Source organism: Vidua chalybeata, chromosome Z, assembly GCF_026979565.1.
Source record: "Vidua chalybeata isolate OUT-0048 chromosome Z, bVidCha1 merged haplotype, whole genome shotgun sequence".
Lineage (NCBI taxonomy): Eukaryota > Metazoa > Chordata > Aves > Passeriformes > Viduidae > Vidua > Vidua chalybeata.
The window spans coordinates 52,679,412-52,823,590 of NC_071570.1; the positions used below are offsets into that span (position 1 = coordinate 52,679,412).

Sequence of the window (144,179 nt, forward strand, 5' to 3'; positions counted from 1 at the left end):
GACCTGTTAGATATTACTGGATGTGACAGATCAGAGAAGCATTTAAGGACTGTTATTAAGGAGGGCTTCCAGAGGCAGAAGTTACAGACATATTTGTAAGGACAAGTGGGGCTCTTTTAGGAAAGCAAGTGTCTTTTCATCATGGGAAGGTCAGGTAGCAGCAAGAAGAGGCTGTTTCCCAAAGCAGGTTTGAGGAGAGCAGCCACGAGGCAGGCCAGGCAGTGACCTTGGCAATACAGTGCTGTCCCCTGGCACCAGAGGCAGGTGAATCCAAACAATAATTCAGGCACAGTAGAGGCAAGTGCACCTATGATGTAGCTAAGCACAGACTGAAGGCACAGATGTGAGATTAAATGGAGGCTCCAGTCAGAAGGTGTAGATATAGGCTCCGAGAGAGGCTTGTAAGGGCAACTGGAGGCTATTTGTCATCAAGGCACCTGACAGGATCACTCTGGGTGTGGGCTCTCCTGTTGACTCTGTTTATTTCAAAGAAAGAAGATGGGATATCAAGATGAAGAGAAACCAGAAGAAAGGTTTTCATCTTCACTAGTGGTAAAGGGCTGTTTGGAAGGAAACTAATGGTCAGAGTTTCCTTTGAGCAGACTATCTGTTGGAAAAGCAGACATTGCTTTTGGATGAAGAACTATTCCTACCTTTTTTCCCCTGATGGGACACAGACTAGTGATATAATCTTCTGTTGAAAGAGATCCCTCCCCTAAGCCTTCTGGATAACATCAAAACATTGTGTCTCATGTTTTTCTCACTCAATTTTTTCCCCAGATGGAAGTGGCTTGTCTGTATTAGTTGCTTTGTATTTTAACAGTACTTACAGTTATGAGGTAGCTAATGTAGCTAATGAGAATATCTTCAGGATGTAATATTTTTGGTAATGAAGCTGTGAATGTTGGAAATCATTTTGCCTAGGGTTTCTTAGCGGACTTGATTGTTGATGGAAGATAAACACCTATCTTGCCTATTTTAACCATCTGCTTTTCAGGACACAGCCTAATTTATTGTACTTGCATCTCAGCATTCTGTGACATGGATTTCTGGTACAACTTATCTTCTGTAAAGCTCTATAAGTTTTCTCAATTTTTATTCAACTGAGGCTACTGCTGTGCCTAATAATGGAGAAATGATCACATCTTTTCTGTAAAGAAGCTTTTGTACTTCATTGTGTGAGCAGCACCACATGGGTATAACAGGTTTGTTGCCTCCTTCATGTACCTTTCTGCTACATCTTGACATAACACCTGTGTAATAAATTTGTTAGCACCTCCAGGTGCCTTTCTTCTACAGCTTGACATAACAATACCCTCCACTGGTAAGCTTTGTTTGTTTGTAGCATATTTGGAAGTGTCAGGGAAACAGCAGAGCTTCCAAGATGGCCAATTAGCTAATAACTGTTATAGTGGAATATTGTTATCACACAGCACATTTTTTTCTCCCTGAAGAATTTTCTTGACATTCTTACAGTGTTTATGGAAGCAAGTTTCATTAATGGACCAAATTTCCTATCAGTGCATGGCCCTAACAATTGGAACAGATCTTTATTTTATGTATGTAGCATACTTATATTATTTTTTTTCTTTTCAAGTATTCAAATAATCTGGTTTTGGTAGATAACTGACAATTTAAATTTTCTTAGAATTCATATTGTCCCTTACAGGCTTTGAATACTTTGAAAGAGTATCATGTTCACACTTGTTATTTCTATACATCTGTCATTAGTTAGTTGTCCATTAGGATGGTCTAGTGTGGTTTTAGAGTTCATTCACACATTACACTTAGCAAATTATTGTTTCTAGCTCTATAGGCTTTGTTTCACAGATACAGAAGCACTAGCTCAAATGAACTTTGTAAATAGCTAAGTTTACCAGCATACACATGACTGGGTGAGGAGTTTAAACCAGGGAAACAGCTGCTGTATGGTTAATTTCTTGAGCCTGGAATAAGGATAATTTGTGTTACTTGTGTTACTTGAATGTTACTTGTGTTACAGTGTTACTTGTATGTATTTTTTGACTACAATTAACAATTCTGTTCCACAACTCTTTGGAATTACTTGGTACCAAAGAATTCACAGAATTGCAGAGTTTGAACTCAAGTTTGCTCATGTGTTTTGGTCATTTGTGGTCACAAACAGGTCATGGCATATGGGTGATTTCTGAAGATTAATCTCTCTATTTGCAGTCCTGTGGATCTAAATAATAAGTAAGCCATATAAGCATAAGGCATTTATGCCAAAATTTCTTAGGCTGTAGCATAGTGTCTGTTTGTGCCTTTATTGGGTCATGGTCTAAATGTTAGAAAAGTGCTGAAGGACTGAGACCAAGTCTGGTCATTTTGGTCTTGGTCTTATGCCTCCTCCATTGGAAGAGCTTTTAATTGCTGCTGGTAACAGTGTGTACTGTTGACTTAAACCTTTCTTTCTTTCATCAAATTGTTCATAGACTCTCCTGAATGATCTTTTGATAAGCTCTGTCCTTTCTGGTCAGGGAGCCATCCATATTCCTGCCAGATTTACAAGGCTACATCTGCCTGTGTGAAGATGTATTTCCACTCATAGTTCTCTTCTGCTTTATTAACTAACTGTCAGGTGAGTAAGAAAATTACAAAATGAATATGAGAAGTGGAGTTGTTTGTTTTTTTTTTTTTCCTTTTAGGCTGAACTAGAAAATAATATGAAAAAGGTGCCCTTAGTTTTATTTAAGAAGATTGCTTCTGCCAGCTCAGATTAATCCCATCTTACAAACACTTGACCTAGTAACACTAAAGAAAAGGTGATAATCTAGCAAAAGATAAGTGTGGGGAATAGGACCTGACCAATAGAGATTTGGCACAGCTTTTAGGAGAATTTCTTTTCCCCTCTTTTTTTTTTCTTTCTTCTTCTTTCTTTCTTCTCATTTTTCTCATCTAGTTCTAAGGAATGACTAATCAACTTTGTGTATGACTGTACTTGAACACAGGTGGGAGAAGATGCTCATTTGGGGAAGTTTGATATCTCTGATAATGCTATCAAAAGGTGATGAACATCTGTCAAAATCATAATTTATAAGATTAACAGCTCTATTAATGACTGCATTGTTGGTCTGTTCTTTCATGTACCCAGCCTCTTGCTTCTCTTTGGATTGCCCATTCTTTAGGGCAGGGCGACTCACGCACTCTGTGTTTGCCCAGCAACTGGCCCACAAGACTCAGTCTTTAGTATATTCCAGATAAGCAACAAGAGATAATGAATAGAATAGAATAGAATAGAATAGAATAGAATAGAATAGAATAGAATCGAATCGAATCTTTGGAAGGAACCTACAAAGATCATCCTGTCCAACTACCTGGCCCCTTCAAGGCTAACCAAAAGTTAAAGCATTTTGTTAAGGGCATTTTCCAAATGGCTCTTGCTTGGGGAATCAACCACCTCTTGGGAAGCCTGTGCCAGTGTTTGACTAGATAAGATACACTAATGAAACAATCCACCATCCTCCTAGACTTTTACTTTGCTCCTTCTGGAGAATCATACACGCAGAATCACACACAGAATCACTAGGTTGGAAGAGACCTTCAAGATCATTGAGTCCAACCCAGCTCTAACACCTCAACTAGACCATGGCACAAAGTGCCACATCTAGTCTTTTTTTAAACACAGCCAGGGATGGTGACTCCACCACCTCCCCGGGCAGACCATTCCAGTACTTTATCACTCTTTCCATAAAGAACTTTTTTTCCAAATATCCAGTCTATATTTCCCTTGGTGCAGTTTGAGACTGTGTCCTCTAGTTCTGTCAGTTGCTGCCTGAAGAAAGAGACCGACCCTCACCTGAATACAACCACCTTTCAGAAGTTGTAGAGAGTGATAAGGTCACCTCTGAGTCTACTTTTCTCCAGGCTAAACAATGCCAGCTCCCTCAGTCGTCCTCACAGGGCTTGCATTCCAAGCCCCTCACCAGCCTTGTTGCTCTCTGCTGGACACACTCAAGTGTCTCATCATCCTTCCCAAACTGAGGGGCCAGACCTGGACACAGCATTCAAGGTGCAGCCTCACCAGTGCCAAGTACAGGGGAAGGATGCTCCTGCTCCCCTGCTCCTGCTGGCTACACTATTCCTGACACAAGCCAGGATGCCATTGGTCTTCTTGGCCACCAGGGCACACTGCTGGCTCATGTTCAATCTGCTGTCAGCCAGTACCCCCAGGTCCCTTTCTGCCTGGGCACTGTCCAGCCACACCGTCCCCAGCCTGTAGCATTGCAGGCGGTTTTTGTGGCCAGAATGCAGGACTTGGCACTTGGACTTATTAAACACCATCTTATTGGACTCTGCCCATCCATCCAACCATTCCAGGTCTCTCTACAGAGCCCTCCTACCTTCCAACAGATCAACACACGATCCCAGCTTAGTGTCATCTGCAAATTGACTAATGAAAGACTCAATACCCTCATCCATGTTGTCAATAAAAATATTGAACAGAACTGGCCCCAGCACAGACCCCTGAGCACTGGTGAGCAGCCACAGCTGGATGCAGCACTGTTCACCACCACTCTCTGGGCCCGGCCATCCAGCCAGTTCCTAACCCAGCAAAGAGTGCTCCTGTCCAAGCCGTGGGCTGCCAGCTTTTCCAGGAGTGTGCTGTGGGAGACAGTGTCAAAGGCCTTGCTGAAGTCCAAACAGACAACATCCACAGCCTTTCCTGCATCCAGCAGGCAGGTCACCTGGTCATAAAAGGAGATCAGGTCGGTCACACACGACCTAGCCCTCCTAAACCCAGACTGCTGGGTCTGATACACTGGCCATCCTGTAAGTGCTGCACGATGACACTCAATATAAACTGTTCCATAACCTGACTGGGTACTGAGGTCAGGCTAACTGGCCTACAGTTACCAGAATCCTCCTTCCCACCCTTTTTGTGAATGGGGGTCATACTGGCCAGCTTCCAGTCATCTGGAACCTCACCACTGAGCCAGGACTGTTGGTAAATGATGGGGAGTAGCTTCACAAGCTCATCTGCCAGCTCCCTCATCACCCTGGGATGGATCCCATCTGGGCCCATAGATTTATGAACATCCAGCGGCTCAGCAGTTCTCCGACTGCCTCCTCCTGGATGATAGGGCAATCATTCCTCTCCCTGACACCATCCCAGGAGGACAGTTGCCCTGAGAGGAAGCTGTCTTCCCAACTAAAGACTGAGGCAAAGAAGGTGTTAAGCACTTCCGCCTTCTCATCTGCAGTTACTAAGTTCCCTCCCATCCAGCAGAAAACAAAGGTTGGTCTTACCCTTCCTTTTGCCATTAATATATTTGTAAAAACTTTTTTTATTATCCTTTACAAAAGTTGACAAATTTAGTGAAAACTGAGCTTTGGCCTCTAATTTTTTTCCTACATGCCCTAGCAACCCCCTAACTCAGGTTTATCACCTGTGGGCTTGCTTCCAGGCAGCCCAGCTGCATCCCCTTCTCCCTTCAAACCTAGTTTAAAGCCCTCACAATAAGTTCCCCCAGTTCATAATCTAAAATCCTTCTGCTCTTAACAGAGAGATGGAGCCCATCCAGTTCCAGCAGGCCAGGTGCTAAAAAAGTTGCCCCATGATCAAAGAATCCAAAATTCTGCTGATGACACCAACCTTTAAGGAACTTGTTAACAGTGTGGGCTCTCCTTTTCCTTTCACTGTTTTTCTCTTGCACAAAAGGGACTGAGCAGAGCACTACCTGTACCCCTGTCCTATTAACTGTTTGTCCCAGTGCCCTGAAGTCCCTTTTAATTGCCCTGACACTCCTCTTTTCAATCCCATCACTGCCAGCTTGGAGTATCAGCAGTGGGTAATTATCAGAGGGCTGAATCAGCCAAGGGAATCTCTTGGTAATATCCCATACTTGGGCGCCAGGGAGGCAGCACACCTCTCCATGGGGTGGGTCCAGTCAACATATGAGGCCCTCTGTTCTCCTCTGAAGGGAGTCACCCACTACAACCACCTTTCTTTTTTTTTTTTTTTTTATGTCAGAGGTGGTGATCCGTCTGACAGATGAAGCATAATTGGGAGGCTCTCTAGGAAGATCAGTTTTCTTCTACGTCCTCTGGCTGACCCTCTAGATCCAGGGCCTCATACCTATTCTGAAGTGGCACCTGGGTAGGTGATGGGGGTCAGGAGGAATTTTTATTACTTCCCTGAGTAGGGACCCATTTCTACTCCCCTTCACCAGTGTCATCCTATTTCTCCTCAGAAATGTCTGACAACTGAGAAATTTTGTCAAGCAGTTGCAGTACACAGTCTCTTTATGTTTCTTTTAGCTTTTTTTTTTTTTTTTTTTTTTTTTTTTTATGTTCCTCCTTTTGGACTCCTTTTGGAGTAGGAATACCTGTTAATATTTATTTCCTATTATTTTCAAGTACAAATATCCTTTGACCATAGTATGAAGACTTCAGATTTAGAGGATGTGCCTTATTTCAGTTATAATATATTGGGATATTGAGAGCTCTTTACAGTCTGAAGGAATAAAAAATGTAGTATTTGTAAATAGAACTTAAATTTATACAATGCACTGGATGGCAGTCATTTTAATCTGACTTATGGTAAGGGCAAGTCTGCAAGTCTTTTGTACTGAGATTCAAGGACTTAATTCAGGCTCCATGAGATACTGGATCAAAGTTGCAAAGAGTTAATTTCTGTGCTGGGGACACTGGGCAAAATCTTAAGTGTGTTTCTATTTCTACTTCTATTTTCCAGCTGTGCTTTCAGAACTTGTAGAATAGAAGATGTGATCAGTTGTATCAATAAGAATGATTTATGAGAAATCTTGAAGGGGTATTGTGTCAGAGAGGAGTTAATTAAACATAAGTTTTTCTTGTATTATTATTGTAAAAGTGACTAAGAAGTACTTGGCAGCAGTGGGCAGGGAAGGTAGCTAAAACCAAGGCAGCATAGTTGTAAGCTCAGAGAGACAAAGAGAATTGGTTTATCTTACTTTCTCATCTTCATGGGGGAGCACCTGAAAATGTCTCTTGAAAAACTCCAGCCAGAGGTCATTATATTAAGGAAACTACTTAAATCTTTCTTAACAATAATACTATTTTGAAGAATATTAAATACTAAATACACGAGGTTTTGAGAGAATCCTTATGGTTGTATCTTACTCAGTTCATATTTGTGTGTATTTTAAAATTTAAATCCAGTAAGTCCACATATTCAGACCCTTGTGCATGCAAGAATTGTCATAGATGTGTTCAGGGTAAATCTTGCATGCCTGGAACAGATTCACTGTTCATCTGAAGTCAGTTATTTCTTGTTACCTTGCCATTTGTTTAAATCTCCAGTAGATTTACATGCACACATGCTCACAACAAACAAGCAAACAAACAAACCCCTGTTAAAAAGTTAATGTTTTTGAACAATGCGCACTTAGGGTCAAGTCCAGTTTTCCTAATGTTCAGTCAGTATTACAGAACCCAGTGGGACCTCCAGCACATTTTACATGAACAGGACTGAACATGTAGCTGACCTGTTTCTTTACCTATGAAATTGTGTCCTTCCAAGATGATTAGATGCCACAGTGGTCTGTGCTTCACCTCACTCTAGCAGACTTCAGAACAAAGTCAGACCTTATCTGTAGTAAGCACCCTTGTTAATTCCTGCTAGCACAACCTTGAGTAAGAACAAAACCCAGAGCGGCCAAATTGTTACTTTTTTTGTCTAACTCTTGCCAAGTTCCCAGAAAGGAGCTGGACCAGTCTCAGTGGTTCCTTGGGACAGAGCACTATAGATGGGCGTATGTGTCTTTGCCAGAGACATGTACAAACAAATTGTTCAGGGTGTTTCCAACACTAGTACTGTTTTGGAGTTCTTTGAAAGAGTTTGTAAGGATGCTGTGAATAAAACTATTTCAAGTCTGTTATCTGTATGAACAGTGATAGGACATTCAAATTTCCTGCTGCTTTGGCAGAGTTGCTCTGCGTTCATCTCCAGTATGACACTGAGAGCACAATCAGACATTCATTCTTGCCCTACAAAAGTGACACTTGTTGAAGGATGGAAGAGAGGCAACTTTTGTTTCACAGCTGCCCTCCAGCCATTCCTTTTCCTTTCCATTCAATATAAACCTGCATGTTTGCATCTCATAAGCAAAGAGATTGTAACAGAAGAGAGAAACTGAGGTTTCATCTAGGTGGCAGATCCTTCTGTAGGTTCAAAGCCTATGCTGAGTTCCAAGGCACAAGCTTTAAATGTGGTAGCATTTGGGGTCAGAAGTTGTTGAAGGCATCATGGCAACTGGGGAGAAACCTTATTCAACCTCAAAATGTTTAAATGCACACCAAGCAAGGGAAATAATAATTTTGTGAAGATCTGAAGTGTATTTCACCTACTTGAGTAACAGATATTCTGTCTTGAAAGATCTGCAAAATGCTGAACCATGGACAGTTATGCTGCATTACACTGCCTTCTTCACAGATGTCAGAATTACAAGATAAATGTTATAGAAAGTAACTTGTAAAATTGAAGGGTCATATTCTGGTTACAGCACCACAGAGTGTGCACGCTTTAGGCTCTGAAGTGTTTCTCAGGTATTTGGAGACACATTCAACCCCTAGCATGATCTTTAACAGTGCCGTGCATGTGGGAACTAATAACATGCCAATGTAAACCTTGCTGCAGCTAATTTCTGTAAACACTTGTACAAGACAGCAGCAACATTCCTGATGATTATTACTGATAATTATGCACGTTTGAATGAACATAGTATTTGACGTTACAAGCCTTCTTTTAAAGCAAGGGAAACGTGGTTTTAATGGTACCTTGATTTTTGTTTAAAATTTCTTTTTCCAAAGAGACACTATTTCTCAGCCTTTGTTGAATACTCACTTTTCCCCAAGATGTAGGCCCTTTTCCTATGGACAAATTAAAGCTGGTATGATCAATGATCATTGGTACTTTAGAGTATTCCTATCCTGTGCTAGCAATATGGCTCATTTTCGCAGCTATCTTGAAAGTAGTGGGGGAAAAGGTCTATCTTGTGGAGTTCACTATCGCAGCCTGGGGTCCCAGGGGTCTGTCCAGCCCCCTGGGCAGCTGCTACCATAGGTGTCCTGGATAGAGCTGTGCTGATCAGCTCAGCATGTCTGGGCCCTCAGGCTAGCTCCCAGCCACAGGCAACTTAGTGAGCAACTCTGGAGTGATTTCAGCTCTGGTGAATTCAGCTCTTAGTGATTTCGCTCTGTGCTCGCAAGTGCCTCGGCAGATGCAGGCATAGAGAGAGGATAAGTCTGTATGGAGTTCCACAGCGGTGTCTTTATTGGCAGCTCCTGCAAAGGTTTCCAGTGACAGCTCTTCTGCCGAATGGGGCAGAGATGGGAGTTTATGTAGGATTTTGGGGTGCTGGAAATTGTCCAATGGCCAGGGTTGAGGAGAAAACGACCTATAGACTTACAGAGAGATAACAAGGGCAGAAGAGAGGCTACACTGGTCCAGTCATCGTGACTTTGCATTTCTTATCTTAGGTGAGTGATCACCATGGAGGCCTTGCAGGACCTCTGCCTGCTACAGTTCACAATACAGAAAGATAAAATATGGCAGAGGAACATGCATAGAAATAATTGCCCAAGGTGACACAGCTGAGCTGGAGCTGAAAACCAGCAGTGTCCTTTGCACTGTCTTGCATGCCAGCTTTGCTTAGTCTCACTGAAATAGAGTACCCCATTTTTACCTGTTTTAAAATGTCTTTTCTGATACATCCTTCATAAAGAAGTACATTGTTATATTACAGCCCTAATTTCTCCCTGCTGCTGATAGCATGACAAATGCTGAAATCCAGTCCCTTTTCCTATGGTGTTTTTCACCCCATAGAAATGCTTTTTTTGTTGCATTCCTTGCCCATCCTGTAGTCAAGATCCATAGTTATGAGAACACCAGCTAAATAGAGCTTCCTGAAGAAAATTACAAGGCCAGGAACACTACATGGCTCACAAGATGTTTAAAGAATGTGTAATTTCTTCTGCATAAATGGCTACTCATAATCTGATGCTTTGGACTGCATTAAAATAAGGTGCATTTAGTAAGAGCTTGCATGGTTTAAAGCTGTACAAACAATTTTGGTAGAAATAAGAGTGTCTCATTTTCAAAGGCACTGGGAAATGGAAACAGTGAGTTTTGTGATTGGCACAAGTGGTCTGCCCCCATCTGCAGTTAGCCTCAGCATATCAAATGAAGGAAGACTGTAGCAGGAATCTTTTTAATTAATCTTCATGTTTACATTGGCCCTTCAGTTCTTTGTATGCTCAAGTATGTGAATGTACAAAGGGAAGGCTGCACCTTAGTTAATATGTTATGTAGTGAGATTTTGTCAGCCTGGCCTTTATGCTAGCTGTACTCACTGGTAATTTATTACAGACTTATTAAAAACTTCACTTTGAAGAAGGTAATGACTCTATTTCAGCTTTTTGTTTTGGTTTTCTGTGGGCTTGGCTTTCTTAAAAACAATTTTAAGATCTGCATCAGTGAGATATCAAACAGAAATAAGAAATTACACGTGGATACTTGGCTTAGTCACAAATTTTTCTAGCCATCTGCATTTAGTTGTGCAGATGTTGCAATCAGTATTCCCCATATATCAACTAATTTTGGGATATGTTACTATGAAGTTATAGCATAGCTATTCCTTCTATGTTTTCCTCTTGGTTTTCTGTATTTGGCATACATAAGCTAAAGCATGCAGAATCCACAAAGTCAACAAAGAGCATTGTCTTCACCACTGCTGCAAAGTGGAAACACAGTCAAAATAGAAATAACCCAACCATGAGATTGCCTGTTATTTTGTTGTGCTCAACACTGAAAAGCTTTTGCTGCCATGAATGATGCAGATTAAGGAATCTGGAAGATTACTTACGCCTATAGCTGAACACAGCTTAGTTAAGTGTAGCTGTACTGGCAAAAAAAAAGAAATAATCCTTTTGACACTATACAAAATTAGGTAACAGAGACTAACAAAAGGTTTATCATGGAAATGTCTTGCTTGCAAGAAGGAGAAGAAGCTTGCTTTTAGTTGCACCACTACTGGTCTGAATTGCTTTTACAAAGAGAGCCACTGCATACTGCTTTATAAAAAACTTTTCAGCTGCAATCCCGTTTCAGCTGCTTTGTCCTCATACTGATATCACAGTAAAACTCCACATAGCTGTTGGCATAATACTGGTAATAAAAATCTGTTGATTCCTGTTCAATATCACAAAATATATGCTGGACAAGAACAAGTTGTGGAAGAGATCTGTAAGCACACCCTATCAATCACCTGAGGAGAAGGGAAATGCACTGTTATAAAAAGGAAGGACCCAGATTATTTGCTTTCTTAGACAATTTTTATCATAGTGTGAATGGAGAGAAGGGACGTCTGGTTCTTAGAAGAAAGCAATTCAGCTTCCAGTGAGTTTTAAGGAAGAACACAGCACTAAAAGAAGTTTAGAGTCATTCTAATGGTTTTCACTTCCCTTTCTGGAGTGAAAGTAATTAAGTCAGTATGGCTTTACTGAAAAGCAGATCACAACTGATAAATATGGTGCCCTTCTACAATGGAGTTATGGATGAAGGAAGCATGATTTACATCATCTGCCTTGGACTTGTGCAAAGCATTTTATGCTCTTCCACATGACATCCTTGTCTCTAAGCTGGAGTTGATGCATGTAACACTTGGTGGATAAGAAATTGGCTGGATGGTTGCATTCAAAGAGTTGGGATCACTGGCTTAATGTCTGTGTGGAGACCAGTGATGAGTAGTGTTCCTCAGGGATGGCCACTGATGCCTTTGTTTGTGACACAGCCAGTGCATCCTCAGCAAGTTTGCTGGTGACACTGGGCTGTGAGGTACAGTTAACATACTGCAGAGAAAGGGATGCCATCCAGAAGGACCTTGGACAGGCTTGAGAGAGGGTCCTATGCAAATGTCATAAACTTCAACAAAGCCAAGCACAAGGTGCTCCTCCTGGGTTGGGGCAATACTAAGCACAAACATAGACTGGACCAAGAATGGATTGAAAACAGCCCTAAGGAGGACTTAGGGTAGATGAGAGGCTGGATGCGATCCAGCAATGCTGGGTGCTGGCAGCACTGTAAGCCAATGTGTGCTGGCAGTCTGTAAAGCCAGCCGTATCCTGGGCTGCATCTAAAGCAGCGTGGCCAACAGGGAGAGGGAGGGGATTCTGTCTCTCTGCTCTGCTGTGGTGGGACCCCCATAGCGTGCCACATTCATCTCTGGGTCCTCAGCATAAGGGCATTTACCTGTTAGAATGAGTCCAGAGTTGAACCATGACAATAAGCAGGGGCTGGAGCACCTCTCTTACAAGGACAGATTGAAAGGGTTGACGTTTTTCAACCTGGAGATGAGAAAGCTCCAGGGAGAAATTATAGCATCTTCCAGTATGTAAAGGACCTACAAAAAGGCAGAAGAGAGATTTTTACAAGGGCATGTAGTGACAGGACAAGAACGAATGGCTTCAAGTGTAAAGAGGGTAATCTTAGGTTAGATAATAGGAAGAAATTCTTTACTGTGAGAATGAGAGGCACTGGAACAAAGAAGCCATGGATGCCACATCCCTGGAAGTGTTCTAATCTAGGCTGGATGGGGCTGTGAGCAATCTGATCTAGTGGAAATTGTTCCTGCCCACAGCAGAGGTGTTGGAACTAGATAGTGTTTAAGGTTCCTTCATCCCAACACATTCTATCATTCTACGTGTCTAGAAATGCTAAGAAAACTCACCATTAGCTTGTTTGTGCATATGGAACTGAGGTGTTCTGAAGGATTTATGTGTGAACCTGAGCGCTTCAGCTTTCTGGGGTTCTTGTAAACAGCTTCTTTACACCAGAAGTGGGAAACAGACAAGCTTGGACATGGTCAAACACAGTGGACAGACAGCTGAACTTCAGCATCAAAATCTCAATAAAAGATTATGCAAAACCTAAACTGTAGCTTAGGGAGGATGTATAGAAACCTGAAGTGGAAGAGGTCCCAGATGAGAGAGCCTGGAAGGTGATGCTGAGGATTCAGGAGTGCAGTGACTTACCAGCAAAGTGGTGAATGGCTAACTAGGGGTGATGCCAGGTACTATCACAGGCCATTATTTTCAAGTCCCAACTCACAGCTAGATCCCTGTGGTCAGACCTTTGGGCCTGCACAGTGTCTCATGGAAATAACTGCACAGACCAAGGCAGCTTTTCCTTATAATAAAACTCACTGAAGCCAGCAGATACAGATTCTTTTTGGTTTAATGAGAAGTAATATTTTACGATCTTGTAGTGTCAGTTAGATAACAAAGAAAACTGTTTCACCAGCTTCTCCTGGCTTGAGGTTGTGTTGTATTTTGTCCCCTTATTTTAGATTAGTTTTAACACGTATTATATCTAGTTGTAGACTGACTTTTTTCAACCAATCACATCCAAAAACCACAGTTTTGTGTCATCATTTTGTGTAAGGTTTTAGTTTTATTTTAATAAGCTTAATTACTAATATTTCTTTGAACTTGTTTGCTTCAGTCTTGATCCCATGTATTTGAATATGCTTATCTTATATTTCTCATGCTTCAATAAATATTTGTTCATCAAGAATATTCATAAACCTAACTCACTGCTCTAAGCATTAGCATCACATCTTTCTTCATTCGCTGTGTTTCACTGTGACTTATTATTAACTGACTTCCTTTGTCAAAAATAATCATGTTGTTTATTTTTGACAGTCCTGCTGGTATTTGATATTATTTCACTGTGGTAGGGCTGTCCTTATGTTTATTCTAAAAAACAAGGTTTCTTAATTTGTTTTAAATTCCTCTCCTCCTGAATTTCTAATTGATATTTTTTCAAGTGGCTTGGCTTATGTCCCTGTTTTGGAAAGTTTTATTTCTTTATTTTATTTTGTGTTTGCTTGTTTTGTTTGTGGGTCTGTTGCTTTGGGTTTTTAATTTTTTTCTGGTTTATTACTGTTTGTTAAATAATGTTCAGATAAGTGCTTTAGACATCTTAGAACATATTCTAACAATTTTTCTTTAACCTGTTCATTAGAATACCATATAGATCAGAAGTTAGTAATTCTGATTGCTGGCATATTTCCTGTCTTTTCCCTTTGATCTATAAAATAACTGCTCTATAAGATGGCCTCTCAGGCAATTCTTTGTAAAGAAAGTGTGCCTTTCCCTAGAGAGGTTTCTACATGGATCAGAAGGCTGAAGCTGTTAGCCTCATCCAGTGGAAGTGTTCACAGCCTGAATTTTCCCTGGAATTGTGGCTGGAAGAGTTTACAGCTGTGTGGATGCATAGTAGCAGGAAACATTTGGCTGATCAAGTAGTGCTTTGGTTATTATTTGGGAGAACTTTGTCTGGTATTAACAAGAACATATCTTAGTTTAGAAACACCCACTCCTGGTGAACCATTGTTAACCTTCTGCAATGGTGCTGCATGGTGCATCAAATAGCTGTGGTTATTTCACACACATCATTATGTGTCTGTGTGTGTGTGGTGGGGGAAGTTTTTCTTTGCAGTAATTTGTTCTCGCTTTCTTCTAGGAAAAAAAATGAAACTGGTACGGGCACAGTTTCCTTCTCTGCCAGATGCCTTACCTCACTGAGGTAATTAGCTTTATTTACTCAGCTTTGCATGCTCAGAATAAAATTAGGCTATCTGTTTAAGTGACAAATGTCAGGATAAATCCTATACTGTCCTGTACTTTGCTGAATGCAATTACTAATTGAGTCACTGGTTGATTTACACAACAGTAGGATTACATAGGATGCCTTTTCATCATGGAGTATTGCTCCTAATTCTCATAGTATGAGCAAGAACAAGACATATGTTGACACATAAAAATAAGAAAGATCTAATATTCAGAATCTGCAGGAGTGCTACAAAGGAGTGATTCCACTTGGGAAAAAAGTGTGTTACAGATAGACTAGTTTACTGATCCTGCAGCCTTTCCTTGTGCAGATATTTTTATTCTCATTCTCATTATTTTTAAGACTAAGTTTAAGACAAACACAAATATACATATATAATGCACAGCACCAAGCAAAAGTTTATCTTTCTCTTCACTGAGTTTGACGGCTTATTCAAGTTTCCAGGGCACTTGCACTCAAGTTTGAGTTTCAATTTCAATGAGGAATTATCAACAACATTCAGGACTGGATCTTAAAAAGGCTGAATGATTTAGTAGCTAGCAAAGAGTTTTCCTTTCACAAGGTTCCATTTGAAGCAGTATAAGCAACAGAAAGCTCCAATAATCTGATAATTACTAATCACTAATAATTAGAAGTTAAAAGAAAAAAAAAGAAGTTGAAAACTGGTTTACCTGATCCCTGCTGTTTTATATAGAGTAATAAAGCTTTGAAAAAATGTATCAGCTGAACCAAGACATGCAGAATGAAAGTCTTAGCAGCAGCATCTTGAGAGGAAAGGTAGAAAGAAGCTGCACTCTGCTATTTGCACAGCATCTGGTCTTATTAGTACAAATCTGCAGAAGTACAAGGATACACAAGAAAAGCCAAAATGACAAAGACTGGGTTACTGTAGGAGCTAAGCCTCTAGCCACAAGTATTCTCAATCACAGATGACTGACTTCGAATTGTTCTGAGTTACCACGTACATTTGTATTTAGTGAATGGCTCAGTATCAAATGGTAAAGGGTTGATCTTCCCTCTGCTGCTTAAGGATTTAAGAGCTACATGGGAAAATTCCAGCCCGCTTGATGCTCGTAGCAACTTGTTCAGTCACAGACTGAAGCATAATCCTTACATGTCTGTTTTGGGATATTAATTCAAGTGACTGGCACACAGACAGAGACAGGCAGTAGTAGTAAGATTGTGAAGTTGCTCAACAGTGCTATATTTATCTCAGTGTATTGCTTCAATATATGAGACCATGTTTTATGGTTCATAGAGATGCCCTACACAGAGATGTACGCATGGATGATAATTTCCTAGGTCATCATAGAGGCTGTGTGAGACAGGGCTGTGTCTGTCATTTAGGAAACGTGCAGAAGTAAGCGGTAAGTAAGTTCAGTGGACAGGTTGCCTGAACAAAAGATGCACTATTCCTTTCATTTATATTCCTAGCAGGGTAAGGACCAAAAATTCCATTGATATTCAGAAAGTGAAATGGAACACGGACTGTGATCAGCTTTGAAGTAAGGAAGCTGTGGTTAAGCTAAAACATTGCCTGTGGTCATTTGCATCCCTATTGGTAAGAAGGCACATCAGCTAATGTGCAACTACTGCAGTACAAGGCCCAGTATATTGAAGGTAAACTGTGTGGGTTCAGCAGTTGCTCTGCAAGCAGGACAGTAAAAGTCCCTGGCTCTTTACAGAAGATGTGAGGAAGGTAACTCCTTATAAGAACCCTCTCAACAATACAAGCTTAGGAAACAGAAATTGCAGGTGTTAATCAATATTTGAACAAGTTTGAAAGCTGACATAATTTATTTCTTATCAGAGAGAAATTATTGCAAGGAAGATTTTAAAATAAATAATCAGTGAATGCAGGTAACCGAGAACAGCTATTGGAAACATCCACCCTAAGGTGGCAGCTGCCTTTATGCCTCAACAATGTGTGTAGTTAGTCTTTACATAAACTATCATTACCTAATGTTGGTGTTTCAGTAGAAACCAACCTATTTGTATACCTCTACAAGCAGTGCCTATTCTTTGCTTTCTCTTGCCCTTTTTTACTTGCTCAGTCAGGTGATCATGGCAGAGATCCTAGATCCTGCTGCCACCTGAACATGTGGAGGTGCCCATGCCTCCAGCCACAGACCCATGCCACTGTGGCAACAAAGGGAGAGAATTCTTCCTACACTAAAAGCAAGGTTGATGAGAGTACATCTGTCTGAGTTCAGGAGGCCAGTGGTTTATATTAGAATTATATTTGACTGATTATGAGAGACTCCTCAAACCCCAGTGAACACCTGCAGTAACAAATCTGCTATAGACAAGACACCCAGTCAGTCATGGATGATGACCCCAGTGGTAGGCATACTTGGAGTGACTGGAAAAGCAGCTCTCCTGTCCAGAAGCCTCTCAAAGGGTTATTTCAGAGGCTCCCTTCTTTTATGAAACACCACAATGAGATTGTCTGTGTGGGTTTTTTTAAAAAATGTGACAGTCATACTTTGATTCAATGCAAGATCTGTGTGGCAATAAATCTCTCCAACTACCATTTATGCTATTTTTCATCAGAAGGGCAGTGGTGTGGCAGACAGGAGCAATTTCCTTGTTAGTTTCCTCTTTTAGAAAAATCTTTCCTTTGGAACATGCCTCATGGTAGTGATTGCCAAAAGAATCACAGTCTGCAGTGTCTTTGCTGCACTCTTTTTCAAAGTCCTTTCTTCAAGGCACACCACTCAGCCTGTATTAACCCTTTCTTCTACTGAAAATCCTTTAACATCTGAATTACCTTTTCTCACCCTCAGCCTTTAGCAAAGTGCAAATAGACTAACTAATCCACATTCATTTCTATTAACATACTTACCAAGAGTGAATAAACCCTATGGAAGTCCAAAAATAACATGAAATTATACAAACATACTACATTTTCTTTTTCTCCACTGGGGCCAAACACACCTGCAGAGAAAAGGACTGAGACTCAGCTACAAGTCTCTGTTCTGTTGCTCAGCTCTCAGGCGAAGCATTAACTTTTTATTTATAACTCTTCAAATGTTACCCATAGTTATATTTCAGGAGGACCATAGTCAATGAAACCAGAATGTATTCTCAGTCAGGTTATGAGTTCTCAGTCAGGTCTCAAAAACATTTGATAAATACAGCAATATTTCTTCTATGTGACATTTTACAGATTATTTCCATTGTTCCTTCTTTTCCAGGTCATGGTTAAAACTGTGTACTAACTGTAAAATACAAATCATTTTTCTAAAGGAGATGAGCTAAAGTTTTAAGGTGGCAATTAGGTAGGTATCTCTGGTTCTGATGCTGGAAATGCTGCACAGAAAATATTTTGTTTTCAATATCTCTGCTTAAGAGTTTGTATATACCAGCACTGCAGAAATAAACCACCTGTTAGCAAAAGAAACAGCACATAATATATAAAGTTTCTCTTTGGTTCTAGCTTTTAATTTGACTTTGTCTTCTTTTAAGTAAATTATTCATAATATCTTCATTTTCAAACCTTTATTCTTCATAACTCATATTATAATTGTGGTTCTCACCCATACTTCAGATATATTAACCCCATGGAATGACTAATTAATTCAGTATTCTGGTACCTATCTTCTCCACTGCTGTGAAAGGTACAGTATTGCATTTTTATTGGCAATTTCTAATAAATTAGAAGTTTTGATTTGCAAGTTATCAAAGAGAAAACCATACAGAGAACCTTTAATGAACCAAATACTCACTTGCTATCTGTGTTTGGGATGCATAGTAACTGTCATTATAACTTGCTTTTCTAAATTTTAACACAAAAGTTAGATAGTCTTAATCCTTTGTCCAAGGAATGAGGGAGGAAGGCATTGTACCCTCCTCCTTGCCTGAAGACCAAGGATGCAGCAACTCTGATAGCATTACATTGACAGTTTATTTCAAGATATAAACAAAGGAGGTGTTCTGTTGCCTTTTTAAAAGTAGACTCTAATTATAAATGTTAGTGGGATGTTTTGGAGATAGCCTTCCCTCACCACTTCACTCCCTCACTTGGATTTTTTCTCTGACATAGCTGGGAGTTATGCTTTTGTATGAAGAGGCTGAGGAGCAGATGAGATAAAGCAGGAAACTGGAATTCTCTCTAAGTATTAAGGCAATTTGATACAGCAGTACACTTGTAAGAGTCACCCTTTCATAACAAGTAGGAATGACACAAAAGATCTGCAGTGTGAAGCTGAGATTAGGCTATATATTCTGTACCAGTACCAGAGGCTCCTGAGGACAAGCAGTGGGACAAGTTGTACTCCACCTCTTTCCATAAGTAAACAACCTTGCAGGTGATGCAGGTTGCAGCAACCAGAATGGAGTCAATTGTGGCCAAGTGCCGGCTTTGTTAATGCAGTTTTTATTTCACAGAAATTTCTTGCTATACATTGAAAACAAAAGCATTCTGCTATGCAGCACATTTTTTCGGTCCATTTCCCTAGTGGAATTACAACATTGTTACAAATCAGCCTGAGAGAGTTGCATAGGAAATGACAAATGGTAATGCTTTTTCAAAATGCAACCAAAGAATATCCTATATTTTAATTTAGAAACAAACAAAAACAAATTTGTATAAATTTGTCAAATTTCTAAGTTTTATAGCAGCTTATCCTACTACAATTTCTATTAACCAAAAAATTCTGCCATATTGGTGAAATGTTTCTTTTCTTATAATCTTGAAAATAGAAACTCTCAGCTTTATGAGTGTCTGTGAGATGTTTGAAACACTGGAAGAAAAGACACACTTAAATGCTAGAAGGATTAGATACATGGATATAGTCTTCAGTGACTAGTACAACTTCGACTTTCCTTATTTACTTTGTCAAAACTATTTACTCCTTATTTACTCTGTCAAAACAGCAAATCATCATCTTCATCACAGAATGATGGAATGGTCTATGCTGGAAAAGACTTTAAAGCTAGTGCAGCCCCCTGCCTTGGCAGGGGTTGTGGCCCAGTCTCACTCCAGCAGCTCCTTCTTTTGTTGAAAACCCCAGAGCTAGATTTAGCACTACAGGTGGGGTCTCACAGAGTAGAGCAGAGGGGCAGAATCCCCCCCTCATCCTGCTGCCCACACTGCTTTGGATGCAGCCCAGGACATTTGCTCTCTAGGCTGAAATGCAAACTGTTGGGTCAAACTTCTCAGCCACCAACACCCCCAAACCATTCTCCTCAGGGCTGCTCTCAATTCATTCTCTGCCCAGTCTGTGTTTGTCTTTGGGACTGCCCTGATCCAGGTGCAGCACCTTGCACTTGGTCTTGTTCAGCTTCATGAGGTTTGCATAAGCCCACCTCTCATACCTGTCAAGGTCCTTCTGGAAGGCATCCCCCTCCTCCAGCATGCTGGCTGCACCACACAGCTCGGAGTCATTGGCAAACTTGCTGAGAGTGCATTTGATCCCACTCTGTGGCACTAAAAAGGAGGTTCAAAGACCACTGGTCCCAATACCAATTCCTGAGAAATGCCATGCAATCTTTAAATAAGAAGTAGTTTTGTATGATTCTTTCCCTACAGGTTACATGGATTTAGTCTATTAAAAACAAGAGGGAAAGCCAAACACTTATCAGTATATCTTGCTTAAAAGTTTCTCTTGGCTTCAGCCAATACATACTGAATGAGTGTAACAATATTTTACCAAAAAGATTATGTCTTACATATTCACAACTGCTTTATCGAAGTCATACTCTTTAGCTCTTGAATGTATGACTTGTCTCCTGGCTTCAAATTAATAATAATTAAGTTTCCCACTAGTTTTTGGTGTTTTTTTTTTGTTTGTTTGTTTTTGTTTTTTTTAATAATGGAAGGCTTTCCTTTATGTACTGATTAATAAGAAAAAATGAAGAGACTTTGATGTTCTCTCCTTGGAATTGCTGCAATATTTTCAGCTTAAACCTCCTGACCTGATTCATAAGTGTTCAGGTCAAGAACGATTAAACTTTTCTCATAACTTAAAAACAGTTCTCTATTGCTTGGTCCTTCAGAGATTCTTTTCTTATCTTCAAGGTCAGGTAAAAACATCAAGGGTTTAGAAATATGCTCTATCTGTGAGACAGGTCAAGATGACCTTGTGTTCTCCCCCCTAAAAAAAACCATTCATGTATTTCTTCTTCATTTAGGCTCAGGCTGAGCAGAAAACAGTACAAAATACCTCCAGCAGCTTTAAAACTTATGAATGTTACTTAATTTTCAAGCTGTTTCAAATATCTTTCACTTCTTTCTTGGATGAGTTTTAATAATTAATATTTTTGCAGGATGCTATTGCTCCAGACTGATGTTCTCTGCCTTACAGTTTTTTTTTGTTTAGGATTTCATGCCTATTGGCAAAACCTCCTTTCTGCTTTACTTAAGAAATCAAGAAGTATCTCTGCTGCAGATTAATTCTCTGCCGCTGCAGAATTATGCTAGCTTATTATGCTAGCTGTTAATGGAACATTTCCTTGTTGCAGCAGTACACACACAGATGATCTTTGGGGTATCTTTTATGTGTCTTGGATTGGCATCCCTAAACTGTGCACTTTGTTTCTCTTCACTACCTTCTTCCCTGTTTTGGGTTTTTTTTTTTTGTTGTTGTTGTTGTTGTGGTTTTTTTTTTTGGTTTTTTTTGTTTTTTTTTTTTTGCTGTTGTTGTTTTGGTTTTTGGTGTGGTGGTGTTTTTTTGGTGTTTTATTTTTTTGTTTTTGTTTTGGTTTGGTTTTTTTTTTTTTTTTGTGGTTTTTTTTGGTTGGTTGGTTTGTTGATTGGTTGGTTGGTTGGTTTTGCTTTTTTGATACTTTATCCAAGTGGTAAAAATTGATCTTTTACCATCTGGTTGTAGGTAAAAATCCCCTAGGTCTGACATGGCATTTTTAAATGACTGCTTTTCAAGCATGAAGATATTATGTCCGTGCTGTCTACAGTACATACAGGCAATACGGTGATTATTTTCACTGATTGTTAGGTGAAGTCAGCGGAAACCCCTGCACAGCAGGGTTTACCGGCGAGCGTCTCGCTTCCCGAAATACTCCGGCGACCGCCTCGTCCTTACTATTCACAGGCACCCCCGTGTGGTCAAATTCCGCGTCGTTCTCTCTTGCTCCAGGTTTCCTAAAGTACATCAGCGAGAACAGAATCGTCTGGCTAGTCCTCGTGCCCTCCTTGGGGATCTCCGCAGAGTCACGGGATATGCTGAGTTGCAAAGGATCCACAAGAATCATCGAGTTCAGCTCTTAAATGAATGGGCCGAGCGAGCACACAATTTTAGCGTTATTAGCACCATGCTCTAACCGACCGAGCCAATGCTTCCAGCCCTCCCCCAGCTTCCACACATCTTCCAGAGCAGCAGCTCCCTCCTCAAAGCCAACTGCAAAGATCTTGGGGGGGAAAAAAAAAATTTAAACAGCAACCATCACTCACCACATGTGCTTCATTTTTTCAGGCTGGCAGTGAGACTCACAGGTTTTATAATAGTATATTAAGCACAGTATGACCTTATTAAATAGAAGATTATGAAAAAGTGGGTCTTGCCTGTAAGCACTAAAGTCATGCTTTAAACAGAAAATCTAGACAACTAGACCTTAAATAGACATTTATTTAAAAATTCCCTAAAGAAGACAGAAAATCCTCATCAAAGGTGAATTACTAATGCACAGTCTCATTTGGCAAGGTAACCTATTTAATGTAAAGGTAGTCTCATGCATTTTATTTGAGAACACAATGGTCTCATCATACTGCACCACACCATGCTGTGCCATGCCATGCCACACCACACCATATATTCTGCATGCATGCCATTAAGAGGAAAACTGCTTGAATGACAGTAAAAGCGCTAATAAGGTTGACCACAGTTTCCATTTTACAGCTCTTTAGCCTTCTATCAGTTTCTGAAGCTTTCATACATTGCTATTGAACTTCATGTCTCTCAATCATCAATTCCTTTCAACCAACCCAGATTTTAGACTACAGAATGTATAGAAAGATGTTTCAATTGCAGCAAGATCATAGATATACTTTTTTAAGGATTCAAAAATTGTTCAGAAATGATAATGAAATACCTTGCAGTGGAAAATGTGGCTCCTAACTAGGTAATGAATTCTGATAGAATTCTGTGTTTTAGCCGTCCTTATCCTAACTCAGGATATTTGCTATTCCACATTTTTGTTTGCACAGTATTAATCAGAGGACACGTGCAATTAAGGCAGCTGTTTCTGAGAAAAAAATAACTAAGTTTGACACTAATCATCCCAGTGTAACATAATATCTGAGTTAGCTACATGGTTAAGTGAGGCACCATGGGCACTGCTGTAGGTTAGAGGTCTTTGGGAGAAACATACCCAACTGAACATCAGAGGAAATTCTCAAGGGCAGCAGGTGGCAAGGAGATGTTTCTAGAAGGACAGAGAACATCCTACAGATGGAAATGTTTTACCCAAATAGTTTGATTTGTCCATTTGAGTAAATTCTTACATGACTAGCTGTAAAGATTTCACCGACCAGATAAATCAGAACCACAAATTGAAGAAGTAAGTTAAAATAATGTAGCAGTGTTAGTGTTGAAGGCATATACATTCATAGTATAGTTTCTGTTCTGCACAAAGATCCATGTATGCCCAGCTTTATATATCCAACTTCCATTATTTATTTCCTATTGTTATGGAACAAAATGTAACTGTCTTTATTGTTTTGGTTTTGCTATTTTGTTTAGATTTTGCTGTGTTTTATGGGTTTGTGGTTTTGGTTGGGTTTTTTTGTTTGTGGTTTGAGTTTTTGTTGTGTTATTTTGGTTTTGTTCTTGGTTTCGGTTTTTTTTTGTTTGTTTTTTTTTTTTTTTTTTTTGTTTTGTTTGTTTGGTTTTTTTTTTTGTTTTTTTGTGTTGTTTTTTTTTTTTTTTTTTAATTTTAACAAAGTTGCAGAATTCATATGGGTTACCTTGAAGAAAAAAGTCCTAATCTCCCTGGTTGCATTTCCCATTCTGGTTCATAGCAGAACCACACAGTTCTATACCAGTACAGCTGAGCTACAGTATCCTTGTGGATTGGAATACACAGGAAGAGACTAGGAATGTTTCAGGTAGCAATAGAGGGTTGTTGGTTTTTTTTGTTGTTGTTTTTTTTTTTTTTTTTCTGTTTGTAGTTTGCCTGTCACCTTAAACATGGAGGAGTAGGGATTTAAATAGAAAAATCATGGAGTACAGGTACAGACCTGGCATATGAGAACATCAACTCTATCTCTAAATGCCCGTCTTTTGTTTCATTTGTTCTGTATAGATCAGAAGATCCCAGGCCATGATCTCCTGGACGATCTTCACAACTCCACAGGTGACTTCCTCCCAAGCCCAAAAATACAATTTCCATCGTGGAAAGGTCCTTATAATGCTCTGAGTAACGCTGCAGAGGCACCTGATAGTTGTGCTTTGTGCCGCCTTCTCTAAGCCTCCTCATATTTTTGCATCTGCTCAAAGTGATGTGCCACTCAGGACTGCAAAACATGCATTCACCTGTGTGTGAAGTAGGTTACTCCCCTTTGCGAGAGCCATGTTGTGGATGTACATGCAGAGCACTGGTGGTCACAGACAGAGAGGAGTAGCTGATAATGGTACAAACCTGGACTAATTTGTCAAGTCTTCAATGTGATTAACCAAATCATGGATAACCAGATCAAACTTAATCTCATATCAGATAGCTTAAAAAAGACTTGAGCTGGCAGATTTTTACTTCTTCCTCTGTTCTGAATACTGATATAAGTTAAGGATAATCAAATACCCTGGACTGTTCCAGAAAAGCTTGGAGTATGATTACAGGCAAAAGAGGGGAAAAAGACAGTCTTAGAAGCATATGCAGTACTAATGCTGGTGCAAAATGTGAAACCAATATAAGACCACAAGCAAGGGAACAGAGATTAATTATTTGAGTAATGAGTAAAGCTAGATTTCAAATGTTCATTTTTATTAAATAAATGGAATTCTGACTAAATAGGACTGTAGTTTTGGGAGTTCCTGTAAGTTGGAACAGATGCATATGTTTGATATGGTAACTAGTGTCCTGCCTGTGCTTATATCACTGCTAAAAAGAAATCCTAAAAAGAAACACTAACATGAATCCTGGTAAATTAAATGTGCTAGTAGGTAAGTTACTGTAACTTATTCATGAAACTGCCTTGTTTTTTCCCATTTTGGTAACAGATATAAAACCTTACAATATGCAGTACAAGTCATTAATATTTTCATCCTTGTGAGCTGAAAATTTCATCTTGCTGTGTTAAACAGTCTGTGAGGGAATGGTAACAACTAATGCTGTCTATAGAAATACCTGCTACCCAGAAGATGCTCTGAAGGCAGATGCTTGGCTTTTTAAAACATCAGTAGAAGAAATGTATTGCCATTTGCAAATTCCAGTTCTAAAAAACCCTGCAATCTTCTGTAATTCAGTTCAAAGTCCTGATACTGAACAAACAAGTGTTGTGCCAGGCACTTGATATCTTAATTTCCTGCCACTGAATGATCTCTGCAACAATCATTGTAGAGGAGCTAACACGAGTCACTAAAAGCACATGTACTACCCCTGGAGTGGCTCTTGTAGTGCTAATGGAATTGAATAGACTTCCACTGTCTCCAGAGTACATGGAAGCCTATACCATACATTCACTGTGGCTGGTGTAATGTCTCTAAAATTAGTAGAAATGTTTCCAATTAAATGAGCTTATGTAAGTTTATACCATAAACAAAAAGGTCTCTCAGACAGAAAAGTAATTAAGAAACTTAAGTTTTTCTTCCTTCCTGAAAATAGCACACTCCAGAGACAGTTCGTTCAATGGCAAGATGAGAGGAAGATTCAGCCAAAACTTAGTATTCCCCAAAGACATATTCCTAACAGTGTGAGACAGGTAGTGAAGTTTTTCCCATGAGAGTTAATGGAACTGAGTCAAAGAAAGCATGTAAACACATACATTGCACCCTACTCAAAGGACAGGGCCAAAGGCACCTGCAAATGTGCTGGAACATTTCCCATGGAGGATACACATGATGGTGTTTTCAGAGCCGATTGCAAGCCCGAAAGAGCATCTCACTGCCGCCAGGACACTCAGGGCCCAGCTGACAGCGCTCACTAGGACCTTGGCTCGCCACCTTCTTCCGCATGGCTGCATTTCCTCCTGCCCTCCGCGGGGTGCAACCAGGTCAGCCCAGCTGGGGGCTGGCAGGGAGGCGCAGCCGGCGGAAGGAGGCACCGGCAGAGCGCACTGAGCGCAGGGGCAGCGGGGACAGCCAGGGAGGCGTTGCTGCAACGCGGCACGGCGGCGTTGTGCAAGCCAAAAGGCCCATGGACAAAATACCAACATTAAAGGAGTAGTTCCTGAAAAAGAAGGGCGCTCCACGTTCTCCTGCAAGTAGCTGCAGGGTCAGGAGCTAGCTCCGGCTGAATGCTGCACCATCGGAGGGAAGGGCATTTGGGAGAGCAGAGGCCCTTGCCCCTGCCCCCCAGGACCGTCGAGTTTCTGCAGTGTAGAGAGCAGAGCACAGGACTTCTTAAGAGCAGCCAGCAGTATGTATGCATTATCACTATCACTTGAGATGTTTGGTCTCCTCTAGAGGACTCTGGTTTCCAGTAGTGGGTCTTCTTTCCCTTCCATCCCATGTTCAGCCCTTGCTTCCATGTCTTGGTGCATGCCAGCACTTCTGCTATCCTTCAGCTGCCAGATCTGAGCAGACTGACAGTTACGTGTGGTCAGCAGTCCAGCAGTCAGGGACTGAGTGGTGACCAACTCAAGACATCACAATGGGGGTAGCAAGCAGACACTGCCTAGTGGAGCCTGAAGCTTTCGGACAGAGCCCCTGGGGCTGCTGGCACTGGGAGGTAATTAGGGCACACAGATCTCATGGAGCCTCAGGCTGAGCACAGCCACTGAGCGCAGTCCAGTGTGCAGACTGGACTGGGAGAGGTCACATTATAGCCTACTGGCACTGCCCCCTGGCTAGAGCCAACCTTTGCTGTGCCCAGCATGAGATAAGCCACATCCTCCCTCCTTCAGCACCCCCAGCCCCTTCTGCCTAGTGAGAAAGGAACCTATCTTATTGTTTTGCAAGACTCCAGAGACTGCAGTGCAGAGGTAAATTAGGTTTATAACAGAATTCAACTGCCTTACCTCATCAATATCTGCAAGTATATGAAGGGAGGGTGCCAAGAGCACGGATCCAGGCTCTTCTCAGTGATACCGAAGAATAGATCTAGAGGCAATGGGCAAAACTGATGAACAGGAATTTCCACTCAAATATGAGGAAGAACTTTTTTACTGTGAGATTGACTGCACACTTTGGAACAGGCTGTCCAAAGAGGTTGCGGAGACTCCCTCATGGGAGATATGCAAGAACCATCTGGACTCAATTCTGTGCAATGTGCTTTAGGACAACGCTGCTTGAGCAGGGAGGTTGGACCAGATGACTCATGTGGTCCCTTCCAAACTGACCCATTCTGTGATTCTGTGAACTGTGATGAAAGCAATACAGATGTGACCTTCTCAATGCAGGTCAAGCAATTTTAAACAAGCACAGACTCTAAAAAGTTGTAAATTTTTGGGTTTCTAAGTTAATTAAGAAATAAATCCTAAGTCTTACAACCTTCTCAGCTTGCTCAGAAGAGTGAATGATCCAGATTCTGGGCAGTTTTTTGGCCACCATGAATAAACATTTTAAGAGGTTGGTCCATCTGGCTTTGCAGATGCTGTCACATGAAGCAGCAGCCCATGACTGCACTTGGGCACTTACAAAGTGGAGGCATGTGTCATTTTACCAGTGAGCTTAAATCTTTACCAGCCAAATGGAAGGAAGGGGAAATGACTGGCTGCAGGGATGTGGGGGGGTAGGGGAAGAGAGAAAGCATATGAGCATGCATGCGTGTGAGTGTACCTTTATATAAGAAGAAAACTTGCTTATCACTCAGTATGGCTGTGCAGACTCAGTGCAATACATAGGTATGAGAATACGTGTAGGTAATAAAGTCAAGAAAGAAAAATTTGATATAATAATTTACCAGGTGTAATTAAAGTTCTGTTAAACTGACAACATTACTTCTACTTCTAAGCCAGCTTAGTAAATTTGACATAGCACTTCTAGCACTGATCTGCAGGGTGACCTTGGCTCTACCCACCTTTTCCATGGGATATGTGCACAATCAACTACATGGGAAAAAACTCACTTCAGATGTCCTACATTGATCCAGAGGAGCAGAAATAAAGAAAACACCTGGAACCTAAGTGCATTCTTGAGAAGGAATTAGTTTAATTATGGGCACCTTCTTAATGAGATTGAGTTATTTCTTCTATAAAAATCTCACATTTTATCAATATTTCTAATACAGCATCAGAAAAACAAGGACTAAAAATTTAAAACAGCACTGCAATTATATGTGAAAGGCCACTGTTGTGCTAGTCTGGGTTTCCCCTCACAGTTTAGAATTAAGCTGTGAAAGCATCTTCTCTAGCTTTATTGCTAGTGCCATGTTTCCTTTAATCCTTAATCTTCCAGTCATGAAGGCCAGAGTTGGCTTAAATTTACCTAAAAAGAAGAAACAGAACCATCAGAATATCAAAGGAAATGGAAAAACCCTTTGCACAGGAAAACATAATGCCACCACAGTGAAACCTTAGCATCTATACTGCTACCAAGTCCTCCTGGTACAAGCAGTGCACATTTAGGAAACGCTGCTCAGATATGCACAGAGCACAACATTGACTGGATTCTTTCTGAAGATACACTGACTGCTAAAATGTCACTACCTGGTTAATAAAAGCAGTGTAACATTTTGCACTCTTCCTGTTCACAGGATGCAGGAGTGCAGAAAAATCCAAGCAGGTCTTGCCAGCACTCTCCCTTAAACCACAAAAAGCTGAAAGCTTCTCCAATCCCAGATCACAAAGCAAGAAGCTGCTCTACTCTCCTGTCAGCAGAGGCTTTTCTGGGCCCCAGTACCTGCGTCCCTTGACAAAGGCCTTTGTCCCTCACCTGTGAACATCTTCACAAAGTCGGCACTCGACATGCTCATAACCACATCAGCTGTCAAAGGAGGCTTTCCGAAGCCAGCGCTCCCACCCTTGGTCTTCAGGTCAATATACCAAGTGCCTCCACCATCGCCTGGACAGAGAGTGAAGCGAGGTGAGAAGGCAGCAAGGATTGCTGTGCCCTCCCTCTCGGTTGCCCCCTCCAGATGGCCACAGCCGTGTGCGTTTGCAGCAGTTCCGTGGCAGCCGCACGCTGCCGGGTGCTCTGCAAGGAGTCACCTCTTGTCCCCCGTGACGCCCCAAGCACCACGGGCTGGGGCCACAGGCAGGAGAGCCCAGAGGCTGCGCTATCCCACAGAGCTGGTGGCAGCTGGCGATTCTGCCGTGGCCCCGAGAGCGCCCTGTCCCTCATGCCACACCAGCCCCGTGCGGGGCGGCAGCGCCGGGACAGAGGCTCCACGCCCGGCATGAGGGACAGCAGCTCCCGGGACCTGCTCAAGCGGGCCTGCAGCAGGAGCATCACACAGAACTGAAGAGGAGCTGGTCTGCTTTGCAACCAGTCCAAAGTGCTTCTGTCTGAAAGCACCCAGTGCCTTTTGCTAGGCAAGGCTGCACAAACGATGGGCTTACCAGATAGCTCAAACTGAAAGATGCCCTGAGTACTTCTCACGTACTCTTCAGTCACTGCCCCTTGAATAACTCGGAACATCTCTGCAACAGGACCCGATGGCATGGCTACAGCAGATTCTGTCTTAGCCTTGGCCGCATCTGCTCCTTCCTGCTGAGATCTGATTAATTTCTTCTCCTCTTGAGCAGTACCTATGAGAAAGATTACTTTTCTCTTTCAAATACAAACCACTTTAAAAATTCACATAGAAACATGAGCAGAGAACTCCATTTGAAAAGATTTAAGCTTCACAGTAGGGAAAATGATTATTTTACCATTTCAGTATTAACACTGATAAAGGATACTTTCTCCACCCAGGAATCTTAATAGGTGTAAATTGCTAAACATAATTCTGCAATAAATTTCGATTCCTGATAGATCAAAAGAAAGGCGAAAGTAAAGCCACAGCAAAATTCTCATTCTGACTGTTTACAGTTCATTACAGATGCTCACACAACAGTTTTCTAATGTAATCCATACACTACTCCTGAAAACATTAAAAAGAAATAATCAGTGTCTTTAATAGCCATTGCTTTCATCTCAAAATACTTCTGTCTTGTCTATCTTGTACAGAACATTAATATTTTCACAAATTCTTTTGCAATGGCTTCTAAGGTGGAAATCAACTTACTGCTTTGATCAGTGGCTTACTTCACCACAATGGACATGCACATTTAACAATAAAGGAAAACTTTTGCAATTTACAAAGCCAATCAAGTTGAACAACCCCTTAAAATGCTGTTGAAAGTCTCTTAGTTGTCTTTAGTCTCAAAAATACTTAGGTTCTGTTCTGTGGGTCCCTACAGAATAAACCGCACTGGGAGCCCAAGGAACTAACACCATCTGTCCCTGGCAGAATGGTCCTAGTGTGACTGCTCAAGCAGTATTTCCACCAGAAAGGAACACTTCCAAGTTTGCCTCCTCTGCCCTGGCCTTATCCCTGTTCTGACACTCCTATAAAACCAGTTCAGCATTCTTAGTTGCCCTTCAACTGGACATAAAACAATTCTGAAGAAGCAAAAGCAACACTTTTCTAAAAAAAAAAAAATCTACATTTCATCCAAGAGTTACTTTAAATGTACAAATTGTGCACGTTTCATATAAAAAGCCATGGAGGCTTTATGACATATTCTTTTGTATAAATGGGCAAGGCAAAGGAGATATTCCTGCAAAATACACTGCTTGCAGTTTAATTTCTTTTTCCAGCAATACTTAACTGTGATCTCCCTACTACCAGAATACAGATGATTAAAAAAGAATTCTTCAAAATAATGCACTGACTTTACACCATGAAAGTCCTGCAAGAGGTATGATTTTTTCCCCAGTTTTAACTACATAGTCACTTCCACAGATCTGACTCTTCAAATGAGAAAAGGGTTTTTGCTAAAAAAGATTGAGTGGAGTCCAAATTCATAGGGGAAAAAAGAAAAGCAGAGAGCATTCATTATTGTGAAATGAAATTAATTATAGAAATTATGGACTTGTACACACAGTGCTTTCCCTACCATATCCTTCTTGCTTCACAGCTGTAGTATCAATTTCAACATCTAAGAAGAAGTCAGGCATCAGAGGGTGACCTAAGAAGGAGGAAAAATGTAATAACAAATCCAAGTGAATCGGATTTGCACAGTAGGAATCCATTTAATCTGAAACTATAGTCAAGTAATACTGTATCTCAGTTTAAATTTGAAGGAAAAACGTAGCATGAAATAACGTATTTAAAATTTTGTTCATTTAAAATCTGACCTAGAAGGCTTCTAAGGTTGCAATGAAGAACATCAGAGAAGAAAAACATAAAAATCTATCTCATGAGCAGTTAAGTAGTAATATATACATCTACAGTGCAGGTAGGTTTTCTTTTCATTAAATAATTTCTTTATTTAATTTAATTATTAAACTCTTGGTGGATCCATATGGCCTTTCCACTACGGCATATTCTCAAAGCTGAGGCAAAGCAACATTTTTTATTAACTAATTTAAGAACCCTGGGAAACAAAACTGTATTAATATTCTCCATACATTCTTCCCTCCTTCTTTGAACTTACTTCTCACCTTTAAAGATCCCTTTTACCTGGTGCAATTGCATAAACATCAAAATCCTTAACTCCTTCTTCTCTCAGCAGAACTTCATCAATAATGAAGTTCCCAGTAAAAGTTTTTGGTTTTGTCAAAATGCAGTATGCAGCATCTGCCAGGATGTCTGTTTTCCTGCACTGTTTTTCTATTCCAGCTCCTCCCAGCATATCCATAGCAGCTGTATGTATGGCTAGAAAGTTTGGAGGGTAAGAAAAAAAAAGCTTTAACACTGGTGACATGGAATTGTCATTTCTTTCACAGGTAAATAAACTTTATTTTCCTTTCAGGCAAAAGGAAACTCTAGGAAGACAGAAGCTTTGAAATACTACTAGCCAACAAATAATTCTTTACAAGCAACAGTAAAAATCCATGAAACTATCACAGGAATCAAGAATGCCAGAACATTTTCTGACATTCACATCTCTGTATGTATTTATCAGCCCACCAGTTTTCTACCAGTTGTTCAGGACATGAAAAACTAACAGGACAACAGTTTTCCTCAAAGTGAATGTATGACCCATCTGTTATAAAGAGGAATTGGCTTTGGTGATTATCACACTGAAAGTCTTGATGCTTAATTTTAGTCTTTTGATAACTCCCATGAGCTACTAGCGTGTTTCTCCTAAGTTAATAAGAAACCAAGTAACAAAAACTCACATTACTTGTTCAGTATTTCACAGAAAGGCTGTGTTAGACCTAAGAATAAAATCCACATCTCCTCCTTCTGATTCTTTTATTAAGCAATTCTATTACTTCTGTGCATTCTATTAGTCTTCTTTATGTTTCTCTCATAGGAGCTACTACACTGTGGTATATTGCTGTCCAAGTCTGTGATTTGCTCTTCCAGGCTGAGGTATCCATTCAATTTTTTTTTCATCCTATTCCATGGAAAGTCTGGTTGCAGCTTTTGACATTTGCCATCTTACTGATGGCATATTTCCCTCATATGTTCTGCTTTATTAGTTTTTCCCATGTGCTGTTTAAAACTCAACACTCTGCCCCCAAGTTTTGAGGCAGATTCACAAATCCCTTCCTACATATCGGCCAGAACATCAGCGAAGCAGAAGGATAAACCTTGAAGGATAAATTTTTGTCTTCCTTTCAGTGCTTCCATTCCACACAAAGTAACAGCAATTTTGGTACAGAAATGATCCCAGCATTCCTTAAATAGCAGAAAACATAAGCACTGTGCAGGACATGTGTATGTGAGCTGGATCATTCCTTCACCTTTCAAAGTACATACTGGAAAAAAGGACCGCAGTCTTCAGCACTGTCCAAGTGTTTCCTAGGAGAGTCCAAAAGTGTGTAATGTCCCTATTGACTTCATTACATTAGTCTTCTGTGATGAGAATTAGCTTCTAGGTTTCATTAACTGTTAAGCAACCTCAGCTTTTTTTTTTTCAAATTAATTGAACTGCTACAAACAGACGCCTAAATAAAAAGTGACAAATAGATATACTGTACATACATGTAGGTCTATCTAGGTCTTCTTTTCATCTTTAAGGAAGTCAATATATTTGCCTTTTTTTGATCTTCTGAAGTGGTTTCTGCCCAGCAAGATTTATTTTTTTTTAATAGCTACCAACAGTGCAGAGAATATTTCTGTCAAATACTATGATGAAATTTATCAAATTCTGTTGACTTAAATATATTTATTCTGAGGATTCATTAAGCTGCTCACTTTCCCTAGCCCACAGGTCTGCCACTTCTCTGTTACTGTTAACTATTATTCTTCTGAGCACAGTCACCCTATCTGCATGATTGAAGCAAAAAAGTTTGAAACAGTACTGCCTCGTAGTCTGGCTGCACATTATTATAATCATTTCATATAAAGGGATGCAGGTTTGCCTCTGACGCACATCAATAGACTTCCTGTTCTGTCCCAGGACACCTGTATTATTCCTCTGCTCTCTTTGTGATGGGATTGCCCCTTGCCTTTTTGACAGATGTCCTTTTTCACTTTTAGATAAACAGAGAACTCTGGCATCTTAGTACCAACATACCTTAATGTGTTTAAAGAATCAGATTAATGAACCAATCCTGGCATCCATACTAACACTGAGGGTAAACACATTTGTAAAAGATGATAGTGGGCTTTTAAATTAGGAACTTTACAACTGTCATTCAGATACCCTGTAAGTCTATAACGCTGGCTCTCTGGATTACCATAATAAAGAAGTTAACTTCCTCACTTTTGAAAGATAAACCTTTCAAAAGCACATTTTTTTGTACTGGAGAATTCACACATTATGATCTTCTTTTATACTTGATGTCACATCAGTTTTCATGGAGGCATCACTGAATGAGCAGGCATGATTTCTGCAAATAAAAAGCTCTGCTTATATACCTTTGATTTTATAAAAAGCTTAATTACTTCTTAAAATTTCTTTGCAGCTTCTCACACAGATAAATCTTTCTTTTAAAAAGCATTTATTAGAATATATGCTGTTTTCATCTGTAAATTGAATCTTCCTGCACTTCCAAGCCTCATGTTCTGCAGGATCCTGCGGGGAACATGTAGCTGCACTCTGTAACCAGTAGCAGCTCCCAGTGTTCTCCTGTTACTTTAGCAAGTATGGGTATGTTACCAAGGACACAGTGGAAATGTAATGCTCAAGAGAAAGATACAACTGTATTTGGTTTGGGTTTCCCCCTTCCCCACATTAAGAATGTCAGATTTTATAGAAGTTTTATTAATGGCATCATAAACATTCTTTAATACCAGACCACATCTGAGACACAGGTGCTACTACTGATTCTTGGAGTGTTGCAGCATAAGCCAAAACTATAAAGAAATAATGTATTCAATTATGCAATGTAAGACTTAATGTAACTTCTGCTTATAAAGTTAGCTGCTTCTCTGAAAAAATTTCCATTGTGGAAAGGATGGAGAAATTCTCACAGGTTCATTTTTCCCTTGCCATGAAAAAAAAAAAAAAAAAAAGAGGTCAAATTATTCAGAAGGGCAGGGGAAAACAACCACATTTCAAAATAAATACCTAGTATAACCAGCTGGTCTCTGCAGAAAAAAAATTATTTTGCTTTTAACAGGACCCATAAAGCCACTGACTCATTTCCACAATAGTAGTGGATGTTTTTTCCAGCACATCCAGAATGAGAAAGCTGTGGAGGATCCACATAATGTGTCTATACAGCATATGAATATGTGCACTTACAAGATACAGGTAATCTTGTAACACCCTTTTCATGAAAAAAATAAGTTAAATTGATTGTTTGCAGTTTCATACCATTTCTCTCTATCTAAATGAGATACTCTGAATTACTTCCTTTACAATTCCTAACTTTCAGGCAATATATATTGTTAAATCAGTCAATGACCAAAACCAAACAATCGTAGGTAAAAGGTCACCTCTGTTAATGAGAAACCAAGTTACTCCTACCTACTAGACTCTGAGGGGATATAAAACCCATTTAAAACTGACATTTTAAAGACAAGACAGAGGGGATGGGTGGGATCTAGGGAGCTAAAGACCAAGAATTCATGGTTCTATTCCAGATGACACTGGGAAATCTCCATTGAAATTTTTTTGAGTTTTTCCTGGGGCACTCAAGAAGCAAGTATGTGGAAACAAGTGCACATTTATTTTAACTGCCTCAGAAATAAAATAATACAACACACACTTGAAACCTGAATGGGGAACTTTGACTCCATCACAAGGCAATCCATATTCTTAACTTATGAATGTAGTTGCCTTCAGTACATCACAGATGAAAACCTTATTGTCTTTGAAATACTACAGGTTTTGTGATGATATAAAGAACTATATAATTAGAATTTTAAAAGTTGACCCCTTACCAAAATATTTCTGTGGGTAGAACTCACAGAGTGAGCAGAACTATGAGGCATCCATTTCCTGGAAGCATTTAAGATGCAAGCATCCAGACCAATGAAAAAGGACCAAGTCTGTCAGGCACACCAACCCAACTGTTCAACTGATGATCACCTACTATATTCAAGCTGAGAAATTTGGCTGATTTTGTCTAAAATAATCAGGATTATTAGGTTCTGTTCTTTACAGAAAGTAGATCAGAGAGTTCCAGTTCCCACTAAAGGTTAAAAGGGCCCTGCAATTCCTAACGGGAAAACATTCAAAAGTGTCTGTGTACAAAGACTTCTTAAACTGGAGCGCTATCCTCAGAAGAGGATCTTGGTTCATATTTTTATCTCCTCTTCCTTCTTCCTTCCTTGCACTCATTAAGGAAATAAACACTGTTGTAATATTTTCTAACACAATGGCTGGGCTTACACCACTAAAGGGCAGAATTACCCTCTGTCTGGTATTGATTTTAACACCCAGTATAATTTCTGCCCATAAATATATTTGGGGAAAAGAGACTGGCCTCCTTGGCAAACAGCTGGCCAAACCTCAAACAGCAGTCCTTACCCTCACTGACCCACACAAAGCAAGCTGAAGCTTAATACAACATGGGAGCACTGAGCTATTTTTCTTTCAGAGAGCTCTTTAGTTTCTTGTCATTTGCAATCAGATGGTTCTGTGAACAATTCTTCACAGAACTGCACTTTGCCAAAACTTCTAAAAATTATTTCTGCATGTACAGAGGTATCTATCTTGTCAGTAAGCTCTGACAGTTTAACCAGCAAGGAATTCTAAATAGTACAACATACACAGATGTTCAATACCTGCTCATTAAAGCACACAGTTATTTTGTGATTCTGCCCAAATCAAAACACTGGGAGCATCAGAAAAAGAACAGGCAAGCCAAACACTACGCACACACTTCAACTGTGTGGTTTCAAACTAGATTAAGACTAGTTTAGATCAAAGTGACAACAGTCTAGTGTGAACTAGCAATAAAAAACAGAACCCATGCAGGATGAAGAAATAATACATATAACACAAAACTGCTCAGTCACTTGAATCTATGCCAGAAGGAGTCTGGCATAGTATATTCAGTGACAAATAAAACAAGCTTTAGCAGATAAAATACAGAAAGTCAGTATTTCAGTAATACTAAAAAAAAAATACCTGTTTTAGGCCATAAAGCATTGACAGCAACTTCTCCTCTAAATTCTTCTGCCATCCCCAAGACACACATGGACATCCCATATTTAGAAATAGTATAAGCTAAGACAAGAAGTGAAAAAACAAAGAAGTTTACACTCTATGGAAAATCTAACTTTAATTATGAGAGGAAGATAAAACAGCTAATTCGTTCACACAGAAAATTCAGGGATTTCAGAAAAAAACGTACTTTCCTAGAGTCAAAATCTCTCCCTTCCACCTGCCATTTCTATCAGATACAAACTACAGTCTGTCATCTTTTCACTGCAAACAAAATGGAAACTACACATGTTCTGCCGAAAAGAAAGCTGAAGCCTAGCTTCAGCTAGGTGATTTTTGTCATGCTTTTTATACACAACATGATGACAAGAGTGATCAATTTTTTTTAAGATGCCTAAGGCATAGAAGCTGCTAAGGACCAAACTAGAATCCTATAGGAAAAAAAGTGGAGAACAGGGGTTCTAAAGCCTTGTTACCGATCTACTTTAAGAATGGAAACTTTCTTGGGGAACGAACCAGATCTTGCTGGAGTTTAACATTACAAGTGTCCAAAATGTAAAGTTTTTGCTACAGTTTTAAAATGAGCAACACTACCTTCAAGATAACATGGAGGTCTTTTTCCACCTCAAAGTAATTTCCAAATTAAAAGACAACATTGAGCTTATCCAAAGAAAAAAAAAAAACCATGAAGCTGAATCAGTAAGAAAATTAATTCTGGGTTTCAGTCTCTATTTGGAGCAGAAAGGTGCAGACACACTCCCATAGAAAAGCACAGACTTACCCTGAAAACTAAAAGGATGGATGATACCTTGAAACCTGCCCTACATTCTTCCACAAAACAATTTCTTGTAGGTCAGGTGCAAAATGCTTTGAGGAACCATTAGTGCCAGTCTGTCTGTAGTGCTAAAGATACAAGATCTGGCATTCTGCACTGGCACTACTACATACTTCACCAGGTACTTATATGTTTCTCACAAAATAGCAACAAAGGCTCTGAAAGCTACTCACCACAATGATTTTTGAACCACGTGGGATTCAGATTCATAGGTGGGCTAAGGTTCAGGATATGGGGGTTCTTACTCTTCCTCAAATAGGGAAGGCATGCTTTAGACCTGAAAGACAGATTCAGACATATCAGTCACTTCTTATTTTAGGGAACACCTATAATTACAGTCAAAACAATACTAGTAGACCAGTATTTTCTCAGCAGCCCAAGACAAAGTCTCTTCTTGTATCAAGTATTTAACTGATGTAAAGAATAACAAAAAAAAAAAAAAAAAAAAAAAAGTATCTGTTGCAGATCACTTATCTCAGGCCTAGTATTCATTCCTGCATATTGGACCACGTTCTCCAACCAGTGCATCAGCTTTGACTAAAGCTAATTTCCCAGATACTCAGAAGCCATAAGCTCCTTGTAATAGCTCTAGTAGCAGCAGCAACAAAACACTCTAAGGCAACAATCTAAATTAACAGCAGTGCAGAGCATCATGTAGTCATAAAAATATTCTCTTCTGATCCCATACCTGTTTCTTCTTTAAAACCATGTTGAAGAAATAATACTGCACAGCAGAATGCTATTACAAATATTCCAAAGAAAACTGAAACCCTATTCTCTTCTACTGAATTCTCTTGAATTTACACATCTCTGCAAATTGGAACTTATACTTTACAGAAATTGTCTTTTGTCTTCACTTCTAGCACTAGGGTGCATTTTTATATTTTATCTCTGCTTGAGAATTTTTAATCAAGCTTCACAGGGTGAAAACATCACCACACTAGTGACGAATTATTCACATATTCCAACAGGACCCAGCATATTTTCAGCCAGAAAGGGAACAACTTCAACACCTTCAATAGCAAAATCACCATTGTAGTAAAGTAAATTATTTACCACCTCCTTATCTGTCCTGGGGTCTCAACTCTTTTCAGTGGCAGGTTCCCTAACAGATGCCTCAATTTCTTAATGCATAGGAACCAAGAAACTTAGCTGCCATTTTTGAAACTTGGTGTGATAAATCCCATGACTCAACTGCAACCATTGATGGCTACAGACTGTTCAGAAGGGACAGGGGAGGAAGGAGAGATGGAGGGGCTGCCCTCTACATCAAGAAGTACATTGAGTATGATGAACCATCTCTGAAAAACACCCCGTGAACTGGAGAAGAACAACAATGAAGAAGTAAAACCTGTGGGTAAGAAACAGAGACTGAGGCAACAAAGGTAATCTTGTGGTTGGTGTCACTACAGATGACACCTATAGTGGTGTAGTAGTAGACCAAGGGTAGCCTATTGATAAGACCTTGCTCCAGCTACAGGAAGGATCACACTTGCAGGCTCTCATCCTGCTGGGAAACTTCAGCCACCCTGTCTTTGGTTGGAAATGGGGGGTGTATTCTATTCCTATCTGATGGGGCAGTTATCTTCTTTTAATTGGGCAGTTTTCTTTATTTCTTCCACAACCTAGCTTCCCTCCAGGGAGATATCTTCTCTTAATGGGCTATTGAGTGTCACTGCATGACTGATAAAGTTAAATCATTCCATTGTGAGATGCTCCGCCCAGAGAGAGGAGCCAAGCACTCCTAACTGGATACAATCAGAGCTCTGGAAGACCACAGGCAGGCTTTTCCACTAGATTCCCAGCAGAGCAGCTGTCTTCTCCACTGGATTCCCAGAGGAAGACCAGGCCCATCTACACCACCACTGGATCTTCAGAGGAAGACTACACCCTTCTGCAGGATCACTGCTTCAACAGAACCACACCTGCCACTCCAGGAGGACTGCAGCCACCATTTCAATTAGACTGCTACCAACACCCTGACCCACAGGGTGTCAGGTCATATTCTGACTCCGTCAGTGTTGTTTTGTATTACTGCATTGTTTATTTTATTTTTATTTACTTCTCCAATAAAGAACTGTTATTCCGGCTCCCATATCTTTGCCTAAGAGCCCTCTTAACTTTAAAATTATAACAATTCAGAGGGAGGAGGTTTACATTTTCCATTTCCTTAGCCTTCCTTAGCAGACACCTGTCTTTTCAAAAGAAGACAGATTTTGTTTCAAATGAAGACCCCAGTGTCTGCTGGAAAAATAGCAAAGCAAACTCTAGGCAATCCAAGAGATTCCTGGAATGCATGGAGCATAACTCCTTAACCCAGGTAATAACCCTGCCAGAAGAGATGACATTTCCGACCTGATGGTCACAACCTAAGTGAGCTAACTAAGAAGGCAAAGGGTATGTTAGTTAGAAGGGGTTTTTATGGCTTAGAGCAAAGGATAAACCCACCTCAAACAAGAAGATGTTTTTACGAAGCAGAAAGATAGCACAGGCAAACAAGACTGCCGATGTTGCAGGTAGAAAAAGGGTCTCAGAATTCTCCATTGCAAGAAAACTGAAAAACAACTTCTAGCTTAAACTGTAACATATTAACTTTTAGTGGTTGGAGAATAGTAATATGAATATGGTAATTATAGTAGTTATAATTACCATATTCATATTGTCGTAGGCTATAGGCAGAAGTTAAGGTATAGATTGGTTCCTCTGTATTAAGATGCTCAGAAAAGAAAAGTATATAATGCATTGTAACCAAAATTAAATGGTCTTTAGGCTTGTCTGCAGCTGGAGCTGGCACAGGCTCTGTTGCCCATGACCCTGGACTGCTGTAATGTATTGCATGTAATAAATTGCATGTTCAGGAGATGCCTGGAGTTCTGCATCCCTCATTCAGGCTCTTACTGAAAGCCAAAGCGAAGCTGGAGCTGAATTTTACAAGGGATGCAAAGAATAACAAAAAGGGCTTCTACAGATTTGTCAGTCGGAAAAGGAAGGCAAAGAAATTGTATACACGTACACCCTGGGATAAGCAAGGCTGGAACACTGGTAGCAACTGATGACAAGAAGGATGAGGTACTCAACAACTCTTTTTGCCTCAGTCTTCAATGGCAACTTCTTTTCCCATACCTCTTAAGTAGATGGGGTGGGGGGGGGAACAGCAGGATGGGGACTGGGGGAGCAAAGTGCTCCCACTTTAAGTGAAGATGAGGATTCTGACCATCCAAGGAGCCTGAACATACACAAGTCCGTGGGGCCTGAAGATACGCATCTCACAATCCTGAGGGAATAGGTTGCCAAGCCACTCCCCATATTTGAAAAATTGTGGAATCAGGTGAAGACCCAAGTGTCTGGAAATGTACCAATTTTAAAAAGGGTGAACAGGAGAACCCCGGGAACTACCAACCTATCAGCCTCAGCTCTGTGCCTGGGAAGATCATGGAACAGATCCTCCTAGAATCAGGAAGTGATCCTAGGACAGGGAGGTGATTTGGGACAGTCAGAGGGTCTTCACCAGGGGCAAGTCCTCCCTGATCAACCAAAAGGCTTTTTATGATGGAAGGACTACACCAGAGGTCAAGAGCACTACACGTGTAATTTAATCTGTATAGCTTTAGAGAAGGTTCCTCATAACATCCTTCTATATAACTCAGGGAGAGAAGATCTGATGGGCAGACTGTTCAGTGGATATGAAATTGGTTGGACGGCAGAATCCAGAGGGTAATGGTCAATGGCTCAGAGTCTTGATGGACATCAGTGATAAGAGGTGTCTCTCACAGGTTGGTATTGGGACGAGTGTTAGTCCATCTCTCCATCAATGACACAGATGAAGGGATCAAGTGCACCCTCAACAAATTTGCAGATCATCCCAAACTGAGTGGTGCTCTAGACACCACTGAAGGTCAGGATGCCACCCAGAAGAACATGGACAAGTTTGAGAAGTGAGCCCATGGAAATCTCATGAGATTTAACAAGACCAGGAACAAGGTGGTGCACCTGGGTCAGGACACTCCCAGTATCAGGCTGGGGAATGAACAGATCAAGAGCAGCCCTGCTTGAAGACTGGGAGGTGCTGGTGGGTGGGAAGCTGGACATGACCCAGCCATGGACACTCCCAGACCAGAAAGCCAAACGTGTTCTGGGCTGCATCCAAAGCAGCGTGGCCAGAAGGGGAGGGGATACTGTTCCTGTGATCCGCTCTGGTGAGACCCCACCTGGAACCCTGCATCCAGTTTTGGGGTCCCAGCACAGGGACTTTTGAGATAACTCCAGAGGAGGCCACCAAATTGATTAGAGGGATGGAACAGCTCTCCTGCAAGAACAGGCTCAGAGTAATTCTGCCTAGAGAAGAGCAAGCTCTGGAGTCACCTTACTGCAGCCTTCCAGTTCCTAAAGGGGCTACAAGAAGGTGGGAGAGGGACTTTCTACAAGGGCATGAAGTGAGAGAACAAGGGGGGATGGATTTAAATTGAAAGAGGGTGGGTTGAGATTAGGTGTTAGGAAGAAATTCTTTACTCTGAGATTATTAAGGCATTGGAACGGGTTGCCTAAGAAATTGCAGATTCCCCACCCATTGAGGTGTTCACGGCCAGGCTGGATGGGCTCTGAGCAACCTGATCTATGGGAGATATCTCTGCTCATGATGGCTTGAAAGTAGACAATGTTTTAAGGTCTCTTTCAGCCCTTGGAAGAAAACAATGTTTTAAGCTTTCTTCCAACCCAATCCATTCCACAATTTAACAATTCCATGATCCTGTGTCAACAGTTATACTCTGTAAGCTGGGGAATCTTTCTTAGCACCACTTCTATGCAGGCAAAAAATCCACACCTTTTTTTTTTTTAAGCTATTGATATTTTCTGAACATTAAACTGAAAGTAGGTCTCTACAAATTACAATCAGAATCAACATACAAAGCAAGGAGAAAAAAGGGCAAAAATGCTTCACTATGGTTTTCTCAACTGAGATTTACAAAAACAATTACAAAGACCATTCCCTTGAGAAGCATTGATTTTTCTTACGCTTTCCCCCTTCCAGCACACAGAACCTGATTTTTAATCTTTTCAAGGCAGAATAGGGCCAAAAATACACTTTAAGAATTCCCCATTAATTTGGAATAGCTAGATGTAATGTCAAGAAAATCATTGTTGCTATTGGGTAGGGAGGAGAAGATGGAAACTTGCCACAGCAATACAGTTGAATCCATTCAGCAATTTATGAAGAGCTGGCAACCAGACTGATCAGCACAAAGGAGAATGACAATCAATCTATTCTAGATTGCAGGATTGGACTAGATAACCTTTAAAGGTGTCCTCTAACCCAAACTATTCTATAATTCTGTGGTAATACTTTGGTACAAAACTTTCTGATCACACCAAGCAACATCTGAATTTAGAGAATCTCCATCATCTTAACGGGCTTTTTTATAAACCCTGTGAAAATCAAAGTCTGCATTTTAATACAGTGCTTTAAATGACATCCTGTAAATGTAATGATGATTCAATCTGCTAAATCTACCTCCAAACATGTGCAAATAAGGAACCCAGGATTTGTGAAATCAAATTTTGGTATGTTCACTTAAATAAATAATAGAATTGATAAGCTGAAAGTAGATGGAGAACACTTTGGATCATTAAGTTACATCTTTAACATTTCTCTTTGGATCATTAAGTTACATCTTTAACATTTCTCTTTTATGAGATGAGAAAGAAGCTAATGAGAAGAAAACTGACAAGTAAGATATTGATTTGATGTATGCAAAAATTTAGTCATTTTGCTTGAAATGAAAGAGCATCAGCATTTAACAAAGCCAAGCTGGAATTTCATTTGAAACAAATAACCTTTTTCTTCCTATATGTATGGAGGGGCTTGTGAACATTTAATGACTTCAGTAATAAGGTTTCTTTTTACTCCAACTAGCAAATAATTCTTGGAAATATTAATTCAAATCAGTTGACCAATAACTGAGCAATTTCCTGTGAGCACATGCAGAATATCTGCACTCAAATTCTAGGGCAGCAAGACAACTGCAGAATTTCTCAGAAAAACTGAAATAACATCATACATTCTGTTACAATTGCTTTGCTTCCTTCTCTCAGCACTTACGTAAGATAGGTTCCTCGTACATTGACATCCATCATAAGATTGACCTTCTTCGTTGCTGTTTCCAAAGTGCCCGTCAAAGATATGGCGCTTGCATTATTCACCAAAATATCAATCCCTGGTTTTAAAGTAAGCCATTTCACATTAGCATTTAAAGAAAAAACCCATGAGTAAGGCAGGCAGTTCTTTTTTCTCTTTGTTTGAACAACCTGCTTGTTAATGCTTGCCTTCCCCTACGCCTTAACTTACCTCCAAAAGTCTTCACAGCTTTTTCCACAGCATTAATGATTTGCTGTTCTTCTCTCACATTAACAATGCATGGCAAAGCCTTTCCTCCAGCTGCTTCAACTGCACAATTCAAAAATTAAACATTTAAAAATTTGATCTCAGTTGGGACAACTAACACAAACCTTCTCAGAACCTCTCAGACAATGACATGCTTCAAGACAGCTCTGAAAATCACACTCTCAAATTGTGTTAAAATGACCTTTTAACATGTCATATGAGGAACAGGGAAGCCAAAACAGTATCTTAACAATGCAAATGTTTATTTCATACATCTCAAATAGCATAGCATTTTTACATTTATATACACACATCCATCTTCATTACAATAACATTACAGCAGTCCTGGGAGGCAAGAGAAGCACTAAGCATATTTTAGTAAAGGTGAACTTGAACTAAGAGTCTATGTATTTTTCCATTTTACCAGCTACGGTAATTAAAGCAAGGGTATACACCCAGCCAAGCACCTTCATTTGTTACAACTTACTTTCTTCTGCAGCAGTGTAGATAGTCCCTGGAAGAGTAGGATGGGGCTCAGCTGTCTTGGCAGCTATCACAATGTTGGCACCATCCTTGGCAGCTTTCAAAGCAATGGCCTTGCCAATGCCCCGGCTCGCGCCTGTGATGAAGAGAGTGCATCCTGCCAGTTTCCTAAAGGTGAAGGGGGAAGTGGACAGTAAAGAAGAGAAGAATAAAGCAGAAGCCATTCATCATTTGACTTTTATCAGACTCTAAGGGCAAATATAATTAGCACAGTCTCCCAACCAGAAAAACGTCTTCATCCTTTTACTAAGAAAACAGCCCGGAGAACACAAAAGGGATGGCTACAGCTACAGAAAAGTACCACACCCCAAGTTTGCAAATACTATAAGGAAGGTTACCCAGTTACGTTTCTCCCTTTTTGTAAAAAGATCCAACACACTGTTTTACAACAGAGCTGCTAGGTTCTGCAGCAATGGAAAAGGAGTAATTTGTAAAAACAAAATGCCAGTTTCCAAGAAGACAGCACACCTATGCAGATCTCTGTAATCTATTAATCACGGTGCTCTAAAAACCAAAAACTGATGTCTCAATGTGATATGAAGTACCAAGTCTGGAACCACAATACCATAGGCAAATGCCAAAAGCTTTATTTTCAGAAATGGCAATTTTTCTCTTAAATCTTCTATACTCAACAGCTTCCCAGTAACTGTGTGTAGTCCAATGGGTCCTCCAAATACACAGGTCCAATCAACTTAGAGAAACTGACAAGTTTTAAAGCCTAAGAAGGATGTCTGGCTAACACAGTATCACTGAGTTTCGGAAAAGAGAAATATCAACTCCACAAACATACTCAGTGATCAAGCCTTTTAGACAAGAGACACAGACACATTCCATATGAAGGAGTGTGTGTTTCAGTGCTCCACATAAAGCTCATGTTGCTTTACGTAGCACTGTAGCAAAATCCAGTAGGTTCAGGTTTTTAACTTCAGTTAAGGAATGTGCAACAGTGTGCAACAGCAACTTCACTTTTTGCTCGCATCACAAATGTAACATCACAAATGTTATAAAAGCTTACACTCTGAGCTGCCATTATTTTTCCTTTCAGACTGGGCCAAACTTAGTATTGTTTCTCCCCCTCTGGTTTAAGATGTGTTTTTCCCCCTCTAATCTGAGCACATCCATCTCTTAAATACTTTCTAGGAGGATGTTTGCTTTCAAAATGCAGAAAACTGGAATGGGGCAGAAAGGGGGAGATGCCTCTTCTCCTGAAGAGGCAAGGCTAGGCATCTACAGGATCTCAGAAAGTCAATCATGTCCAGAAGGTGCCATTTCAAACTGCTTTTATCTGCAAAATCTTAGAAGAGTCTTAGAAAGGCACAGGAAGAATAATATCTAAACTGAAGAGCGAACCACAAAAACCTACTGCCCTGAATTCAGTCACACACACAGTGAGGAAAGTTCAACAGTGGAATACATAGTCAAAGTGTAAAACTCAGTGAAGTAAGGCCAGAATCTAGTTTCTATCTTCAACCAACCAGTATGAGGTCAGCACAATTCACCTTAGTCATGGAAGAGGTAAACAGGGTCCAGCAGGAGGCAGCTCTGGAGGAGAAAAGAGCAGAGAAAAGCTGACAGGGCTTTAAGCACTGCCTGGGGCTGGAGTGATCTACTCAGGAAGTCAAGAAGGTGTATCAGGAGACTAGCACGGCTATGCAGGGAACTTGTGACTTAGCTCCCAAGAAAAGTGTCATACAGGAAATGGGTGCAAAGACAGGCCACAAAAAAGGAATTAGAAACATTACCAGGGGACATTGGGGTGGTGTCAGGAAAACCAAAGTTCGCCTGCAGCAGAAGGTTGTCAAGGGCATCAAAAGCTCAGAGATTTCTGCTACACTGGTAGGAAAAGCAGGCCCTTTGTTTAAGGGAGTGGGTGAATGCAAGTCTTTCCACACTGTCATAGTATTTTTGCTTCATATTTAAGACATGATGCTATGATCTGGATGTGTGTGCAACCTGACAGGTAAAAAACTGTTTGGTTGGTCAGGATCAGAGGGTGGTGGTTAGTTAGTCATATTCGCAAGAATAAGGATTTATTTCTTAATTCACTTAGCAGCTCAATAGTTTAAAGTTCATAAAACATATCTGCCTGGCTAAAATTTCTTATGACCTGTATTGTGAAGGTCACATCTGCATCACTTCCATTAGAGTTGAATTCTGCTAGTAAGACAGAAAACATCACATTCCGATCTTGAAAAACATTAAGATTCGTTCCTTTCTTACCACAGATGACTGCCAATAAAGACCTTCAGGTCACATCAGGCTTACACAGATGTTAGTAATTTAATAATCCTGTTTATAACACACAGGAACAAATAATAACGCATCTTCCCAGCTGTTATCTGAAAAGCCAAAAGGCAGAAAACGCCTTCTGTAAATTAAGATCCTATACAGGAAGAAAATTTGGCTGCCAGGTAAGACAGTAGTACAAGACTATAATACTATACAACAGTAACAAAAATAGCAATAACAACAACAATAGTAGTAGTAATAAGTAATTATACTTTAATAAAAATGTTCCATATGAAATTACTCATACACTGATAAACTCCTCCAGTAACTGTTTCCCTTGCAAAAGGCACCGTTCAAGTCCCCTGTACGACCCGAACTGCTCATCCCAGGGCTCCGGTGCTGTCCGGGGCCCCTCGGCCAGCTTGGCCCCTCGGCCAGCTTGGCCCCGCAGGCCGGCGCGGACACGCGTGTCCTCCGCGACAACTGCTCGCCCTCGGCCGGCTGCGAGTCCCGCACGCCCCGCAGGGCGACAGCGCTCAGGAGCGTCCAACGAACCCCTCGCCGGCCGCCGGCCACAGCCCGCCCGCCCCGAAAGCCCCTGGAGGGCGGCGCAGCCCCGTCCCGGCGCGATGGGGACACCTTACCCGGTGTTGGGCAGCATGGCGGCGCTGGGCGGCTGGGCCGGGGGCAGGGCCGGGGCCGGGGGCGGGGCCGGGGGCAGGGCCGGGGCCAGGGCCGGGCCCGCTCCGCTGCGCAGCCGCCGCAGCCGCTCGGGGCGGGGTCGGGCCGGGGCCGCTCCCCCGCCGGGCCCCGCCGCTTTCCCCGGGGGCTGTGGGCACAGCGGGGGTGGCGGGCTCGGGGGTGCGAGCTAACGTGAGACTGGAGAAAGGCCTGCGCGAGATGAAAGGTGGAACTGGAAGGCTTTCCGTATCCTTTCGTTCTCCGCCGCTTGTGTGAAATTTTGCTTTGGTCTCCTGCCAATTGCACTCAAATCACTGGAGCTTTGCCTTCATCTCATCTTCTGGAGTGCCGTGTCCAGTTCGGGTCTCGTCAGGACAAGAGAGACAGGGAGCTTACTGGAGTCAGTCAAGTGGAGGAGCACAAAGGTGATTTGGGCATGGAGCATTTCTCTTCTGAGGGCAGACTGCGGGAGCTAGGCCTATTCAGGCCAGAGATGACTGAGAGGGGACCTCCTTAATGCATATGAATATCTCTAAGGTGAATGCCAATACCGTGGTGCCAGACTCTTTTCAGTGGTGCCCAGAGACAGAATAAGGAGCAGTGGTCATAAACTAAACCACAAGAATTCCACTGAAACATGATGAAGAATTTCTTTGTGTTGAGGGTGGCAGAGATCTGGAACAGGCTGCCCATGGAGGCTGTGTCATCTGCTCTAGGTCACCCTGCCTTGACAGGGTGGTTGGAGTAGATAATCTCCAAAGGTCACTTTCAACTCTTAATGAGTCTGTGATTCTTTGTTTATTAGAAAGCCTGCAGTAGGATCCTGTGTCTTTGTTCACCCAGCCACACCTATCCAATCCTGTCCTTCATACTCCCCCTATTTCTTTTATCTCCCCCCACCCTCTCTTATTTCACAATAACTTTGAGGTCAGCCCTTGCCTCAGTGCCCTGCACATGTAACTCTTCCTCATCCTCCCTCTTCTGCCCAATGAAGACTCTGACTTCCTCCCATCCTTGCTATGCAAACCACCTGTTACTGTGGTTAGCAAATCTTCCACCAGATTCCACCTCTGGCTTGTCTTTCCCCCTTCAGCTCTCACAGAGATTCTGTACAGCATCCTGAGAGGGCTTCAGGTTTCACCGAGAGTTGATGGCAGAAGGGGAAAACACCTGATAGGTCTGGAAGAATTGAGACAGATGGTTTTACCGACTTCAAGAGAAATCAAAGTGAGCCCTAAGCAGATGAACTAGTTTGTCTATTAATATAATGGTGGTTGTTGGTTCCCTTCACTTTAGTTCACAGTGTTGCAGGGCTGCAAACTCCTGCATGACTGAGGCATGAGCAGGCTAAAAAGGCCAAGGGCTGTCTGAACACTTTGCAGCTGTAACATCTTCCATACCACCTGCTTTGCCAGGGTTGACATCCTGCACAGATGGAAGTGATAGTGTTTTGCTAAGATCTTCAGACCTGCTTTTGCTTCATTCTCCCTGCAGCCACTTGGCCCAAATGACAAACGCACAGCTTGACTGCCATAGCTGCATACCCAGACCGTAAGCCTCATGCCTGTGGTGTCCTCCCTGGAAGTGAGCCATAGTGACTGTATGTAGAGAGCTACCACTTTCACCTATGTTCACAGGTACCTGTGGGAGAAACACCTGGGCATCATGGTTCAGCCATCTTCCCCTTAAGTGTTTGTTTTGTTCATAGGTTTGTTTTTTTTTCCTCTCTCTCCAGTATGTAATAGGGGAACTGACGTGATGGGGCTTTTTGCTCTATCAGGAGGGTCAATTTACCTTCTGGAAGGTTTTTTAGCATGAGGGGCAGAAAGCACTTGAACAGGTGCTGCAGAAGGTGGAAGGCTTGAGCGCTGGGTTTCAGCGGTGTTGCCGGTGCCTGTGCGGTAGCCCCACAGCTCGCCCCACCTCAATCCGGGTGCTGGGCAGGGGAGCACGGGTTTGCCGTGGGCTGAACATCCTTGCATCTGTGCTTACAGTCTAGTGCTTTGCTCTCTACACTGCAGAAACTCGACGGTCCTGGGGGGCAGGGGCAAGGGCCTCTGCTCTCCCAAATGCCCTTCCCTCCGATGGTGCAGCATTCAGCCGGAGCTAGCTCCTGACCCTGCAGCTACTTGCAGGAGAACGTGGAGCGCCCTTCTTTTTCAGGAACTACTCCTTTAATGTTGGTATTTTGTCCATGGGCCTTTTGGCTTGCGCAACGCCGCCGTGCCGCGTTGCAGCGACGCCTCCCTGGCTGTCCCCGCTGCCCCTGCGCTCAGTGCGCTCTGCCGGTGCCTCCTTCCGCCGGCTGCGCCTCCCTGCCAGCCCCCAGCTGGGCTGACCTGGTTGCACCCCGCGGAGGGCAGGAGGAAATGCAGCCATGCGGAAGAAGGTGGCGAGCCAAGGTCCTAGTGAGCGCTGTCAGCTGGGCCCTGAGTGTCCTGGCGGCAGTGAGATGCTCTTTCGGGCTTGCAATCGGCTCTGAAAACACCATCATGTGTGCAGAAATGTTTTGGGGTTTTTTCAGAATTTTTTTGTGTCAAGGTGAAGGGCAGCTAAGAATGCTGAACTGGTTTTATAGGAGTGTCAAAATAGGGATAAGGCCAGGGCAGAGGAGGCAAACTTGGAAGTGTTCCTTTCTGGTGGAAATACTGCTTGAGCAGTCACACTAGGACCATTCTGCCAGGGACAGATGGTGTTAGTTCCTTGGGCTCCCAGTGCGGTTTATTCTGTAGGGACCCACAGAACAGAACCTAAGTATTTTTGAGACTGAAGACACCTAAGAGACTTTCAACAGCATTTTAAGGGGTTGTTCAACTTGATTGGCTTTGTAAATTGCAAAAGTTTTCCTTTATTAGAAAACCTTTCCTTTATTGTTAAATGTGCATGTTTATTGTGGTAAAGTAAAATGCTGATCAAGTCGATGTGTTTAAACAGAATTTTCTGTATTTTAAGTAGAATTCTCTGGAACTTTAAGCTCTGAGTCTTGAAGCAGAATTCGATGTCCTTGTCCCTTCCTTTGATCTCTGATCCAGATGGAAGTTGATGGTATCATTCTCCCCTTTAACCCTTCTTTTAAATGTAAAAAGATGCTATCAGGTGGCTTAAACAGATGTTGCTCAATGTTTATGGAAAGGTTTTGTATTTTATGACCTGGTTGGCAGTTGTCTGAGAAGATTCTTTGACACTCAGTCTGAAGTTCTGCACGTCCTGAACTGAACTTTGCTTGAAACTGAGTAGGGAACATCTCCCCAGACGACCAGCAGGGACCACTAGAGACCCCCGAAGAGGTCTACACAGGTTCAGTGACATGTACTGCATAAGGTTGCAGAAGTGAAGCAATTATGCAGTAGGCAGGGGTAACTATCTATTAGATAGGCAGGTTTATGTAGATTTCAGTGTGTGAATTCTCTCACATTTTAATCCTTGATCGTCTTGATTTGTGGAAAATCTCTGCTTTGCATCTCAGGGGTGCATCAAAGGGTTTCTAAACCCTTTGTCCATGTTTAGAGAGTTCTGAAAGTTGACAACAAAAGCAGTAAATTGATTTGCACTTTAGAAGCCTTTGCAGAAGAATTAATTTATTGGAGGTGCTGCCCAAGCATTCAAAGAGGAGAAGAAATAAATCAGATCTCAGCAGGAAGGAGCAGATGCGGCCAAGGCTAAGACAGAATCTGCTGTAGCCATGCCATCGGGTCCTGTTGCAGAGATGTTCCGAGTTATTCAAGGGGCAGTGACTGAAGAGTACGTGAGAAGTACTCAGGGCGTCTTTCAGTTTGAGCTATCTGGTAAGCCCATCGTTTGTGCAGCCTTGCCTAGCAAAAGGCACTGGGTGCTTTCAGACAGAAGCACTTTGGACTGGTCGCAAAGCAGACCAGCTCCTCTTCAGTTCTGTGTGACGCTCCTGCTGCAGGCCCGCTTGAGCAGGTCCCGGGAGCTGCTGTCCCTCATGCCGGGCGTGGAGCCTCTGTCCCGGCGCTGCCGCCCCGCACGGGGCTGGTGTGGCATGAGGGACAGGGCGCTCTCGGGGCCACGGCAGAATCGCCAGCTGCCACCAGCTCTGTGGGATAGCGCAGCCTCTGGGCTCTCCTGCCTGTGGCCCCAGCCCGTGGTGCTTGGGGCGTCACGGGGGACAAGAGGTGACTCCTTGCAGAGCACCCGGCAGCGTGCGGCTGCCACGGAACTGCTGCAAACGCACACGGCTGTGGCCATCTGGAGGGGGCAACCGAGAAGGGAGGGCACAGCAATCCTTGCTGCCTTCTCACCTCACTTCACTCTCTGTCCAGGCGATGGTGGAGGCACTTGGTATATTGACCTGAAGACCAAGGGTGGGAGCGCTGGCTTCGGAAAGCCTCCTTTGACAGCTGATGTGGTTATGAGCATGTCGAGTGCCGACTTTGTGAAGATGTTCACAGGTGAGGGACAAAGGCCTTTGTCAAGGGACGCAGGTACTGGGGCCCAGAAAAGCCTCTGCTGACAGGGGAGTAGAGCAGCTTCTTGCTTTGTGATCTGGGATTGGAGAAGCTTTCAGCTTTTTGTGGTTTAAGGGAGAGTGCTGGCAAGACCTGCTTGGATTTTTCTGCACTCCTGCATCCTGTGAACAGGAAGAGTGCAAAATGTTACACTGCTTTTATTAACCAGGTAGTGACATTTTAGCAGTCAGTGTATCTTCAGAAAGAATCCAGTCAATGTTGTGCTCTGTGCATATCTGAGCAGCGTTTCCTAAATGTGCACTGCTTGTACCAGGAGGACTTGGTAGGAAAGTAACCTGATGTGTTTAATCTCCCCTGAGATATTGGAGCCATATGATCTTTTCTCAGTTAAATCAGTCATAATCTAATACTTTCATTAAATAACAGGATACAACATCTGATGTAATTTGCTCCCTTTACAGAATGTTTTCTCGTTCCAGAAAACATATTTACTGATTAAGTAGTGTTGGACAGGAGGCAATGTCAGAACTTTCATAATGTTAAATTGCTACACTTCTTTGTAAGTGTGATTTCTACAAGTATCACCATTCTAAACAGCTCCAAACCCTTTTAAACATACTTCAAAATGGAGTCAGAAGAGAACAGATTGATAATGAAAAAAAAAAGTTATCCATTAAATTAATCATTGTAATCAAGTCCTCAGAAATGTTTTTACAGATGGACTGGAAAAGTAAATTCTACTTCAATTAGTCAGCCTCCTCCTTTACAGCAAAGTGCTTCAATATTGTGAAATATAGATAGATAAAGATATATGGAAATTCTTTGTTAGATTTAGATATTGACAGTATGAGATTTAATCACAGATTGTGATTTAGCATTTTTACCACGTGGATAAAACTATGAATTATATTCCAAAACAGAATTTCTAAAGCACTCAAAATTCTTACTCTAGGGATATTACTATTTCCTGTTCACAGCCTATATCCAGATTGTTTTAATTTTCTGATGATCCTGTTTCTTCATTTTAGATAAGCTAAACCCATTCATGGCTTTCATGCCAGAAAATTCTAGTATTAAAGGTGATATGATGCTAACATTGAGTCTGGAAAAGATGCTGCTATAGTTAAATTTTGAACGGTAGCAGAATACTGGTCTTATGTAACTACAAAGCTATTTTAAAACACCAGTCCTCATTTTTTGATGATGCAGATCAGCATTTTGTAGATCAAGATCAATAGATTTTGTAATTGCTACAGAAGTCACAACTCAGGTTGATTATAATACCCAACAGCAAACATAGCTTTTTAAAATAACTTCCTGTAAAACTTAAAAGAACAATTATATCCTAAAATTCTGGTGTTTCAATAACAGCTTTTTAAATTTTCACTTTTTTTTTTTTCTGACTGCAAACTGTCCTGTGTCACTGTGAGATACAAACCTAACAGAAGTTTATTTCTTATCATGTTTTCTCATCTTTAAATTACCTGATGTCTAAGGAGATATGAATTCTTATCCCATGATTAGGGGATGCACAGCATGTTTCCAGTGTACTGTAAGAGCTGAAATCAGCACTAACTTTTCCTCTTACTGGGAGACAAACAGTGTTTTTCTGCTCTGTACTGGTTTCACAAAGCTTGTATGAATTGACCATCCCTATCAGATGTTATTTAAAATCATCTCTGACAATCTTGAACTATTGAAAAAGTCTGCTGTGCACTGTTAGGACAAGACCTATCATGGATGCTGTAGTAGAGGAATTATTGCAGATATTTGCCTTCTGCAAAGGATTTTTACATGAGGTCAAAGTGTGTTTCTTTTTACTCTATTACTCACTTCACAGATTTTGAGGCCCATAAAAATGAATTGACTAAAAAAACTGACTGTTTTGCTACTGTGAGTAACTGGAGAGAAAGGTATAGTTTTTTTGGGGTGATGATAAATTAAGAGAACGGCTCCAAGATGTGCATGAGAGAGACACGATCTGCTGGCTGCTGACCCTAGTGAGCAGGACTGATGGCTCGTCGTACTGCAAAGGAAATGTGACCCTCATGCGCTCAAGGGCTCTGTTTAGACTTTTTCCCTTCCACCTGTTGAGCAGTTCCAGGTCCTCCGCCGGAGTTTGGAGCAGGCGTGCCAGCAGAGGGAGCAGGCAGCACACCGGAGCGGGGCTGCCTTGGACACCCTGCGGCAACCGGGCGCTGCCAAGCCTGCCCTGCTGCCCGGCCTGCCGCAGACTTGGTTAGGAGCTAGACTCGCCAAAGTGCACCAAGATCTTTTTCTGCTTAAAGCACGGGTCAAATGTGGGATAGGGCGAGATAAGCAGGTTTGCAGCGACTTAAAAATCTGTGTCTGTGCCTTGCAGCCTCTTACCTTCCTTCCCTCATTCCTGGTATTAAGTCTCTGCTCCAGAGCAGGAATGAGGGAAGGTGCATACTTCTAGATGACAGAGCACCAGGATTTGTCATATTTCTTTAAACCACTGAAATTATCAGTGAGAGTAATATTTTGGGGAGAGACTTGGTTTGGAAGAGTGTTAGCCTGAATGCTTCAAATTTGACAAAAAATCAAACCCAGTAAATCTTCATATAATGTCCATGTAATCCATGTAGTCTATATAATGGTGTCTTGCTTAATCTTAGTTCTATGCATCATTCTGTCCTAGAATAGGATGGTGTTTTGTATAGCAAAGTTAAGTTCTAATTAACTAAATATAACTAGCTCAAGCAATAATACATAGAGTCAGTATATTTTACTGTATTGGCTTGTAGCTCTGCTTCCCACCATTTCTATCAGGGGCTGAGAATAAGACTTTGCCAACTGTCTGGGGACAGTATCATCACAGCTCTTGAGACAGGTTTACCTGCACAGAATTTTATCAGTGGGGTCCACACTTCAACTTGAAGTTACTGTATGGGAAAAAGAATAGAAAAAAAAGGAAATGCCTGACAAGTAGCCAGCCAAGAAATGTGGCCCCCAGAAGAGTGACCTTTCCAGGGTCAGCAAGCAGTGAAGATGAGGAAAGTGACTATAATTATTTTTGTCAGGGTTTCTCCTCTGTCAACTCTGCCCTTGGCGTTAGGAGCCAGCCAAGCTACCTCTTAGTTGTTCCTGTGTATGATGCTGTCAGTGCTGACAGGATCACATTTAAGCAGTCACAGGTGGTGTGTGTCAGTCACTCCACTTTGTGCATATTTATGACTGGTAATGCTTACAAGTTATTTACATGATTATTATCTACTTTTCTATTTGCTAACTCTTGCTTTTCCCCTTAATACAAACTAAAGTTACAAAACAGATAGGAAACACAAGGGAAGAAAGATGAGATTCTCAGACTATGAGCAATTGCTTTCTATGAGAATCTACTAAATTTGCAAGTGGAAGGTCAAGGCAACAGCATAGGAAGGAGAAGGGAGAGACTGACAGCCTTGGGTCGAAGGCTGCAGGGCTGCAAGTGATAGCTGGGCCGTGAAGGGTGCATAGAAGGCACTTGGCATTGCAGAGGAGACATGGCTTGTGCATGTCTGTGTGCAGCAGTTGATATGTCTGCCTTTTGCTACTCAGTGTTAAAAGACAGCTTATGCAATGAAATTGTGATCACAAGGTTGGACCGGGAAAGCCTGCACTTCAGAATCTAACAACACAGAGGCAGAAAAGTGTACACACTATTTTGGCATGGCATGGTTGAACTCAAGCTTTATGCTTACCTCACTAGAAAGTGAAGCAAGGAAGGAAAAGTGGGTTCTATCAAGTTCTTAAATGTGAGCAGTATTTTTGAGCTTATTTACCTGTTCTCACTTTCTCCCACTTTTAGGAGCCACATGGCATGAGCAACAACTGTGAAAGCAGACCTTTTCACCAGTGGTTAAAGTTTAGCAGGGTAGGGGATAAGTACAAGACCATAATCTTCAATCATGGTCTTTGTCACAACTTTGATTTTGAGTTTGTGTGAGATGTAGTATTGGGTGAACAAATAACACTAAATCAGTGTGATGGATTTTTTTCACCAAGAAACATATTTCATACTATTCATAATATTTTCTTCAGAAGGATGTTGTCAGCTATTTCTTTATACATAGCTTACTATTTCTACTAAACAACTGAATATGATAGAGGGGAATTTTGAGATCCAGACTTTACTGTAAAAGCAGTGTCTGGGTGACATCTAGTCACTGAAACAGATCTCTCAAACTTTGAAATTTACCAGGCCAGAAACGGGGGGAAGAAAATAATACCATGGTTGCCTCAATCCAGAAACCTTGGGAGGAAACACTGGCTCAGTTGGTTATTTTTTTTTCCAGAGGAATAAATGCTTCTGTGACAGTGACAGTCAGATATCTTAAGTAAATAATGCCCCGTATTCATATTTACAACCTTCTCTACTGTTAATTTCTTCTCTTTGAAGAAAAGGATATCCTCCCAAAGACACAACATACGAGAGAGACTCTGTTGTCAGCCTGCTACAGGTGGGCAACTGCATGAAAGGCTGAAAATAGCCCCAGGATTTCTGTAGTAGAGCCATGACTCAGCTCCTGCATGATTCCAGTTCTGTCATTGCGAAGATTTCCCCACCCTCCATCTTCTTGTGTTTGCACTGTGAGCTCCTTAAGGCACCCTGTAAAAAGGAGTTCTGCCCTCACAGCCCAGTGCTGAGTGGAACAGAAATGGATGCACTGTGGGTCTGCTACAGCCTTCATATGCTGTTTGCAGAGAGCCACCCCCTTTTGTGAGCCCAGGAACTCACAGCTAGCAGTGTGAGTGGGTGAAAAGCATGATCCAGTTGTGTTTTAAATCCACTCTCTGTGTTTTAAAGGTAAACATTAGCTAATAACTTGAGGCCACAGGCTGGAGACCAAAGCATCATGGTTTCTTAGACAGAAAAAGCCCAATGTCCTTATCCTATATAGAGAAATTACACACTGTACCTTCAGACAAATCTCACTCATATAATTAGCACACGCTTGTAGTGCCAAGTCTCCTGCTTGCTTTCAAGTGGGTTTCTTGTTGAGCTGTTATTACACACCTTTTCCATACTAATTATTTGGGCTTTTGTTTAAATTGCTCTTCTTTACCTGTATATTTAATACAAGAGCTGACAGTCATCTGCTGTTGCCATAGATATATCGTGTTCCACCAAAACCTGCAGGAATTTAATACAAAACAGAGTTATATGGTCACAAATCTAAATACACACAGACTGGATTCCCAAGGGTGTTTCAAGCCTCATGAAACAGTATAGAATTTCCAAAGGCACCTTGTGGACTGATCTTCATATACATTTCCTGTGTTAGCACTAGCACCTTTTCTGTGTTAGTTGCAGCGTAGTAACAAAACTAACAAAGGGAGGACCAGCAGAAAGTTAGTTCTGCTCTGATATGCTTGGATGTTAATATGAAGTATCCTTGTGATGTCTGCACTGCTTTCTTCAGCATCTTGCACATGTGAAGGAAAGGTGGCTGCCTAACATGACAATCTGAGGTTCTCAGCGGAGAAAACTGACAGGTTTTCTTCTGTCAGTTTGTTAGCTGTCCCAGACAGGGTATGAAAAATTTAGAAGTGACCTAAAAGCTGTGTGTTTTTACCGGGCATTACCATGTCTCTAAGCTTTCATAAGCTGTTACCTGCTTTGCATTTAATCAATCACACTCTAACTCACTTTGATCGTAGCCCTGACCTGAAGTTAGGTATTTTGTTGTGCTGATTTTCTTTCTTTTTTTTTTTTTTTAGAATTGATGAATAACTGCAGTCATAACAAATCTACTGACTGTGAGTTGGGTGGTCTTTAGTACTGGTACTTACTCCCCCACGTTCCTTCAGGATCTCCAAAGGAAAATGAACATGCCCTCATATGTGGTATAGGCTGGGTGTTGAACGTCCAAAGGGAGTTTGAGAAGGGTAGGAGTTTTCTGGTAATCAGTGATTGCTGGAAAAAGACAAAACCTTTACAGTGCACTGTGATGGCTGAATCCCTGCTCCTCTGGTTGTCCCACACAACCTTCTACTTCAGAAAGAAGCTCAGGACACTCCTTGCCTGGTCACCCCTTTTAATTCAGGCTGGTGTTACCTACATGACCAGAAAAATGCCTGCTCATCCACCTGTGTAAGTCTGCCCTGCCCTGGTCAGGCAGAGCAGTATTTGCAACACCTATCCTAGCAATTGAGAAGAGGGATTGTCAGCAGTCCAGGCAGCTGGAGCAGAAGACCACTCAAGCTTTCCTGTTTGAATCAGGCTCCTTGAGGACTTGTGTCCCATTAGTGTCCCAGAATGAAGAATACCTTCCTCTCTTGTGATCCTTGTACAGCCCTTCTTTCTGACCTATGGAGCAGGGATGTGGGGTCAGTGTTAAAAGCAGAATTACAAGTGTTGAAATACTGCTGAGCAGGGTGCACTAGATGCTGTCGTGAATGACCAACAGAACTGAAGGACTATGGTCTACTAAAATTGAGTTTGTTCTGAAATCTTCTCCAAAAGTGACAAAATCTTAGGGCATCATGTAGTGCTCCCCACAAGTAATTTTTGGACTGGCAGGTAGGTGAAGGGCAAATAAACCAGTAGTGCTTTACTTTGAAATATTGTATGTATTTAATTATAGATGTTCCAGGAATGCAGATATGATACTTCACAGATTCTGCTTTAAAAACCTTTCCTTACCTAAGGAGAAGCTGTGAGGTGTGAGGGAGAAGTTGCTTGCTTGATCTTCTTCTTTAAGGACCACTCTTAAACAAATGGATCATGATCTGATACTGCTTTGCCTTGCCTTAGTAAATGAATTTGGTTTTCAAACATTACAGTTCCAGTGTTTTGTACAGGAAACCTAAGAAACACCTCAAAACAACCCCACAGACAAGCAACTTTTCACTTCCATATTTATTTGCAATTTTCCAAGGACCTTCCCAATAGCAGCATACCAGTTTAGTGCCAGAAAGCTGGTGTCCAAGGAAGTGCTTAATGGCTTTCATTCTGACCCTGCCTACACCAGTGCAGCTCTGCTACATTGCTACTGAAAACACAGGGATACAAAGCCCTCTGCACAGTCATGAGAGAAGGATTTCTTATTTACTAACCACCAGTATCTCAGGTGTGTGTTGTAATACCCCAGTTCCACTTGTCACACCAGTTCTCTGCAAGTCAGACCATTTGACTTCCTGTAGTCATGGAGAAAACTGCCACTCATCTTCTGTCATTGACCTTGAGTCCTCATAGCTGGGTGTTTGTAAGCTGCACTGCCCCACAGACCCACCTGTTGCTCTGTCCTTCAAGAACACTGATGTCCCACAAGGGAACCAGCCCATTAATACTGACTTGCAGATGCCTGTTTCTCACCAAACCCTTTCACCCAGAGAAATGTGTCATCCAGGTGGGTCTAGCTCATGTTTAATTCTCTGAGAGGGGACTGTAGCATTCCAGACTGACACACAGGCTTTGGGGGTGGGAAGCTGGCTCTCCAGATTTTTGGTGCTCATTCCTTTGCAACAGATGTTGAGGTAGAGGAAGTTTCAGTGAAGAACCAGCTGTCTGCCTGCATGTCGGAAGGCTGCCTGAAGCAGGCTTCCCTCACAGTGTTACAGAGGAGGAAGAGGCGGTGTGGGACACCACAAGGTTTGGCCAGGCACTGAGCTCTTCTAGGACTTTCTGTGACCTTACAGATATACTACTCTCTCCATGCTCCAGCTAACTGATGGAGTAAAGTCTTGCTTGGGTCATGACAAATGAAATCTAGAAAGGAAGATGAATCTTTTAACTCATAGTGCTTTTTCAGGGGCTGCCTTTTTCAGGAAGATACTGGTTGTGCCAGGAATTTTTCCTTACTCAAAAGTGGTTCTGCTTATTTTTTTGCACAGCAGCAGCTAGTTTGGTTGGGCACATGTTCCTCTGAGAAACATTAATTTAAAAACTAGTTCATGATCTGCATTTGGCTTGTCCCAGCCATGATGAGCAGCCCTTGAAGCAGACAGCTAATAGCAGTTTGTGGGGAACTGCTGCAAAAAAAAAAAGCCTCTTGTGGCAGTGGCCTGATCCTGCCCTTCTTCCTGTGACATAGTCAGTTCTGATTTCAAATCTACAGCTGGTAAAACAGACCATTCTTGGCCTTTCTCATTTTTCATTCTCATCCCAGCTACTGTAGTGGTAGCTCCTTAGTGTATGGCCAGCTTTCTGCTAAAATCAGAAGTATTTTCTGATTGTGTCTGTCTTCCTCCCAGCCTGTTCATCACCTCCCAGGCCAGCTTTCCTCCTGCTGTGAGGGCTGGGGGGTTTCATATAGAGTGGTGTTTCACGTTTGAGTTTAAGGTGGCAAAGCTTCTGGCACCAGGTCAGGCTCATGACTGGTGGTGGGGGCTGAGGGAGAGTCTGTGTGGATGCTGGCACACCCTGCTCAGCTGGGCAGGAGAGAGCAAGCATGGCCAGGGCACAGAGTGCAGGGACATCACTCAGCTTCCTTGCTGCTTGAATCAAACAAAGGGCAGAGCTGGACAGCAGAAACAAGCCACTCAGCAGAATCCAGCTCACCTGTCAGTCCTGAACTAAAGGGGAACTGTCCCAGACCGAGTCAGTGCACATCTTATCTTGTGGAGGACATCCCTGGGAAAAGCCAAGCTTTGCTCTGTTCCTGCTTGACCAATGTGGTGCTAGAGGGATGCTGAAGAAGCTGAGCAGTTCACAGCAAAGCCATGTGGTCACTTGGTATCTGCACGTTTTCTGTGAGGTGGTATCATCTCTGCTGTGATGTCGCTGTCACTTGCCAGCACCTTTGGGTCTCTTTTCAAGCAGACAGTCAGGTGTTCTCAAACAGGAGGATGGTGATTCCTTTCCCTCCTCTTTGGCAGCTTGGACACCCTATTTCACAGACAGTGTTTCTCTGCAGAAGGATCAGTTATTGTGGGACTTGGGATGCTTTTGCTTTTGCCCGTTGTTTTTGGTCTGCTGGTGGCACGAGTGTTAATGGGATGGCAGGCTGCTCTGGAGTACTGGAGGGGAGAGCATGAGCTTCCACTGAGCACCATGAGCCCTAGCTTTCCTGGCACTGGCACCTGGAGTGAGACAATTCACCCTTGCCACACAGACTGCTATGGCTGATGAAGGGTCACAGCACATGGGTTAGTGAGTTGCCAGAGGTCACAGAATAGAATCCATGCTAGTTCTGGGATAAGGATGTGACACACCTTCTTACTCAGCCCACTGCATTAATGACAGGACCCTGCTGCCTTACCTGGACATGTAGACCATCTGTGGAGAGATGCTCAGCACCTCCCAAAGGTGTCCACACCAACCAAGTCAGATGTCTGCCTGGTTGTATTTTATTCCAAGTGAGGAATAGGAGGAGAAATGGCAAGCAATAACTCCTGACCACAGTTTCTTAGCTTTGCAGAGGCAGGACAGTCTCTCTGTCTGTCCACCCTGCAGCAGCCAGCACAGTCCTGTTGGGTCAATACCAGCAGCTTTCCTTCCTGGAGAAAACCTTGTTTTCTTGCTTGGGAACATCAGTGCACACAATCGCTGCCCTCTCAGTGCAATTACTAACACAGGCAGTGAGCTAAAACAAGCTCATCTAGAACTGCAATTCTGTGCTGAAGTGCTGGTGACACTGTTCTAGGCTTAGCTGAGTTCTTCGACAGAGCATATGATGTGACCTGTGGCTGTTCCTAACAAAGAAGAAGTGAAGAAGGAGAAGAAAGGTGGGGGAGAAGGGAGGCTTGGAGGCTACTTTGTCCTGTGGCCACTGAAGAGCATGAGAGAAGTAGAGAAGAGCAAAGAACAAGAATGCAAAGGAGTGATCAAGACTGAAGACCAACAGTGAAGAGCAAGCCCCTTGTGTTTCCTGACTACAGATTATATGCTTGATTGTAAAGCTCCCAGAGATGAGGAGCATTTGTTTGGAAGGCAGTCCTCCTCTTCAGGAATTCCTTATTGTTGTTTGTGAAAGTGTAACTATTTGGTATTGAAAAGACAGCTCAGCAGGCCCACCTCAGAGGCAAACAGGTCACTGGCTTCACCCAATACAACCCATACTGCCTCTGACCCATGAGGTTTGTTTGATGGCCTGTACGGTACTCTGGGGACATATTCCTGTAAATCAGAGCATTCCTGTCCCTGGACGGATTTTGTGGGCACAGCAGAGTCCGGAAAGGTTGTGGTCTTTTTCTTAATGTTGCCAGTGCTTTGACTACAGGTCCCTGCCTTAAAGGCAAGATGTGAAAGCAGGGTGTCATGCATTTGATCCTGATGGATGGAGGTACACTCTCCCTTCACTCACTGGAATAATTACTCCTTCTGTTAGGGTTCTTCATCTTTAGGAGTCTGCTAGTGAAATCTTGATTACTTAAGTACTATATACCTCTGCTGGTTGGAGAATCATGACCATGACACCCTACTGGAAATAACAATAGCAGAAAGGATGGCAATCTTCCCTAGGCAAGGCTAATGCTGCTACCAAATTCCCCTGCTGCCTCACAGACAAATCCAGAAAGAGCATTACTTTTGGCATGAATACACTTCCAGATTGGCTCCATTATACTCTTGTGTAAGCATTGTTGCCATTGTAGCTAATAGAATGTGTTAGCCCATTCAAATTTTGTAAATGTTGGCATAAGGAAGATGAGGAAAGGAAACCTCTGGGCCATGAAGGAGCCGGCTTAGAAGGCTGATAGCCAGGCCTGTCTCGTTCTGGAGTGATGCAGGGTAAAAAAAGCCCAACTGAGGAGATGAGCAAAGTTTGCTTTGGCACATGCCTTGCTTACTGTGGGAGAACCAACACCTAGAGAAAATGCTGCAAGCACATAGTGAGCCCTCCTGTGATTAATTGCTGAAAAATCCCAATATAAGCAATGTTGCTGATAGGGTCTTTAGTTGCAAGCAAATTAAGAAAGTTTTCAAAACACATAAATGGCAGTTTTTATTGTCTTACACACAGCCACAGCGTGTGTGCAAAGAGCATGCGTATGTATATAGTCCACATAAAATTAACATGTCGTAGCAGATACCTATTAAAAAAAAAGTTACAGTAAGTAGCATGTTTCTGTACCTGCACAAAACAACAGAGTAGCAGCTGTTTGGACACACCCACTTTGAGTGGGTGCCGTGCTGCAAGTCAGGAGACCTCCACCAGAATAATGAGAATTACATTATTTTATGTCAGCTGAAAACGTGTTCCTTAGCAAGACATCCCCGTTTCACACGCATGCATCTCCTTGTTTTCACTCCTGCCCACGGTACTGTAGGGAATGCAGCTCCCCGTTGCCTGTTTCCCTGCAGAGGGGCACGGTGACCCCCTCTCCGCCCCCCTCAGCCCTCCAGGAGGGACAGGTGTCCCTTGGTTGTCCCTCAAGGTACTGTGCTCTGCCCAGTCTCGGGCTGCGTCGCCCGACATGGTGCATGTGCGGTGTGCGATGTGCCATGGCACACAGCCTGCGGTGCTGTGCGTGCTGTACGTGTGCGGTGTGCCATGGCACACAGCCTGCGGTGCGCTGCCATTCCGGCCCGGTGTGCGGGTGTGCCATTGCATACTTCCTGCGGTGCGGGGGACCGGGCGCCGGTTTCCGGTGGCTGACAGGAGTCGGAGCCCGCCGCTGCCTCCTCCGGCGCGGAGTACCACACGCCCCCACACACACCGCGGGGAGGAGGAGGAGGAAGAGGGCGGAGGGAGCAGAGCAGCCCCCCCCGTCCCAGCCCCCGAGCGATATCGCCCTCATCCCCCCATGCAATACGGGCGATATAGCGCGGCTTCCCGCCCTGCGCTCCCACGGACAGGCACCTGCAGGTACGTGACCCGCCCGGCCGCACCGTGTGTGTGGATGCGTGTGCGGGGGGTGCGTGTGTGTGCATCCAGCGCTGCCCGCCGCGGGGGCGGGCGATACTCCCGTGTCTGGCTCGCTCTCTCTTTGTGCGAGGCCAAGGGCTCTCTTGGAAGCTTCGCCGGCCACAGGCACGGGTCCCCCGGCCTTGTTGCCGAGCGCTGCGCAGTGGCACGGCTCGGTGTGCCTCCTCGGGCTGCACGGGGCGTGCCGATGAAGGACAGGGGGAGGCAGCGGTGCTTGAGGGGTCGTGGTTTGTCACAACATACGGAGTGGAGCCCCTCGCCCGGCCTGGCATCCCCTTGCAGAAAGAAAAGTGACCTTACAGCCCCCGCCCCCCTCCGACCCCCAGCTCCCGGCTGAAAGAGAGGTGGGCAGGCGCAGGGGGCTGTGGTTTAGGGCCCCAGGAGTCTGCCGGCTGCAACGAGAACGGGGCCGGAGGACAAGTGCCTGGCCGTGCAGTTTGGTCCCACGTGAAGTTCGAGGCCCCTGGCACCTCCCGCACGGAAGCTCCGAGGGGTCCCTCTGATCCCCAGCCCAAGCAGGCAGTGGGGTAAGCCCTGGGAAGGGCAGCTCCACAATAACGTGTCTTGCTACCGAGACGAGGCAGGATCAATAAGGCAAGCCAGAAAACAGAAGCAAGCTTGGAAGGGATGATGACATGCCAAGGAAAAGAGTGAAAACGATAGAGAGATATAGTCAGCTTTCTGCAATTCAGTTCCAGCTGTCAGACAGAGAGCTGCTCTTCAGCCAGAGGAGTAGCTATGATACATAAAAACTCACCTTCCATCTGCAGCATTAATGGTTATAAATATCTCCTGAACACAGCTGGCAGTTCAGTAGTACTAGATGTAGAGTACGGCTATTTCCATTCAAGTGAGTGAAGATCTGTCATAGGAACAAAACAATACACTCAGTAAAAATGACATCCTTGTATGTGGCTGGCTTTCAACACTTGAATTGTTAATCAGTGAAGTTTGCTTTTGACTGCCTTCTTTGCCATTCCCCCACTTATCGTTCTCAGAAATACAACCTCTACCAGTGGTGTTGCAATGCTAAAACTGTGATAGATGCTAAAGCTTGGCTGTGAACTGGCACAAACGGTAATGTTTTTTATTTTCCTGCTGATTTGAAGAGAAATGGGACTAAGCACTTAGTGTGCTTGATAGCAGCAGTGAGAATTTGTATGAAACAAATGATGACATCCCTTTGCTGTGTTCTTTTCAGCTAAGGAACTAGGCTTATTGTCCTTAGGTTGTGGGGTGTTTTTTTGGTTTTTTTTTTTTTTTTTTTTTTTTTGTTTTTTTGTTTGTTTGTTTTGGGGGGGTTCTTGTTTGTTTGTTTGTTTTGGGTTTTTTTCTTCTTTTTTTCTTTTTTTTTCTTTTTTTTTTTTTTTTTCTTTTTTTTTTTTTTTTCTTCTCCTTTAAACAGAATAATCCCAAAAGGTCTTTTCAGGTCAGGAATGACAGTTCCTGTTTCTCTCATGGCTTCTTCAGTTCTCCTCCATATAATTCAGAGCTCAGACCAACAGGGCTGTACTCACATGGTTGTGCAATTAACCTAATAACCTCAGCCAGCACCACACTGGGGATGCACACCTGCCCCACAGCACCAAATGCATGGTTTCAGACAGTTTTTGACTGACTGGCTTTACCAGAAGCTGGGAAAAATTGCCCTGGGGTTCAAATCTGTCAGTTGTCTCAGGCTGATTATTCAAATGTCATTTCAGGTTTGGCCAAACCTGTTTTTGGTCACTTCTAAAGCCACACAAAAATTAGAAATCACATGGTTCATTCATTCACCTACTGTCCTGTGCTGAGCCTGGTGCTTAACCTGGCTAAATCATGCCCATTGCCCATCTTCCCCTTTTGCCTGTGGCTTTGAGTAACAAGAGATTTTTTTAACCTTTTGCTCAAGTTTATCAGCTCTTTGAAATCCTTTGTAGGTAAGCTAGCAAACAAACCTGGTAGTTAAAAACCTTGCACCCAGAAAATAATGGATAAAAGAATTGGCAAAAAGATACTGTGTGGTTTAGTATTAAGAGAAAGTGTTGAGGGGATGATAGGTGGTCTTATATGCAGAGTAAACTTGTTGTGAGAGAGATACACCATGGAGTTACTATTTTTGCTGTTGCCACTAACTCATCTCAAGAGTGTAGCAGAAGTTTTCTTTGTATTCCACTAAAATAGCTAGGTGTTCGGAAAGTAACTTAAAACTTGTGGAGAAACTGTAACAGCTCAAGCACTTGCCTAGCCATTGTTAACAAGCTCAGGTTTTTTTTTTTGTAACCCCAAATATGTATTGGTATTGCTCCTGTACTGATGCATCTATGCGCTGGTACTTGGTACTACACCAGGAAGTTTTCTATAATTTAACTTACTGAAAGTTTCAAGAGCACAATATAATTCTGTTTCATTCACACGGTGAAATGGATTTATAGTCATGAGTTCCTAGAGCAGCAGCAGTTTACTGCCTTAGCTGTTCACACCTGGCAGTCATCAACTGCACCTGCCTTAAGAGGCCACTGAACCTCACCCTGGTGCCAGTTTGACTCGGCTGTATATGTCCACCCACTGCAGCTCCATGGAGACTTAGAGTTTCAGCAATGACATCCTCCGGTATTTCCAGTCTCCCAACTTTATGCCTCTTTGCCTTCCTTCCCTGTTAGTCATAAGATGCAGACAGGAGATGTCTGAAGGTTTTAAGTGTAACCCCAGCCTTTGGCACTCATCTCCCCGGTGCCACTGTTTTTCCACATATACTCTCTGGGAGTGATAACCCATCCATGCAGGGCTCACAGAGGTGATGTGAAAATGAACTGCTGTTTGTAAGGCACTTTCGCAGAAATGTGTGTGCCAATTGGTCCTTTTGAGGATTGTTGTACATCTGGTAATTCAAGTGTAACTGGCTGAACATTGGCTCTGCTTCCAAAGGTTATTGCCGCACACCTTTTTTGCAAAGTAAAACAGGGTGAGATTAAGGTTAGTGACTTAAAAGTAGAGCAAATTTTTATTGGCCTTTCTAGTCCCTTTCTATGAAAAATATTTTAAAATGAGTGTTAGCTTGTATCAAATGTTTCCATTATGGGTTTGCATAATAAGTTAAAGGAACTCAAAAGATATATACCTTACTATGAATAATTAAGAGAACCAATGGACTCCAGCTACTTCATCTTCATTTACTTGACCTTGGTTCTGATTTGTTGATTTATGAACTTTATTTACTGGTCAGGTTGGTGAATTCTCTTGTAAGACAGAAATTACAGGGTGTCAATCCTCTCTTGTTTCTGTGGTAACGAGTACACCTCACAAATTCCCTAATGACACTCCTGGCTGGCCACTGACCGTCTGTGTTTTTCCTGAAGTAAATAAAAGGTCTTGGTCATATGACTGTCCAAACTTAAGCATTCAAAAAGGAAACAAAATAGTAAATGCCTTCAGCATGGTGAGAATGTGTTGTAGTTTAGCCACAGTCATACATACACAATTAGGATGTGTTTTCTTCTGAGAATCGTATGGTGAGAAGTACCTCTTTCAGATCCTGGGTTTAGTTTGGTCTTTGTAGAGCCTCTGCTTTTCCTGACTGTGTGTTAAGAAATTACTCTGCGTGACCTAGGGGCTATTCTCAATTAGAGGCATTTTCCACATTTTCTACACAGTAAGTTTTTATCATGTTCCTTGTATTGCTGAAGAATTCTTTCACACTTCATTTGCTTTTCTTATTTTTTGTTTAGCAATGGGCAGGATCTGAAACTTTTGTTCACTTGACTGATGTTAACTCAGAGACATCCTGAGTTCTGTTGGACTTGGGCATCTTAGGATTTTAGTCCTATGAAAAGTTGCAGTAACAAAATTTTTCCCCTCTAACTGCAGAATCACAGGGTTAGATTCATGGTATTCACTGAGTGAGTACTGTGACCTTCTGCAAGTTTTTATTTCTATTGTTCAAAGCAATTATTTTCTAAAAGCAGTCATCATACCTTAAATATTTTACATGTCTGTTTTGTACCCAAGAAAACTGGAAGAAATAAAGGGGAGGAAAAAGATTCCTGTCCCATTTTCTCTCCAGCTTTATTTCATCTTTTTTTTTTTTTTTTTCTTTTTTTTTTTTTTTTTTTTTTTTTTTGTATGGTCTGCCCTATTGTTTTCCTCTGTGATCTTCAGTAAAGTGAGTGTCCTTGATCAGTATGGACAATCAGGCAATTAAAAACAAAAACAAAAAAACTTTAACATTTTTTGGAAACAGGAGCATAACCATATAGCAGTGATCAAACATCCAAACGTACACAATACTTTATTTCTCATCTAGTCCAGTGGAAGCTTTCTTGCATCACCTGTGCTGTAGTTTGAAAGCTTGATTGTTCAGTCCCTTGACCTAAGAACAGCTACATCTCCAAGAAAGAAATAGGTAAGAAAGGTCTCCAAGATATAATTATTTTCTACAGCAGTTTTTTTTCAAAATATATTTAAAGTTGACAGCAACTGATTTTAGCAATTTCGAATTTCACTGTCTATCCTCATGGGGTTAAGGCTAGAGAAAAGCAAAACCACTGATGATCTAGTAGGTTAGAGGTTTCAAATGAAATAAAGTGAAATTAAATGAAGCAACTGGAGCCACACGATGAGACATGCCATGAGATGTGTAGATGATGTGCCTGAGGAGTTGGAAGATCCTTATTGCTGCAATCAACAAAATTAAAGATGGAGTGATGCTAAAGTGACTACGGTCCTGTTCCACCCTTATGCTAGACCCAGAGTCTTTGTAATCTCTTTTTTACTCCTGATACTCCTCATTTACATATAAATTGGCTGCCACTCCCCGCCCTGTTTAAACATGGAGGGGGGGATGCTCGAAGCAACCAATGTAAAAAAGGACAGCGAGCTACATGGTGTGGGACTTCAGGACATCAAAGGCCCCCGTTGACTGGATCCAGCACCAGTGAGCTCTCTCACTCTCTATCTCTTTTCTTTGTCTTCTCCTCTCCCCCCATCCTCTTTCTTCCTCTTTCTCATACATTGCAGAGTTTACGAATACAGCCATTTACTAACGCTGTCCCTTCATGCGAGTAACCATTTTTAAGTTCTCCCTCAAATAAAATTGTTACTTATTAAAGGACCACCAGGGCTGTTTTAATGCATCTCTAGCCAAAGATATTTTCGAATCTGAGTCATTTTCCTATCCCTCTTGTGTTGGGCAGTTGTAAGAGATACCAAATAAGTGGGCAGGGAGAGCAGGGAAATAACCTCTTAGCTGTAAGCCAAGATAGGTTTGAGCAGTGCCAAGACAACAGCTGCCCAGGAAAGGCCAGAGCTTGACTGATACCCTGCTTGAAGTCGTTATCTGGCCCTTCCCTGTCTCCAATTAAAAAAACCAGATTTTGTAATATGTCTCAGCTGAACCTAGACATTTATTTTGCAGATGTAAATTTCTACGTGGTCGAGGACTGTGGTTTACAAACTGTAAATGACACTTAATAGGCTCTTCAGTAGTGACCCAAAATAGCTGCTGTTATATTTTATTAATATATAAAGATGTGTAATATATAAATATTAATAGTATACAAATATAAAATTATGCTTTATAAATATTTATTTTTATTTATTTATAAATACATATACATATGTAAGATCATACATATAATACATATATAATGATCATACATATATGTAAGATCATACTTATAATACATATAAGTAATATAATTTCATTTTGAAATTCTGTTCTATATTCTGTAATGTTAAATATAGTCTATTAGCATGGTAGATACACTTCATCATTTTGCATTTTTATTTTTATTGTTACTATTAAACATGTTCTGTTCCATTGTCAGATGAGAGAGAAAAGAGAGGTCTTGCACAGGTGTCTGACAGGATGAGTGAGCTGTGGTTCTGCTGGAATTTGCCCTATCCAGTATTTTCCTGAATGATACAGTGTAAGAAATAACACAGTTCTCTCTGTATTGCATTTGTGCAGAGCATGAGGCCAGAAAGAGACACAAAGATATGGGAGCCCAAAATCAAAGTTCAAAATCATCTCAACAGGTTGGAGATCTGGGCTGGAGATGACAGAATGTGAGGTGTAAAATGTAGGGTTCTGCTCTGTGCTAGTGCTAGGTGAGGAAAATGCCGATATTACAAGCTGGGTAGCGTTTTGTTTTTTTTTTTAACTGTGCTCTATGGCTGATGTGGATGGGACAAGGAACAGTTTTTGGTAGGAGGGAAGGTCAGGGCTAGGCATCAAAACATGCTCATTAGCCAGTGTGATATGGTAATAGGTGTGCAGAGGGATGTCAGTGCCATAAAAAGGAAAGCACTGTGGTGAAATGAAAACACTTCTCCATTGGCATATCTTCAGCTTTGTCCTTGCCTGTGCTGATATCTGATATGCTGATGCAGAAAAGCACTGGAACAGTGAGAAATCTCCTCTGTTTTTTTGAACCACACACTGTCATGGTATTTACACTTTATCTGGGCTACAGCAGGTACTTCTATGCAGTTGTGCATAGCAAGTTTCTAGAATGAGAGAGCTAATCTTTTCGCAAAATTACAAAAAGATTAGCTTTTGGTATGTGCTTTGTGTTGCAGTGTAACTTTTCTGTTTGTCTCCTCTCCTTAAACCTGAAGTCACAGACTGTAATTTCTATACTGCTGGTATCTTTGCAGTCTAAGTACAGAGGGGAGAGGATGTATTTATCTTACAAGTGTTCTCCCAAAGCTGTAGAGAAAACGCTTATCGCCCTGTGATAGTTTGCAAAATCTGCTGCAACACACCATAAGGAGCCAACATATTTTAGCTGGTAACACTCCAAATGTCATAGCTTGGAATTTGCAAAATATTGCAGGATGGGAAAAAACTTAGTGAACTGTCTCAAAATGTAGAAGCTGGCTTCTTTTTTTTTTCTTTTTTTTTAATCTGTGAGATTTTGATCTTGCTGTTGAGCCAGCTTTGTACAGAAGATGCCCAACTACTTATGGCAGTCCACAGTCATACTAGGTCATGCCACTCTACACTCTGAGGTTAAATATTTGCTCAGTTTTGTTGTAACTAAAAGCTTTTTATAGAGTCTCCTTTTTTTCATGTTTAATGAGGAAAGTGAGTATTTCCTGTTCAAAATTTAGATTTCATGCTATCTTTTTTTTTAGCTCTGTTAGGGGGAAGAATTATGTCTGGTTTCTTTTTTTAAAAACTTTCTGATCTATAACTATAAAAACAAGGGTGTGCTTTTAAAAACTGAGTTCTTACAGTGCCACTGTTAATTTTTTTAAACCCAGGAGGCAAACATTTATTGTGTAATGAGTAAATTGCAATTGAAACTGTTCCATAAAGTGGTTGGCATAGTCTCTGCCAGATATGCGTATCCTAGCAATTTTACCAGACTTGACGAGTGCTGATGACTTAATTTCAAACCATTCAAGTTTAACATTTCCATCTCTGATTTCCAAAAGTACTATTACTATAACTATTGTGGAAAAAAGCAAGTTAAAAAGAAGTGTTGTGTTTGTTTATAATGATTTATTATTAACTATCCACTGTCAGGTCTATATTTTCGAAATCTTCTAGATTTCAAGTCAAGATTCTCTTTACAAGATTAAAATTAGTGTCTCCAAGCCAAGGCATGCAAAAAAACTTCATGCAAATAACTTGTGTCCACAACCTCTTTCAATTAAATCCCATTTTCTGCACACAGCTTCACTTCATAGCAGTGTACATCTAAGAACCCCATAAATGACAAATTTTCTCTGAACTCAATATTATGAATTAAATAAACTATGTAGTATTCCACCCATTTTGTATGACCTGGTAAAAATCAGGCACAGTGCCAAGTGTTTGCTGAACAGGCAGTGTGATTTGATTGAAATATTGGTGACAAAAATTTTTTGGCTGGGCAGACCTGGGTCAAATATTCTGTTTTCGCAAATTTGTGTTGATTTGAGGAACATAAGTTACTTACTGTGAGGGTGAGTGAAGAAGGCCAGAAAATTATAAATGCAATATGCATAAACACACAGAAGGTAGATTTTTTCCCCCTTTGTCTCACCATAAATAGTCTAAGGGCTCATTCCTGTAAGATATTAGATATTATGGTACTATACAGCAAAATGCAGGTGAGTTAACCTCTCAAAAACAGAAGCACTAGTCAATTAATGCTTGCAAGTTTTACTAGATAATTAAATTCTAAGTATTTTTTTCCTGTTGGTGTTTTTTTTTTCCTTTCCCTTGAATAATCTACCCTTCAGTTAGCTTTTTTCCTCTGGTTCAATAATCTATTTGGAAATAATGAGACTGATTTCAGTATAGTGATGTACAGAAGCCTTTCTTAGTAAGGCATTCACATGTATAGAAGTAAAAAAGATGACCTGCTAAAGGAAAAAAAAAAAAGTAAATTTGGATTTACCATTTGTTTTTGACCACAAGAGAATACATTATACTGAGCATTGCAAATAAGTCATATTTTGCAACAGCTCCATGATATAGTGGAGTATTACTGAAATACAGCAGAAGGTAGTTTATATGGAGGTTGGTTATTCACCCAGCCTTTTATTTGCAAGTAACATTCTGCACTTAAATTGAGCTCTCTTCAATATGCTGCATCTGCTTTAACATGCTGTGTTTGCTGTATGCATTTGAACAGTCTCACAAAGATGGCCAAAATTTATTTTGGTCTAGCCAGGAGTCAAAGAAAAATAGCAGCTCAGATCCATATCAGAGATATGCATGATTGACCATTCCATTTTGTGTTTGTGTGTGCTAACATTCAGTGCTTTCCTGTTGGATAGTTAGCTCTGTAAAGCTAAGTGACCTCTTTCCAGTCAGGCATCTCTAAAACTGTGTCACCTCTGTTGACCTGCTAAATACTGATTCAACAGTTTGGCTGTGTTTGATTAGCTTAGTTTACACACCATTTAACTGGTGCAGGAGTATTTACATGGGATAATACTGTAAAGATGGGGGAGGTAAAAACCTGGCACCACTTAAGCAGGCTTTATGAAACAGAGATATGAATCCATCATGTATGTGTGCATTTTAAAGCCTCAGGACTGGTCCTGTGGGATCAATGATATTTTTTCCCTGTGGAGGAGAAGTTGCTCTTTCAGTGGAAGGCTTTGGTTTCCCTTATTGCAGCAGTTCCCCTTGTGGCTCTGCCCTGATGTTGGTGCCCTGTCTGCAGCTGTGAGATCCACATGGGGCACGACGAATACGCCTTTCAAGAAGGTGAGAGCAAAGAAAATTGCTCTGTGTTTTACTTCATTACTGTTGATACACTACCACTGTCCCAGTACAATGAAAAAGCAGAAAGTCTGAGTGACATGTAGACATCAGCTGTTCAATCTTTTTCCTTGTCTACCTCCACCTGTGAATTTCACTACTTGCCTACATTGTGCAATGTTGGAAGATAAATTTGCTTGTTCCCTCCAGCATAGCTGGGGTAAATTTGTAATATTAGGTTATGTCTGTCCTTTTCATCAAATGCCCTTTATTCCACAACCAATGGCCACTGGGCAGTGATCTTCATTAATGTGTTCCAAGGGAGTTGCCAGACTTTTTTTTTCTCACTTGAGCTGGGCTTTGTTTGTGTGTTGTTTATTTGTTTACTCTTTGGAGACTATAGGTCTTCAGAAAAAAATCAGGGTGACCAGTGTACCCATCACACTTCAGAAGGGACTTCCCAGAAAGATGGAGGAGCATATGTATGTGGTTCTTGAGACTCCTGTGAGGAGGAAGGAACTGGAGTCTTTGCTTAAATGAAACTCTGCCCTGACCCCCACAGGTGTCATTATCAAGGTTTGGGGACTGGCTTGGCAAGTCAGTAGGAAGGTTTTCAGGACACACAGGGTTGCCTTGATGGTACCACACAAATCTTTTCCTATAATTAGGATAGTCTTAATAGGGGGTGGGGGGTAATACTTGGGAACATTCTGGCTGTGCAGAGGGACCAGGAATTTTGTGTGCAGGAGCCTAACATTTATCTGGGGTTTTTGTGGGTTGTCAGATTTATACACTGCAGTTTGTAGGTGCAATGATTTTCCTGTGGTCTTGCACTTTTTGTCCAGGGTCAGTGTCCCAGGAAAAGTGTTTCTGGTGCTGTGTTTAACAGAGATCTGCAGTACTGGCTGGTATAAAAGCCTCCTCACAGCCAACCAGCAACTGGGAGGGTTGGACTCTGGCCCTTGTCATTATTTCATCCCAGCCAGCAGCCAACCCTCACACAGCCATTTACTCACTCCCCCACCAGTGGGACTGGGGAGAGAATCAGAAGTATAGAAGCTGGAAAGCTCTGGGGTTGAGATAAAGGTGGCTTAATAGGGAAAACAAAAGCCATGCAGACAAAGAAAACAAAACAAGGAATTCATTCACTGCTTCCCACAGGCAGGCAAGTGTTCAGCCATTTCCAGGAGATTGCCATCATGTGCCTACTTGGGAAAACAAACACTATCTCTCCAAATGTTCTTCCCTTTCTCCTTCTTCCCCCCACCTCTATGTCCTGAACATGATGTCACATGGTCTGGAAATCCCTTTGGTCAGTTTGGGTCACCTGTCCCAGCTGTGTCTCCTCTCAACCTCCCATGCACTCCCAACTTTCTCACCAGCGTGGCAGTACAAACAGCAGAAAAGGCCTTGGTTCTGTGCAAGCCCCACTCAGCAATACATTTTGCCAGTGGGCAGGGTCAGTACAACAGACACATTCACCAACTTTAAGGAAAAAGTGTAATTTACTATAGTTCAACACAGCAAAGGATTACAAAAGGATAAGCTAAGCAACGCACGTAATCATTGCTACAAAAGATTGCCTGTAGTGATTAAGAAAGATACATCACTGGTTACCCTAGTACTTTACCAACATCCAGATCTACACATCAGCTGGGGAGCCCTGGTCACAGTGAAGGACTGGAGAGCCACTCCTGGTAACTGAGAAATCCTACATGGTGTGTCCACTTGTAAGCAAAGTTTCCATCTTTGCTGTGAGAGGGGCTGGCTTTTATACTGTGGAATAAACAATCTTACATACCTTCTAGTGTGGAAACATAAGATTTCATCCTTCTCTTGGGTTCTACCGAAAGCCTGGCCAGGGCTCAAGGAGGAACCAAGGGAGTTGGCTTTGACCATATACCTCCAGATGAGGCCAGATGTCTGGCCTGTAAACATAGAAAGAGAAATTCATTCTTATCACACTACATATTCTGCTAATGAGGGGATACAAATATCATAATGCTAATGATCATGCATATTTTGCTAATGAGCGGATACAAATATCATATAACATTTGGTTGCTTGGTTCATCTAGAGATCAGCTTTGGCTCAGGGCCTGCTGTTCAGGACTCAGTACTTCACAATAACAAAACTATCTCTATATTATCAACCTTGTGTTTAGCACAGATCCAGAAGCCAGCCCTTTACCAGCCACTGTGAAGAAAATTGACTCTACCTGGCCCAAATCCAGCACAGGCCCCATGTCTTATGCCAGAGCACTCTGGCAGGAAGGTCTGCTGTTCCCATTGCATAATGCTTTTTCCCCAAGGCATGAGGTATATTGTTGAAGTTTTATTGAATGTCAAGTAAATTAAGTTAAATAGGTAATTTTCATCTGCTTGATTCACCTTTCGCCTCTACTTAATGACCATTTTGAAAGACTCTCACAGCCATCAGCAGTCTGGCAGTTTTCTCTTATGACTGTTGTTCAAGTATGATCCTTTCTGGTTTCATTTGTGTTAAATGCTACACTACTTTTAATTATACTTTGCTTGTGCAGGATACTTTCTCAAAAATAATAGAAGTGTATCACTTTTGCTGAATGTATAATTTACTATGAGGAACTGAGAATTCAGGAGGATGTCAAAGTAAAATTTCTGCTAATGTGACACACTATTTGAGAAACAATGCCTTGGTTTTGTTGTGCGGGATGTATTTTTTTCCTGGTTTCTGTCAGAGGACTGACAAAAGAAAGAGACATTACCATTTTTCACATGGTTTGACCCATTAGATTATTTGGTAGAAAGTATTTGAGTAGACTACAAATTGAATTGCTGTTACATTTCCAAGATGCTTAAGATAGAAAATAGAAAAGGCAGCACTAGGTATGCATGCTGCATATATAATAATATTACTGCCAAGGAAATTTAATTCAGTCTCCACTGATGGGTTTGGGCAGATGTTTTGCATTCACATAGAGATAAGGTAATGCATGCAGTAAGTAGGAACAGAATGAAACTGATATTCTGCATTAGTTGTGTATTATTTATTGTATCTGATAGAAGTGTAGAGCAGACACCTGATACTCACACAATCTGCCTGGTATCAGAAGAGCAGGGAGGTGCTAAGAAAAGCTTTTATTTTGTAAACCACCCCTTTGCTTGTGTTTTTCTGGATAATTTGCTTTCTCTGCAAAGGCTGTAGTTCTGGCATTAAAAAGCAAGGTTTGCATTTAGTAGTTGACTGCAGTGTGCAATGGTCCCAGTATTTTATATCAAGACAGTGAAAAGCAGCAGTTATGATCTGTTGCTGTAAGAAACTAGTGTTTCTGTGCTCTGAGGGCTGGCAACTGCGGGAAGACAGTTTTCATAGACTGACAGATTCAGAATATGTAGGTTGGAAGGGACCCTCAAAGATAATTGAGCCCAAATCCTGGTCCTGTGCAACATCCCAAGAGTTACACCATGTGCCTGAGAGCATTGTCCAAACACTCCTTGAACTCTGTCAGGCTCGGCGCTTTGACCACTTCCCTGGGGCACCTCTTCCAGTGCCCAACCACCCTGTGGGTGAAGAACCTTTTTTCTAATATCCAGTGTAAACCTACCTGACTCAGCTTCATGTTTTTTCCTCAAGTCCTGTCATGGGTCATCATAGAAGAAAAAATCAGTACTTGCCCATCTGCTTCCTCTCATGAGGAAGTTTTAAGTGCAATGGGGTCTCCCTTCAGTCTCCTCCAGGCTGAACAGACCAAGTAACCTCAGTCATTCCTCATATGGCTTTCCCTCCAAACCCTCCACCATTCTCATGGCCCTTCTTTGGATGCTGTATATTACCTTTGTGTTTTATTCATGTTATGGCACCCAAAACTGCCCCCAGCACTCGAGGTGAGGCTGCTCCAGAGCAGAGCAGAACAGGACAATCCCCTCCCTTGCCCAGCTGCTGATGCTGTGCCTGATGCCCTCAAGGATACGTTTGGCCCTCTGGGCTGCCAAGGCACTGCTGGCTTAAGTTTTGGGGTAGTTCATTATCAGAATATACTGTGGAGGGGAAAAAAGCCTCAAGTTTTGAAAATCTACTTTGCTTGAGAACTCTGAAGAATACGTGTGAGTAGTATCCTCAGAAAAAGAATGAGAGGATGAAAACAACTCAAAAAATACAAAGAAGTTTCCAGCCCCTCAAGTTAGAGATAATCTGAGGGAAGAAACTATCCAGTGCACCAGATAATCAGGTGATTAAAAGCCACAGTGGTGTTAAGGTGGGAGGATGAGGTGGAACTTTAAAACTGAGTTTTCCTCAAAAGCCATGTGGCTCAGGACTGGTGCTTCCTGAAGGAGCTTACTGTATTTTGGTATAAATCTCTCAAGAGAAAACCATATTTTGAATCAGATTCTCTGGACAGGAGACTACAGTTCCCTCTGGAATGGCGCAGTTTGCAATAGTCTGTCTTGATTCTATTCATTGTAGTGGAAATGACACACAAAAGACCCTTTCCCACAGACAGGGTTAAAGCAATAGTATCTTCCTAGTAAGAGGAGAGAGCAATATTCAACAGTGTCTTTTTGAGGCTGGTGTCTTAGTGATGCCTTCAGGAGAAAGGGGCTACAGCTAAACAGCAAAAAATAAAAATGGGCAATGCAAGGGCTACCTGGTGCTGCTGATGCTCATCATGAAATGCAGCTTGATGTGTGTAGTGCATGTTGAACTTCATGCACGCTACTGCACTTGCATCATGCAAGCCACCAGGTTTGTCCATGCAAAGCAATATGCCTGCTTTTTGCAGGCAGAAAGTTATTTTGCTCTTTCTTATGGTATGCATTTGCTTGTTATGCTAGAGGAGTACAGAGTAACTGGGTGGACAGTTGTAGCAAGACAGTATTTGTTCTGACAAAATCCTGTTTTATTCTGTTTTGTTTTGTGTTCATAAAGGTTGCTGATGTGCATGCTGGGGATTGAGTGGGCTGTGAGTGGGAAGTCTGGGACTGATGAAGAGAACAGTTTTTCAGGAACTGCTGCTGTAAATAAAACCCTTGGCCTGTCTGGTTGCCAGCTTATGTTTCACAGTTAACAGAGTATGTTTTCTAGAAACTCCATAAAGGGCAATCTTGATTTTTCTGTTGTAAGAGTGGTCTGGAATGGTTTAAAAGGATTGTGAATTTAATTTTGCAGGAATCTATGCATGCCAGGCTCACTAAAACAGCTCCCAGCTCTCCCTCCATGCTGTGCAGTAAGGAAAACACATGCTGCTCCAGCTCTTGCATCTGACCAAAATCCCCTCTGCTTTCAAAACTCTGCAAACTATCACACTAGTGAGTTACATCCTGTTTGTTAACCTCGGTGGCAAAGGAATTTAGTGTGCCATTAATGGGAAGGTACAAGGAAGATCAAGTGAGTGCCCTCACTGTGCATCACTCAGGATCTGGCATATGACTGTCAACTGGGAATGCCACTTGGCAGTGACATGCATGGCAGCAGCATGTGCAGGGGCTGAAGGAAGCTGCTGAAACTGAACCATGCTGGAAACCTTTGCAATACCTTCTACCAGTTCCTCTGGATGGATCTAGATGGCTCACATATTTCTGCATGCTTTTATGCCAAATGGTAAAACTCCTACAAATGTTGGCTACAAATGAAAGCAGTCAGATGCTATGAGGAAGAATTAAGAAAGTTACAGGCACATGTGACTGTAACTGAAACTGAAACTGGCAGTGAGTATTTGATTTAAACATCTGGGTTAAGAGTGTATTACTTAATAGAAATTTTTAAGGTTGGTCTTTAACTTTCTGTGGAAGGACTTGTTAAAGCAGAGGCAGGTGACAGCGCTGCTCTGTTTCACTGAGAAGCTAAGTGCAGTGGTTTAGACATTGCCACTTGTCTTCTTTATGGACATTCATTTAAATATGTATCTGTGCTTTGGGGATTTTAGTAGCCTTTTGCTTACATTCATTTCTTAAAACAGTCTTTTCCTAATGTTCACTGCTGGTGCCGCAGACATTGTACATTACTGGCTTCACAAATATTCCATAGGTAAAGGAAGTGAACTGGGCAAAGCATGAAGCTAATAAATACAGCTCCATCACTGGATGCTGCGCAGTGGTGGCTGTGATTCAGATTTGCACCATGTTCGAGTGATAAGCATTTGCAGCCACCCAGGTGAGCAGATTAGTCTCACCAAGCACCATTTCCTAGTGGCAAGGTATTTTATAGTGCTCTCACTCTTGCCACTGTCCTGAGTGATCTCCATGCACTGGAGAGCAATGCCAGAGTGGGTTTCTTCTGCCAAATGATTTATTTGTCCCAGAGGCTGCTTTCCTTCCCCTTGCCCTGCACTGTCCATCTTGCCTAGTCTGTAGGACTGGACTCTGGATGAGAACAACCAGAAGCTTTACGTTAAAAAAAAAAAAAAAAAAAAAAGAAAAGAAAAAAAGGCTAGTTACCAAATACAGTGTTCTTACCTATGAAATGTTTAACTTACACAGCTATGCTGCAGAGACAGACATCTTTTGATTGCCTTTTCCCTATCTATCATCTTCCAAGACTGTACAGCCAAGAGATTTTAATTTCTTCCCTTTTTGTCTTTGGCAGATTTATCCCTGTATTGCACAACTATTCTAAACACAGGCCTTTTAAAATGCTGTGACAGCCTTTATTTTTTTTAGCATCTCTTTTAGAAGTCTTCCTAAATCTAGTTGTTCCGGTCTGGCAGATGGCAAGTAGGCTAAATTTCTCTTCATGTCCCTCAGCATTTTGCTTGCTTTAGCAACCACAGGAATAGACTCCTCTGCAGTGTGCTGTGGTGCAGCTTGAAATGAAACCTGGTTTTAACAAAGGTGGACACACTTCCATCTCTGAGGGCCAAACTGAAGGACCTACTTCATGTTTTTAACTGGTCTAAAAGCAGTTTCATAAAAGACATAAAGAATTAGTTAGAAATACGGTCAGGCTGGTATAGTAAAACACCTGCTGTTTTCTCTGAAACGTACTGTATTTTAAGGAATATTCTGGTTGATTGTCTATTATTTAATAGGGGAAGGGAGCGGAGGGGAGGGGAGGATCACACGTGGAATTTTTTTTTTTTAATTATCTTTCTGGAGACTAAGAAGTTTGTCAGAATGCATTTCTTGGAAGTTAAAGTTTTGCTTTGGAGGTGCATACCTTACTTGTGCATCCTGCTTGCAATTGGTTTTATTTAGCTGTTTATACTAGTATGCATTTTGTCTAGGACCATTTTTCACTCTACTTAAATAAACCAATATGAACAGAAATGGATAATTTTGGAAGGGATTTCCTCATCTGTTTTTGTGCAATAAGTCCATACTAACAAAGCATAACAAGAACAGACTTCAATGAATCACAGAATCATAGAATGGTTTGGGTTGGAAGGGACTTAAGGATCTAGTTCCAACCCCCTTTGCCATGGACAGGGATGCCACTCACTAGATCAGGTTCCTCAGAGCCCCATCCCACCCAGCCTTGAACACTTCCAGGAATGGGGCATCCACAGGTTAATTAAGATTTGTGATGCAAGTATGTAACAATACATCCAACCATATATGAATGGTTTTTTTAACACACCTGCTTCCACTTTACTGGTCCTGTGATTTATTCAGTCTTGTTTTCGCTTACTTTGCCAAACATTCAGCAGTGTATGTAGCACGTTGTTTTGAACTTCAGTTGTCCAAAGGCTACAGTCTGAGTTTTGAATCTCTAAGAGGAAATAAATGAGAGTTTGTAAGACTTGAGAGTTCTCCATAATAGGTAGAGCTCTTCTTCCAAAGTCTTTTGCATGCTAGTTGAATATTCTGGAGTTTCTCTCTCTTTCTGAATCATGCACCTTCCCTAAAGCTACATGTTGTGCATGCCAAACCCTGCACTGATGTTAATAAGAATTGTGCTTGCTTGGGAGCACGCATTTAGTTCTTTTGGTCAAAGCTACAGTACTTGCCTAGTTAGAGTTGTGTTAAGTTTTCAGATCCTCAGGGTCAGATTTTATAGATGTTTAGTTTACATAGACCTCTGAACATGCCATTCAGTGCTTTTGATTACATAAATGCTTGTAAGAACTGAGGTCTGGGTTGACTGAGCCAGCCAATGTCAAAGGGCTGTTCATGTACAGCTATTGAAGCCTCCATAGCTCCAGCACCACTGAATTCAGACCTGCAAGTTTTTGTGGTGGCATGCAGAGTGGCCTGCGTGGGCTCAGTCTCTAAGATCTCTGGATGTCCCATTCCCCATCTTCTTCATCAAGAGAATAATAGGTCAGGCTGCTTGTCCTGTGGTATTGCCACCAGCCCCTAACATGTATGTGGGTAAGCATCATGAGACATCAATCTCTGCATACTTTCAGGGAACTCACCTCAGTGATCTTAAAATATAATCTGTTTTAAACCTTGGTTAAATTTTCATTTTAATCTCAGTTGATGAGTGATATTATGTTAGAGGCACAGCTAGATATATTTCTAGGAATAAAAGGAAACTTGATATATAGTTCAGTGAAGCATTTCTACTCTTTTTTGTCCTCTGACTGTCAGCTACAGGATGTTACCTTGTATTTTTGTCTAGCTTACATTTGAATGCAAATCCTTGCTGGTATATTTCTAGGTCAGCTTTTATATCACTGGCTTTTCTATATCATGTCAAAGTCAGGTCTAAGAACTTTTATTAGGGAATCAGTTGCATATGATCTGTTATGCAGAGTTGGATATGAGCCTGTTAATGGAATAATCTGCTATCTTTAAGTTTCTTGTATTTTTTTCAAAATTGTTTGCCAAGAACAACTCTATTCTCTGAGACTGGGGTGTTTTTTAAAAGATTTTAAAAAGCAGCTGCAGAACAGGACCTCAGAGTGATGCCAATAGTTCAATGACAACAATAATTGTTGATACTTCAAAAAGCACACTGTAAAGAGAGTTCAGAATGTTTTTCTTGCTGAGAATTAAGTCCTTGAAGAATCATTTAACATCCAAAGCCACCTCTGTGTTAAAAAAAGGAAAAACCTAAACCCTTCAATTCTAGTAAAGGAAGTGAAGTATCATCCTTACACAGAAATGCTGAGTTTCTACAATTTTTCTAATTTCTATAGGAAACAACCTCTTTTTTTCATAGGTGGTTAACAGTGTTGTTTCACTGGCACTTTTTAGCCAAATAATGCATGTTTTCAGTATTGTTATAGTAGCACTATTCCAATTTTCAACTGGATAAGAAAAGCTCGGAAATGAAAGAAATCCTACAAACAAAAATTACAAATAAAATCTGACACAGTAAAGCCTTTAATGCACAGAAGCTGCTCATGTTTGCTTGTTAGCATGGAATATTTAAATTGTTTGGGCTGGAACTGAAGGTTCCCTCTAAGAAGACAGGGATGTTTGGTCTTCATAATTTTTGTGCAAGTCAGTGTTAATATTTCTGTTTTCTTTTCAGTAAATCATGTACAGATTTTCTCTTAATATAATTTCTAGGAAAACAAAGAGCCAGGGAAATCATCTTGCCTTCAGGCTGTGTGCGCGCTTGATTCTTCTAACTGTAATTCTAAAGTTAGAGAGGGTACACATGTTTCGTTGTAAACTCAGGAAAGGATATATTTTAAACATTTTCCAAACATGGGGTGCGATTTCTCCATTAAAGAATGATTCTGAACTGCAAACTGAGACATATAAGCTGAGTCTTCAATATAATCCAGTTTTAGTCTCAGGTCATCAAGAAAAATGGTGTGAAGGCAAATGCAATTTTGGAACAAATTTTGACAAACAACACAAAATAACCAATCTGTGATAGATAAGCTCCCTGGTAACTTCAGTAAAATATAGAATATTTTTTTCAAGTGCTCAGGACCTTAAAATCTAATTGTTGATGTACTTTTCAAAAATGCTTTCCCAGAAGATGTGTTCTTTCTTTAGAAATGTATTTGCTGAATATATAGATAATAAAATATGAGAGACAGCCAAGATTTACCTGAGGCTACAGTAAAAGTCCCTGCTATGTTTTACTAATCCTGATGCACAGGCATCTTCTCAAGTACTCCTTTGTGTTGTAGCACTGGTTGCATGCTGTAGAAATGTACATTGTTGTCACCATCACATTTATGCTGATGTTGTCTTTGACACTCATGTTGACAAAGGTCGTGGAGGCATCATGAATATCAGATTTTCACCCTGGCACTGCTGCAGCAGAGCTTTTTAACTATTAAGGTGTTGACTAGATGTGGAGTTCCCTGTCACAATGATTTTTGTCTCTTTTCACAGCAGGTTTTACCCCAGAGGTTCTGCTTGAGTACTGGTATACCTGAGAATCCCTGCTTGTAGCAAAAGTAAAACCAGGGCCATTTTTTTTCCGCTGGAAAACTGTGTTGCTGTTGTCACCTCAGCACCCTGCTCAGCTTGCTCTGAGTGATGATGCCAGCTCTGTGTAAAACACAGGTTGGAGTCATTAAAAGTGGAGGCAAGAATTTCTAACACTTATAATACTGGGTTGAAAAATGGAGCAAGAGGTCTTATTTTTGGATTTTTGTTTTGGTACACAAAATGTGAACTCAAAGCAAGGGAATCTGGATTACTTAAAGGGATTAAGTACTGGGGATTGAGGTAAAAAAATCTTATTAAGAACAATGATGAAAGAATTATGTGAGTGTACAGGCATATTTTGATCAGTTTGGGCTTTTCAAAAAACAGAAATCAAAACTACAGAATCACAGAATCAATTAGTTGGAAAAAGATCTCTGATACCATCAACTATAATATGTGTGGCACTAAGTGTCACATCCAATCTTTTCTTAAACACCTCCAGGGATGGTGACTCCATCACATCCTAGGGCAGCCCATTCCAACGTTTAGTTACCCTTTCTATGAAAAAGTTCTTAATGTCCAACCTCAGCCCCTTGAGGCTATGTCCTCTTATTTTTTTGCAGGTTGTCTGGAAGAAGAGACCAAACACACCTGGCTACACACTCCTTTCAGAGTTGCAGAGTTGTAGTGATAAGGTCTCCTGTGAGCCTCCTTTTCTCCAAGTTAAACAGCCCTAGCTCCCTCAGCTGCTTCTCATCAGACCTGTGCTCCAGACCCTTTCTCAGGTCCTTTGCCCTTTGGACACACTCCAGCACCTCAGTGTCTTTCTTTTAGTGAGGGACCCAGAACTGAACACAGCACTTGAGGCACAGCCTCACCAGTGCCCAGTACAGAGGGACTGCTCTGGTCCTGCTGGCCACAACTGCTGATTACAGGCCAGGCTGTCCTTCTTGGCCACCTGGGCATATTCTATCTCATGTTCAGCCACTGTTGACCAACATCCTTGGATCCTTTTCCACTGGGCAGATTTCCAGCCACTCTGCCCCCAGCCTGTAGCACTATGTGGGATTGTTATGGCTAAATTGTGGGACTTGACACTTGGTCTAGCTGAACCTCATAAAACTGACCTCAGCTCATCTTTCTAGCCTGTCCAAAATTCATCCATCAAGGGAAGTGACTGCAGTAACATTATTCATTGGGCAAGTCCACCCTCACAGATAAGACATTTTGGACCTGGCTCAATGGCCACTGTACTCAGTGGAGTCTTCACTTCAGTGGTTAGTAAGCTCTTCTAAGCAAATTTGAGAGTGGATAGCTTGGTTGCACCACAATAGCTATTTCTTTCTGTGCAACAGTAGTGCTACCTGTATTCAAGGAGTGAGGAATAGTGCAACAGTAAAAATGTTAGAAGTGGAAACATGCATTTTGCCTTTGCTGTTGAAAGATACTTTATGAAAAGGATGGGTTTTTTTTGAAGATGTGGGAAAGTTCAGTGTCAGACCCATTATAACCTCAGTGGAAAGTAGAGCCAAATTCACACAAATTGCAGTTACACAGTTTTCCAAGTGCTTGGAAGTCCAGGATGGATTTTGCAGTGATCATCATTCTTGCTATATCACCTCCACTGCTTCTAGTGGAGAAAGACATGAGAACAACTGAAAATGTTTGCTCTTCTCACACTTTTCTCTGCTCACTAACCCAGGGGTACATAATGGTCATTGGACAGTTCATTTAACAGTGTGTAAATTTGCAGAACTGCTAGTCTGAAAACTGTCTTTCATTTGTCAGTCTGAAGGAACAGAGTTTTTTTTAAGCTAGGCCACAGAGTTTATGTTGTCTCTCAGGTCTTTGTTGCAGATCACAGTGAGAAGTATCTTTGTTAACAAAATGAGGTATGTGTCATTTGAGAGAGTTTCAAGAGCGCACTTGCTAAACACTGGATAGAACAGGCAGGATTGGTACTTTCAAAATCCTAAAATCTTTTCTGGGTTCAGCAGTACACTGCTCAGTTGTAAGTACTGTGGAGTGTTGATATTTTACAGGACTACATTAGTGCTACAGAGCACTGAAGAGCATGGCAGAACATATCCTTTATAGGTTGCATAAGGAAGACACAGGGTAAAAAACATGAAGCATGGTACTGCCAAGTGCTTTGACTTCTCTGGAGCTGGAGGTACTCAGCAACTTAACAGATACATTTAAGAACTGTAGAAAGGTCACTTTCCTTTCAGACATGGTCCTTGGAAGGAAGAACCTTCCTGAGCAAGAAGAAGCAGTCCTGTGCATTTCTGTACCGTTCACTGATGATTCTACACCCTTCAAATGAGTACAACCAAATCAGGCCTATATTCCTGAGGAATGAAACTCATGACAGGGAAGCACCAGCACAGGGGCTGGCTTGGTCAGGGATTCATTATAAGGATTTAACATATCTGAGGAATTATCAAAAGAATCACAATGAGCTGGGGGAAAAAAAGTGAGAAATAGGTCAGTCTCAGGAAACTTAATTGAGACTTTGGCATGTAGGTAATAGGAAAGGTTCTTACGTACAAGATCTTGCTCAGATTTATCAGGTTTCCTGCACCATCTGTTCTGCTCCCTTTTCACCTGCTTCTCCTGGTTCTCTTTTAGTCTCTCTATGACCTTTCAACCACACTGTGCAAGAGCAGGGCTCACGTAGATCTGTTTAGTAGGTGCTGGGGAAAAAGGGAAAAAGGTTACAAAAATAGGAGTGGTGCCTGTTGCTTTACACTCAGATTAAGGATTGAGCCCCCAAACTGTTCATTAGTCAATTCTGCTGTCAATGGGTGAATAATTTTACTTTGTGAATGAGGCAGGCCCGTGGGAGGTTCTTAATCCTGTGATAGTCTTCCACATGAAAAGGTGAGGAAACCCTCAAATGCTGTCCCAACCAGCTGAAGGAGTTTCTCCAGCAAACAGGTTTTGCTGCTTTGCTCCGGCTTGTGGTGATGACAGCTGATGTAAATTAAGGGCCAGGAGACCAGCTCCTTTGAAAAGGCCTTTATTAGGTGATCAGCTCTGGGTGGGGGCCCGAGGGGTCGCGCACACCGTCGCTGCTCCCTTCGGCGACGCAGAGGAGGAGGTGGTCAGTTGTGCTTCACAGCAGAACTCGGCCTTCCGTCCTCGAGGGCGTGCCTAGTAAGACAATGAGTGGCTCGTAGACTAGGGTCCTCATCTCGGTCTGGCTACTTTAAGGTGGTGGTGACCTCCAGAACTCGATTGATGGCATGGGAGGACTCTTCCCACTAGGTCCAGTCACTTGGTTCCTCGAGTTTCCACGTTGGTTTGGTGTTTTTAGGCCCTTTTGGTGGATTCTGTTCTGCTTCACCTCATTTGCATACTGCCGAGGTTGTTTCTGGCCGCCATTTTTGGGAGCAGCGAAGGCAATGCCCGACGGACTGAATGAGGGTAACAATAAGGGATTTAACAAGGGGGTAACAGGAGGGTATTATGCAACACCAGTGAACATAGGGGAGCATATAACAACCAGGGGGTATTACAACAAGGGTACAGTTAGAAGGGACATGGGGAGACATATAGAAGCAGCAAACAGGGGGGGGTGTATTACAACCAGGGCACAACTGGAATGAACAGGGAGAGACATCCACAGTGGGAGACATAACAAGGGGGGTACAATTGGAATGAACATGGGGGCACAACAAATATGTAACTTTTACTGAATTCATTCATAACAACAGCTGCAGTTGAAGGCATGCCACACTTGGCAAGGAAAGCATCCTGAACACTAACCATCAACTCAGAAGGAGCTGCAGCCTTGTGGAGTAAATGTGACAGACAACCACGACATTTTTCTGAGTGGAGCACAGCATTGCTTGCCCAGAAACAAATTTATTATATTTTCTTCCTACTGCCTTTTGAGCCCCACTTTCAGGAAAGCTTTATTGGTGCTGCTTGTTATTGATAGGAATTTTAATTGTGGTTCACTGAGAGTAAAGCCTGCTTATTCAGCAGCAGAGCTCCTACTGATTTCAAAAAGCCCAAAATAAAAGCACAAAATCTCTGAGACCCACAGGAGGGAAGGCACTTGCTATACATAAATGACTGACTTTATGGAAAATTTGGTGTATTAAAATACAAGTCCTCCGGGCTTCTCCCGGGTGCCCAGCCTGTCCGGGGGAAAACCCTCAGAGGACTGGTCCGCAGGGAGGATGTGGCGGGACCCGGATAGCTCCACCGTAAGGACGAGAGGGCTCCGAAGTGGTTTTATTCCTAGAGGCTTTATTTCACACGAGCTCTCCAGAAGGGAGCGAACTCCGGAAGCCCCCAGGGAAGGCGGGGCTGGGTATTAAGGGCAAAGAAGTGGGAGTGGTTAGGGTACAAGACAGCCAACGGCAACGGGTAAAAAGGGGGGGAGACAGAGTGGGGTGACATACAGAGAACTAATCAGGGTACAGAGGAGGAGTGGTATTCTAACAGGAGCCAATAGGGGTAACAGAATAACTGAACTTTCTGGAACTGGGGAGTATGCTAAACATTGATGGACAGCTCTTCTGGGGTGGAGAGCAGCAGTTGGTTGGCAACCTTTTTCTACACTGTTGCTGCCTCCCAAGGGAGAGCAGGAACCTCTCCCACAATTTGGGATCCTAGAATTGTAGAGGTGGAAAATTAGCATGAAGGTTTTGTTTTGTTCCTACTGTGTATCCCTATTTATTTCTAAATTATTTCTTACAGAGCTAAAATCACAGACAAACAGCATAAGCTTACATAAGTTGAAAATAGTGATTTTGTTGAGGTGAGAGGTTCTTTTTCCCTTGAAGACACCATCCAGACACTGTGTTAAGTGACAAATGAGCATAGCTGGAAAAATTACTCACTAGCTTAAGAATACATGACATTGCCAAACTATCTCACAGGCTTACAGAACTTGCCAGGATTTGTGAGTTTGTCCTCTGTTAATGTATGCCCTTTATTTTCCTGAAGAGACACTCACTTAAAAACACATGTTCCTAAATAAAAGGAGCCATATACAGTTGGTATCAGAGGTGGAAGTCAACACCTTCTCCCCATGGTGAACTGGGTAAACTACTTGATTCATACCTTGCCTATAAGATGCCATTGTTTTCTGTGTGCTTTCTTTCTCTCTTTCTGTTTCTTCTTGCTTCATAGCCTTTATTTCAAGCAGAAAGTAGATTCAATAATATTTGAATTGACACGGAAGTTTTGTACTCCAGAAACCAAAAATCAGAGAAAATGCACTCATCCATTCCCATTCTCTCCAGATTGCTGGTCTGTTTTGGTTGTCTGTCCTGGTCCTTTGTCATCTTGATGACCTCCTTAGCAGTATCAGTAAAGAAATCAAAACACTGGGACAAGGAGGCTGAGTTTTAACTCCACTGTTAGGAGGAGATAGCAGAGAAGGTGATTAGCAGTGGTGTGATTTCTTGTGCTCTGTTGCATGGCTGAGGCCCCCCAGCCTTTGCAGGTGCTATCTAGGCAAGGCTGCAGCTCTTGCTGAGTTTACTTCAGCAACTTACTTTGTGAAAGAGAAATATACAGATGATCCTGTACTGATGGTTAACAGGGCCTATGGGACTGCAGCAGGCCTTTCTGAGGACTTCAGTACTGTTCTGTTCTTGTGGATGAATTTGCACTTGGATTTCTGCTGTTATTGACCTCTGTCATTTATCAATGCTAAAAATTTGGCTTAAGAAATTCTAGTAATAAGAGAAGCCCCAATAATGTCCATTAGCTAAAATCTTGAATTAGATAGATACTTACACTATGGTGGCCAAACCTTTAATACACAGTGCTTTTAATATGGAAAGGCAGATCTTTCAAAAAATGAAGCAATGCTTCCCCTTCAGATGGTGATAGAGTAATACCCTAGTAAGTTTGTACAGGGAGGAGAGACTGAAAACAGAGAGGATTTAAAATATTCTAAGCTTCTTTTACAAGTATGAGAAAGCAGAGCCCAACTGCTTTCTAAGTTTTTTTAATGTAGAAGCTGACAAAACATTGTTTCTCCATAAAAACATTTAAAAGTCAGGTTTCAGTTGCTATAAGATTGTTTAAAATCCATGCTATGTAAAATGAGTAAATGCAGGTTTTTTTACACCTGTCTTTTAATGTTTTGGGATTCAAGTTTTAGTTTTTATACAACTGTCTGATTAGAGCAATTTTTTTTATTATTAGCAGAAGTAAATTTTACATTGTATTCTTACTTGATAATCTTGAACTTTTAGAAAACTTTCAGTAGTATCAGCCTTAGCATCATGTCTCAAGAGGATTGTTAATGTAGTCCTGGCTATATTGCTCCCTTGAAAAAAATCAGTATGGAAGTACTAATAATCAGTAATGGTAAAAGAGTTTCAAACATAGATACGTGTGATGCAAGTTAGTGTGAATCAACTTATCTAAGATTACCCTGGTAAGGCAATCCATTACTAACTACCTGGGGTTCTGTGAGAGGACAGCATCCCAACATGATTTTTCTCCTTCTTTAGAACAAAATGCACCCATCACCCTCTCTGAGCTATTGGTCCACCAAATCTATATTCCACTGTACAGACACTGCTGGAGGACACCCACTTCCCACTCAACACCTCTGTATCATCCCATTTTTTTGCATTCAGCTCCTTCTGAATCCTCACCTCTGTTGCCTCCATTCTGAGGGAGCCATATCGCAGAATTCATGTTTAGTCTGAGGAATGTTCCGTAAGGTCCTAACCAAAACTCCACTCTATGACTTTCATATGCAAGGAACCAAAAGAGAAAATGTAGTTGAGGTAGCCAGATCTCTGCTCCCCAATGGTGCTTGTTCATTCTTTTAATGGGATAGAGGAAAGGGTTCATGTTGGACAGCTATCAACTGCTATTGCTCCTAGGACTTGCTTAGTGCAAGGGCCTCTCATAACAAAGGGCCTCTTGCTACTGCTCTGTGCAAGATCAGGAAGAATTTTGTCTGCATTATAGCTAAGCCATGTCACATCTTAGAACATGAAGGAGGGCTGCTTTTTGAATGCTGCTATTTTTCACTACCCTTTGGTCATCAAATGGTCATCAGTGGCAAAACTCTGGTTCTGGATACAGAAAATATTGCCTTTCCTAAATCAAATGGTGTTCCCCTTAATGCATAACAGATCTCAAGGCATAGTTTTGCAATAATAACACTTTCTTGCACAGCACACATTCTGTCCACATTAGTCATTATAGTGGTGTGTTGTAGATGAGGTTGTAAAATCTAAAAAAGCCTTAAAATTTGACTCTTCCTTGAAGGTTCAGGTAGCTGCAGTGAATTTCCAGCACCCAGACATGCTTCATTCTGAATTAGATATTTGTAGGCTCTGAACTGCAGAAAAATGCTGTGGAAGATTAAGACTTCTGTAATGCAGTTAAAATACTGGTGTAGATCGCATTGAAACTACATCATGTTACTGTATGATTTCAGAGTTATCTTGTTATCAGGTTATTAAGCATGAGTCATCTTATCAAATCTTGCCAGTCTGAATGAAGAATTTACACAATCTCTAAAATGTGATTTAGAAAACAAGAGCAGATTGTCAGCCAGGACCCTACTGTCTGAGCAGACAAGATACTTCAGAAAACTAGGGACATGATGCATTTTCTGTGCTTTCTACAGCATGAGTCTTCCCTCCCAAAGTGCCATTTGCAACTTTTGTTGTAGTTGGCAAACTGAAGACACAGTGCTTCTGAGTAACTGCACAAACAATCTTGACCATGGCAGTCAGACTGTGGCAGACCTTATCTCATTTCCCTAAGGGGAAAGTGGTCCTTCAGCCAAATGGGGCTTTCTGTCTTCCCGAGACACATTCCTGGTAGTGTGGCGACTGAGCAGCTCCATGATACCACACAAGGTTTACACTGATGCAGCTCCTGACTGTATTGCTGACTTTAGTTGTCCCTCCTTACCCCTGTTCACTTTCCAGATTGTCTTCTTTGCCTTGCTATGAGTATGGTGTTCCTCCTCCTGTGTTTTGATGTTTCTTCTGTGGCAGGGTACATTGTAAGTACGTATCTTTGAACATGACTCTTAGAAGAAACAGGGACTCCTTAGTCTTTTAGAAGAAACATGGATTTATTAGAAGAAACAGGGATTTTGACCCCTGTTAAGAGTGATCTTTTAAAAAGTTTTATATATTTGAAAGTTGTATGTTTGAAAAAGGAGGTCTTCTCCGGTGCCTAAAAGACTTGCAAATTTGGGACCTTCTGCATTTATTATACTTCACAAATGCACTGGTTATGGAAGGAGCTTTGTGTTGCAGGTGATGCTCTGAGATCTCTGTTTGCATGTGGGCTAGAATTCAACTTACTGTAGCAGTTGTTCTGTGTGCATGCACTCTGTCTTGAGCTACTGCAAAAACAAGCTTGAATTTTACACAATTTTTTTTCCTAATTATGTGCTTCTTCCTGTACATTCATTCCCTCCATGCTTAATTTCAAAGATGTTGAAAAAATACCTAGAAATTGGTAAAGTTTCTAGAAATCCCCATGCTGGCTCCATTCTTGACCCCACCAAAGACTCACAGTGGGCGGCGTGGAAAAACCCAGGAGGAGCCTTGTGGGGAAAATCATAGGCAGTACTTGTCTATTTTATTTCCAGTTTTGGTTTCCACAGACCAACCCTTGCCTGGTGAATAGGAGTGAGGGGGCAGGGTTGTGCAAGCTGCAAAATCATTGAAACACAGCCTCCTCACCTCCCTTGGCACAGAGCAAACACAGATATCTGCAGCTAACTGGTGACAGGTGACTGAGGAGCAACTAGGTAGGCAGGTAGTCATTTGTGTTGATTTTTAGGGAAAGCATTACCCTAAGCATGGTGGCAGTTAGCCCCCATGTGGCTTTCTTTTTGAGTCTTGATCACTTTGTATCTAAAAATGCTTCTATAGGTGAGGACAAGGAATAAAATGAGGTATAACATTACCATGGATGCTGCATTTGATCTGATATAGGCTTTTCTGCCTATATGAAAATAAAAGTGAAATGAGAACAGCAGGAACTCCAAGAATTGCAGGTCATGTTCACAAAGCACAGCAGAGAGAGGGTTTGGGAGAGCTTCCAAACAGTCCTGCAGAAATGAGAAGAAGTTCACGGATACTTTAGCTGTCTGAGGTCACTGGAGATGACTTCTCTGTCATTTGATGACTTCTCTGTCATTTGTACTGCAAATTTCTAAGTAGTTTTGATGAAAATGGCAAAACTTTTTCTTGAACTGTATCATGATTTAGATGTTAGAAAACAGACAATATGAAAAAAAGCAAAATGTTAAGTCTCAAAGTTAAAGGAAGGTTCTGGCTTAAGTCTTGCAGGCTCGTTTAAAGTCTCATAAGCCTTTGAGCAACTGATGACTATCAGTGTAGAACAGTGAAAGGTGAGCTTGTTTGCTTATTCCTTGTATTGAAAACTCAAGTTTCAAGCCTTCCTTTTGACACCTCTTAAATTCAGTTGACAAGGAGATATTTGATTCAGTTGAGAAATCTGCATAAATTATGTAAAACTTCATTGTTTCTTCAGATCAGTTGGTGCTTGATTGCCACTCTGGTTTTCAAGATTAATTCTGTGCTCAGATTTTATTTAATTTTTATTTCCTAGGTATGAATACACAATCCCCATCTTTTGGGCTGCTTTTATATTTTGTCAGAGAATTAAGCTTCTAATCATTTTGCCACTAATACTGAGTTGGCTTGTTTGAAAAGCAGTTTTCTCTTCAGTTTTATGTTGCAGGGATGTTCTGAGAATGAGGAATGAGGCTGCTTAAAACCAGGTGTAGTTTTGAGGTATGTTTTGAAGGACATGAGATGAGTGTGAAATGAGTGGGTTTAGCTGAGCGTACAAATGTTTCATTTTCCCATGCAAATGTGGTCATGCTGAAGCGATACGCGGAATAAATAAATAGACTCCACAACCTGGTGTAGTTATGAAGTGGGGTGTGTATGTCAGCGCCCGACACAAGTGAGATAGCTCTCCAAAACTTGTGCCCCGAGCCTCAGTCTGACCCACACCTTTATTCCCAAAGGTGTTCCATATGCAACACATTACACAACTTTTCCATGCATATTCAACCCTGGCCCTGCCTGTCCTTGCCTCTCATGCAAAATAGGTCCATGCCTTTCTGGGCATGTGTGGTTTGCTGTGGTGGTCGTACGGGGGTCTATCAGGGTTCATTGAGGCTGAAGATTTTGGTCTTCCTCATGACTGACCTTTTGAACTTTTCTCCTTTGCGCATGCACTTTTGGTCCTTTGGTGCTTACTTGTGTACGTCTGTCAGTCTCGATAGGCTTGGAGACAGAGAAGCTTCTTTATCTGGGTTCTTTGCATCCCTGGGTATTGTTCTTTTATGCAAGAAGCTTCAGAAATTTGCATTTTCTTATGCCCTTTGAACCATGGCAGAGGTTTCTTAAGTAAAAGATTAAAATTCAACACATAACCCTACAAGTTAAAATATAAATGCTTAATTCATTTTGTTAACTTAAGTGAACTCCAAAGATCTCTATTTCAATGCTTTGGGAGTGCTGAAGAGTGGGGTTTTGCTCTGTCTCTCTGCAGGTGAGAAGTAAATATGAGCGTGGCAACACATGACTATCAGTGCCAGTACCCTGTAATCTGAACTGTCTTCAACTGACTTCCCAACAGCCAAGTGCTGTTGATCCTGTACAATGGAGGACTGCCTTCACACCTCATCCGAAAATCTCTCCAAGCTGGTGAGCTGGGCCCACAGCCATGGGACCATCTGCAGCCTCATCCCCAACCTCAAGCACCTCCTTTCCGAGGGGGCCCATGGCAACCTGACTGCCATGTGGGGCTGTAGTGCTGGCCATGCCTACCACTGGCCCCTGGCTGCCACTTGCCGGGCCGGCTCCCAGGAGCGTGTCTGCTTTCAGGACAGCCGCAGCTTCAACTCGGACAGCCCCAGCATGCTGGGGGTGCCATCAGAGGCTCAGGCTAGCCCCCTGGAGCGCTACCCAGGCCGGCCGGGGAAGGCCAAGCTGGACTGCACCCGCACTCGTGACTCCTGCGACTTCTCCTACTGCAGCGAGCCATCAGAGCTGGGCGAGCCTGTGGAGGAGTATGAGGATGAGGCCACCCTCTTCGACATGGTCTGTGAGTCCTCTGTCACCGATGAGGACAGTGACTTTGAGCCACACCTGCACCGTGCTCCCACCGGCCCCCGCAAGCGGCCGGCTGCTGCAGCCCAGGCACAGGCACAGCTCGCCGACGAGGGCGGCGGTGACGTGCTACTCAAGAAGATCAAGCAGGAGCTCCCTGAGGACTACTATATAGTGGCCAACGCAGAGCTGACAGCTGGCGCTGATGGGCCGGCCCTGGCCCTGACACAGATGTCCAAGCCCAAGCCGCAGCCCCCAGCTGGGCCCTCCTGCCTGGGACCCACCAGAACCATTCCCCAGCCGGCCGTGGGCCCCGACCCTGACCTGCAGCGCCCCTGCGCCTCTCCTCCTGGCCTGCCCCGCCTGGCCACGCAGCGGCCACCCCGGGGACCCCTGGCCTCCCCAGTGCGGGGGGCAGGCAGTGGCCCTGCGGCTGCCCTGCAGGTGCCAGCCACCAGCTCCAATGCCATCACCACTGCTGGGAAACCCATCAGCATCCCCCTCTCAGCCCTGCAGCTGCCTGGTCAGGAGGAGCCACCGGTGGCTGCTGAGGAGACCCTCCCGTCCATCCCACAGCTGACCCTGGGTGGTGAGGTGGCCAGCTCTCCCCCAGTGGGCACCGAGCCTGAGGTCAGCTCCAGCCAGCAGCAGCCCCATGCAGTGCCCACCACCACCCCTGAGGCAGCAGCGCAGCTGATGCCAGGTAGGACACTGGGTGGGAGTGGAGGGGTGGTGGCATTTTGGGGCTGGCCCCCAGGGCTGGCTCTGTGAGGGTACAGCAGGGGTGTATGTGCAGAGTTGCATCAGGATCCTGCTAGCACATACATCAGTAGATATGGAAGCCACATACACCTGGAAGAGGATTCAGAAAACCTCAGCTAAGCACCTGCACATGAGAAAGTGTACTGCAGCCATAGGCAGAATGGTTTTTAAGTTCCATTTTGAGTACAGTTGTACCGTCATGGGAGAGAGCATGCAGTGACCTTGCCGTGTGCAAGGGTCAGGGAGGACATGAACTGGGCCATGCACTCTTGATGAACCAGAAATAAGTGGTCTCAGCCAGTGTAGCTTAGAGTTGGAGGGTTTGGTGTTTCCTTCACCTTGTCAGATGAGTACTGTTGGACCTGGAAAGGTAAAGGAGAGTACCAGGAGAGAGGTTTTTGCTTCTATAAATTGTTACCTATAAATCAGAGCAGTCTGTGGACACAAGAAGTATCAGTACAACCTTAACTATGAAACTGGTAAGACTTTAATCCATAATAAAATGGGTTTTTTTTCCATTTTCCCAGTGAAAGTTCTCATACACTGTGTCCATAATTTTTCACATCTCCTGTCAAAGCACATAGAATTGGCACAAAGAGATCAACATTATTGGATAAAAAGCATGTTAAAACAGCTGACTTCTACTGAGTGATTATCTCATGTGAAGAATAACCGTTAGCCACAGGTCTTTGGAAAGAGGTGGAAATCTGTTTCTGGAGCAGACTTGTCAGCTCCCTCTGGACCTGGGCACAGACAGTTCTCACTCTTCCAGCTTCTTCTTTAATGGTGCCATCCCAGGAGGAGACGAGGCAAGAGCAAGTTCTCCATCTGCTCCCTTGCTGGTTCAGCCTTGGACTGCCTGGTCAGACAGAGTACAGACAAAGAGTGAAAGGCCAAAAACTGCCTATATGCAGCCCTTGTGGAAGATACTGTAACAGCTAAACCCCTTTAGTTTGAACATCCTGAAAATCTGTTTGAAAACTAGTAAATCTATCAATTGGTAAAAGCCTGCAGATCTTCTTGCCAGGTAAAAAAGCAGACAAAGTTGAATACACAGTTTTACTAAGTAAAACCTGTTGCAGTGCGCTGTCATCGTGCTGGGCAGCGACAGCAGGGGCACGACCTTCCCCCCATGAGCTCTGCTATTCCCAGTTATCGCTTGGTCTGGCACAGGAACAGATAGCAACGACACGGGACTTGGGGTAAAACTGGATGGATTTATTAGGTCCATGGCCTGGGACTCCAAGACAAAGCCCAGGGGGTCTGCAGAGGTTTTTATAGGGGGAATGGTATAGGGCAACTAACCAATGAGGGCATGGAAGGGGAGGAATCTAGGGCAGGACTAACATTCTATAAACGTATCAGGGAGAGCAGGGGAGAGGGATAATACAAAGCAACAAATGGGGTATTGAATACTACAAGATAGACAAGGAACACTCTGGGAAAAGGGGTAGGGATAGGGAGGATTGACAACTTGGGAGGGAGGAAGTTAGGGAAGAGCTTGGGTAGATTGGTAACTCGGGAGGGGAGGAGATTAGGGAGGAGAATAGTGGGCAAACACAAACTTAAAGCAAAAACCACACCACAGCAAAAGCCCTACTAAGCATTAGAAATTTGGGTGATAATTGTCTTAGTTACAGCAAAGGAAATTCTTTGCGACCCATTTCTTGCATGACTGCATCTCTGAGATGTTATTTTGCAGTAGTCTTGTCATATAACAGCCTTCATGGAAATTCCCTTGCAAAATTCCGTCTGGTTTAGAACCAACTCTGCTCTGCTAAATATGAGAAAGGCAGGATGCCTGGTGCCACTCAAACCAAATTGTGTGTTAAATGTACTTATTCTGCCTTCCTCAGTTTATAACATATCACTGCTATATGTAGACCTGGTTTCTACCTGCCTGCCTCTGCAACTTGCTCAGTCTCAAACTTGCAATTTGGGACAATGGAAGACAAACAAAAGCAGAATTTTTCTGTGTTAGGTATGTGTTATTTGGGAGAGATATTTCAACAGATCCATTAAAAAATCCAAGCTCCTTTCAACTGTTATTGAAAGGTCCTCAGAAGCCAAACAAAGTCAACAGTTGTTACTGCTTAGGGTTAAACGTTACAAGAATGGATGCAGCACAACATTTTAGCATTTATATAATTTCAAATATAGGATTGGTCCATGTCTAGTGTCTCCCTTTGAGGGCAAAGTGGGATTACACCTGGGTTACACCCACTGCCTAAATCAACCCGCTGAACCTCTGAGTGCTTTGCTTTTTGCATAGACAGTGATGGGGTTCTCAGAGTGCTGTCCAAATTCCAGTTTATTCAGTTATGTTCTCAGTGGTTAAATTTCTTGTGTTATTCCAAAAAAGCATTACACATTTCCTCTCCTCAGACTGGTCCAGCATTGTTGTCACATGCTGTTATTTTACTCAGAGGTAGTGGTATTTTAATAAAGTGATGTGACATATGACATGAGTAAAGTTCCCCATTTCCATAGAGCCTTCTCCTTTGGGAAAGAAGTGCTGGCATTATTAAATGTTCAAGTTGCAAAAAGGTGGACAATGTTGGAAATTGAATTTATTACAGATGCACAGCAGATTCTTGCAGGTAAAATGTAGAGGTTTGATTAAAGACTAGATTAAGGTAGTTGCTCACGTACAGTGATTTTGTTAGATTGTCTCCTAACAAAGAGTGATGTATTGAAAGTGGTGCATGACATATAAAATTTGAGCAAGAGGATGTTTATCTATCCTGTGTAAAAATTTTCTGTCCTAAACTGACAGACATGAGTCTTTTACATTCTGATGTAAAAAAAAAAAAAAGGCAGGAACTAATTACGTCAAAAAGCCTAGAGCTTTTATTAATTTATAGACTCAGTGCCTGCTTGACTAAACAAAGTTGAAAGAGAGCAAGGGATTTAAATTCTGCCTTGTCCTCTCCAATATCTGGAGCATTGTTCCTGGTTCCATTAGAACTGGTGGTGTAACGTCTAAGGTCTATAGGACTAAGGCCTTATTTAAGTTATGATTAAAGGCTGCAATCCAACCAGTAAGAAATGTTGCTTGAGCTTTAGCTGAAGTGACATATCCTTGCATTTATAACCAGACACAGCAGATAAAGTACATGCATGATAATCCCATAGATCATGAAAGTTTGAGTGAGATGATCCATGAAATCAAAAATCTGGATGATGTATGTTAGTTTAGGCCAGGTTAAGCCACCTTATACTTTTGGACTAGTCTCTCTTGCAAACATTTTTTTGAAAACTCATTTAAACTCATTTACTCTCTTTGGTTAAGCACTGGCAACTGAATGTGTAAGCAGGGACCTTTTTAAAGATACTTTCATGTCTCAAAAGAGAGGTGGCATCCCAATGACAATTCAGTTAGGTTTGACACTGGTTTTTTTGTGTTTAGGTGTCCATCTAAACACTGTGGAATATACGGAACTGTTCTTTGTTACATTTCAGCACTAATAAGTGGACATTCATCTGGGAGTTTTCAGATTTTACTTTACCATTCTAATAGTAAAGCCTTCAAGAATGCATGCATATTATTTAGTCCTTTCTTTAACTCTGGAAAAACTGAGAGGACCTGCGTGTGTTAGGAGAGGAATTTTTGCAGATGTGGAGAGCAGGGAATTTCTGCAATTTGTACTTCTCAAACCACCTCTTCTGTCCTATGTTTTTGCTAATACTTGGGCTGGTTATAATGTTCAAGAACCAGCAAGGGCAAGGTAAATCACATCAGTGGAGATGGAAGATGAGTAAGAAACATGATGCTTTAGGTTGTAGTACATGCTGCTGAGAGCAATTTGTGACATTTGGATGTCTGAAATGAGGAATAGAAATTATTTGGTTTTATTGCAAAAGGCTATGGAGGGAGACTGTGGCTCAGAGAAGGAAAGAGCTTATTTTGAATGAACACAAATTTTGATTCTGAGAGACATAGGATTTACTTTGTAAACAGAATTGCTGAAGAATTTGTGAAAAATACTGAATTTACACTTGAAGACTGATGCTGAATATGTGTTTTGTATTAACAAGACAGTGCAGCAGGACGTTTCTGATTCAACACTAGTGCATCACTATAAATACAGGAACAAAGAGTCACATGATAAAAAAAAGATATCCAACCCCTATGTACAAACTGTGCTGAATACAGAGTAGTAAGCAGAGATGCACAATAAAAAATAATCTAAATGTATTGACTGAGGTTGTTGCTTCTGTCAGAGATGTGGCAGATTAGATTCTGTGTGTACCATCACAATGCCTTTAGTGTACATCCATCACTGAACTCACCTGACTGTTTGTTTTCTGTGTACAGGCATTTTCAGAGTTTGGAAGGGAAAGAGCGTCCACAAGCACCTCTCCTCTCATAGTCAGAGTGCTGCTCACTGTCCTGGCATTGTGGTTTTCAAACAGTACCCGTGTTTGAATGTGGGCTGTGATGGATGCTGGTCCGTGCTGAGGGCAGTGCTTAGCCTTTCTGGCTTTGATGTCTCTGCTCCGAGATCCTCTCAATTCTTTCGTTTTCTGTAACTGGTGTGTCAGTCCAGATCAGTGCTGGTGAGTTGGCTCAGCCTGGTAACTCAGGCAAAGATGTAGTTCTGTTCCTGTTCTCCCTTCATGGGAAGGTGTAAGCAGGATTGCAACCTTTCACAAGTGGGACCTAACATGGTTGACTATTGTTCTACTCTCAGTGTGGACATCCCTGTATGTCACAGGTGTTCATATAAGTCTTTGTCTGAACGTGACCATTATAAAATGGAATGCATCTAGGACTTGTTGGATATTGATGTATTCCACTCTTAGCGGAATATTTTAAGTATTTCTCCATAATTAGAAGAAGTAGGACCTCTCCCTTTCCCCCTTTCTTTCCGTCTGCAATGTCTGCAATGGTGTGAGTTTAAATTGAATGGGAACCAAGAGCCTCATATAAGATTTGTGGATTAGGAGTTGTTGGATGAGCATCAAAATGTTGCAAAACTTCAAGGTGAAAGGAGTCTCTTCACACCTTATGAACTGACAGTTTTGACTATCTTTAGCTCTAACTTCTAAATCACTGTTTATCTATTAAAAATGTGTCAGCCTTGCACATCCCAAAGAAGTGCAAACAAGAAAAAATAACACCTTTTTAGGGGTCTATATAAAGTGTACAGAAAGGCAGAATTAATCCTTGTTGTAATTATTTCAAGCCCAGTGGAACCGTGCCAAGTAGTACAAGAAAAATAATCACATCAAAAGAAATTTACAAAACTCTTATTTAAATAATGTTCTTCCAAGAACACTCAAGCAACTGCTGAATGGTCTCTATATTTGTGGTTTACATACAAAAATTGATGAGTTTTGGCTAAAGTGACTGCTTAAAGTCTATCTGCAGGGACATATGCTGCTGAATGTGGTCAAGTGAACACTTAAATATATGTAGGGGTGAGACAGACTCTTCTCTTTGTGTTGTACTAAAGAGTTCAGAGTCCACTGGTGACTCTTTAAGTCCTATAATTGATATCTATTGCTGTTATAGTCGATGGACTAAAAATAGTAAGTGCTGAGACACATAATTACAAAAAATAGCTTTTTTTTTTTTAAGTTGCTAGGGCCTGGCTTATTTAGAAGAATAAAATTATGTCATTATAGTTTTGAACATCAGAAAAAGGAAGCTATTGACATGATTAATCACCTGATCTTGCAGCAGTGATTTGCAAGCCCACTCCTGCCTTTAATTATCTTCATCCGAATGCTGTTAAATTATAATCTAATATTTTGGGGGCTGTAGTCTAGAAGTCTAGCTAGACATCTTTATTCTAGAAGTCTAGGTAATGATTATTTACCTTTATAATATTACAAGAGAGTTCTGTTTAAAAGCAGGACAGTAGCATAAAGAGAACAAGTTTAGCCTTGGCAGAGTAGTTGTGTAATTGTTTTTATCATCTGGGTGTGCAGCATTACAAACAAACTTTTTAAAAAGAAATGAACCCATAGTACTAACAACTCTAATACAAGAGTTGTTTATGCAGCTGTTCCTACAGCTGTTTGTTATGTTTGCAGAAGAACACATAAATTAAAACTCATAAATTATTACAATATCTTTAGATTTTCACTGTGATTAAGAAATGTATCAATTACCTTTCACATGTATTTTCTTTAGTGAAAATTCCTTTCAGACACAGAAAGCTCATGCCAGTGCTTTTGTATAAGCAGCAATGGACTTTGTCACACAGAGGTTGTCCTAAATACTAAGTGTTTATCACAACAGCTATGCATGCAAAAGATTAGGATGATGCTTTCCTTGATGTCAAGGCTTGTTTCCTCTTTTCAGCATGGACCTCCTCTGAGTGGAACTACTACAGCACAAAGAGACATCTCCTTGCAGCAGTCTTACTGGAGATATAGATACAGATGTATGCATTTGGAGGAAACCATTCATGAGTATTCATGCTGAAAGTAGATTGGTGTGGGAGATGTTTTTAAGGATTAATTTTGTAAAGCATGCCAAGTTCAGCTGATAAACAGTTGAGAATATTCACTGGAGTTCTGCATTGAGGAATTGCATCACTGAGAATTATTAACTCTTCATTTCAATATATATTTTTCATTCTAAGTACCACAGCACAAATAGTATTAAGGAACATGGTGTGTGATACCAGAAGACAAACTGCCCATTTCAATGAATGGCTGTGTACTGGAGCATCACAGTTCATTTCAGACCTAGGAATATACTCTGTCCCCCATTACCCTAATGTGAAACACAGAAAAGCAAAAAAATAGAAGACACAATGAAAAGCAGAAAACAATCATTTTTGCAAACCAATATAATTGAGATGCTATGTTGTCCCTTTCTGTAGGGTGTCTTACATAGGCAACTGTTTTGTGTGAAGTGCTCTGTTTTATGATACTGTTATATAAAAGAAGAAAATAATGCCTCTGCTGGTTCTAGCTGTCCTGAAAACATAAAGGAAAAAAAAACAACAAAAAAAATTGGACACATCAGTACTGAATATCACTTTAATTTTAGGAAATAGATTATTTAACATGGTGCTTTTGATCAGAGATCAGTTCCTTTGTGTGATCTTTGCCGTTGTTTCATTTTGGAGCTATTTTCACCTTATGATTTGTGAGTCTTTAAGAAAAAGAGAAACAAGGTAGGGTCAGATTTGGATCTGCAGAGGAGATGCAACACAGGAGCCAAGAAAGATGCTGACCCTGGAAAAGCTTCAGGTACTCACTTTACTTTTGTACTTCAGATGGGATGCTGGGAGAAAAAGGGAACACGAGTCTTTATGATTTAGATCAGGACACTTTCTGAGAGTGATTTTCCGCTTTGTGTGAGGCTGGCTAAACAGGGCCTGGAAAGTGATCATTCCCCTGTTTTGGGTAGTGGTGAGACCACACGTCAAATCCTGTGGTTAGTTTTGGGTTCCACACTCCAAGAAAGACATTGAGGTGCTGGAACATGTCCAGAGAAGGGTAACAAGTCTGATGAGGAGCAGCTGAAGGACCTGGGGTTCCTTCACTGGGGTTGTTTAGTCTGGGCAGCCAGGTAGGTGTTGATCTGTTCTCCCAGGCAAGTGACAGGATGAGAGGAAATGGCTTCAAGCTGCACAAGGTGAGGTTGTGGTTGAATATTAGGGAAAATTTCATCATCTAAGAGGTTGTAAAGCATTGGAACAGGCTCCCCAGGGAAGTGGTAGAGTCATCATCCCTGGGAAACTGTTCAAAAACTGTGGATATGGTGTTGAGGACATAGTTTAATGGTGAACATGGTGATTGCACTAGGTGAGTGGTTGGTCTTGATATCTTAAAGGTCTTTTCCAACCTTAACAATTCTATGATTCAATGATTCTATACCTACAAAAGGACTACTTCACATTTGTATTCAAGATCTAAGGTTTTAATAGCGGTAGCCCTTGAGGAGAGCTGTTTTCACCTGTCTCAGTGATGGAAGTGTGGCATTTTTGCATAAGCTCTTCTGTAAAGCCAGCATGCAGTGACTACTCATTTCTTCCATTTTCTTCATACCTAAATTATATCCCTCTTAGTGAGTCTTCTTGTGTCATGTCATCTTTTTTTTTTGTGCTTGCAGTGAACCTAGAATCTTCTTGAGCATGAAACAGATCAGTAAAAATATCTGAGTGTATTTTCAATCTCTCTAAGCAAGAGAAAAATTTGGAATACAGAAATCCTTGTTTGAATTTTTCCAGAAAAGAAAACAGAAGCATGATGATATTTTAGGTATTTTATCATGACTGGCACAGCACAGAGCAGTGCTTGCTAAAACATTCAGATCCTTCAAACAGTGAAACATGATGAAATCTATCTTTCTTTGATAAAGTATGCTTAAATGAAGCATATGCCCATTCCAGGAACTGTTGAAACAGGCTATTAAATCAAAGCCTTAAGAGAGAGAAAGTGGAATAGCTGCTTTCCCTGATGACTTGTTCTTGTTGGGGCACTCCACAGAATGGTCACAGAAAAGCTGCTTTCAGTACTGGTTGTTTTGGACAGCTTGAATGTGGCTGGTGTCCTCTGTGGAACAGTGTGGTGGAGCTGCGTTTTCATTTCCCAAATAAGTCTACTTTTCTCTGGAGCCCAGCAATGCTGCCTTTTAAAAATGGAAGGATGCTGCTGATCACACAAATGTTGTCTTAGACACAGCAATTCCTGGGTCATGGTTCCTACTGAATCCTGCCCATGGTGGAAGTGGAGTCAGGGCTTCCTGTATACATGTCTTTTGAAAAGTGCTGCTGAGGACCCTGCTGAGTCTGATTAAAGCTTTGCAATATTAAAACTTTGCTTAATTATACATTGAACATTAAGTGCATTGGCTGCATCTTACTTCTAATATATACCTGTTAATCCCTTTAACTCTAATTGACCAGTAAATGCACATACACACAGAGATATTCTACATGTGTTCCTGTTGATTAAACTGTGAGTGACTGTTACAGTGACACTGTGCTCTGTTGTAGCTTTTCATTAACTTCATAGGTCTTCATGATGAAAACATCACTTGAAACCATACAACAATGGATTAATAATATTTAATCATTGCTTTCTGTTTTGTACTTGGGAAAGAAAAAAATGAAAGAAAAAAGCTGATCTTCTGTTTTGTTCAGAGAAGGAAAAAATGTTTTCTGAGCTATTCTACCCCAGGTCACATCACCCCAGTGCAACAGATGAATGTGCTGTATTATTTCAATCAGGAAAACTGTACCCAAAGATCAAGCCTGTGAAAAATAAGGATGCTCATCTCTGATCCTTGAACAGCTTGTTTTGATTTTCTGTTTACACTCATTTCTCTTTTCACTGGGTATGTGCCTAATCTGTGCTTTCCTATAGTGACTGGTCAAGCATAGCAATATGAATGAGCCAGAGAAGCATTGATGGTTTTTTATGGGAGAATTTCATTTTGTCCACAGCTTGGAGCACTTGCCTGATTGTTATGGGCTTTGTCCTTCAGCCATGTTGATGTGCCAGCTTATGGAGTTTCTTTCTGTCCTTTGCTCTTGGCAGATGGAGCATTGCCATTTGTTTGGGACTTCATTTCTCTTATGACTGTAAATCCAAGGAAAGAAAATAACAGAATGGAGCACTATTCCTAGCATTACAGAACAGTATTCATGCCTATATGCTGACAGATGTTTTGTTTTTTTGCTAGCAAATTTACATTTTGTTTTTCCACTCTGTATAAAGAATTTGCTTTATGCCTCTGTTTCCCTCTCATCCAATTTAAAATAATCCTCAGAAAACTTACAGTCTGACAATAACTTGTTTCATTACCATTCACTTACAGAATTGTTAAATAGATCAGACTGTTTATTGTGCTGGTGTGTATTAAAATAGCCATGTACATGTATAACACATCCACAATTATATCCATTAAACTATGCCCCATGTCATCTCTTATATTAATTGTTCTGTGTCAGTTTTGATATGAACTCATTCAGTAGCAGGGGAACTGATTGTTCATATCCTATATAGAAAAACAAATTATTTTAATGGAAATAACAATCCTGACAGGAAATTTTTGACAGTGTAAATACAGAAGAGAAATAATAACAATATTCTGAGCAGCAGACAGGTATGTAATTTGTGTATACTCTCCTGAGTGTGTACATAGCTAGAAAACATCTGAAACTCATCATTTTACTTAAGGAGACTTTTCTCAAGTAGAGCTGCAAAATGTGACTAAATATTTACTCAGTCAAACTATGATAAATTAGGTTTAAACGCGTATTCAAGGACAGAAAGAAATTAATTGTGCCATGAACAATAATCTGGCTATTCATGAATGTGCTGCTCTTGCAGGTTTGTCTCCTCACTGTGCAAAATTTCCAGCTGCTCCTGCACCTTCTGGGAGCCTTTGTCTTGGCCAATGCCGGGGCATGCCATAGCTAGTTTGGAATAAAGTAGTCTTCGGTCAACCAGGGTGTGTGAGCAGCTGCCTATCACAGTATCTAATGCTTGAGGGCTATCTGTCCAAAAGCTGCCATGTATTCATCTATCTGCCTTCTGCCCAGCTTTGAGTCTTCCCCAGTCTTGTAGGACCTTTGCATTTTAAACTTCCATCCCTTTAATGTGATGACAGTTGTGTTTGTAAATGTTAAAATAAAGCTCAGTTGTCATTTTTTATAGAGTGTGAGGAGGAGAGAACTCAGCACAAAACAGAAAAGCAGGCTAAAAATCTACATTAGAAGCTGTTTCACTTGAAGTGTTAGACTTCATTCTCTCTGGAGAACTGTGTGAAGAGCTGCTTCTCAAATACTGCTTTTTGAGCCAGTGAAGACAAAAGAAATATGTGTGTTTAAAGTGTGCATGGAAATTCCTTATGCGGGTTTGTAAATTGTGAGCTCTTCATAGAATTTATGCCCTTTTTAGCTTGCTTCACTTCTACTGGACAATGTACAGTGAAAGGTAAAAACAAATTGGTCTGGCTGAGCAAAATCACCAACAGAGAATTTCAGAAATGATACATCAAGATCTCTAACAAGCCAATTGAAGTACTTTACTTAGTTAAAGATGGTAAGAGAAAAAATAGTGAAATGCTGTTCTTTGGGGTGCATGTGCTGCAATCTCTATTACCAGAAGTAAATGGCATGACCTGCCACCACATTTCGTCTTCTTCTGGCTGAACTAGTAGATAGTTCAGACAGAATATAAAGGGGTACTTTTTTTATTCACTACCAGTGACACTTTAATAAAATAGAGGAAAAATGTCTGCAGTCTTTAATAAGCAATATATCAACCAAGTGCTGTCAGTATGTGTAGAGGCTTTGACAGTATGATTTATTATGTTAATTACAGTCATGTGGGCCTCATGCTCTTAAGTCTGAAACTGCTCACATTCTCAGCTTGATTTAAGAATATGCTTTGGCCAAGACTTAAAGTGCAGCTTATTATGATTAAGGTAATAAAATATTTATTGCATTCTTCTTTTCTTTGTTTCTCTGCTTGCTGCCCCAGTTAGACTGACTCATTTTGAAACACTGATATAAATTAGATTTCAGATGATGAGGATTCTCATCTGGTTTTAATCTCTCTCTTTGGTGTTATGTTTTCTTTCATATCCTTTGTTCTTACTCTCTCTTCTCTTCCCCTCATCTTTATTTCTCTCCCATATTTCCCAGTTCTGCTTCTCAGCTGCTGTCTAGAGTGAACCAAAAGCAGTCAAACTTCATAGCCCTGGCTCATTCCTTCCAGACCACTTGCATTGCTTTCTCAGCTGTGCTTATTAAAGGTTTTTGTTAAATGTGATGACATTAAAGCTGGTGGTACACTGTAGCTGGAAACATGCTAAGCCTTTGGTGATATGAGGTGGCATGTTTTGCATGTTTTACATAAAAATTCTTCTCAGAGAAGACTGAACTGAAAGGGTCCTATTTCTCATTCTTCTTCCACAGGGCTTTCAACTGCAGAGATGCACAAAATTCCAGTGTGCCAAATATTCCAAAATTATATAAATTTATACCTGTGATTTTGTGCAAACCAACCCAGTAGTTAAATTTCTGGCTGAGTAGTCACTGCTTCTGAGATCTGCTTACACATCTATAAATCTGGCTTTTTCTGTAGGAGCATGGAAAGATGGAAAACTTTACAAAAATGTAGACTCTTGATTTTGTTATGCCAGAAATGGATATTTTTGCCATGAGAATGGTATAGTTTTCAAACTATAAACTTAATAAAGGAAGTGTGTCTCACATCTTATGGTTTTACTCTCCTCATTTTTGGTTTTTTCTTCTTGTTTTCTTTCCTTTTTTCAGCTTTTGAATCAAGTCACTGTATACATATAAATATTATTCAGTTCCACCTTCTATACAGATAATGACTTTGTCCAGTTGTTTTCTACATAAGCAGATACTTAAGTATAGGGACACCAATCCAGAACACACTTAAAATATGCTTTGTGGAATTGGAAACTTACCTGGGAGAAAAACTGATACTCTGCTGAGTATATATATGTATGCAACACTTTCTAGAGTGGTGCTGAGCCAGGTCCTCTTTGAAAACGAGTGCATCCCTTCTGCTGTGCATCACCCATCTTCCAGTTCTCAGTGTAGTATAGAGCATTACCGTCATTCCTTTAATTGCTTCTGCCATAAAGCATTAAGTAACTAACATACTTTGGAAGGGCAACTTTTCTTTATGTTGCTAAGAAGTCCTAGGTTTAAAAAAAAATAAATCTGTTTTCCAGAGTTAAATATTAAATCTGAAGAAAATAATTGTCAAAAGGTGTCTCTTTTCTGTAGCTTTAAACTGAAACCAGTACCTGGAGTTTTCTAATGGTGTTAGCCATTAACTCTTTGGAAATTATTAGAATATTATATGGCTGAATACAAAGATGCATGCTTAACATACAGCTGACATTAGCTTCACATTATAGGTAATGTTTTCCCACTTACCAATTCCAGCAGCACTCCAGTTTCACCAAACTACCTGATTTGTTTAACCTGAGCTCTAAAAGAATAGAAGTTACATCTTAGAACTGAACATTGTTGAAGGAAGTTTAGTCAGTTATTTTGAAAGGATGGAGTTTCACTTTTTTTTTTAAAGCTTTCTAATGGTTTTGGGTTTGTTGTATTGAAGACTCTAAGTGTGGCTTTTATATCCTCCACCTCTATGAAGAGTAGTTGAGTCCCTGAATATCAATTATATAAAGGTCCAAATAATTTATTTCTATATACCTCCTGTAAAGATAGTAGCTATGGAAATAAGAGTGGGATGAGGCATGGCAGGTAAACCAGGAGATGTGTTAGTTACAGGCCAGGTGACTGACTTGGAATGTGCCAGATAAAATAGCAGATTCCAGTCCAGCTGCCAGCTGAGTATATTATGCCTGTACATCATCTAAATACCAGATATATGAGTTTCTGAAAACATTTTCTGTTTCTGATGTTCTCCATGTTGTGTCCAAGCTGTAGCACCCTGCTGTGCATTGTAGCAGTGTTGGGCAAGCCTGGTAGAGCTGGAGTTGGTATACTTCTTCCTGTCAAATGGAGGTTGAATCTGGCTAACTATCCACTGTGGGTACAGAGGAAATACATCCCATTTTGCATTGCAGCAGTTCATGCCAGTGCATCGCAGAACAGCTTCAAAAGGAGATAGGAAACTGTATGGCCTCATAACCACAGAAATGCCACTGAACTGTTCAGTGGAAGAAGGGAAATGCAAGGTAAAACTGGAATGCAGCACTTCTCTTTTCCACTACCATGATGAAACCAAAACCAGACAACTAGATGAAGTGAACCAACAGGAACATTTTTTATTTAGAAAATGTATTTTTAGAACCTTTGTGCTGGAATGGCTCAGTTGTCACATGCATCAGGTGGAGAAGGAATGTAGCCTCATAAAAACTGTGAGCCCTTGTTCCCCAGGTGCTGCTGTTTTGCACTCATTATCAATTGCTCTATCCACTGCAAAAAAAAAACCCCAAAAACAACTGGTGACACAGTTAGTCAAAGCAGAACATAACTTCTTAATCCCTTGTCATAGCTACAGATTTTTTGACATCTAAGAATTGTGCAGAAGTCCCATTAATATCGATCTGTATTTTATTGTTGGCTTTGCCAGCAGTCAAACTGCATCTCAAATCTTTTGAAGCTGTTGTGAGAACACACAGTTCTCTCTGAAAGAGAGAACAAACTGGAAATCAGCTGCAGTGTCTCAATGGGTATTCATTATCAGGCCATTCTATCAGACCTTGCAAAAAATGTACAGGTCACTAAAGTCTATTTTAGTGACTTTACTTCATGGAGATACCAATGACTAAATATTCCCATACTCGGTTTGTTTGCAGTCCATGTCCTTTTCCTTTGATATAATCTAAAGCTTTATAATTTTAGAATCGTAAAACATTTTCCAGATAATTTCATTGGAGGAGGTTAACTGAATAGAAGTATAATATTTTGCCAAAAACAGAGTGTCTTTCATAAGTGGATATTAATTAATTCTCTAATACTACAGATTTTACATGCTAATGAAAGCCTTTTCTGAAAATGGTAAACTAGAGTTTACATTTTAAATGTTAAAATAGAGTTTATATAGTGGGAACAGGGAACTTTGTTAAACAGAATTTAGTAACATCAGAGGGGTAGGGCAGAAATTCAAGAAAAAATACAGAAGCAATTTCTTCTACTTAATCTCAAGATGTTTCTGCAAATGTTTAGAGCCACTTCTGCTGTTTAGGACACCTTCTGCTCTTATCCTCACCCTCATTTTTGGCAGCATGACATGAGAATGGTATCCACTGGTTTATTCTTGTGATATGGTGAAAACCAGTTGTCAGCTTTTTAAGTTTGGCATGCAGAACAAGTACTAATATTCCAGGATGCCATGGTATGACAGTGGTATTTAGCTGGTTCTGACAGGGAGGCAATAGCACAACTTCCAGGGAGGCACATTTGTCAGAGGCTCTTACAGCTGTTCTGCATTGTGACTTGGCCATAACTCCCTTGCACAACAGTGTGACCTCTGCTCACTGAGACTGTAGATTTGAGAGTTTTGTTTTCCTATAGATACCTTCTTGAAACAGGAAGGAACAGGAGAAACAGGTAGGAGCAGGCTGTGGTTTACTTGAACGGTTTAAATGGCCTGCATATTGCCACGGCCCAAAAGTTGAATATCACTACTTTTCAGTAACTGCAAAACAGGGGCAAGAGCCAACCTATAAGGTGCTGGGGAGTAGAGAGAGGGCACTTAGCTCCGGAATAGAGATATGTGGTGCTTTGTGTGAGGTTAACTATGCTTTTTCACTTGTATGAAAGCATATTGGTGAAAGCAGGCCTGCTGCAGAGGCATTTTCCTAGGCAGGACAAAAATTTGGCAGAGAAGACTTCAGCTGGTGACATGATTACCACCAAGAAAACCCGCCTTACTTTTAATGTACATCTGTGACATCTCACTGCTTACCATATGCAGAGTTTAAGACTTTTTGCAATAATAACTCAGGTTTGTGACTCCCTCTCTGATGTACAAATGCCCTCTGGACATTAACCATCTGTATCTGTCTGTCATGAAAGCAAGTGCCTTTCCTCCTGCCACATGTAATTACAGAGGTTATGTCCTTTTCAGGGAACCCAAGTGTGTGTATGTGTGTGAGCTGAAATTAAAAAAAGCCTGAGTTTGATAACTCTGCTGATAATATTAAGTCTTGGCTGTGTTAAAATCAGATTATGAAAAGATCAGAAAACAGCCGTTCCTCTGTGGGAGAGATCATCTGATGGCTGTGGGCTAGGCTGGGACATCCATTCCCACTAGGTTGTCTGTTTAATCTCTGCCTGGTCATTTTATCTCTTTCACTTCATTTGAGCTAGAACATCTTAAGTACTCATTACTTTTTCAAACTCATAGTTGGGAGTTTACCCTGGACCCCCCAAGTAAGGTGGGTTTTACTGTCTTTTTCTGCCACACTCTGGTTTTCTTGGAAAGGAAACTGTGGTGTGGGATATGATAAGAAACACAAGAGCTAAACCAGGTCCTTTGTGCAGTGATGCAGCTGAGGGAGAAGAACCTCAGGAAATGTATCTCCAATTCATTTTTTTATGCTTCTGCTTGTAATCTGTAAAACAGGGGTAACAGCACTACTAGTTCCAAATACTGCATTATGACAAGGAAAAGACACTAAGAATAGCTTGGCTTCATAGATCAGTGATGACAATAAATTTTGGTTGATTGGTTCTGACCAACCAGCTGAGAGAAATTAGGCTGTTACATGAGAGTATTTGTATTCCTCAAGCCTAACAGCAGAGACATACAGAAGACTATAAGAAAGGTGAAAGCATATGTAACACCTCCTCATTCTCCTATCCCACATCAGTCTGCAGCTTGGGGATGTTCTGATATCGAGGTGTTCTCTAGGAGCACTTGGTGGCTTTTTTTTCTGTGCTTTTACCCACTTTTGGAACCCATGCACACTGAAGAGTTGATGATACACTGAGTAGTAGAGGTTCAAGAGCAAATAGGTTTATGTTTGCAGTAGTCAAGGAACTAATGTAGATCCCTACCAGTGTTTACAGTAGTTTCCACCACCTCCACAGAACATTAAAAAGAACTTTGATCTTTATTCAGCAAGATCAGCAAAGTGAGACAAAGGAAACATCTAGGAACTCTTCCATGGGAAACTCCCCACATTTATGCCATGCTATATGATACCCCACCAATATTTGAGTGGTCTCGTAGGAAGAGAATAATCTATTACTACTACTTCAGCCTGGATTCTCAGCCAAAGTGGAGGTAGCTCTCCTGATGTGGCTGCAAGAAAACCTGACCCATTCTTTTTTAATATTTCCCACCTGCCTTGTGAAGTAGCACACAACATGCCAGTGCAGGAACGCAGTGTTTCTGGGGTATTGTTTTCATAATGTAAGTTGGGGGAATCTTTAATTCAGCATGGGTTTTATAACTGTTAGCTGCAGATAGGGCAATTTCCTTTGCAGATTAAGGAAAGATGCTGTAACATAAATGACTGACTGGGTGTCACTGCTGTGTTGTGACAGGCTATCCTCTAAGAAGAAGTGATTGATGACATTTATAAAACTGAGCCATTATATGTGCTGTTTATATTGAAATAGAACTTTGGATGTGGGCTGTCAGTCAAAGCAATGATTACTTACACAGTTCTATAAGAAGTGGTGGTGGGTGCAGTGAACAAAATACCAGAGTAAATGTTTGTTTTGGAGCTTTGAACAGGGCTGTCTCTTTGTTTCCATCCTGCATCTAGCCACACTAAAAGGATCTATTATGTACATTGCCTAGAGCATGAGGCTTCACTGCAGGCTTCAAGGAGCTCTTTGATATTGACATCAGCATTAAAATGAGTTTCTGAATCAGGCAGGTGACCTTTCTTGTTCCCCTGGAGCACAGTTCAAGCAAACCTCAGTTTTTTGTGGCAGCATTTCTTCCTGCCTACAGAAACCCCCAAAGGCCTCAGTTGCAGATGCCCGCTTCTCTGTACATTGCAGAGGATTTGAGAAACCTGGGTGAGTGGTGTGGATGCAGGATGCATCTCTCTGAAGACACAGGACCTGCTCTTGAGGGTTACAAGCTCAGTCCTTCTTCTGTCCTGGGAAGTCCTGGACCAAGTCATTCCCTGTGCCTCTGTCTGCAGGTGTGGTATGGAGGTGGTGGGATGAACTTTCTTGAGAGGTAACTCTGTAGATTGGTGGAAGGAGAAGCTGCACAGCTCTGCACCAGTGTTTCTGGCACCACATGAAGGTGAGGTAGGGAAGGAGAGACTGCCTTCCTTTCTCTGCTGCCTTCTCCCCTGTTAATTGGCTTGCAGGGAAGAGAGGAGTGTGTGAACACTGGTGCAAAGCCATGGGTGTGCTACACAGCCTGCCATAAGATTGACCTGATTGGCAGAGAGGAAAGGGAACTTCACCTGGTCTCGTATCACTTTGTGTGTGTATCTTGGGTGGGAGACACCTGGTGAGGGCTGCTATGGCACTGCTAAAAGGATGCCAGAATGTATAGGTTTTGCAATGAGACCAAACAGAAAAGAACTTGGGATTTTTCCCCCTCTTTTGCTTGTTAAGTGGAAGAGAGACAAAAAGTGTTCCACATACAATTCCAGAAAATATTTAAATAATTGAATTTTTCCTTATTTGCCTTTGTTTCTAATTTTCTAAAACCATTAAGATTTATCACATTTAGAATGACAGTTCCACATGTATGCTTTAAGTAAGCTGCAGTCTTGTTCAAACAGATTGTCTGCACATGTCAAGAAAACAGTCCTTAAAACACGTAGTATATAAGGCTTTTCCTTTTTATGCTTCTCTTATGATCAGCCAGAAAATCAGCTGTCAGTAACAGCTATCATAGCGGTAGCATCTGAATATTGTGTTTTGATATGACATTGATTATAAGGATCTATGAGGATAGCCTGTTAAATATAAAATTGTTTCTAGAATTTGATTTTTATGCAAAATGAAAAGACAATTGTACTTGTTCTATCAAGGTACAATTTGATGAAATAGAGAGGCTGTATAGTCATGTTTTTTTACCATGTTTTCTGATGTGAACATATTGACGATATATTCTTTATTCTTTTACTATTCTTTTATTTGTAAATTGTACATTGCTCTGTAGTAATTTTACCTGTCTTTTCCATAGGATATGCTGCCTTATTTTGTACTGTACATTCTGACTATATTTATTTCACTCTTTAAATTTGTGTCTGATTAAAGATAAATATTACCATCATAAATATGATGTTTTAGCTCTTTTTTTTTTCCTGTAGGAAAAAAAATGTAACTAGTACAACCTCTGGTTTCACAAATGAAACAATTCAGAGTGGGCTTATTCCTGAGTTTGGGCCTTGCACACAACATTGGGATCCACAGAAAATCTTTCTACCTTGCCTTTGTTGTGAAAAGCCTGTTGCCTTTAATCTCAATACTTTCCACAAATCTCTATGCACAATACTGTGCCCCAGTGTCATGACGAGCTCACTTAGTTTTTTATCATATAGTATGTCATTTGTTACACTTAAGTTGGCTTTTTAGTGATATGACAGATATGTAAAGATGTTTACCAGTGCTCTTTGTGAACTTGATTTTAAATTCTTTCCTTTTTGAGGAAATTTGCTTTAGGAAAAACTGCATCACATAAACTCACTGCTTCTGCTTTCTCTTTTCTCTCCCATTCTTCCTCTTCCAGACCAGGATGAGAGAGCAGCAGAGCTCAGCAGGGAGCAGAATGAGAAGACCATTCGCAGCACGCAGACAGCTCTCCGCAATTTCCGAGAATTCCTCATTTCTAAGTACCCATCTGAGACCCGTGAGATCTATGTCATCCCCTGCAAAGAGCTTGATGCCTATCTTGCGTCCTTCTTTGTGGACGCCAGACAAAAGGATGGGTCTGAATATGAGCCAAACAGTCTGGCCAACTATCAGTGTGGACTGGAGCGGTATCTCAAAGAGCACAGGTATGGATACAGTATTACAAGGGATAAGGAATTCAAGAGGTCCCAGGAAGCTCTAAAGCAAAAGCAGATAGAGCTGAGGTGTAAAGGCAAAGGAAACAAGCCACACAAATCCATGAAGCTCACTTTTGCTGATGAGCTTATCCTGCGCAAAAGAGGCTTATTGAGCAGGTACAATCCTGAAGGGCTTCTGAACCTAGTATGGCTGAACAACACGAAGGCGTTTGGACACTGTACGGGTTTCCATGGGTCCACCCTCAAGTGGGGAGACATCCGGCTGCGGGTGACAGAGACTGGGTTGGAGTACCTGGAGTGGATGGGGCCAGACAATGGGGATGTGAGTACCAAGAGCAAGAGAGGAGGGACAGACTCGCGGGTGTACGCCACGCAGCACTCCCCGCAGACCTGCCCCGTGCAGGACTACAAGGAGTACGCCCAGCGGCGCCCTCCGGCCATGCGCTACGAGGATGCACCTTTTTACCTGTCCATCAAACCCGTTGTCAATTTGGCTGCACTTCACTGGTACAATTGCCAAGCCCTGGGGAAAAACAAGCTTGCCAAGATGGTGAAGACAATGTGTGAGAAAGGGAACATCCCTGGCCGCAAGACTAACTTCAGTGTCTACCAGAGCTGCAGCACCCTCTCAGAAGCTCAGAGCAACCAGCTGGTGCTGATCTGCAATAACTTGAGCCAGCAGGCTGCCCAGTCCATGGCAAGCCACTCCAATACTGGCAACTTTATAGTGTCAGCATCCTATGACTCGTCATCTGACACGGCTTGAAAGAACACTGAACACTTTTTTCTTTTCCTTTTTGTTTCAAGCATTGAATTTGTGCTCAATAATACATATCAGCTGTGATTGTACACTATTCCCCCTCTGACCTCCCTCTCCAGTGTTAATTCGCTTTATAAGAATATATAAACATACAATATATTTTTCTTTCTACAAATAAGTCAACAGAAATAGTTTAGTATTACTAACAGTATTTATAGTGTTAAGGCAAAAATGAAAGGTACTTATGGGTATACTATACGAATGCAGATTTTAGAAGGATAAAAATGGTTCTCAGGCAACACAAAATAGACTGAAAATACCATTTTTAACATGCACATATTAATGAGAGTAAATCCCCAGGGAGGCTTACGTAGCAATTCTGTTCTAAAGTATTTTTTCAACTAGTATTGTAACATGACCTCCCACAGTGGAGGAGACAAACTTAACATTGGCTGCTGCTTCTTACCTGCTAGCTTATTCTTGATCAGCAAGACCAAGAAATAAGAAATATATCAATATAAGTTCACAAAACCATTTACAGCATTTTTTGTCTGTTTTTATTACGCTTCCTGAGGCTCATTTACACTACAAAAATCCTGAAGTCAGCTAAATGCCATTTTTAACTTTTGGATATGTTGATTTTTTGGGATCAAAATGTTGCTGGTGTTTAGGCTAAAAAGTATTGTTTTCAACAATATGCAAAAGTATAATGGCAAAACCATTGTCATACATAATTTTACCTCTTTAAGCATAGGTTTTTAGTATTTTATCAGTGTGTGTATGTAATGTAAAATCTATTGACATAGAGCACTCTTTCAGTATTTTGGGAAAACCAACAGTACAGAAAAATCAGCAATCTTATCCCAGCTGTACAGAAAAATAGCATCAACTATGTCTTAAGCCATCATTTGAAATCCACAAAAGAATAGAGAGTGTAATGATATTTCTACAGAAATTTTTAAAGAAATTGTACAGAGAGGTAAAAAGCTGGATAGTTTTAAGATATGGAGTACAAATTTAACTTAGCTACACATCATCTGTTTCCATTGCAGATGATGGAAAATGTGCATGTGAATCTGAAGGCAGAATTTGGACCTTAAAGCCTTGAAATAACAAGTTCTGCTGTTCTACTTTGTAGTGTAGTTGTTCTACTACAAGTATGGGAAAAACACCAAAAAATTCTCTATTTCAGTGAGCAGTTATAATTCTTGACACTTAAAATTAGGAACAGTACTATTCAGATAAATAAAAGTTTAAATTCCACAAGGATATGCTAGGGCTGTGGTGAGGCTTTAGACAAGTGTGCTGGGGTAATTGAGTCAATGAAAGAGACAACCTTGGCTGACTTCTGCTGGGTATTGGACCAAACAGCCTTTGGAGAGGCTTTCTTGTTTTGCAATTTTTAATGTATTTCTTTTTGCTTGTTTGTCTGTATTTCTTCACATTCCTGCATATCCTTCAAATTCTTTAGATATGCAACTGTGCAATGACTTTAATCATCACTAATTCCAAAGAAGAGGTGAAAGAAAGGCAACAAATAGAAGTAAGCCACCTAGTACCTATAACCTTTTTTTTTTACTGTGTTCCTAGGATGAAATAGTCCTGTGTGAGAGGGAGGTGGCAGAGTGTCTGCACCTCACTTAAGCCTTACTGAAAGTATGTTTTGGGGATGAAATAGGTAGCAGATGTGGCACTGAAAAGTCTAAGGGCAGGGATTTCCACTATAATAAATATCTGTCCTCCCAGGAAGCTTTATGCAGGTGACACCACCTGGCTGTGATCTCTTTTTTTTCCACATGTAGCAAGGCTGGTAAAAAGTCCAGTTTTCTATGTCTGACACTCCATGGTAGTGTAGCCACTAGTTCTACAGTCTTCCATTTACCATCCGCCGTCTCTCAGGGTAGGCAGTGGATTGGTGGGCACAAGCAGTTGTTCATATTATAGAGCCCTCCTTTTGTAACTTGGCTTTGGGACTTGAGGCCAAATTATGACTCTGCTGAAGGGATTGCAAGCTATGTCTGTGACTTTCAGTGCTGTGGCATATCTGACTTGGTGAAGGAGACAGAAGCACAGAGAGATTTCAGGTGAAGCCAGAAAGACAGCTATCCAGTTTCCAGATGAGGCCAGACATATGATTGCTCTTTGTACTTCCTTGCCTTTTCACAGCAGTGCTTTTAGTGTGATACGGTGAAAAATAGTTTTGTAAGACCAGTGTTGCTCTGGGATTTCTTTACTGCTTTCCACTGAGGACTCACAGAGTGGTGCTTAATAGGTGCTGGAGTGTGAGCATTCTGTGCCAAGGACCTCTCTCAAAGTGCCAGGTGAGAGCTCAACCATGGAGTCGACCTCTAGGGAAGTCTGGTTTCTGTTTCTCCCCACTGGTATTCATCTCAACACTTCCCAGTGACAGCTATTGCAGTATCTGACATAGTTCCCTATATTTCCTTTCCTGTTCTGCAGTGAGGGGATGGTATCAGCTGGCCTTTGTGGGGCAGCAGATCTGTTTCCTACCTCTCCTCCCCTGCCCAACCCACCCCTTTACTCTAAGGAGGCCGGTCCCTGGCTGTACATGTGCTGTGCTGCAAGCAGCTCTTTGAAGTGTTGCTTCACATCAGTGCTGTAATTCAGCCTCAACACAGATCTCAGAAGAAAGAAGACTGGCACTTCTGGGTTTTGAACTGAGAGGTCAAAAGAAGCATTTCCCATTACTTTTTGACTCTACATGCTGCCTAAATTGTTGATTACTACAGTATTAGGATGGTTTGTGCTGATGTCCAGCAGCAATGAGGCAGCATCTCTCGTACCTTGACTTAGCAGGGCACATGACCAACTTTGCTTGTCTGGTTAGGGGATAAGCACTGGAGTGTGTGTGCTTATTGTGATAGCCTCGATATTACCATGAGGGAGGCCAGGGCCCAACTTGAATTATATCTGGCCAAGGACATCAAGGACAACAGGAGGGATGTCTGCAAATACATCAATAACAAAAAGAAAAGGAAGTATAATATGGGCCTGTTACTAAATGAAGGAGGGACCCTGGTAACAGAGGACGTAGAGAAGGCGGAGTTACTACCTTTGCAATGGTCTTCACTGGCAATACCAACCCTCTGGGATCTCTGACCCAGGAGACCAGGGTAAAGGAATGTTGGAAGGGAGGTCAAGGAGGGAAAAGTGTTGAAGAACACTTAGACGTCCACAAGTCCATGGACCCTGACAGGATGCATCCACAAGTGCTTAGAGATTTGGTGGACACCATACCTGAAGCTGCTCATGGTCACCTTTGAAAGGTCATGGAGAGATGCAGATCGAAGAAAGCAAATGTCACCTCAGTGTTCAAAAGGAAAAAAAAGGGAGCCCAAGAAATTACTGGCTGATTAGCTACACCCCAATCCCTGGAAAGGTGAGAAAGTGCCTCATTCTGAAGGCCACTTCTATCCACAGGAAAAGGTGATCAGGATAGTCAGCATGGATTCACTAAAAGGAAATCATGCTTGACCATCCTGATTTGCCTTTTATAATTAAAAAACTACGTGGATGGATGGGGGGAGAGCAGCAATCTTGTCTACCTCAGCTTCAGTGAGGCTTTTGACACTGTTTCTCATAGGCAAACTCAGGAAGAGTGAAATGAATGAGAGGACAGGGAGGTGGATTGAGAACTGGCTGAACAGCAGATCCCAGAGTCACAATCGGTGGCACAGGCTCAGGAGGCCTGTTCCTAGTTGTGTCTCCCATGGTCCAATAGTGGGCCCAGATTTATCCATCAATGACTTGGATGAAGGGGCAGAGGCCTCCTCAGCAATTTCACTGACAACACAAAGCTGAGAGGACTGGCTGATACCCCAGAGGGCTGTGCAACCCTTCAGAAGGACCTCAACAGCCTGGAGAGATGGGCACAGAGAAGCCTTCTGAAATTCAGCAAAGACAAATTCAGGGTCCTGCACATGGGGAGGAACAACCCCAGGCACCTGCACAGGCTGGGGGTGACCTGCTGGGAAGCAGCTCTGCGGAGAAAAGCTGGGGGTCCTGGTGGACAACAAGCTCTCCATGAGCCAGCAGTGCCCTGGTGGCCAAGAAGGTCAGTGGTATCCTGGGCTGCATTATGAAAAGCATTACCAGCAGGTTGATGCAGGTGATCCTGCCCCTCTACTCAGCCCTGGTGCAGCTTCACCTGGCATGCTGTGTCCAGTTCTAGGCTCCTCAGTACAAAAGAGACATGGAGCTCTGGAGCAGGTCCAGCGGAGGGCAACAAAGATGATTAAGGCACTGGGGCATCTCTCTAATCACACACAGGAACAGATTGCCCAGAGAAGACTCACCCTCACTGGAGATAAGAATTATATGGAAACAATCTTGTTCTGTATGCTTTAGGATGACCCTGCTTGAACAGGGAGCTTGAAACAGATGACACACAGTGGTTCCTTCCAACCTTACCCATACTCTGATTCTGTGATTATAGGAATAGTTTTGTTCTGCTTTGTGATGTCTGTAGTAACTCCATCAGTGCTGATGGCAGATTGCCTGGTAAGTTCTGGCGGGGCAGTCCACACAGACTACTTGTTGAAGAAGTTAAACACATATGAACAGAATATGATACCCAAGTAATATAGTACAAAAATAAGCTTACTAGTTTTGAAGGACATTTAATACAACCTATTATTCAGTCTTTATTTGTGGACAGTTAAAGGAATTAAGTGACCACAGTTTGTCTAATTACCATTTGTATTGAGGCTGTGAAAGGTTATTAACTGTCTGGGAGGGAGACTTTGGGTTTAAGCTGCTCTGGTGGTTTTGTCTAATACTAGTAGGAGAGTACGTGTCGTAATTTTAGGTGAAAGAGGACAACTCAGTTATTTGCGGTTTTGATTGAGGGTATCACACCTGCTTTGGCAGCAAGTTGCAAGCTCACAGCGATGGTGTGCAGCTTCCCTGGTGCTAAAATACAGCAGTGTGGCCAGGGGCTAGTGCTGCCAAGTCTTACCATCCTATCCCTCTGCCTAAATGAAGAACTGTGGTCTACAGCCTTGGCTCTTGTTACTGTGCACCTCTTACCATGAACTGAAGGGCAGCTGACAAAACACTGTCCTGCTCCTGTCCAGCACAGGCTGTATGATGGTGATTGGGTGCAGTGGCTACAGTGAGGTACTGCAGATGGGTGGCTGCACTCCTGCTTACATCATACTCCGATGTAAAAGCTGAGCTTTTGCCCCATAGTGAGGCTGTGATTTCCTTAAGATGAGGATAGCTGGCTCCAAAATGGGGCTTGCTTTTCTCCTTTCTTTTTCCTTTCTTTTTTTTTGTGCCATTCACCTTTCTTTGACTTGATGTTAGACTCATCAGTGAGTGATTTCAACTCAGCTCCCCAGCAGAAAACACAGCAAAAAGAAGGGGAAAGTCAGATAATTTTCTGCCAATGTACTGAGCTGAATCTGCTACAAAATTAAGGTGCAGACCCTGTCAGGGAGACAGAGGATGGTGTTTGTCTACCAGCATCACAGAGTCATTAGCCTGGCTCAGCTACTTCATCCCGTTAGAACCCCATCAAAAGGATTACACAGATTCAGTCTCTTCTGGATCATTTGTAGATGTATTAGATGCCATCAGAATTATCTACTGGCTTTGGGGAGATTTTCTCAGTGCTACGAAGAGCAAAATTTGTCCTTGGACTTACGATAAGAGGCTGAGTGCCAAAGCACGGGCCTACAAAGTGCAAAGGGGTCTGCACTAATGTTAGTGCTGACTTTCCCACGTGGCCTTCTCAGGACACCACAATAAGAGTCAAACATGGGGATTATATGTGGATGTCACTGGACTGATTTGGATGCAGTTGTGCACAATACATGCATTTGGATCTGTTCACATGATTGCACATGTAGATGGGCAGAGCTGTGGACACTTCGGACGGTGTAAGCTCTGTTTTTTTAGTCATCCGTGCATGTATTTATGATGTTGTTGTTTTGCACAATGTTACATGTCTTCATGCAGTTAGTTGAAACTGAAGTCTGTGATGCCTGGGTGTCACAAACTGCCTGTTTTATTTTCAAAAATGTATTTATGCAACAAAATGTATTTTTAAGTGCAGAAGAATGAAATATTGTCATGAACTACACTGTAAACTACGCTGTAAATTCCAAGGGTTACCTAAAATAACAGCACATATCTTGTATTCACTTGCATAATGCAATAATTCTATGATAGCAGCATCAGGGCTACTGACATAGAGGATAATCTAACAATGGAATCTGTGTCCCTGTTGCACATTCTCCTTTATGAAGAGTATCAACACTTTCAAGCTCTTTTTAGAAGAGCTATGGACTGATACTCAGTCTCTACAAAATTGTTATCCTGTTAGAAAGCTGTGTAGAGAATGACACGCAAGCAGTGTTGTACTGTTGTGTGTTTGTGTCTTAGATGTTTGTGACCGAATCTTGTTCTGCTGTTTGCGCAAGTGATGTGGGGTGGTAAGATGGGGATCAGAAAGAGCAGGTGCTGTGTCACTCTAGAGCCCAGGCTGCCCTAAGGACTGAGACAGCCTTAAAGGAAACTGAGATTCCTGTTGCATTAGGTTTCTTCCTGTTCAGCTCATATTTTACCCTTTTTTGTCATCATGTCTGTGTACATCCCATAAGTGAATTGACTGACCTGGCTAGGCACCTGTGGTGCATGGGCTGATCATTCCATATAACAGTTAGCTGCAAATGTTTGTGATTGACTGATCTGCCCCAACCCCAACAGCTCCACTCCTCTCACCTTTCCTGATCCTCAGATATTCCTCCTTCCTGGTGTCTGCACTGTGGGGCAGGGAGACCACTTTGTGCAGGGCTGCTCTTGGCTGGGAGCCCTGCCCATCAAGTGACCTTGTACTTTGGGGATAACACGCTCAGGGCAGACCACCTCGCATGGGATATGTGGGGTTATGGGATACTGTGTGTGAGCACTCTGGAGGCTCGCAACTCTCATGCTGGAAAGCACTCCCCTCTTCTGCTTTTTGTGAGAGGCTTTCAAGTCGTGAAATGAGATTAAATTTATTCCTGTGTGGAGGACCAGGCCCACGTCTGTGTGCTGTATAGCCCTCCACTGACATAATGGACTGACAAATAGGACTGAGATGACTGGTCCTCAACAGTATGCAACTTTTGGGCTCCCTCAGTCATGGAGAGGAGTTCAGCTCATGGTGCAAACAACAGGGCATTAGGACCCATCCAGCTCCCTGAACTTCCAGAGGCAGTGTGAACGTGTGTTAAAAAAGAGAACCTACAGGATGCAGAATTGTCATTTTATTTTCCTGAAATGAGCCAGTTCATCCCTCTGGGTTGGTGTAGAGAAGGACTTCTCACTATGAAACATGGCAGGAAATGGGTCTGCTCTTTTTAATGAGGGTTCTTTGCTAAATGTCACCATGGAGAGACAGCTTCTTTGCTGTCGTTGTTCTTAAGGGGCAGGATGTATTTTCTCTTATTTCTCTGCTTTCCTGTATGTGCTGAATCTGCACTCAGAAACAGTGGAGAGAGGAGACCATCCATTGTAAAGCATGGCTATATTCCTAGCCAGAAATTTGGTACTATGCTTTCTGGTGATGAAAAATTCAGCTCATGGCTGAGCCATGTCTTGGTGGTTGTGGACACTGTAATAGCTGGTGTCTTCCAGCTGTCTGTTTGCTCTGTGCAGAGCCAGCATGAAGGTTGCAGCATGATGCTCCAAAAACAGAGAGCCCAAGAGCAACTTTTCAAGGACACACCTATCAGCTGGGCATCTGCAAGCCAAGAAGGGAGAAGGCCTTAAGCACAATTAAATGAAATTAAATTTCCAAAGGACAGCATGTGAAAAATACATGAGGCTGTGCTTGATCTCTTCAAGGGTTTTGGAAAGCTAAGGGCCCTCAGGGACATCAGTGCTCCACCTCTTTCAGAGGAGCGTAACTACAGCTGATGAAGGAGTGGCCTTCTGAGGACAAGTCCTTGTTTTCTGAGCCCCCAGTGACTTGTATGGTTGCACTGCTTCCAGCTGCACTCCTGCAAACCAGGTTCCAGCCTGTTCCTCCCCACTGCACTGTGACTGGTGCCCTGCAAAGCCCTGTTGCCATTGTTCTCCAGCACCTTGACTCTTCCTGGAAGCAGCAGAGAGGCATTTACAGTGGAAAATCCTGCAAAGCTGTGAAGCCTCACAGCCCAGACACACCTCTGAGTTTGTTGAAAAGTTTGACACTATCCTCTCAAGTGGAACATATTTGAAGCAGTGGCAATGTCTAAAGCTTTAATTCCTAAACTGATGTGGGAAAATACAAGTTTGCCACAAAATTTTCTTGTTACGTGAACTGATGAATCTCAAGATTCTTGGGTCTCAAGAAATTAATTTATTTCCTCTGTTTTCTCACTCAGTTGGTTAATGGTAGTTGGTAATGCATACAAAATTCCATTTATTTTATTATACAAATGCCACTAAATGAGTTGTCTGTGCATTTTAAAATGGACTTACTGTTTCAAAGCTATTAGGATGCTTTTGGCTAATCTTTTATTCTTGTGCTCAGCATTTATTAGACAGCATTTATCACTATCTGAAAAAACAGTACCATTTCAGATTTCAGTCTAATATTTTGTAATTAAAAGAGGTTTCTTTCACAGCATTTAAGGTACAGTAATGTAGGTGCTATCTTTGAAATTCAGTGGGTTAGTTTCAGTTGAAATGAGAAGAGGTGTTTAGCTCTTTTAAACAAAATGGTAGGAATCCATTAGTTCTTTTTGGTTACTACTGTTTGATACAGTCTGTAAGTGTCAAGAAAATAACATAAGAGTCAAGTGAAGGAAAAAACATCAAGAAGATGCAAAATGTTTAGGAAAAAATAGAATACTAAATGCTTTAAAATAATTAATTTAACACATACTATCTTTGCCACTTCAGCTGCTTTTCTTTTTCTTTTTTCTTTTTTTTTTTTTTCCTTTCCTTTCTTTTTTTTTTGCCTTTTTTTTAATGAACAAAAAAAAAAAAAAAACTCTCTGGCATTGCTCATGCCTAGAATTTTATCTGCTTTCTGAAAGTTGTAATCCTGCTGAGACTGCCCTTGTTACCATTATAGCACGTTCTCAGCTGGCCTAGATCATGTGTAGCTTTATGGTCTGCTCCACATTGCTCCTGCTTGCTGGGATTCCTCTTTCTCTTCTACTATCACACATTTAATTCACTTCCTATATCTAAATTTCCAGCCTGAAAACAAACTGATGCAGGACACATTGCCTGACTATCTTCAGTGGTGGATATGGAAGGCAAGGATCAATACTAAATGGCTTCAAATTGATTTTGATAACTTTTGTGTATGGAGAAAAATATCCTAGTGTCTCTAAGGCTAAAGGTTTACTGAACAATGACTGCACTGGGTCAAGACTGTATCAGTCTTGTTGAGACCTTTGTTTTCTGCCTGGTGCCTATTATTCAGATCTTGGAAGCTTTGCCTTCTTCAGGAGCCTGCTCTGTGAGCAGCTTGAAAGGCTGGGTTCCTCTGCACAAAGCTGGGTGCATGGATGTGAAATGCAGGTGCAGAAGTATCCAAGGCATTCAGAGATATGCAGACAAAACGTGAAATGAGATCTGAAAGCTGTCAGGGGAAGAAATGGTGAGAACCTGATTTTGCACGTATTTATGGCAGTACCTGAAAGCTGGGTGGTGCTGCTGCCAGAGAGAATTTGGTGCCACTTCTGCAGAGTGCTGTGAGAAGTGCATGCCCATGACTCTTCTTCCACCAAGCTTGGGCTGTTCCTGCACTTCCTCCCCAGGCACATGACTAGCCTCATTGGAAATGAGTCTGAGGTGTGCAGGAGGGGACATCACTTGGCCATAGATGTGTTGTCAGTGCTTGTTTTTGTCCATGTGGCCCATCCATCTCAGGTTTCGTCTTGAGACCTGTCCAGGCAGAAAAACTACTGAATACTGGAAGAAAAAGAAGTGGCAGAATATCCAAGTCCAAAAGCAGTGGAAAGGCAGTGGAAATGCCTGGCAAACACAATGGAAGTTTTTGTCCTTTTTTCTAAAGAAGGCAAACGTAATCCTTATCCTTTAATATCCTAATTTGTTTTACACCAGAATTAAAAAATCTTTTCCATTTGTTTTAATTACCTGCAGGCTTTAACTCTGCCTTTGAAAAGCATTTTTGCTATGACAACCCTTGGTCTCATGATGAGCAGTGCTAGGAGAAACAGCTAACGCAAGGATTTTGTCTTTCCCTGCATGCAATGTTTAATCTTTCTAAATCTTTTAACGTGAATGTATTTTTTGCCATTTTGTAAATTGACAAGATTAGCACAGCTTCTTCCAAAACAGCAGTTGACAAACATATTTTGCTTAAGTATAACTAAATTTCCACCTAACTGTGAATTCTCCATAGTGACCAATTCATTCTTAGAGTTGAACCTCTAAAAGGTTGACACTCACTCAATGACTTTAACAACTTTTTTTTAAGAACAGTTTGTAAAACTGTTTGCAGTTTTTTTTTAATTGTTTATTAAAAAGATTACACTGTCTTGCATAATAATATTAATAATAATAATAATTCTATGCATTGTGTGATTCAGTGATGTTGCTCTTGAAATTTTGCATGTCTTCTAGATGTTCTGACATTTGTATGTTTACGTGATACTTGTAAAAATCCTAAGCATTGCTGCTATAATCACCACCATTTTAGGTAAGTGAAAATTGTACTATGAAGCTGTGCCAGTTAGCAGGATTTTTGTGTGTCATACTAAAACTGCATCTACTGATCATTTCTTGGTTTATGCCAGTATTTAGTGCCTTCTGTAGAAGGAATCAATATGTTGTGGTAGGTGAGGTGTGCCAAATTTCTAATATCTTGTCTGCGCAGATTATCACTTACCAGCTTGAAGCTTAAAAAAAAGTAAAAGGAAAAAAATATTTAAGTCTCCATCTTTCTTTCAAGTGTCTTCTCATTTATTTTAATTTGGAAAACCTTTAATAGAGCTGAAAGGAAGCCATCTTCTCTGGCCACACCTCCTGCACCAGCAGTCTCCCAACTGTAAGGGGTGTGAGGGAATGTGTAGCACCAAAATGTTCCCATTGGTAATGGATCTAATGAATAGCCAGGCCTGCTCAAGTAATGTTGGAGCATGCTAAAACACCATTTAACTAAAGCTGTCCTGTGATTACCATAAGAAACTGTTACCTTTCATAGCAGTTGTGAGCTGGTTCTTGTAAACAAGCATCAGTCTGGTCAAATGGTGGATTCCAGTCTCTGTTCTGCCTCTATGGAAGCCGCACATTGCTGCCAAATGAGACTTGGATGAAAGTCAAGCCCAAGATTTTTGATCTCTCTTTTTCCAACTGCTCCCATGGCAGACAAGCCCTGTTTATTGAAATTCTGACATTGCATTTTCTTCTACCCTCTGTCTAAAATCTGGCAGTATTGCAAATGCACACCAAGCATATGCATTTGTTTTGATCTTTGTAAGATTCTGACAGGCTGAAATTGTATCATACTGTACTTATACAACAAACAGGCAACAGGGAAATGTGAGATGCTCACCTCTGGTGGATTTCCCAGCCACTAGGCATGGTTCACTGTACCTAGGCTGATATTTAAGATAATGCTCTGTATGGTAAAAAGAAGAGGCTGGCCACCAGTTTTCCATCTCTGTTGAGACATGAAAACTGTCTTGAAAAGACTTTTCAAATCAAAATAACAAGTTATGAGAAAAACTGCATGACTGGGGAAGAGTACATTGAATTTATCCTTAGAAGTATTGGTCTGAAGTCATCTCTGTCTCCAAGCAGGAAAACTGACAGCCTTTGTGATGTAAAACACTTCCAAAAGATAACATTTATGCCAGTTTTTTCAGTTTAGTTGTTCCTTTCAGTGATACCCAGGATATTTACAAAAAGCAATATTAAAGAAAGCATACAGAATATACTGAAAATCATCCTGTGTAGTAGGTTGCAAGCTGGTCCTCCAAAACCTGATGGATTTAAAAACCCAGCTGAAGATTAAAACCTTCCACAAGTGATAGAATATTGAGAAGCCTTTTGCAGCACCTCAGTTCTATCAGGAGGGAATAGGGCTCTCTTCAGAAATGTTAGGTCCTATAAATGTCCTTTAGAAACTGGAAGCTTCTTCAGACTTGCTTTACCAGACAAGGAGCCAGCTGGGACCAGTTACAGTGTGGTTCTCCATTGTTTTGGTTGTCTAGTAGCCATTTACACATGAATGTGTGCTTCCACTGGTATGAGTGAAGAGTTTTCACTCCACAGAACTCCTGCCTATGTGGCCCTAATATTAAATATTCAAGGAATGGTCTTATATCCTACATTTCTTCTATTTATGAGTAGATCAGAGTCTCAGTGGTCTCACAATTGCACTAATTGTCTTACCAATTTGTCTTTCTGACTTCTATATGTTGGCCTAATTTGCCAAAAAAACCCCATAGTCAGATTTCTGCAACACAGCAGCTGTTTTTTCCCCATCTTTTTCTTTTCCATTGTGAAGCTAGGTATATCTGCATTATCTCCAGCTTAGAATAGAGTGAGAAAAGCCATCAACATCCTTTATTCCCACTTTGCACACTGGAAATGCAGTAAGGGTTTTATAGGTGCAGACCTGAGCTAGCATGCTGCCTGTGGCATGTCAGTCTCTAGTTGCATTTGTTTGCTTTTCACCACAATTCACCAGTTTCAAGATGCAAACTAGATTATATTAATAGTGTGGTGGTTTAGATACCACCTTCCAATCACAGTGATTCCTTCATATTGTCAGTTCTGTAATTGCATTTTGTCTGATGTACATTATATTGCAGGACCAGCTTTCCTTTTTGCTTTTAAATATAGCTTAGCCTGTGCTGCTGAAAGGATCCAGGAAAGAATTATCTATCCAAACCCCAATGGAATTTGGGACCTGGCTTTTTTTAGACCCCCTTGCAAGCCCCAGCTGTAATCAGCTATTTAAGGCAGAGATTTTGGTTTAAGGAGTGATATGTATCATCCACTCCAAATGCAGTTGCCTGTACACAGGGCACCTTCTTACACAGATTCCTTGCTCCTGCATTTGTGAGATAACTGAACATCAGTTTACTAGGGAGAAATAATATTTTGATACATTTTAATGCATTAAGCTCTGCAAATCTAGAAATCTGAGGGGGAAGGGGGAGATTACTGATCATTTTCTGAAAAAATGAGCAATATTGTCAACTAGTCCATTTTCAGTTAACTGTTTGACCCCATTGTCCTCAAATTACCCTATTTCTGTACTTGCACAGGAACAGGAGAAAAACAAAGCAAACACAAAGCAAAAAGGCTTTGTGGCTGTAAACGAAGAAGGATTTTATAACCTACTTTGAGCCTCAGATCCCAAATGGTGTTTCCAGGGCTGGTAATTTTTTTACTCATCAGCTGGATAAGTTTTGACCCATGTGAATGTCACACTGCCATGCCTGCAGCATATTTTTAAGAAGCAAACTTCATACATGGTAAGGTCCTTCACTGATGAAGACTGATGTGGTCAACAAAGTTGTCTGCCACTTGTGTCAGTTAAAAAAAAATATTTTGTTGTGATGTATTTTTCTTCTTCAAGACACTCCACTATTTTTAATGGGGATAGAGTAAACAAATGTATGTTGTGCTGTTGTCTGCCACAATGTCTTCTTGAAATATGTTCTTTAAGTATTTGAGTACAGAAGAGCCCTCAATAAGAAGAAAATAAAAAGACTAAGAGGGTTTTTTTAAGGTGGTATTTATGATTTTTCTCTCTTTCTTAGTTGTCAGGTAATTAGGCTTTTGAAAAGAATGGATTCAGTTTGTGCTAATTGGAGTATGACATTCACTGTTACTGGTCTGTAAATTCCAGAGATATTCTGATCTTTATTGCACTTCACCTCCATTTTTATTCTCTTACAATAACCTTTAAGAAGTTTGGTTCTGCTGCATTAGAGATTGGTTTCAGTGTCTGTACAATGTTTGCTACTATTGTAGTGTGACTGTATTTTTGATTTTAAAAATTTGTATTGGTACAGCCTTAACTTACGGAAATAAAGACCATTTAAAATAAATCAAAATAGTCATTGATGTCTGTGGAAAGTGCATGTTTTATTCACAGTATTTTGTCTGTAATTAGGTGTAGCAACCAAGTCTCATGTATTTAATAAATTGTTTTCTGCAAAGTTGACTCTTTTCTTTAATCAAGTGAAAACAATATATGTGGCATTTCAAAGCATGTTGTATAAAAAAGTACAATCTGTGTCTCATATTTTCCAAGAATGTGTATCTGCATAGGTGGGGAGTTCCCATGCACCTATACTGCATTTTGATTAGCGGAGTACAAGAAATAGTTGCTCTCATACCCTCCTAACTTCTGGGGTTGTGTTTCAGGAAAACATTTAAACAATTGCTTAAGTAAGTCCTTCCTTGGTCAGGAATGTACTTAAAAGCAAGCTTGACTTGAACCATGTGTTCAAGCCTACATTCTTAGAAAGCTTACATTCTTAGAGCCATTTTGGAGAGACTTTTGGAAGCCATTTTCCTGAACCTCAATTCCAAGGCACAATTTGGCCTGAAATTATTTATTTTGCATGCAGAATTTCTGCAGTAAGGTCTGTTTTCCACATTGTTTTGTTTTAAAGTTCATCTAGAATAAAGTATGAATCCAAGAATATGCATCTTTTAAGACAGGCTTGTCAGATATGAAATGTTTCTGTTCAAGAGGTTGTAAAATGAAAAGACCAGAAAACTAAAGTTAATAAAGCCCCTATATTATGAAAGTGAAAGATCCCAATTGGAGAAGGTCAGAGTGTGTAGAGTTCTGCCAAAGGAACATGAGAAAAAGGAAAAAGCCAAATCACCCTGAAAAGTGATATCTAGGGAAATATGTGTATTGTTTTTAGGACATCAATGCAGGGTAGTGCAGGATAGTAAGAGGTAAGTGACATCATGAGTGAGGTATAGAGGAACATGCTTTTCACCAGGTATTCTGGGAATGCATTTCTACCACCTGGCAAATTCTGCTAAAAAAAATCCCTCTTGATGCTTGGTGCTAGCAGCTAGACTGTGCTCATAAGACATGTAAAAAGTATCCTGTCAAAGATCCTGTTGTTGTCCCAGTGACAAGTGTAAGGAAGAAAGGAAGACCTTTGGATGAAGAGACAGGGAAGTGAGGTATGGCCAGGCACTACCAGGTGCTTTCACTGTCTATTACACATGCACAGTAAAGCTGTTGGATTAAACTTTATAGCTTGGATTAAACTGAGGTTGAAGTTAATGAGCTTCTGTTGGTCTAAAAGTGAGTATGCAGTGGGTGGTTAATGGTTAAGGTGTTTAATGCAGATTCAGGTAAGCAAATTGGCAAAATTCTGGCAACTCAGCTACTTTCACTTTTCCCTTTGTACACTGACTAACTTAAATTGCCACTTAAAGAACTGCCATGCTCCCACAGCCAGTGGAATGGCTGGATAACCAGCAGCAGTGTGCACATGCAGAGTGCAATCTTGTACTATGAGGCCTTCAATGTAGCAGGAGGAATATGGCTCAGGCAATCCAGAGTGCTTCCCCAGGGGGGGTCTCACAAAAGTGATAGAATCTTCTGAGCTCAATTGTGGCTAAATATATCTGAAGATCTGAACAAGCTGAAGGGTATTGTAACTGCAATTGATGCAGAAGTTGCTGACAGAAACTATGGCACGTTGACTCTTCAGATAAACTTTGAAGGTGGCAAAGTGGGGTCTGTAATTCACTGGTGGCTTGCTTTGGTGTAGTGTGCACCAAAGTGAAATGGAAAAAAGCAGCTATATGTGAAAGGATCCATAACATTTCTTTGTGGTGTAGCCTGATGGCTGTGTTACAACCTTCACTACTTCACTTCAACTAATTAGACTTCAAGAAGACTAATTAGAAAGGAAAAAAAAAAAAAAAAAGGTGGCTAAGTACAAGAAAATGTGGCAATTTGTGTACGGACACTTTGTTCCAAGGTCCAAATTCCTACAGGAAAGGAATGAATATGCAAGACTGGCAGCATATGAGATGCTTTTTGCTACATTAAAAAACTAGAAGGAAATGACACCTGGAGGAGCTTTAAGACAAAATCCTGCATGTGGCATGATGTGAGTGGAATTTCTTAAAGACATGTATTTTGACCGATGCAGTTTACCATTTTTGTCAGTGATGTGGACAGTGGGATTGAGAACCCTCAGCAAGTTTGCTGACAACATTGAGCTATGTGATGCAGTTGACACTCTGGAGGGAAGGGATACCTGAGACGTGGGCTGATGTATGAAGTTAAACAAGGCCAAGTACAAAGTGCTGCACCTGGGCTGGGGCAATCCCAAGGACAGACACAGGCTGGGAAGAGAATGGATTGAGAGCAGCCCTCTGAGAAGGAATGTGTGGTACTGGTGGAAGAGAGGCTGAATATGACCTGGCCAGGAGCACTGACACAGACCAGAAAGCCAAATGTGTCCTGGGCTGCATCCAAAGCAGCGTGGCCTGTAGGGGAGGGAGGGGATTCTGCCCCTCTGCTCTGCTCTGCTGAGCCCCCACCTGGAAAATTACATCCAGCTCTGGGGCCCCCAACATGAGAAAGGTGTAGACCTGATGGAGCAAGTCCAGAGAAGAGACATGACAATTATTAGTGGGCTGGAGCACCTTTCTACCAGAACAGGCTGAGATGGTTGGGGCTGTTCAGCCTGGAGAGGACAAGGCTCTGGGGAGATTTCATGGGTATCTTCCAGTACCTAAAGGGATTCTAATAGAGAGGTGGAGAGGAACTTTTTCCAGGGGCACGGGGTGACAGGATAATGGGGAATGCCTTTCAATGAAAATAGGGTGGGGTTAGTTTAGGTATTTGGAAGAAATCCTTTGCTGTAAGAGTGGTGAGACACTGGCACCTGTTGCAGATAGAAGCTAAGGATGCTCCATCTCTGGAAGTGTCCAAGACCAGGTCGGATAAGGCTTTGAGCAACCTGGTCCAGCAGAAGGTGCCCCTGTCTGTGGCAGAGAGTTGGGACTAGATGATCTCTAAGGTCCTTTCCAACCCAAACATTTCTATGACTCTATGATTATTCACCTCAAAACTCCTAATGTACTAGCAATAACTTTTAGTTACACTTGTCGCCATGTCTCCTAGTTTTGCTTGTGGGGGCTGAGAAGGGGTGGAGCCTATGGCCATGCAGGCACGGCTAGACTGCTATTCTTTATCATCCCCATCATTGCTAGGCTGTGGCTTCAGGGGGAGAAAAAGTGAAGGCACCACAGAAGCAGCACTGTTTTGTTCCATTTCTTCCTCAGGGAAGTTTCCAGGACAAGCACTGCAGACTTTGTCCCTCTCCTGCCACTGGCCTGTCCCTTCCTGTTCCTCAGGAAGAATGCTGCTCCAAGCAGCAAGCACAGCTGAGCCCAGCAGAGCACCATGGTGACAGTGTGGGAAGAGCCATGGGGAATGAAAGTGAGCCTGAGCCTGAGTCCAGCCGAGCCAAGCCCAGTGGAGAAGACCTGAGCCAAGCTGATGCTACTAAACACAGTTGAGCCCAGCAGTCAAAATCAGGCAACACCACACAGACTATTCCAGCTTTTGGGATGTTTGTCCATCATTTTTTTTTTTTTTTTTCACTGTCTTGTGCTTGGGGACTGAGAATGCCATCTGGGGTGAGCATCTGCCATCTTGTCTTTGTCTCAGCAGCCAAGCACACTGAGTTGAGATGGTGAACACCTTTTGTGTGTAAAGCACCTTCTCTTTGGCATACTTTTGTTATTAGTATTGTGCTGTTTTTCTGTGTTTCTTATTTCGTTGCTGTTTGTTTTCAGTAAATTGTTATCTCAACCTTTGTCCCTTTCTCAATGGAATAGGAGTGGGGGGAACAGGAACATTTTATCTGGAGTTTAATTCCAAGCTATTTTTAAACCACCACACCATGCAAAAGAGTAAATGAAACTAGGACTAGAGAAAAAACATGCTTTAAATGTACCTAAGGAAAGGCAGGCAGAAGCATTGAGCACTGAGGAGATAGGATGCCACTAGCCATGGAACCATTAACTCTGTCATACAAGATGATGCCATTCATCTGCTTTTGAAGGAGATTTCTGTGTGTCTGGACCTTGGCGAGGGACACTTAGAAATGTCCCTGAAGGCTCAGGGTGGCTAGAAGTTCTTGTGTGCAAAGGGTCGCATGAAGAAATTATTGAGTAAACAAACTTTGCCCATACTACAAAAACAGAGAGCTATGCAGTATCCTCCTCTGCAATGCCATCTGCTGTGGGGGTCACCTCTCCACACCATCTGTGTTCTTCAGTCTCATGGGTCTGAAGCCCCTTCTGGAGACAGGTCTGTTTACACAGTTGTAAAAACTGGTTATGAAACTGTTCAGCAGACCAGAAATTAGTCAGACCACATTGGTGCTTCATCAGGCCCCTGATGCTTGCAGGCCAGCAAGAAGTATGTCCTGGCTCACCCAGTGAGAGCTGGGTGGCCTCTAAACAGCATCTAAAATCCTTGTTCTTTCTGGACAACAGTGGGATCTGCCAGGAACCTGTGGTGTGTGTCAGTGTCTTTGCTGCATGTACTAGCACAAAAATTAATAAAAGACAATTAAAGATGAGCAGAATCGGTGGATTTTAGGAACTTCCAGATACTGCAGATATCTTTATCTTCTTTATTTAGAGTAGTAATGGGGGGACATTAGTATTTTTGCCTCCATAGAGGGAGAATGAATACAGACACTGGTTTTTCTGATGTAGTGCCACTGAGAAGGTGACTGCTGATTTGCATTGTGAGCAGCAACGGGCTCTGCATGAATCACTGCCTGTGCTCTAGAAGAAGCATGCAGAGATGGAAAGAGATATTAGAACAGAGATCTAATTAGTTTTGATGGCACTTTATTAGCTCATCTGGCAACTCTTGTCTTCTTCCCTCACCAAACACATGCACAGTGCAACTCCTGGCATCAGCATGGAGCAGAGCATTAGATGTCCAGACATTTACCATGTTCATTTCAGCTTAAATGGTCTGGCATGGAGCATCCACCAGCCATCAGATAATAGCACAGTTGTCTGCATAGATGTAGGGTGTGTGCGTGTTTTGGCAAGAAAATATAACTGTTTTCTTCCTGCATCATCTCAGTGACAGACATTTGGCAAGAGGGCTTGTGCCTACACAGATGGCAGTGCTGTGTGATTTTGCAGGGTTTCTGCCATGAGTATGGCATCAGCTGAACTAAAAACAGAGATAACTTTTCTAAAGGAACCTGCCCTACTGAAGGTAAGGAAGCTCAGGTGCTGTGTGTTCACATGGCTAGTCTGTATCCCCTGAAGTGTGGTTAGAAAATAAACCCTCCAGAAAGATCCAGGAAGAGGGAGACAAATTTTAGGGATGAGGGAGCAGGAGTCAGCTTTAGGTGCAAGATCTCCTCCTTTATCAGTTACTCATGTACCTACAGTGACACTGCGTATGCACAGGCAGCCTGTCAGTTACACACATAAGAATTCTGTCTTGTGGGACTTGATCTAGAATCATCTAGTGCTGATGTAATTATAACACAGGGGACCAGTGATTTCATGGCTCTTCTGGCTGTTCCTAGCTGCTTAATGCTTTTCCAAATTCTGTCTGACAGATCCCAGTAAGAACTCCTATGTACATTCAGTAAGGGTGTAGTTTTGTTAGTATGTCCTGGTGGTGCCCCAAAGTACTCCAAGTACTCCACGAGGTGTTCAGACATAATTTCAAATGCTTGGAGCATCATCTGGCTCCTAGCAGGCAATGCTGGGCAAAAAGCTTTGTGGTTTGGTATGCAGCCACTGAAGTCAGTGATGAAGGCAGGATGGGAATACCCTTATCTTTAAACAGAGCCCATGAGCTGGTGTGGTATTGAACCAAGATCACAGTCTTTTCAGGACTCTTCCACACTGTCCAAGAATGAAAGTGATAAACTGTTTTCTTTGGGACCAGAAAAAAGCAATTTATTCCAATTAAAGAAAAACCCAAACCAACCAAACAAAAAGCCCCCAAACCCCATAAGCAAGGATGTGGATGCTATATTTCCTGGAGGAGTTGAAAGCAGGATAATTCTTGTTTCAGCCTCCTAGTGATAGAACACCCTTACAGATGGTAGCTGATACATGCTTGCCATCACAAACTGTAACTTTATTTCAGTTTTATTTTGTTAGGCTAAGACTCCTTTTCTGCAAGCATTAGAGTTGCACGCCGATTGCAACAGCCATTGCTTTCTGATCTCACTACACATCCAAGCCCTAGAGCAATTCATGCTATTTTTTGTTGTTTATGAGGACAAGGTTGTCATGAATGGAGAGAGGAGTTTTAAACCAGTTTCTGTCTTTCCCAGCCCTTTGGCTTTAGACAGTACTTTTACTGAGGTGGCCAGCACCCCAAAGCCCACTCTCATTGCAAGTTGAGGTAGTTGATTAGGCCTATTACAAAATGAATTATTTATTTGATAGACACAATTTTAACAGACATAAGACTGTAACAGATGATTTACTACAAGGGATAGGCAAGGAAACACTACTAGCAGATAAACAATACAGTAGGAGAGTGAGGTCCCTGTACTACAGCTAGTGAATAAATAGTATAGGTTAGGATTCAATGCATCTTACCATCCAGTTTCTGATGGGGCATATATTGAACCCTTACTCTCCAGCTTCTGGAAAAGTATCCATGGAGATGCATCCAAACTTTATGGGAGTTTCCAGGGAGTGTGTAAGGAGGCTTCTGTTTCTGTGGAAATTTGTGTAGCTTTTATATTGTGAAACAGTGTCTTTCAGTCAATGATATTTAATTTTTATCTCTCTCTACATCTGCTCTCCAGATCAAGATGTTTATTCTCAGCTGGGGGTCTCAGCCCTCTTGGTGCCAGAGATAACCCCCTGCTAGGTATCTGGCCCTATCTGCGTTATCTCGTCCATATGCACCAGCTGAGGTGTTACCACAAACACCTGTGTAGTGGGAAGGAAAGGAAAAACTGATACAGACTTTAATGTTCATGTTCATGTGCACGTGCTATGAAGCATTCTTGAATGGCCACCCATTTACACTGTTCGCACTGTTTCATTCAGCACTGAGTGGCACTAACTGAAGCTGTTACTATGGGATATCAAGTGTCAGAGCTCAGCTCAAACCAGACACACCACCTTTGAAAATCTGGAATATGGAAAAAGTGGGAAGTAGGACTTAATTTCCTAGCACATGATAAACCTTGCCTTGGGAAGCCAGAAGAAATCTAAGTCTGTCTCCTATTGCAGTTCAATAAATTGCCTGAATGATACTGTGAATCAAGAAACAGCCTTTCACGCCAAGGCCTGTCAGAAGTTAATTAAATGGGATTAATTGCAGTGTGAGAATATCAGTGTTATATCTTTCAGGACAACTGGTGTTGTATATTTAGGATCTTGATTTTAGCAGGCTGTTACTCAAAATGCTCTGGGTGCTCTCAGAAGTAGTCCCTGGATGAGCTACTGTGTGCCAGTCACAACTCCTGAGATGGCAAGCAGTTTGTGGGGAAATGTGGGACTGAATGTTACTGATCCATGGACTGGGCAGAGAAACATCCTGGGAGGTACAAAACTCTATAGAGAATGGGTAGGGGGCAAGAAATGCCTGAACAATGGCTGTAAGAGGGTTGTAGCAAGGCCCAAGGGCACAAGAGGGCAAACCCTTGTCACGGAGACTGCTGGTGAGAGCAGCTCATCATTTCTGTGAGCACCCTGGCCTCTCTTAGCAGACCTGTCCACCTAATAACTCACCAACCTCATAGCTCATCAAGTGGCTGCCAGGCTGCACGCAGGCAGAGGAGAAACATTTGCCATGACCAAAGGTTTTAAACACAGCTTAGTTTAGAAAAAATGCTTGCAGCGTACCTTTCAGATGGAAAGAAGTTCTGGTTTTGTCCACTGACTAGTTGCAGTGTGCAGAAGAGTTCAGTTCATGAGACTTCTGCATGTGCACAGCAATGTGCATTTATCACATGTGCCCTCTGTATAGCATTTTTCCAGCAATCTTTCTTGGAGTTTTCAGGATGAGACCCTGAGCTGCCAGGGATGTGCACACCACAGACTGAGGACTCCTATTACAGAAAAATCCAGAGCTCAGAGGATTAGACAATGTGCTTGCATTGTTAGCCTGTGTAGGGCTCATCTGTTTCTCTTTCCAGCTTGATTTTCTTGCAGTGGGTCCTTCAGCTGGGTTTATGCAGTTTCTTTACCTTTGATATACTACATAAACAGCAAAATCTGCAACAATATAAACATCTTTTTAAAATCACAACTTCTCAGTGTGCAGCATTATACCTCTGGGGCTGCAGTAACAGACAGCAGTAGCCAAAAAATCACAAGTTAGAAGGAGAAAGCCAGCACCTCCCTCCCATTGACCTTATGGTACCACCTTTCCCCTTTTCCTGCCACACTGAGATTAGTCACTGTGGGGATCACAGTCCATGGATGTCCAGAGCAACCTCTCACTGCTCAATTCACTGAGCTGCAAAATCCCATTAGTTTCAGCCCTATAAAAAGTAGACTTTAAAGTACAGTAGATTTAATAAAATTATAGTGGTTTCATAAAAATCTTTCAAAAAGGATATTAAGTGTCTGAACATGTATAAAAAAAATTCTCCATCAATCCTCTGCTTTTAGTTCCTGCCTATAGGGCTGAAGCTCTCAATTTATGAAATGAACACTGCCTGTCTTCATTTAACTCATGGTATTCATCACAATGCACCTGCCTTTGGTCCACTGAAGAAACAGGGTCTTTTGTTGTTGTGCCTAATAGGGAGAAGAAAGTGTGTATGGGTGGAAAATGCTGCTTGACTAGCATTGCCTGTCTGGCTTGCACAGACACCTGTGGTGGAGAGATACACTGGCAGCACAGTGTCAGCCAATAAAGGAATTGAGAGAGTTTTTCCCTGGTGCCAGCACCAATTAAAAAAGGAAAAACCTTTGCCTTTGCCATCCTTCCATGGTTTCTACAGCAAGACAAAAGACGCTGTGTTACTCCCTCTCTATTACAAGCTCTGTGTGGCAATACATTTTCAGCTTTTCAGCAACACTAGGGTAACTTCATTTTGGTGCCTCTGAGTTTTCAGCACATAAACACATGAGAAAGCATCAGGGAAAATAATATTTCTTAAATTCTTTATATTTTGTGAAAAACACCTGAATTCCTACTACTCAACAATGGTGGCAGTGTGTCACTAGGGCAACCTATTTTTATCCCCTTTCTTTATTTGTTTTCTAGCATATTCAACTAAGCTCAACAATTTAATTCTGATTATGAAATCAAGTACTTGCATATCAGTGCTGTGAGCCCCAATACCACCAAGGCTATCCCTGTGCTCTCAGTGTGTGGAGATACTGGTGCATTACCAAAGGACTCAGGGATTACATGGACATCACTAAGGTCAGGAAACTTAGCGGAATACTGTTTTTTTTCAGTGCTGGGAGCCAGCCCTTCTGGCAAAGTGAAGTTTTCATTAAGTTTAAAAGAGAAGGATTTTCAGCCTTCTTTATGTCTTTGTGGTCTCAGGGATTTTCCAAGTTTCTCTCAATAAAACAGTAACCTTTTCTAATTTATACCCTGTTTCCTTCATGGTTGAGCCAGTAGCTTTGAAACCCAGGGCGATGTCAGGGTTTCCTTGTACATAATGCTTGTACACAACCTTAGTCTCATGCTCTGTGTGACAAAATTTCCTGCTGTTACCCTAAGGTATGGTTTCTGCTTCTAGAGCTAGTCAGTGTAACCTCAGCATTTGAGAACTTTTCTCCAAAAATGAACTCCAAGAAACATCAAAAACATCACCCCAAAAACAAGAACTTTGGCTAAGATCCAAAGTATAAATACCCTCCTCACATTTTTTTAACTAAATTTCTATGTTAGTTTTACCTAAGATATTGGCAGGTAAAAGCAGCCAGGCAGGCAGTCTGATTGCAATACTGACATCTCATGGCTAAAAAAATAATTTCTTACTGCTTCTCTTTTTTCTCCTCTTACTCCTCCTTCACCTTCTTCTCCTTCTACACCTGAAAAGTATCTATTTCCATAAGTACCACATTGCTGTGAAAGTACAGAGTATTACACCCAAGTGGTAGGTCACACACATTTGCACAGTCACACTTCAGTACAACTGGAACCTTCATACACTTCAAAAAAAAGCCAGGAATTTGGTTCCTTTCTTCTGAATCTGGATTTCTACAGCTGGTCCAAAAGTGGCACCAGCAAGCGAAATGCATATGATTTGTTTGAACACCCCTTACACCACAGTGTTGCATTGCAACCTCTTCCCAAAACTTTAACGCTGCCAAGAAACAAATTTCTGGGGAAGCATGGAAGCTGTTCTGTAGGGCTCTTCAGAGTGAGCACAGAGAAGCCCTAAACATGTTTTCCCCACCTGTGATGCACTTCCTTTCTAAAAATACATTGAAATACCCCTTCCTCTTATTTCAGATCCCAGCAGTGAAGGTGAGTGAACCCCTGGAGGACTTCTATATCACCGTGAAGGAAACAGATGGGTCTGACTTTGTAGCCACATCATTTGGCACTATCCATCAAGGCTTAGATCAGATCCTCCAGAATGCCGGTGGCTGCTTTCTCCACCACCAGAAACACCTTCAGCTCTTCCACAAGAAAGCTGAAGACTAAACCTAAGGTCTTAAGCAAGGTGCCTGCTCTCACAGCGTCTACTTCTTCCTTGTTGATGAAGAAGAGGTGTGGGAGGTGACAGCCCCATAGCCCTGCTCTCCACAGGGGGAAATATTGCAGCCAGTACCTGAAAATGCAAACCTTGCAGGGGAAGGCAGGCATAGAGTTTGCTGACATTGAATTGCTCAAAGACTCCCAGAACAGGTCATTTTTTGCCAGAATGGTAGCAGGAAGCAAGAAAACAAGCAGAACACAGCCTGTTATGCCAGATCTCCCATGAGCACAAGCTCTGCCTGTAGTGCCTTCTCTACAAGTACATGTGCATACAAGGGCCCCGACACCAAGGGAGGCCAAGTCACCCCTCTACCTGGTGGTTTGGCAGCAGGTCAAAGGCATGAGGAATGTCTAATACGAGGAGCCAAAACTGGGGATCTGCTCCCTAAGAGCTGTCATCCCCAAGCTGGTGAAGAAAACTGGAGCACTGTGAAAATTTTACTTCTGTCTCCTTCACTAAATGCTTCCAGGAAGTTTTTGCATCTTAGCATCTAAGACAGAGCACCTCTGCCCTCTGTCTGCTCTCAGCATCCAGCGTCCCAAGAAGTCTCTATGATGATGTGAATAAGTTGAGTTGTTTTCAAACAAGAGACAAAAGTGGAATGACAGGACAGGCCAGAGGAAGGCAGAACATGCTGTGGTCCCATTTTGGGGATGAATACTGGTTTTTCTGAAGAGCTGGGGAGCAGTGGTCTCCTTCATCACTACCAGGTCTTCCAAGGAAAGAGCTGGTGGAGAGCTTTTTCCTCACTGGAGGCAGGTAACATGTATATGATGGATTTTCCTCCCTAGCAAGCATAGCTAGGAGAAAGGAGACTGAGTTTGGGACCGAGAACCCCTGAAGCTTAAGTGCCTATGCTTTCAGAGCCACTGTACAAAAATTACTTTCTTGTGAATCATATTTTTTAATGGTTCACTCCTTTGTATGCTTGCTTGGTGTATTGTAAATACAGTTATTTTTCATTACCTGATAATTTACACTAGATCTGTAGGCACTGTTATAAACTACTACTGGTTTACCAATTAATAAACAAACATATGGAATTAATTAACAAATTAATAGCAGACAAAAAATAGCATCCCCAAAGGACAGGTTGGTCAGTCATGTATAAATGGTGAGCACTTAAATAAAAAACCAGCAGTTTGGGGCTGACTAGGTTTTGAGACATTTTAAAAGGGGCTTATATCAGAAGTCAAATGCACAGTCTGACACCCAAATTAATTTGCAAAAATTGGTGATCAGGTATTAAAAAAATTGCTCTGAACTTCTACAGCCATGGTTTGGTCCACTTTCTTTTGAGAAGAAAACTTCATTTCAGCTGGAGCTGTGATGAGCCTTTAAGTCACACAAAGATGACCTGGAAGACTTAGCACAGAGCTGGAGAGAAATATTTGATGATGTGCAAACAGCTTCTGTTCTCCTGGAAAGGTATGGCTGGGTTTTTATCTACCCTATTGCAGTGCTATGAGAGGATTGGTGAGGTTTACCATGCCCACTATACAGACATTGATTGTTCTAGTTCTGTATAACACCTCTCCCTTGCCATGTCAGAATAAAGCAGAACACTATGGCATAATTGTTGATCATCATCTGACTACTAATGAGATGAAAATATTTCAACAAATATACTTGCAACTGGAATCTGTAACTCAACTAGAATCAGTAAGATCATTATTCCTTCATCTGAGTTTTGATTTTTTTTTCAATTCCAAGTCCAGTCCCTAAATGAAAAAAAATTAAGGATACAATTACCACCAATTATGTGAATTATCAACATTATGAGATGCAGGAAAGTTAACACTTGATGATAAATAATGCATTATATGTCAGACCAGTAAGAACCCTAGCTGTGATTCAGTGTTTTGCTTTATTCTTCATGAAAATGGTCTTTGTTTGGAAAAGTTATCATATTTATAGGGATCTGCAAGTTGTATTTTGTTAGTTGCTGTAAATATTACTTACGGTGATATTTCTGAAATCACTTTGATTGTCAAAGAGAAGCCTGTAATTTTCACTAGAGTGTATGCATTAGGAAATCCCATAGGTAGATCTCCTACCACTTGAAACCAATATTGTAGGAAATTCTGTATTGACAGAAAAGAAAAACAGGTAAGAGTCAGGGAGGGGGAAGGAGACCCAGCACTGGCTTTCATTGCTGTATCAAAAGCAAGCAGGAAATCTACAGTGACGTATCTGCACGAACCTGTAATGGCATATTTATGTGGAATACACAATGCATATGGAACACACATCACAGAACTGGGAGGCAGGGAATTGCTGCCTGATGGAGATTTATGTCCTCTGAGTGAGGGAAAAGTCCTGTATAAATTCTATCTAGGTGTGAATTACTGAGAGGAGATGAAGCCTCCTCCAGTTTGGCATTATGCTTGTCCTGACAATGCATAAAAACATTCACTAGCACAGAATAGGCATTTTCCTGACACATCTTTCTCAACCTCCCTCTTTGGAACTGATCCTCTTCAGACAGACACTGGTTTGGATAAAAACAACTTTATTACACTGAGGGTCAGGCTCTTATCTGGCCTGTGAGAAACCATGGGTCAGCTTGTGTTCCAATTGTTTTTTCACCATTCATCCCAAGGGAAGGAGCTCCAATCAGACTGACAGCACTGCCTTTGCAAGCATGAATCCAGGCACTTTCCTGTGCTAAGGAGGTCAGGTTCATATTCCATGCCTTGACAGAGCAGCACACAGACTGCTCCTATGTGGTAAACTCTTACCTCTGGGGTTTCTGGTTGCCTTCTCAGATGGTCTGAGAAGCACCAGCACAGGGTAATACTATTTTGGAGTCCCAAGTCCTCCCTTGGAAAGTGAGAACTAAAGCCTCACTGGGCTCTAATTATCATCCTGTATTTAAGGTGACATTTGCACTTCCCAGCACAGAGCTGAAGTATGAGGTTATCTCAGATAAGCAGAGAATAAGAACTATCCACGGGTGAAAAGATTGAGGCACTCCCACATGCACAGTGCAAACCCATGCTCCAAGATAGCACTGGCAACTCGTCTTGCAGCCCCATGGCCCACAGAACAAACTATTTTCCAGTAATCATTCATCTGCTTTACTCTCTTTTTCTGACCCTTACAGTTCAGTGGCAAAAATAAGTTTCTGGGAGGAATGTGCCAATTTATTGCCTTCCACTGGGTCAGAGCCTCAGGATGTGGCAAACTGACCACATGTGAGATGCAGGTGGTCTCTGTGGATTAAAGCAGATGAGCCTTACATGCCCTTGCCTTAACTTGTCCCCTTAGAGTGCTCTGGACTGAGAAGGCTTGATGTGCACTTGATCAGGTGCTGTGGTTGCTTACCTAGTCTTCACCAAAATCAGGTAGCATCCCTCACTCATGTCATCAGGCTTCTGTCAGGCCGGAATCAGCCAGCATTTTGTTTGACTCAGCTTGCTACATTCTTCACAATGTATGTCACTCTTCAATAATAGTAGAACTGTTTAAGAGCTGCAAAAAAAACCCAACTTCCTCATCAATGAATCTGAGTACTTTAGGGTGACGCTGAGCTATCCAATAGCATCATGACCTTTCTCAGCTGAACATACTCTGAAGGTTCCCAAAAGTAACTTTCTGATCATAGTCTTGCTTGCATCTGTCAAAAATGTGATTGCATCTTGTTTAGGACTGAAATAGAGCTTCATTAAAGGACACTTGCTGTGGCATAACCAAGTAGCTCAGGTAAGGGATATTGCAAAGAAGGAACACTAATGGGAGGGAAGGAAGAAATGGAGCTGGAGAAGCAAAACAGTGTAACTGAGAGAAATGAATGTATTTAGCAGAGGAAAAAAATGGTAACTGATGGGGGTAACCACAGAAAGTCTTAAGAAATTGCTGACAAGACGTACAAAGGACCAAAATGGTATAATAAATAGGCCAGCTAGAATCACAGACCACATTAGTGTGGAAAGGCTAAAAAGTAATAATCACAGAAACAAGAATCACCATGTTTCCTGTCTGCTTTAGGGCTCTACTGCTGTACTGAGTTGTCTTCAGCCATGCTGAGGGAAACAATTTGCTGACTTAAGACATGGAGGATATCACTAAGGTGGGGTTTTGGATAAGCAATAATTTTTTAGGTTTCAGACTTTCCACTCTTGGTTGAATATCACCAGCTATCCTTGGTATATATCTGCATCACCAGAAAACTGTGATGAGTGCTGCTGGACTCACAGTTTCTTCTTATGTACTGCAGGGATCAGGACATCATACTGACATCTCTGAAACCCTGCCTCTGAGTTTATCACTGAAATAAGGTACAAAGGAGCATGGGGAAGCATTTCCATTACTATAAATTGATTTTATTTTTTGTGATTGCTGTAGCAATTCTTAGCTGAAAGGAAGATCAGTACCAAAGGCTGAATGAACAGTTATTTGTGCCTGTTAATGACTTCCTATGCTTAGGAACCTGTCTTATGTCAGGACACTGCTGTTTCCATCAAAAAAAGATGGTCTATGCAAACTGACAAGTTAAGCAGGCTTGTTCGCTGACAGAGTAAACTGGCCAGTTCAAGGTATTAAATTGAAAGTGATTAGGCGTGAATCTGACAAAACCGATGTGTGTCTAAGTGGGAGAGTGGGATATATGTACAGGCCCAACTCAGAGGGAAAAGTCAGCCTTTACAAACCTCAAAGTCCAGGGAAGCAGGCTATGCTTAGAATGGAGTAGCTTCAAACTAA

General features: G+C 41.6%; 2 protein-coding genes across 7 annotated transcripts; one reads left to right on the plus strand and one right to left on the minus strand.

The window, feature by feature from the left end:
• Positions 1 to 27,873: 27,873 nt before the first annotated feature.
• HSDL2 (hydroxysteroid dehydrogenase like 2) lies at positions 27,874 to 47,117 on the minus strand. Of its 2 annotated transcripts, XM_053932417.1 has the most exons (11): positions 47,035 to 47,117; positions 44,106 to 44,269; positions 43,583 to 43,681; positions 43,337 to 43,451; positions 37,413 to 37,516; positions 36,369 to 36,467; positions 31,355 to 31,549; positions 30,789 to 30,860; positions 29,247 to 29,435; positions 28,621 to 28,749; positions 27,874 to 28,173 (listed from the first exon to the last, which is right to left on the minus strand). In XM_053932417.1, the coding sequence occupies exons 1-11, from the start codon at positions 47,049 to 47,051 to the stop codon at positions 28,061 to 28,063; spliced, it is 1,296 nt and encodes a 431-aa protein (XP_053788392.1). In that variant the 5' UTR covers positions 47,052 to 47,117; the 3' UTR covers positions 27,874 to 28,060. The 2 variants fall into 2 exon arrangements, with proteins under 2 accessions (XP_053788392.1, XP_053788393.1); XM_053932418.1 differs by lacking the exon at positions 31,355 to 31,549 and having other exon boundaries at positions 47,035 to 47,083.
• Positions 47,118 to 47,191: 74 nt separating this feature from the next.
• Positions 47,192 to 116,523, plus strand: KIAA1958 (KIAA1958 ortholog). Of its 5 annotated transcripts, XM_053931516.1 has the most exons (5): positions 47,192 to 47,496; positions 48,566 to 48,708; positions 51,355 to 51,483; positions 93,300 to 94,562; positions 113,768 to 116,523. In XM_053931516.1, the coding sequence occupies exons 4-5, from the start codon at positions 93,410 to 93,412 to the stop codon at positions 114,811 to 114,813; spliced, it is 2,199 nt and encodes a 732-aa protein (XP_053787491.1). In that variant the 5' UTR covers positions 47,192 to 47,496; positions 48,566 to 48,708; positions 51,355 to 51,483; positions 93,300 to 93,409; the 3' UTR covers positions 114,814 to 116,523. The 5 variants fall into 5 exon arrangements, with proteins under 5 accessions (XP_053787491.1, XP_053787492.1, XP_053787490.1 ...); XM_053931515.1 differs by lacking the exons at positions 47,192 to 47,496; positions 48,566 to 48,708 and adding an exon at positions 50,492 to 50,856; XM_053931517.1 differs by lacking the exons at positions 48,566 to 48,708; positions 51,355 to 51,483.
• The last annotated feature ends 27,656 nt before the right edge of the window (positions 116,524 to 144,179 follow it).

Excerpts from the sequence above, each read along its gene's own strand:
- KIAA1958 (XM_053931516.1), top strand. The coding sequence starts at position 93,410 with ATGGAGGACTGCCTTCACACCTCATCCGAAAATCTCTCCAAGCTGGTG. Across the intron at positions 94,563-113,767 it reads AGCAGCGCAGCTGATGCCAG|ACCAGGATGAGAGAGCAGCA; the intron begins GTAGGACACTGG and ends TTCCTCTTCCAG.
- HSDL2 (XM_053932417.1), bottom strand. Across the intron at positions 31,550-36,368 it reads TGCTTTATGGCCTAAAACAG|CCATACATACAGCTGCTATG; the intron begins GTATTTTTTTTT and ends CAAACTTTCTAG. Across the intron at positions 28,174-28,620 it reads CTTTGTGAAGATGTTCACAG|GTAAATTTAAGCCAACTCTG; the intron begins GTGAGGGACAAA and ends TCTTCTTTTTAG.